Source organism: Apteryx mantelli, chromosome 15, assembly GCF_036417845.1.
Source record: "Apteryx mantelli isolate bAptMan1 chromosome 15, bAptMan1.hap1, whole genome shotgun sequence".
NCBI lineage: Eukaryota > Metazoa > Chordata > Aves > Apterygiformes > Apterygidae > Apteryx > Apteryx mantelli.
Window position 1 is genome coordinate 16,860,585 of NC_089992.1, and position 102,436 is coordinate 16,963,020.

General features: G+C 40.7%; 1 protein-coding gene across 1 annotated transcript; it reads left to right on the forward strand.

Moving 5' to 3' along the window:
- Positions 1-16,772: 16,772 nt before the first annotated feature.
- MYZAP (myocardial zonula adherens protein) lies at positions 16,773-76,826 on the forward strand. The gene is made up of 15 exons (XM_067305304.1): positions 16,773-16,847; positions 22,967-23,056; positions 32,342-32,500; positions 34,750-34,842; positions 36,720-36,833; positions 37,689-37,841; positions 40,710-40,835; positions 41,700-41,828; positions 44,064-44,149; positions 46,983-47,088; positions 59,462-59,545; positions 59,976-60,076; positions 70,880-71,575; positions 72,269-72,491; positions 73,488-76,826. Exons 2-15 carry the CDS (start codon positions 22,967-22,969, stop codon positions 73,623-73,625), a joined length of 2,298 nt encoding a protein of 765 aa, XP_067161405.1. The 5' UTR covers positions 16,773-16,847; the 3' UTR covers positions 73,626-76,826.
- Positions 76,827-102,436: the final 25,610 nt, after the last annotated feature.

The window sequence follows — 102,436 nt, forward strand, 5'->3', positions numbered from 1 at the left end:
TGTACTTTTTTAGAAGGCAGTTCCACTGTGCACATGAGAACTGAGCTGTTGGCCAAAAGTACACCTCTCAGACCGACAAAGTCGGCTATCCTCAGCTCAGCCTGACCTTTGTTTTCCTGGAAGATAACACTTGAGACCTTGAACTTGACTTGCTGGGGCTGCCAGCACTTTTCTGGTGTGTGATTCTGTACTAGAGATGAGATTAAGATTGGTATACTTTTGATGTTGTTCTTCAAGTCTTTTGGTTAAAGTTGAGCAAATATTAAGAAAAAAGAGCTCATTGGGTATCCATCTTCATGACTGGAGCGTGCAAACACAAATATGTGCACACAGGGCACAGACAGCTGGGTGTGCATTTCTGCAAGCGCCATATCAGGGTTTAGTGCCTGCCTGAAAATATAATCCCATCTGTTTAGAACTGATGTACCAAATTCAGCAGCTACTGTCACACTGAGGGCACTTTAAATCCCTCCTGATGAAGAGCACCTTCATCTGAGTTCTGGCATTTTCACAGGTACCTCCTGTGTAAAAGAGCTTTTTGATCCAGAATCCCAACAGTCCTCTCCATTTGTCTTTTAAATGCTAATCAAAAGGAAAACAAAGTAAGCTGAGTCACATAGAAAAGATGGGGTGGTCTAATAGTTGGAAGTAGAGCACTGGGAGTCAGGAGGGTTCTAGTTTCTAATTCATTTGGGCTGCTGGTTCACTCTTTGACCTCCCTGTGCTTTTGTCAACACGGCTGGAATATGGAACACAAAACTAGACCTCCTTGAAAACTTGACACTGTATCTAGGTTGAAGCTTCCTGGGTAAAAATGTTAGGAGGAAATGTCAAGAATGTGATTTTTCAGCAAATCTGCTCTGTCAGTGCTGTGTTCAGCCTTTCACCCTGCAAATGTTTATATGCTGCATTGTTCTCCAAATTGGAAGTTACCTTACCTGCTACGCATCTGAGATAGGTCTTGTGCTGGCTGTACAGTAAGCAAGCTCTGCACAGTCTTTGCTGCAGAGCTGCTGCTTTAAGGCTAGATGCCTTGCTTTAAGGGGAGTTTTGTTTTTTCTCAAGTAAGAAGAAAAATGGTTTATTGTGTTACAGGCAGAATGTCTATGAAAAGAGGAAGGAAAAAATAAAACAAGTCCAATAAAACTATGTAAAAGCTGTAACACCAGCCAAACAAAGCAAGAAAACTTCCTGAATAGGGCCATGGTGTTTACTTTAAACACAGCTCACTGTGCCTTGCTAGTTCAGTACATATTGTGTGTGGTATCCAGCTATTTTAAAAATAAGATTCACAATCCAGATCAAAATATCTCTCCAAACTATGGCTTTCTTCAGCATTACTAAGATTCACAAACTTGGAAGACCACAGTCTGTGGTGGATAGTGTGTGACACTGCACAAGGATAAATATCTGCTGGTGTATCCAAAGGCAGTCTAAGCCTTCTACAGAGCGCAAGAGAATTCATCTCTCTGGTCTGCCTGGCATCCTTTGTCTAGGAAACTTTTTCAGATGGACTGAATTTAATAAGTGTTGTGGGATAAGCAAAGAGAAAGAATGAGTAAGAAACAGAGTTACTACAGCCACAGCACGAATTGGGGGAAAGAGATCTACGTAGGTGTGCACACGATAGATCTCCCGTATATGTGCACCACATTGATACTATTGATATAGAGTGGGGATGGCAGGAGGAAAGCTACAGTCTACTTAAGCAACCTCCTTTCCACTTATTCTGGCTATCACTGGCTTCCCTACTGAGAAAATGGCCTACAGTGGATTTTGGAAACCCCTACTCAGTAAGCTAGAGTCCTTTATAACCTCTCTGCAAATGAAAGGTTGCTGTAAGTTTGTACATACATGACAGACGAACTCAAAGCAGTCAAAAACTCAGCTATATGTTTTCAAAATGAAACAGGTCCCATTTAAAGATGTGTGTGTGTCAGGAGGTGTATGTTTGCAATATATTCCATGAAATTGCTTCAAAGACCAAACTGGCTTTTTGTCAGAACTACAGCCCTGTGCCAACTGCTATGGTGCTATGCGCCAGCACCATCTCTGCTGGGTCAACTATTTACTGTACACTGCTGTCCTGGTATCCTGCAGCTGTTACCAGAGAGCACAGGAGAACAGAAACTCCTGCAGCAACGTGAGATATCTCATCTGGGACCTTTGCAAGATCTGAGCAAAAGGAACATGGTCCAGATGTGTCCTGGACATCACTGCTTGAACTACCTTGATAAGCTGCAGGTACAGAAGGGCTTGAGCAATGTACAAACTCACGAACACAGCATGAAAGTTGCAGAAAACCAAGACCCATGAATGCTGCAGTAGTGTGTAGCTGCATACTGGATGCCATCGATTACCTGAATGACTCCAGTGCAAGTACCTGCACAAGGTGCCCACCTGGTAGATGCTGTGGCAGAAGCAGCACACCTGGAGTAGCCCTGCAGTGGTGCAGGTGAACATCTCATGGCTACTGATTTGCACTGTGTTGTGGTGTGCTTCCTAATGAGGTTCCTGGCTGAGAGAGGTTTCTCACAGTTCCCAGCTGTTGCCCTTCAAAGCTGCAGCAGTGGAGAGAGCAGACACTGCTGGAAGACCCAATGCATGATGTTTGATGCATCAGGGCAGAGAGGAAGTGAGGGGTCCTGACCACAAGGTGTTTGGAAAACATGGAGTTAACATTAGCTCATTCACTGCAAGCTCAGGTTCTCAGGCACTCACAAAAAGGTCCGGCTTTTTGATAGGTGGCTGTGGGGACATTTTACTTTTTATAGTAAGTTTGGAGTGGTTTCTTTTTGTTTGTTTGTTTTTTGTTTGTTTGTTTTTGACAGAAACCTTGAGGCTGGGGAGACTTCTCTCCTGGTTATGTTCTCTAGGTGTCTTTCCATTTTGGGTCTCCTCCCTCTCATGGGTGAAATCTTGACCACATGTGGGATTTTATTTTATTTATTTATTTGTGGTTTTTTTAGCTCACCTTGTGCCAACAAGTCAAGTGAGAGGCAGGAGGTGTCTGAGGCCTGCTGTGGTGATGTTGTCAGGCCGGTAGTTCAGGAAATCTCCTGACACACTGTGGGCATGACATTAAGCACCCATCATTCGGCTTATCTGAGCTCTGGAAACAAAATAATGAGCTTTCTGTACTCAGGCAGTTACTGCTTACCTAACCTCTTTTTGCAATGTGTTTATATTCACCTGGAACGATTTGACTGTAAAGCTTCCCAGGGCTGTTTCCAGGAAAGGTAGGTGCTTACGACTCGAAGTGGGGACAATGACACAAGCCTCAGGAGCCTGTGTATAAACGGCAGTGCCCATAGATGTCAGTGTGCCACCGAATGAATGACATTGCATCTGATGGGCGGTGAAGGCAGCAGGAGGGAGGTGAAGACCTGCAGGCTCAGCGGGGCAGGCAGGCTGCCTGGGTTTGTTGTCGAGCCAAGCCTACCATGGACACACAGGATGAGTAACTCCTGGATAGAGCAGGTCTCTGCATGGGGCAGTTCGCGGGAACTGTACTTCCTATGCCTGCCAGGCCTGGCGTGGTGGCTTGGGCTACCTCAGCTTTAATACCACAGACTCTTATAAGCCCTGTCACCTTAGCTTTTCTCCTTCTCAGGAATATAAAGATACCAACCAGCCACAGGGCAGTGGGTGTCGCTGTAGCAGTGATACCCACTACACAAACTGCAATTGCACTTCCCTGAAGTGTACACATGGCGACAGGCTGCTGACTACAAGCATGAGTGTGCATGGCCGTTTGCTGCCAAAGACCAGCTGAGATGCCCTTTAGTGGGAGACAGTCTGCAACTGAATGCAGAAAATGAGATAAAAGCAGCATATGTTTAATTCTGATTGACACTTTACCTAGACAGTGCAGTTGTTTGCATCACCTTTATAATTTTTACAAATTTAGAAGTACCGAGTGGCAAAGGGAAATAAATACACATTAACTTTGCTGCTCCTCTGAAACTGTTCCTAGGCTTAGCAAAAAAGCTCAACATTTCTGGCTCATGAGAAAAATGAAACAAAACTGCACAGAACACTAGGGAAAGCTTTGATCCAAATTTCCTAGTGACAGAAGGACAATTTTTCCACGAAAAATGTTTGAAAGCCCTAACCATGGGAACTGCAGTCATGATTGTAAAATGCTTCAGATAAGCTGTCCTTATCGCCAAAGGTAAAATGAAAGTGTCATGTATCTCAGAGGAAAGAAAGAAACAGGAAGGCGAGAGCCAGCGGCTGGCTGTCACCTGCCGGCCTGTGGCGCAGAGGGCAGCGCAGCACTCTGCAGCGAGTCGCAGGCCGGGACGAGTCGCAGCACCAGGGGTGGCTGTGGCTGTCCTGATGGCCGCTGAGTCACTCTGGCAGGTCCTTGTGCAAATGTGGGTCTTAATCTGAGCTCATGGGTGTATCTTAATATGTCCTAAATTACATTTCATGATGTGATGCCCTTGGTAAATTGTGGTTATACATTTTGCCAAAATACAGGATTCTGCTGCAAAGAATCTCACACTTGGATCTGTGAAGCAGGTGATTGCTTGCTGTAGGGGGGCAATAAATCACCTAGTGGCACTGCTGTCTTGTGTTGTTCCTGGCATCCTTCAGTGTAGTGAGGACTGTGAAATTTATCCCCTCACACGGCTAAGCAGTCAGAGAGTCCTGCTATGGCTGTCACTACACCCTCCCTGCAGATCTGCTGAGTTGTGTTAACTGTGCCCAAATAATACAGCTTTTGTCTTGTTTTCCCAGGCAGCAACTGGTGTGGAGCCAATCATGATGCTCCCTCTGCAGAGAGGATGCATATAAACCAACCTTGAAGGTGTGCTTGACAAGCTAAAGGGTCTCAAGGCTTGGGAAACTTGAGGTGGAGCTCTCGCCACAACACAGTTTTCTTGCAAGATGGGGGAAATTTTTTAATCCTCCTTGGACTTCAGTTCCCCAGCAATGAACTACAATACAGAACAAAGCCAGGTTGCCATTCACAGAAGTGTGTTCAATACAGAAAGTGATCTGCAGCTCAACAAAAATTTTTTTCAGTATAGAGCCACAGAGTCAAAACAGCACTCAAGATGTTACGGTGCATGAGGTGACTAATGTAAGAAGGTGTATGATGCTTCTGTATGAAAGTGTTACAGCTATAAGAAGTACTCTTCTCAAAGATAGTATTGCATGACTAGAAGAGGTTCACAGAAAGATGAGAGCAGTCCTGGGTCTAGAGAAATTAATCTGAAGAGCAACTGGAAATATTGATCTTGTTTAGGAGTTTATCTAATGCGATGGACAGAAAGACCAACATCTACTTTTTTCTGTTTCATAACACTGACAAGGAAACAATCACCAGAAAGGAGCAAGGAGAATCAAAATTGGTGCTTTTTCATACAACACAAATAGACTGTGGAACTTACTGGTGCTGCTGATGGCAGGAATTTAGTAAGAGAGTAAAGTTTCATGGCTGGTAAGAATACCCATTATTCATGAAAATGTGTTAGCAGGGGTTACTAAATTTAAAGTTCAGGAATTAAGCTAGTTTCTAGACCATATGTGGCTACAGAAACAATAGAATTTAAATTGTATCTACATCATAGGGTAAGTTAGCACATTATAACCTTTGTGCTGGTGCAGCCAAACTACTGCTCCTACCCAAACAAGCTAACTGAAAGTTAGCTGAGGAATCTGACCTCTATACTGCAGCTATTTCTGGTACTGTCAGACAAAGAGCAATCTAACCACAGGCTGAAAACTTTCCAGAGAATTTGATGGGATCTGTGGAAACTACGCCAGTCACCTGTGGTATTAATAGAAAATTATTAAACAACATCAGCCACACAAGGTTAAAAAGTGAAAGCTTTGTATACGTTCTGTAGCTAGGGGGAAACTATGTCAGCAGTGCTATTTTGGCAATACAGAGACAGGTTCTAAATAATCTTAAAGCTACGTGGTCAACAATATGCCCTCAAGAAATTTGTGGAACTGGGCCAGTAGTAGGTATGCAAAAAATAATTTATTTCAGATATCTTTAGTGCTGGTGTGCGTGTATGTGGTTGACCTGCACTGCAGAAATGCAACCTAGAGACGTAGCAGTTAACATCAGGTTCCCATCAGGGTCAAAACCTCAACCAAAGATCCAAATGTGTGTTTCAGTTGGTTATCTTCCTAGACCATTGCCATCAGCAAACCACCATTATACTGAAATTATTCTAAATTTGGAGTGAGATCCAGTTTGTGGAGAAAAGACATAGCATTAGACAGGAAGATTTGGCCCACTGTGTAGGACCCAAGAAAGGGTTCTTGTTACATTCATCTTCTCTTGCAGTTTCTGCCCATGTTGGCCACTGCCACCTTTCATAAGCCAAGGAAAGGAAAACAATCTTCTATTGAGAAAATCTGCTGCAGCATTGTCTCCTTAAGGAGGGAACTTATCCATTCATGCTGTCCTACAGAGCTGCTCGGCAGACATGTAATTCTGGAGGGCGTTTCAACTATTTTGGTCCAATATTTAATTCTCTAGAATCTTTTGCAAAAAGATTTCTCTCTCCCATTAACTCAGCAGAACTGAACACAGAGAACCCCCCAGCTCCTAGAGACTCCACACTGCCAATAATGTGCGGAGAAGTGAGAATTTCACCAAGCCGCCTCCTTAAGAGCTTGCTAGCCAGTCTGCAGTCGGAATATGTTGGGGTGCTTTTCATTCTAATGTTTTAACAAAAGTACATGGTGTGCCACGGGACAGCTGATTGAAGAAGAGTTCTGAAGTGTTTGTTATTCCTCCAAATAGTTTACTGAAATAACATGAAGCTAGAAAATGAAACAAACACCAAGTGTTTTCTACATATTCAGTGCATGCAACTAATGTATTACAGGCTCTATCCAGCTTTTGTAGAAATCACTGGAAATTCTGCTATTGATTTTAGTGGGAGGAGGATTGGTCCTTGTACATTGGTAAATATTTCTCTAAAAGGCAGGAATATAGAAATTTCCAGGTTGGGACAGACTGATGGTCTAACATCCTGTTTTCAACTGTGGCCAACTCCCAGTGCCTCACAGGAAGGCAAATCCCCTCCTCTCCTTCCCCTATAATGTCCCATGTCAAGTGTGTCACAGGAGACTGTTGTCAGTCTCTCTCTGATCATTGCTAGCCATCTGGGTAAACGTGACTGATTCCTCTGGCTGCTTTCACACTAGCTAACTCACCCTTTTGTCTGATCCAAACCTGACCCGTATGTATATGTATCTCTTCCTTGAATGCTAGCAACTTCTTTGTACAATGACCTGCAGCAGCAATGGATCTCTAGGTTAATTATAAAAAGCAATAAGATATTTCCTTCGTACTACTTTAATTCTATTAACCCACATTAATATCCAGAGCACCACGGTTAACTTCTCGGTTATTACCAGGCAGATGCCAGTAAAAATGAGAGCAGAAGTAGGGCAATTGTCTTTTAGTGATATTTTGTGTTTTCCTGTTCTTGTTCTGCAGCGAGGAGAATAGGGGATCCAGCCTGGTCTGTTCTGAGCATTCATTGCTCTGTGTATCCCTCTCACGTCTGCTTTCCCTGCTTACATTATAACATTGCAGTTCTAAAATCAGCAAGACCAAATTGTACTAACTAAAAGACATTGTTAATCTTTCAGTATATTTTTGAGTCTATAAAACTGCTATCAGCATTAACTGCAACTTATACATGTGTTTTTTTTAAAAAAAAGTCTTGTGCTTTACACTAAGTCTTGGACAAAGTTAAAGTCAAAAGAGCGTTACTTGAAGAACCTGCATCTTGGAAAAAATACTATAGCCCTACAAGGCTGGCTTTCTGTGCTGAAATACTTAACACAAAAACAAACCTGCAACAGAGAAGACTTTACAAGACATCTCTTGAGACAGGCCGTTTCTGTTTCCCCTGACAGAAGATGAGATTCTGCCCAAACAAACCACAGAGTCTGTGTCCTACTATGCCAGCTCAAGGAGGCCTGGCAGAATCGCTTACATTACGCAATGCAGCTGCTCCAGTAGCTTGTCAAGCTCCTCGGTAACTCCTCTGGAAGATTTCCAGAAGTGGGGATGGTGCTCTATTAACCTATAATAAACAAACTCCTCAAAGAAGTAATCTGGATAGGCCAGAAGTGCAGCAAAATGCCTGAGCATGGTGAAGTTATGGTAGGAAAGAGAAAGGATAACAGTTAATGATTTGGGGAAATTCAATTTTCTACTTGAAGCTAAAGATGTTCTTTTTTTAATCTATATTTGAAGAATTAAATATATATTACTAAAATTAATTTGGGGAGCTTCATCAGACTTCATCAGCAGACAGAGTTTGAAATGTTTTTACAAAGGCATAGCAGAAGCGCTAAAGACAGGAGCAGCCTGCCCTGGAGCCTGCCGAGTGTGTCATAATATAGAGCCACTGACTTTGCTCTGCTTTCTGCATGTTTATTCTGTATTTCCCTTGGATCTGAGTAGTTACTAGAGGGTAAATTTTACACACATTTTGAAGAACAGAGAAAGCAGAAAAATGTTGTGGACACCTACGCCTTTCAAATCTCCTTGAATGCCTTTAGAAGGGAATAGGTTTAGGGAATAAGTCCAATGTAGTAGTAGTAGTAGTAGTAGTAGTCCAACTGCTACTTTTTGTTGTGGTTTTCTCTGGAGAGAGAAACCTGATTGGAATAGTTCTACTGTGGAAACAATCTAATTTCAGAATAGCAACTTTAATTTCTGAATAATGAGCAATCTTGCAAATCGACTGATTTCCTTTTGTAGACCAGCCTGTGTCACCCAAGAGTTACTCTTATTTACGCGAGCTACAGGTTTATCTGGATTTCGCATTATCATCAGGCACATGGAACATCAGGAAATCCTGCTGTACTGGTCCAAGTCACTGATGTCGGTTTGATCCATTTTGAAGGCTGTAATGTTTCTTGAAAGTGGCTTCCTGGAATCTTTCAGATCTCTTGCTCTGTGATCAGGACCCAGAACGATGCTGCTCTCAGCTGTATTCCTGCTAACTAACTGGATGATGCACCATGCACTCACAAAGGAAAAACAGACTCCTTGTAGTCGAAGAGGACTGAAGGATGACACGCTGGAAACCTCAGGAGTGGCCATTCAGATTCACAGGTATGGTGTGTGACCAAGTATTTAAGTGGCTAGGCGTGTGAATCCATTTCCTTCCTAGGACTGGATCTCTTGTTAGAGGGGCATTTCCCTAAGTAGTATTTAGTCACTCTAATTGAGCTATTACTAAGTGCGCTTAACTATTTAGTCCTCCCTAAATTCAGCCTGAAATCATCTCTAGGTAAACTGCTCTCCTAGTAACTTAACCAACCACCATAAGGCCCAACAATATCTTCTGTATTGATTATAACTTTACCTTTTTCTATTACTGTAATGATTCGTTTACAGAGGAAATTAAATACTTGATATTATGATAAGAAATTTTCCTTATATTACAGATGCAGATAGGTCCACTAGACTGTTTTTTGGAGCTGGGGTCCAAAGTTTTCTTAATGCAAGTCCCCTGATATCATAAGACCGTATGGCCTGGTATTTTACAGTTAGGTTCTCCCCTTCCACATTATTTTCTTTTTGTACAACTTATAATAAACTTCTTTTTAGTATGCAGAAAGAAAATAAGTAAGAGAACCAGATCTTCCACTTATACTTCACAATTTTTATGCACAGCTCCCTGTCCCAGCTACAGGTGGGAATGGGCAATGGGCTGGGAGAGTGGTAAGAGCTGCCAAATTCCAGTGTGTGTGATCCTCGGATGGGGAACACAAGAATGGAGGCCCTAAACCAGGCCTAAAACAAGCGCAGCCAGACAGCCAAGAACTTCTGGAGCATCTGTGCGGATACTTGGGACAAATGCCTGGTTGCTCCGTTGGCGAGAAAAATGTTCCATCATCCTCTGCCCTGGAAGAAGTTGGTTGAAGTCCACCATTGTCATTTTGGTCTTTTACCATAAAATAGAGTTGAAGCAGAATGCATTTTTTCCCCTTTTTCTTCCTTCTATGTTTCCTTTCTTATGGAGAAATAAAAACAAAAGTGTTACTTCCATACCTTTATAAGCTAAAAGTAACATAGGCACTGATTTCCCATCCTTATTTTCTCGCTCCCTCAAATGTGTCCACTCCTCACACCCACAGAATAACTTGCACTCCACAGTGCATTTTTGCCTCTAAAATTTCCTGCCACACTAACAATACTGAAATCGTAGCCTTTTGGAAGAGATCTATCCTTTAATATTATCTCCAGGGAGCGGAATATAACTTTAAATGCAGCTTCCATAACAATATAACTGTGGTGCTAATGGTGGGGTGTGCCTGTTTTCTACTCTCCTATCCGCCTTAACAAGCTCAATTACGTGGCATGGCCAAGTCACACCCCTGGGTGAACAATGCTGCTGTTTCTGCGCTGCATTATTTTTATGTGATATTTATGCTGAACTGTCTTTCTGCTTGCGTAGTGTGGACTGACTAAAACAAATCCTGTTGCTGAAGATTGAAAAACAGGCTTCTATTGTTGCATCTGTATCTTGGGCCACATTGCTATGAGTTCTGACTGGTTACTAACTGAATGGGAGACCTACATGAAAGAGGAAATGAGATCAGTCAATGAGTGGTACTTTTCTGCTGACTCAGAACTGGAGCAAAGCCCCATGTGCTTCAACAAAATCAGAGGGAAGGCAATATAAAGCCCTGAGAATTTGTGGCTGAGAAACAATGGTGCTGTTTTCATTCATATGTGGTCACATATTAATGATAAATGAAACTGTCCTGTATTTGTCTCTATATACTTCATATCTATCTATCTACTTAGGTAACAGTTGATTTTAGTGAAATCCAAACTTTTATTTTAATAAAACAAAAAAGCATGGCTACAGTTGTATAAATAATATGATCTATAGACATGCCCATTCAAAAACCTTCCAAAGTAAAGCTAAAACCATCTTTTTTTTTTCTGAAAAACATATCCTTCTTGGGCTTTGCAACCTTCTTTAAAATCTTAGCTGTAATTTTTCTTGCACTATAAATTGCTTGTTAACAGTCTGATTCTGCAAATCTTAGCTACCAGGTATAATTGTCATTGTTCTGACTAGCAGCTCAGACATGCATACAAATGCATGAAGGTGCATGGTAGAATCCTGTTTCTCTTATTACCTGGTTGGCTTCACCGGACTACTCTGTGTACTCACCCAGATATGGTTTGAGTGACTAACCCACTCTGTTTTGTCCTTTCTGTCTCTTCCACAGGAAATGATAGTGCATATTGCACTGTATTCTTATTTAGTTTTCTAGCATTTTGAGACTTTATTGATTTATATTTATAAAGTACTTTGAGGACCTCAAAAGGAAGATGGACTGTACATATGAAGTAGGACAACTATTACAAGCAGAAAACATTAAAAGAAAAACTGTGCTATTGCAGTGATACAGTCCGTGATACTACTTCACCAGTAGAGGTTGAATTGAGCTGTTATTGCAGACGACTCTGGGAATTTCTTTTTCAGTTAAATTTAACCATAAATGAAATAATCACATATAACGGGTACTGAGGACTTTGAAAACTTAAATGTATATTTTGTGTTTGAAATTCCTGGTGTGGAAATTCCTAACTCTAGATTTGTTATGTGAGATCAACAGGGGAGGCTCTGAGTTTCTGCAGGAGTCCTGTATTGAGCTTTGTGCTGAGAGTGTTAAGTGACAGTAAACAGTTAGTTAATGTCAATAGGTCTGAGAAGAGGTATGATGCTTGTAGCTAAACCAAGCTGGACTTGCAGATAACTGCATGTGTTGTGTTTCTTCAAAAGGCTAACTGTAAACTGGACTAGCTCCAAATGTAGCAAAGATGTGTTTGCCAGTGCAAGATGAAAATATTACCAAAGACAAGAACTGTGCAATATAATAATATATTGGTTGGTATATTTATTGCATATAAGGGGACCTATGGCTAGCTAATTTAGGACTCAGTCTTGGGATGACCATCCCCTAAGCAGTTGTTGTATGACCGTAAACATGCCAACATTTTTGTCCTAGCTGTAATGCCCGAAAAAGAGAACTTGAGAGTTGTCCATGGTGCATAGGTAAGTGCATGTCTGTAAAATACAAGGGTCCAGGATAGCAGGAAAAAAAGAAACAACTCTGTGAGGAAAAATAGGTGATGAAGTCCAAAGGTCTTACAGAGTCTGGATCTGAAATAATTTACATGCATCCGTCCATTTGACAATCTCTGCTATAAATGGGTTTCATGCCTTAGGGATGATGAAGGCAGAATAGCTTCTAATCCCTCTGGAAAGTGAAGGCTATTAGAAGTTAATTATAACTCTTCATTTTTGTAGCAGTACAAATGGGACTTTATAACCTTAATGACCACAGATGTGAGTTCTCACTCAATTTGTAACTCTGCAATTACTCCTAAATCTCACAGGATTAATATTCCAGCTGAGAGGGTGTTACTGGGACTTTTGCTCTTCCTCTAGACTCTGTCAGCAGTTAGCCTGAAGATGGAGGGGAGATCCTGATGAAAAATATTCAGCCTTTTAACATGCCTACATTTTGGCACTTTGTTAAGGTAAAGCCAGGCTGCCTGCTCCTGCGGGACTCCATTTATGATTTGCTGTTCTGGGAGGGGAGACCTACTTTCTATGCCATGTGTTGGATGCATGGTTGCCTATCTTGGGACCAGGGACATTTTATATACAGGCCTGTTAATTCCATGACATCCTGTTTTTTTTTCCCCCACAGCATAATTATCTTTGATCTCTCTGGAAAAAACATTTTGGCTGGGGGACAGGGAAGTCTGCAAAACATGAAGAAGGTGCCTACACTTCAGACTTGCTGCAGGTTCTATGTGATTGCATTAGCTGTTTCACAACTATTGCCCTAGATAGTCACACTGTAGTGTCATCTCATAATTAACCTACTCTGCCTTTGGATCATTGCATCCACAAAGCACTGGCAGGTTTTGAACTAAAAGCTCAGCATCGTGGTCAGATATCCTTCAGTACGCTGAGCTGCCACCTCACTGTATATAATCCGGGAGCAGTCTGAGCAACTGTATGTACCTTCTGTAGAACTGTAGAGATTGTGGAATACTGTGGTTTAATCAAACTAATTCCCAGGCAGTGCTCTGCTTTCCAGTCTCCCAGCTCATCTCTGTAAGCTGGTGCCAAGTTCAAAGTACAGTCAGCATGAAAGAACTGCAGCCGGATGCGACAACCTTTGCAGGGACCGAGAGCTGTGAATTGTGGCAAATCTGTAAAATAGACTGTAAAATAGCATTGGAGCCAGAGAGGTAAGGCCATGGGTCCAGGCTAATGGGAACAATCTGAAACCCAGTAGATGTCTCTCCCCCATCTCTCAGGGAGTGAGAGAGGGAGTGGCTGCGGATTGTCACTTCCTGGCTTAAACCTCAGTTGGGAGTGAAGAACAGCAAAAGCGGAATAATGAGCTGTAGTCAGAAATGCAGAGTTCGCCCTGGGCAGGGACAGACGCTGTGCACCAGAGCTCCTGTCTGCGTGGAGGAGAGCTGTCGCTCACCAGAAGCCTCCTGTCACCATCACCACTACTGGCAGGTAGCCAGTCATGCTGGAGCTAAAAAAATAGTTGTCAGAGGTATTGTCAGAAGAGGGCTATCAAGAAAGCAAACTCATGTTCTGGGACCTCCAGAGTCAGTAGTTGTAGCCACGTCTTTGTGTTTTATAGCCCTCGCTAGCTTTTCTTCCATGAGTTTATGCAGCTGCTTTTTGAGAGCATGTATAAATTTGATACTCAGAGTACTCTGTGCCAATAGGTTCTGTAATTTAATTTCACATTTTATAAAAAACTACTTCCTTCTATTTGATTTTTAATGTGCTGCCCAGGAAGTTCACTTTGAATCCATTGTTCTCAATGGCGGGAAATAACGAATAGCCTTTCCCTGTTCACTTCTGTGTGCCACCCGCTATTTTCTAAACCTCTATTCCCCTCCCCCCGCCATTGTCTCTTGTCTAAGCTGAAGATCCCAAATCTATTTATCCTGTCTTCATCCAAAAATAATCCCATACCTTTGAGCTTCATTGTATACTTCTATTTCTGCTGTATCTTCTCTTCAGCTTTTTTTGCTGTCTGAAGGAACCAGGTGTTTACTTGATATTACAGCTCCATCCACAATCTCTGCAGTGTATTGGGTGCTTTGGGGGAAAAAAAAGTTATTAATCCAAATGTTATCTTTATGCAAAGTGTGATATTTCTTGATTTTCTTGATTTTCTTGGTCTCACTTCTACAGGTTCATCTCAGCCTTGGCAGAGCTTAGAGATAATAAGGTATATTTTCAAACATTTATTATGCACATAGGACCACACAGCCTACAGAAGGCCTGAAGAGACTGCAGGTGAGCACACGGGATACACAGCCAGCTGGCAATGGGGAAAGCAAACTAAGACTCTTCACTACACTTGTGAAATTTGCTAAACCTGGCGGAAGGGACGGAGATGATTTTAATGATTTATCCAAAAATGCAGACCACTAAATGTACATGCAGGTTATTCTGTCCTGGAGATTTTTACTTTGAAGGTATGCCTAAAACCAGAAAATGGTCCTGTTCAAAGAAATATTCATAAATCAGCAAGACGTGGCTATTTTCCAAGAAAGGGGGAAGGCTGCTAGTAAGGCAGACAAAACTAAGAAAACTGCATTGTTTTTGTATTATCTGTGCACCAGCCTTTTCCTTATCCACACCAATAAGATTTGTATAAAAAATATTATCAAAATCCTCAGCTGATGCAGACCTTGCAAATTCTCCCGGAGATCCTATGACGATACCTCACTCTCTGATGCTGTAGCTGGTGATCCCTTCCCTCAGTATGGCACCATAGTCTCTGTGCTTGTTCTTAGGACAGCAGTTCTCCTGTCTGTGCCTTGCAGTGACTAGACAGCTCAGTGTATATGCCTTTTCCAAAAGGGGAATGAAGTCCTGAAGGCACAACTTCTCACTAACCAGGAGAATCTCACAGGTATGTGAACTTCTTCCCAGCCAAAACCACGAAAGCCACCACCTGGCTACCTACTGGCATTTGGATGGAGACATTACAGTTGACCAGAGTGGCTGGGAACAAGTAACCACCAGTGTCATGGGACAGCCCAGGAGGTAAGCAACATACTTAAGAAGGAGCACATCCCTGTTGCTGGAGATAAACCTATTCTTTATCTGCAAACCCACTTGGAAAGCAGAAACACTGCCAGGAGTTAAGACAATGGATGACTCATATGAAAATGTGATTGTGGGCACAAGACACCTTTGCACAAAACAGTACACATAACTTGCAGCCAGTCTTGAGTTCAGAGAAATCCAAATACAGGTGGTAGTTCTACCTTATTTGCCATGGGCTATTACCTTCCTCAAGCGGCGAAGAGAACAGTAGCTGGGAGAAAACAGAAAAGATGGTGAATACTAAATGCAGACCCTTTATTCCCTCCCCTGGGCTTGGGCAATGCTTTCTTCCTCTCTTCCTTGGATCCGTGCCATGCTGATGGCTCTGTATTCTTCCCTAGGGACAGGGGACTGAAAGGCGGAAGAAGATAGACACTTTGTACACAGGGGATGAGGCACTAGTGGTTCAGCGCAGTTTCCATTTTTCCATTGCAAATTACTTCCCTCTCTTCAGCATTCTCCAAATCAGAAAACAGCATATAACCGCAGCACTATGATCGTTAACATCGTAACAGGTAAGGACATTGCATAGCCATAACTGGACTCTCTCACGGTCTTAATTATTTCAAGGTAATTACATTGAGGCACAGGATAATCTGTCTCAAAATGCTGTTCTATGTATTTGTTCTGCAATTTGTTTTACACAAAAGCATCTCCTTGGTCATAACTCCTTTGGTTTCCAAGGAACATATTGCTCATGACAGACAAGAGGGCCACAGACAGACTTGGTGTGTGCGTGCCCAGAGCTGTGTACAATGGTGTAGGGTTATGGTGTCCCTAGGCCAGATCCAGGAGGAGCTGAGCACCTGCACTGCCCAAATCCAGACCTGCCATCTAAGAGCGCTTGCTGAGTGCCAGCTGATGCCAGGGCACCCAGCCCAACTCGTGCTGACACCTGAGCCCCAAGGCTGTCACACATGCACTGAGCTGCACTGCTCCCCCAAGGCTGTCTGGGATCCAAGCGCTTTTGCAGCGTCCGTACCCATTCTCAGAGCACGGCTAGCAAACTGCCAGGCCGGGGGGCCACAAACTGCTGCTGCGGCGAGGAGGGATGACCACCCCCGTTTCACATAGCGCTCTCCACTTAGAGCACCCAGACTGGTACGGAGACGGGGACTGAGCGGCCTCCCCTGTCTCTAATTCCCCTTCCCCCTTCCCAGGAGGTGCCTCAGCGACACGTGGACGCCTTTGGGTGCCCTCTCCAAGCCCCCTCCCGAAGCTGCATCTCGGCGAACTGGAATTCCCGGGCCCGGGGGAAGCGCCCCGAGCCGCCGTGTCCCCGGGACCAGCCCGCCGGGTCCGCGCCCCTGCGGGGCTTTTGCGCGTGTGCCCGCGGGGCCGCCGCACGAGGTGCTGCGCGGCAGCAGCGACCGCGGCCGCCCGGCACGCGTCCCGCCAACAGCGGCGTTTCGTGCGGGGGGGAGGCGGCGCCGGGGCGCGCAGGCAGCGCGGGGCGCGCGCTCCGCGGGGGCGGCCCCGCGCAGCCCGGCCCCTGCGGCCGCCCGCGGCCGCGTGCGCGGGGGCGGAGCGGCGCCGGCGGCCAAAGGGAGCCGCTGCCGGCGCCGGCCGGCGGCCGCCGCGATGCTGCGCTACAGCTCGGGGCTCACGGTCACCGCCACCACCCCGCGGAGGCCGCCCGGCGACGGCGGCCGCCCCCGGCGGAAGGTGCGCGGGGCGCGGGGGGCGCGGGCGCGGGCCGGAGCGCGGTCGGACCCCCCCCCCGTCCCGTCCCGTCCCGTCCCGTCCCGTCCCGTCCCGTCCCGTCCCTTCCCTTCCCTTCCCTTCTCCCGCTTCCCCCGGAGCTCTTTGCCGCGGCCCCCGGCCGAGCCGCCGCGCTCTGGGCTCCGGCGCGTCCCTGCGCCGGCTCCGCTCCGGCTGCCCCGCTGGAAGCCTGCGGCCGAGGCGTAGCTGCTGCTTCTGTTTTCCGTGAAATGCGCCTACGTATTTACAACCGAGAACTTGCCCATCAGGCACTGACAGCAAGGAGGAAGCTCACCGTAATGACTTAGATGCTGTTGGCAAAATAGTCATTTCTTTCCCAAACGAGCTCCTCAAATACAGAAATACTAGTTATGTTTCTTTTTCTGTAGTTTTCATAACTAAGATGAATAACGATGGTAGATTAATCAGCGGGGAATCGTTTCTAAAAAGTTGTTAAAACTCTGGCGGGTATGTCAGGAATGTCTCTGCAGTCACCCTGCTTTGAATAGCCTTTTTTCACTGCTGTGACACCCCTGTTATCGTCGTGGGTGCGCGTTTCATGTGTGAAGAAATAAATCAAGCAAATCAAGTGATAGGCAAAGAAACGCTTTGCAAAGAAACACTGTTGTGTGGCCATGACGTTTGTTGAATTGTTTAGTGATTGTCTGGACCCTCCAAAAATTTGGGTCTATCAGGGAGGATAAAAACAATGAAGAATGTCATGTTGCCACATGTTGTATGCGATAACCTGCAAGTCAGGCTTTTCCACAGAAAAAATCTATGGCCTTTGTATGTTGACTCTTAATTTTTTTATGAGTTTAGGAAATACAGAATTTTAGGTTCACAATAAAAATGAAATTGCTCATGTATGTGGAAAAATTAAGATGACTTGGAAATCATACCTATTATGTTCCCAGTAGTGTCTTCTATCTTCTACATTCCTGTTGAGTTTTCTGCTTTAGTGTTACATAAAGAGGTTAAAACTAAGAGAATTTATGTTTGAGTGTTAATTTTCTTATTTTTTTCCCCATGGTGTACTTTTCAGGGACAATGTAAAATGGAGTTTATTTGACGCATTCTCTTAAAGAAACTGGTAAAACCTAATTTGCAAGTAAAACCCATTGGGAAGCTGCTGTCTTTTTGCAGTGAAATGTGAGTCCCTTACCATGAGTCATCAAAAGAGAGGAGGAAGACAGAATCACTGCTAAATAAATGAAAGCTATGTGTCACATTCCTACCTGCCTGTGGTCACAGGAAAAGTGCCCTTTAATGGAGGTGTTATGGGAAGTCTCATAGTGGAGATCTGGTGGTGGAGCAGACTGGTCAGCAGATAAATGACCAAAGAAAGTACTTTTCCACTTTTTTGGGATTGACTGAAATTAAATACTAGCTCCTTTTCTGCTTTCACCTTTGAAAGTCAAAAGCTAACATCTGGTCTTAGACAAAGGGAGTGATTTTTTGGCCATTGAGCTTGTTTGTCAGCATAGAGTTACTTACAGACATGTGATCCCCAGACCATTTAATTGTCAGAGATAGAAAAGATCAACAGAATTAAATTCTGGCCTTGTTAATTCCAAAGTTGATTTGAAGGTAGTTGGACCTGTGGTATTGGACCTGTGGTATTGGACCACATCCCCCCTGGTGGGGGAACTGTAAAAATCTTAGAATGGGACTGGTGCTAGCAGAACAGCTTATATTTTTCTATTGCTGTGTTAATAACTTTGGTTATTCTAATTCTAACACTGTAATTATTTCAGTCCATAGTCAACAAACAATGCCTTTCTGTTGGGGGGTTTGGGGTTTTTTTTTGAAGGGAGAAGAGTCTAAAGAACATTACTCAAACTGAATCTGTCATCTGTATTTGTCTTTAAGTTGCACCCTAGTGATTTGAGTAGGATGGTAAATGTGAATGCAGACTGTGGATCTGAGCCATGAATTCTTAATATTTTTACCTAACCTAGATGGGCCTTTTCCCTTGCAGTAGTTCTCTCCTATGCTAACCCGCTAACCTCTTAGAAATTTGATAAATGAGCATGTCCTCACCTGTTAATTTCCATTGCACTCAGCAAAGTTTTGCTGTCTGGTGTTACACCGGGGTGGGCCTGTCAGTCTTTGTTTTCCTGTCTGCATATTTGTTTTGCAAATGATGTCAGATTAGCTTTGGAAATATTGCTTGTGGGTTATTGGTGTCAGAAAGCCAGGCGCGAACATAAAATGCTGGCATGATTACAGTTACTTATGTTGCTGGCTTGCCAAAGCTACAGATGCTGCAAATTGAACTAAAATCTGATAATCTAGAATACCTGATACTCACAGACTTTCTTTTAAAAAGTTATGCTCCCAAAGTTACACTGCTGATGACATAAAGGTAGCGTGGAAGACACTTTTGTCCTTGCCTGTTTTTTCTGCCTTGTTCTTACTGTCAGGCAGCAGCTGAAGGAAACTGAATCACAGCTTTTCCCGGTGCGAGGAATTCTTTCATTCTCCTCCCGGGTCCCTTTCTGCATAACCCCATTGTTTATGGGAATTACTCCTTTGTCCTCAGTTGCACGTTATTCTGCCGCTGTTTGGCACTGAGTCGAGGCTCTTCCTGTTGTGATTTCGTTTCCATTTTAAGGCATCACTGGAGCCTGTTTTGCTGTGGGAGGAGGGCTAGCTGTTGTTTCCATGTGAGCCTGCTCATTCATTTGGTCAAGCAGACTTGTGGACAAATGGTATGGTGTGCTGTTTCTGTAGGAAACACAGTGTTGTGAGAACAGCATAGATATGATATCTGTAATTGCTTCTGAAGGTTGGAGGACAAAGTAGGGTCTGTTATTTCTTTCTTCTCATCCCTATAGTGTTCTTGAATTTCGACAGATTGGTCTGCAATTCTGTCCTCAGGGGGAGTGCATCATCTGTGGTCCGGGAGTCCCTGTGAATGATTACTTTATATATTTGCTGCTGTTTCCCTAGGGATGCTGAGGAAGTGCTGTGCTTATAAACAATAGCCTGTGTAAGGTTGCCCTAGAGAGGCATATAAAATTGGGTGGTACTTTACTGCTGCTGTACAAGCCTCCCTGGGCCTGACTTCAAGGCTGGACTGCTCAGGCAGCTGCCGATGCCACCCATGGTCTGGCATTTGCATGGAACAGGCTGCAAAGTGAAGCCTTAAAACTTTTCATTTTGTGGCAGAAATACTGCTGAAAATACGATCCTGATTTGAGGTGTTTTAAAAGCAAGGCGCTAGCACAGAAGTGAAGAAGTAGAAAAGAAGTAAAAGTGTGATTTGGGGGACTAATAGAGAAGGCAAAGTAAAAAGAAAAGGGCAAGAAAAATAGTTTCAAAGGTAACAGCCCTTTAACTGTACAGCGTTCCTAGTCTCCACCAATTACTGCTATTGGTTTGTATTTCCAACATAGCTGTTTCTGTGATTTGCTTCGTAGTAACCCTGTAACACATGAATTGCTGTAATGTGACAGGCAATCATGATTCATTAACTGGTATATAGGTATAGGGATAATTAGTTATTTACAATTACTGCACTGTGAATCTGTAAATATGACAGCTATGATTAGTCCTATACTGACTAACAGCCAAGCCATTTGCCAGCTTCAGAGAATCACAAGCAGCTCTGTTTCTCCTAACTTTGAGTTGCTTGTCACCATCTGTTTCTGTTGATTTGAGGTATTTTCCATGTTTTCTGCTAATAGCTTTTTTTGTTCCTTTTAGCCCAGTTTTTCTTCATTTGAAATCATAGCAAGAAAGGGTTGGCCTCATCTATTACTTCCTGCATGCTACAGCACAAATTCAGTTCTATTTCCTATTTATGGGCTGTTTTTTCTTTGTTTGCTTGCATGGAGGAACGCCAGACTGTCTTTCCCATTTTGTTATAAACATGTCTTTTAGAGGAAAGAGCCTTGCTGACCTAGTGGGAAGAGAGATCAGGGGGAAATGGAAATTTAATAGAAGAGAAAACATGGTATTAATTACCTTGTAAACCAATAAGCTCCAAATTTGAGGAGTTTATTAACATAGCTTGATAACTAAATTGTAAGCAGGAAGCACCTTCAAGTTCTGCAGTACGAGGGAAGAATCTGGTGTTTTCTTCTCATGAAGAGTACAGATAGCACTCAATCAGTGTCAAAAGCCAGTGTGCAAGGACTCAACATTTTTAAATGCTTTCCATTGTTTCATATTTCTTTGGGAAATGTGAAAGCATAACCCATTTCTGTACTAAATTTTCTCTGTGGCTTCCTGTTCCAGATTTGATAGCCTATGGCTGGCTGCTGAATTAATGGTAAGGAGCCCACTGCACGAAAAGTAGCCTCTACAGATGTGACTAAAGATAACGCTATATTTCACCTTGATCTTTTTATAGACATCTCTTTTTTTCGTCTTTATAATACAGATGCAGATCACACATTTTTAGGAACTTCACTTGTAGGTCAAGGCATCGTCCTTTCTTGGTAGGAGGCCTTGCAGACCTAAAAGACCAAACTGAGAGAGGAAGATGGAAGGCAATACAAAGTGGCGTTGTTCGGTATAGCTGACTGTGCTTTTGGCATACCTGCGGTCTAAGTGCTGTTAATTTATTTAGGCATCTCAACAGAACGTTTTTAAAGAAGGGCTTGAAGAAAAATAACAAATTTGCAAGTAGCTGTCCCAATTGTTTTTGCTTGGGAAGAAGAAAAAGCTAAAAGGTGTGTGTTTGAAAATGTTATTGGAGGGAGGCTAGCATAATTGTGTGGCTGGAAAGCGGGCATCCCTGTCAGGAGGCTGAAGAGTGGTGCTATGAACAGGTTGTGTTGTAAAGAGCCTTGAGAGGGAAATAAAATTAGCTTAGTTTATGTGAGGGACAGTCAGAAGAAGCAAATGAGTGAAATTGGTGAAATCTGTGGTCCATGAAAAGGACTTTGCTACTGTACTCTGAACACCCCTGAGCAGGATGCAGTTGCCTGTGTCAAGGCAAAAGGAAGTGTTGCAGTGATCAACGCATGAACTGTGAGCTTGGGCAAGAGCTTGTGTGGATGCAGTGGAAAGACCTGTTCCAACAAGCAGGTACACCTTCTGTGTGGCTGGATGTAGAGTAGTTGGGAGAAACTAGAGAGATTTAGATCAGATGAGATGCTGGGCTATAGAATAACAGTGTTGAGGGCCCACAGTAACCCTGAAAGAAGGTATTTCAGACAAATTGAACAGTTTTAAGAGCCATGTGTGCTGTCAGCTGAGAGCTGGATTTTTACAGGAAGCTGTTGGGAAGCTTTGAATTTTGTCAAAGGAATTTTTCATTTCAGCATTTGGTATCCACTGTTGAGGATTTACGGTTGTCTTCCACTGAAAGGTCTCATGAATATTGCTAAGACTGAAAGTTGTAACAAAGCCTCTCTTGTATGAGATGCATTGTTTTATAAACCTCGTCACACCAAAGATCTCGCAATTTAAGCAAGGCAAACAATGTGGCTGGGTATCCCGGGTATCAACCCTCTTGCCCTTTTTCTCCAGCAAGAGAATGGCTTTTCTGAAATCAGATAGGAAACATAACCTCTTAAATTTTATGTAAAACAGATTGAAGCTTAGTTTTTACAAATGCCTTGGTATGTAACACATTTCAATACCATTTCTGTTTAAATTCAGTGGAATTGCAGTACTGAGGTATCATCGGATTAAGTGCTTGGATATATACTGAACAGAAAAGGGGCACTGACTCCAGAATATGCTTTTTGTTTCTAAATAATCCATTTTGAAGATTAAAAGTATGCCAAAACTGCAAACAAAGCTGAGAAACTGGAAAATGATGTTCATTGTTCTGATATCTCAGCTCTCAATGTCACTTATGAGAATATAAGAACATGTTGTTGACTGAAATGGATTCTTGCTATTTCAGGTATGTAATTATGGGGATGCCCTTGAATTATTTCTTGGCAACTAAAAAACCCTCCAACTTTTAAAAAATATATTTTTTTATAAGGTATGTGGCAGACAGCAGAAAACAGTAAATTAGAACTTGAATGCTAGCACAGGTCATTTTATAAAGCAAGTTACTAAAATAAACTTTTATAACACTCTTAAATCTAAAAGCAAATTTTTTTTTTTCCTTGCAGATGAATGTCTGCAGGTTACGCTTAACAGTACCACCTGATGAAGTCTCACAGTCTGAGCAAGTAACAAAGGAACCTGAGAGAAAGAAAAAAGTAAGTTTTAAGGATCAAAGTTAAATTCTGTATGGACAAGGAGTAAATACTACCATCTGCAGAAGCAGAAATTAGTTGCGATGGGAACCAGATCATCTTGTAAGACTAAAGTACACAGGGAAGCCCAGCAAGTCAGCTGTGAACTTTGAAACTGAGCTCTGGAGCTGGGGACAGCAAAACTGCATGTAGACTAGAAGGACAATAGTAGATTTGTGACGTATGGCTGAGGTACCAGCTGTTTTATTTGATATTAATGCACAGGAAGAGAAGAAAACCCCTATCGAGAGCAGGGTCTTATATTAAGGATTGTACAAGAAGATCCTCACCTGAAGGGGATCTTGTGGTTCATGTAGGCTTAGCACTGTTCAAGATTTATGTCTTAATGTGTATGGCTTGCCTGGGACTTCGGTATTTTGCAAGGTAAGTTAATTTGGGTAACAGGTGATGCACTAATAAGAAATACAAAATGTTGAATTCAAGATTGTTCTGAAGTAGAAATGATTTAAGGGTTCAAAAGGACAGTTTTTCCTAGAAGCAAGTAGCATGCACACACAAAAAATCTTAAAGCTTCTTTGGTGCAGAGCTGCTGAGGGCTGTAAGAGCTGTTTCAGTGCAGTGGATTATTTTTAACTTGTCTTGAGGATGAAAAATAAAAAGGGAAGCTGGATAGGCTCCACAACTTAACCACATTTACACTTTGATAAACCAAAACCAAACAAGAAGTTGGCTGAGTTTACCAGACCTCATGTCTAAATAGCAGTATGAAAATAGGAAGCAATACAACTATAGTATATCTTTGAAATAATTGCTTAGTGGTTCTCATAAATGAAAGTAACTGTAAAATGACATAGAAAGACAAACAATAAAAATAAATGCAAAATTAACTGATCAAAATAAAGATTATTTGTCAGATACTTCTTGTGCTGGAATCTTGTATACATTGAGTTCTTCATACACTGCTCTGGCAGAGTTATAGGTCTTTGAGGATCTATAAATGTTGCTTACAGAATGGAGTAAAGAGGCCTTACTGCAAACTAAATTTGGGCCACCATTAAACTGTAATAATTCGTTCTGTTCAGAGGGGTTTAGTTGCAGCAGTTAGAGTAACTTCCCCCACCACCTTCAGTTCTCTGTTGGTTTGTGCGTGACTGCAGAAACCCTTGGACTGGCCTAAGGTGTATGGGCCCACTGCCCTAAGAATAATACAAGTTTGTTTTTGAGGAGGATAGATATTGACTCTTGGCTTACTCACTTTACTGTGCTGAGTAGTGTAATGATGAGAAAGAAGTGTGAGTGATTATGGCTGGGACAACTCTTAATCACTTTCTTACGTGACCTTTTGTTTTTTGGTTTGTGGAACCTTGTATTTAATGAGAGCTGCATTTCCCCCTTAATATGAGTTAAGGCAAGTGGATTTTCTTTCAGAGAATATTAAGGAGGAGGTATGAAGGCACAGTACATTACTGGACTCATGTTACATTTCAATATACTATACATCTTTTAAGAGATGGGTCCTTTTTAGTTGAGACCAAAAAAAATCATATGTAATTTAATTACTGTTTTCTAAAGCATAGTATTTTTACAAAATTCGAAGTTAAAGACTTTTAGGAAGCATATAGAAAGCCCTCAGAGCTAGATGGCATCTAATTAGGCTAGTAGCAGTTAAAAAATGTGTAGTAATTGTGCCATCAACTTGAGTCTCATAGCCTGTGTGTAATGCAGAAAGTATCCCTGCAGATTGTATAATCATAATGTATAGAAGCAGCTACAAGAAATCACTGATCATGAACTGTTTTTTCCTCATGCCTCTAAAACAAGATAGTCATTTATTGCTGGTAGATTTTTATTGTTTCTGTAGTGTATTGCTTTATATATTTGAATTAGTTACTATGTAACTTGTAGTGCACACAGGACTATTATTTAGTCAGTTGTGATACTTTTATCTTATTGCAAACTTTAAAAAAAAAATGCATCTCCTAAAAGCAGTGATCCAATGTCTCTATTGATCCACCCATGTTCAAAGATCTGATCTTTAGTGTTAATGAAATTCCTTAAAGTACTTTGAGAGCAACAAAATTTTATAAATGTTAGATAATCCCCAAACACCCCTCTGAGAACTATGTCTCCCTTTTGTGAACAGGGATAATAAAGGGAGATTAGGGAACCAGGCACTTCCCTGCCCTGCACTTTACAATTTAAGGCCAAAAAGTACAGCTCTGCCAAGAACCAAACAGCAAGTCTCTGAAGGAAACCACAGTTCTGTGGTACCTTTAAACGCTGGGTGTTAGGAGAATAAACATAATGGAAAAGCACTTGGAAAATGTATTTGACAATTAAAAAGCCCCAGTGTGGTGCACGGCAGTGGCCTGCGTGTGCAGCCTGTGGGATGCGCAGGCTTTGCCTGAGCGCGCAGGGGATGGGGCGCTCAGAGCCGGGCTGCCGGAGCGCTCCCGTCCCCGTCCGCGCGGGACAAGTCCCCAGTCCTGCAGAGTGCCCTGCCTCTGCCCGCTGCCAGGCAGGGGGGAGACCAGGGCCAGCGGGAATGCCAGAACACTATAAATACACCCTGGCCTGACATTTAGTTGTAATCTTCCCTTTCTAATCTTTCATGAGAAGGAGGTGATTTTGAGCTGCCCTAATGTGACATCGTGATGTCGTTCTGACCATTTGTTGGTTTTCTGTATCTTCCATGAATGGCAGCACCTCTGGGGCTGAGCACCCTTAGGAGATGTTTCGTTTGCAAAATTGGCTAGTGAACTGTACAGAAGCACTCAGTAATGCTAGTACTCCCAGTACCTTGTTTTGGTGCTTGATGTCAGATCAGACCTGAGTCTCAATTTTTATTGGTTATATGAGTAGCTGTTAATGTAGCCTTTTTCATTGCAGTCCAAATTTAGCAGAAAATGTATACTATGTTTCATTAAATCTGTATTAAGTATTAGATTTATATGTATATATAACCTTATGTATAAGATTACATTAGTATTAAGTTTCTAACAGATATTTTTTATCACTGTATGCCTATGAAATAACAATAAAATAGCATAAGAGATTAAATAAAGGGATGGAGTTAGGCACTTCTGTTGCAAAAAAATTGCTGCAAGCATTGACGTAGTGGGACTGCCTCTCCCCCCTTTCGTGAAAGATGGGCAGATGGTACAGTTAGAGGGTGATCTCAAAAACTGAAGGGAGAGCTTGTGCTCCTGTGTGCCAGGCTGGGTTTTTATATTTGTATTTAGGCTGCAACACCTTGAAAGAAACATGAGAACTAACATCATGTGTAGAGGTTTGTTTCTTCGTTTCTTATAGGCTAAAAGCCTGCTGCTAAATATCTCTGAATTGCTAGCGCTGTAGCTAGAGGGTATCTGAAACCATTGCAATTTTGTTGCATTACTTCAGTTAAAGATGGACAATGGGCGACAGTACTGTGAGGCTGTTTACTTCACCAGAAAGTACAAAGGAATATTGTCCTGGTCAGATTGTATGTAAAATCAATTGTCTTGAATAACAAAGAACTACCAGACAATTCTGCTGTCTGTGTTTGGGATTATTTTATTTTTATCTGTAAGTACCTTTCTTCATGCAGTTCACTGTCATGGCTAAATCTGGAAGTGCCAGTGCAAGCTGCAGCTAGGTGTTCAAGGGCAGAACATGGAGATATGTATAGACAGATTTTTTTCTTTCTTTCAATTGGGCACATGGCAAGAGAATGAAAGCAAGATAACACTCTAGAAATTTGTCTCACTTTCCTGTATTTGTGGCTTTCAACAGTTTGACTAATGTTAAGGCTTAAACCAGTACAGTTATATGAATACATAACATTGCTTACATTTATTTTGGTTCAAGTGTCCTAGTTTGATATAGCATAAATCCAGTTGGTACTCTGGCTGTGTATATCCTCAAATGCTTCAATTTTAGCACTGACTGCTTGATTTTTTTGATGTGTGCTAATTAAGTGACTCCTTCATTAAATCCAGCACTGCATGAAGACCATAGAAAGAATTCCTCTGACTTCTGTGGCTACTGCTGTATTTGCTGTATCTTATTTTCTTAGTGTATAAACATTGATGTTCTGAGTGCAGATTTCATTGATTAGATGAGCCTTTGTGTGTAATGCCTGTCCTTTCTATTTTGAGATGGGCACCTAACTTCTACAACATTTCAAGGAGCTTAAAAGTTGGAATGTGTTTAAAAGGTACTTCTTATTTAGCATCATGAGTTTGGGAATGCTCATGTCTGTGTCTTGGCACATTTTCCATATTTTAATACTATTTATATATGAAGCATCCCTAAATGTAACATGATTTTCATGAACTGTAGGGGAATATAAAGAAACAACTGCCTTTTCTCACAGCACAGTAACTTTCCTTGGTGAAATCAATATTAGAAACTTGTTATTTTACTGGACAGGAAATATGTAACCTAAGTAACAATGTGAATGTTCTAGTTCTTTGTATAACTAGTTAAAAAGCAAAACATAACTGCATATTTCAGAAACCCCAGGGGTCTAGCATTTGAGCAAAAAATAAAGTGTGGCTTAACTAATTTGGTAGTAGATTAAAAGAAGAGTTTTTAGATGGTTCTGGTAAATGGAAGATCATGATTTAGTAAAATTTTAAGGTGCTTACTAAATTAAATCCATATGTGCACTAACCCGAGAATTGTGCTAATCATGACATTAGATGTGCTTTTCCTCAAAATAGGATACCTCTTCTGTGCTTCTACTTCCAATTTTTGGCAGGGAGAACATATGAAGCATGAGGGTATCTGACTTTCATTTAAAAAGCTTATGGAGATAGATTAGGAGAAAATCTCCCCTCAGTGTTGCTTACATAATGCTAATAAAACCATGTGCAATACAGTTGCACATATGAGACAAAAGAACAGCTTTCAACTCATATTTAGGGTCTGTTTTATAGTATCTCTGCTTTACATTACTTATTTGCTACTCATGCTACTTATTTGGACAGAGACATAAACAGGATGCAAGGCAATCATCAAGACTTTTGCAACCTTGAGGTGTAGGCTACTGTTTTAAATATTTATTAAGTATACACAGTCCACTTTTCTTTAGTACATGCTGTATGATCGCACCAGGTGCAACACGACTGTTGCTACAACTTGGATAAAAGCACATTCCTGGAAGCTGCTATAGTATTCGTGTGCATCAAAATGGTATGTTGTTGCCGTTAACTTTTATTGTCATAGGATTGACTATAGGTACAAAGAAAGATTCATGAGTTGGTTGAACTCAGTCTGCTATTTCAGCTCAGCAGCTGACATCAGAAGGGTTTCTGAGCTGCATTTGGTGCAGCAGACTGTGCTTGGGAAAGGTCTGGCTCCAGTGCAGCCAGCAATGGGCGATGGGCAGCAGGAACTTTCCTGTAGAATTGGCTGATATTTCGACTTTAAGCAGCAATGCTTAACTAATCTGAAGAAACCTTCCAGCTTCAAGCACTTTGCCTGGCTAGCTTTACAGGATTTACTTGTTCCTAAATACTTCTGTGTTTGCTCATTTTGTTATTATCACTAACTGAGATTCCTCACTGCAGATCAGAGTGGAGACAGGCAAAGGACCCTCTCACAGAAATATCGAGTCTGGAGGGGATGTGTATGGGAGATAGAAGAAAGCAAGAAAAAGTATTTGACTTTAAAAAGATTCTGTAATCCTCGAATGTGGGAAATTCAGGATATGTAGAAGAGGAAACATGGGAGAGAGAGGATGTGACAGGAACAGGAAGAGAATGCAAGGAAGAAAAGGAAAAAGTGTTGAAGGGAGAAAAACAGACAAGGGGGGAAGTAGCTAAAGAGAGGAGAAAAACCGACAGAATGTGTAATTGGTGTATACTTGATGCAGTTGTCTGAGCTGGTCAGCAAGGCCTCCTTTAGAGGCAAAAGTGTATTACAAGAAAGTAGTCAATAAGCAAAGCAAAAAACATTGCACCTCTCACCCTTGCATGGAACAAAACTTTCACAGTTATTTTGTGCCCTGATTATAATCCTTCCTTAAGGGGAAGGAACCTGCCCCAGGTTAGCCTGTGCTTGTTGGGGCACGTGCTGCACCCTGGGACAAGTGGTCTTGGGAGTGGAAAAATAAGAGTTACCAAGCATGGAAAAGGGGAGTGAGGAAGATAAGCATAGCTGGAATGGAACAGCAAGGGAAAGGACTGAAGAAATATGAGAGCTGCTATGTGTATAGCTGTTGATTCACACAGCTTTAAATCAAGCAAGAGCTGTACTGAAATTTTAACAGATGCTTGCCTGAGATTTGTGATGCAAAGGGGGGTAAAAACAATATCCTGTATTGTAAGTAGCACATATTAGACCTGGAACACTCAGCAGATGATGGAAATTTATTTAAATCTTCTGAAAAAGAAGTGATAAAAGCATCTTGGGAGGCTTGTGCAAATATAGACAACAGACAAATTTAGCATTGTTGCAAGAGAAGTATAGGCAGTCTGGTTCTGTAGGTACTTAATCCTGCATGTACTGTCCATTAAGTTGTAAATGTAATTCTGTATATCTGTAAAATGTGTAAGAGTCCTGGGTGATTCTCTGGCTGCAAACCTGGTAGTCTGAATCTGTTGGTCTTTCCTTTGAGGGGCGGGGAGAGAAATCCTTCAAAGCATTCCTTAGAAATGTGTTTATAATATTCTAAAAATAAGGAACTTGATCATAATCTTCCTACAGAACTCTGTAAACAGCACTTTAAACAATTCTGCCAATGTTTTGAGGCACAAAGGATCTCAGTAGTTACTGGTATTCAGCTGTTCATTGCCTAAAAATGAATGATGCTGGGTGAGGGGTATGGGTTTGAGTTCAGTGTCTGGGGCCTCAGTAACATCTAGACGATCAAAGTGGTTATTCATTTGGTTATCTGGAAGATAGAAACTTTGTAATCCCTTTATCCAGATGCAGGGGAGGAGCTGAGATGAAACTACTAAAGAAACTGTGCAACCCTGGAAGCAAACAAATAAAAAAAAAATTTTGAGTCATGTCCCCACCTAGTTCCTGTAAAACACGCTCATTTTCTCCACTCTCAAAATACCGGGTGTGGGGTTTTTGTTTGTACACGTCCAAAGAACAAAACAAAAAACCCCGTAATACATAATTATGTAACTTTGGATTATTAGGCTATGAAATTTGCATATAATATCTTCAAAGTGCAAAATGGTATCAGGTAGAGGTAGGGCTGGTTGCTCAATATTTTTTCCATTGAGTGGTTTTATGGCTTTCTTTTTGAATTGTTGCTTATAGCTTTGTCATTCTTTGCCTGAAACTTTCCTTATCAGGTGTTTGCGCTGGGGTTGTTCGCCTCCTAGCCCTAGCAGAATGGTTAAGCCATTAATGGTACAGTAAAGGACAATGTGTAGGCTTTGCAGTGTTGAGAAAATCTGTCAGTGCCATGCTGGAGAAACACAACTTTCCTTGATTCTCTACCATATAAAACAAATGTCCATCACTACCCATTCTTCTTAATCCTAGTGAATTTTCCTATCCGTTTTTTCCCTATCCTAAGAAATATTTATTCTTACATCATCACTGAAGTTATGTTAGTTTGGCTGCTAAAAACCGAAGGAGCTTTAGCCTGCAGGCACCATCCTCACCCTCTGTCGTGGAAAAGATGGGAGATTCTCTAGGATGTTATCCCAGGTGGATACAAGATGCTGAGCTTCGTCTCTTCCTGCATCTGTTTGGTGTCAAAGAGAGTTTTCAGATGCTGCTTAGACTCTTAATTTAGCAAAGAGTCCCAAAGCCTATAAGAGTTCATAGTGTCATTGCTGAACAGCATTTGGGGGAAACCCAAAAACAATCCCCCATACATATTCTAAGGCCAATGTATCTACTTGTGTTTGGTAAATCTCAGGAAAGGAAATTAAATAAAACTATCTATAATCGATTTGTCCCCAGTACTAGCCTTCAAAAGACTGTTCTTACATGCAAGGTTAAACAGTAACAGCTGTGTTCTTAAGATTGTGTCTTTCTAACTTTATATACCAAAATAATCACTAATTTTAGGTTCCCAGTTTGGAAATATTGAAAGTTTGGTGAGATTAATTTTTTGTTATTTTTTTTTAAGAAGCCACAATGTGGATGTCTCCATCTAGTATAGCCAGTTATTTAGACCCTTTGTAACCAGGAGAGATAAATAAGCACTTCCGAGGCTTGATTCATTTGAGATGCCTGCCCTAGACGTGTGCTTCCCTTGGTTGATTATAAGGGAGGCTAGGGGAGTAGTCAGGTCAGGTGGCTACATCCGACCTTGCAGATATTTATTTATATGCAAAGAGAGATGATTCCTACTTTTTGCTTGATTACTTTTCTTACCAAGTGCATTGATGTGCTGACTAAGAGGAGTCTGTTGCAAAGACAGCCTTAAAGGCATACAATTATTACAAGTGTGCTGTACAAATTGCTGCAGATCATTAAAATAAGAAGGATAGGCAGTTTAAAACTGCCTTTCTACTTACCTACCAAGACCTGAGTTCAAAGTTTTGTGTCTCCTACAATAGTTGATAACGCTCAAACACCCACACCAGCTGTGTTTCACAGCTCTGCTTTGTCTCTTGCCATATCAGTTCTGCAACTTCTGTAAGAGAAACGTAGCCCTGAAATGAATGTTTGATTACTTTGGAGGTCCTTAGCTTTAAATGCAACCTGAAATTCTAGCTCAATCAACAAAATAAATATAAAGTAATTAGATATTTTTTGAGCTCTGCATATGAAACCTTGCCTAAACTGTAGGATTTTTTTTAAGAAGATTCAATTTCAGTTTCTTCTGTGAAGTCTCTACAAAGTTTTATCAAATCTGTGAATTTTGATATTTTGCACAGCAGGGACTTTGTGGGGGTGGGAAGTTCCATGGTTGCAAGAGTTAAAGGGAAACTATCAGAGCTGACGGTGCTCCAGAAACATGCAGAAAAGGAGCATATGCTGGTGAACAAAAATAAGCCACGATAACTTTTTCTGTTACGTGCCTTTACCTCTTCTCTTTACACAGATGCAGCCTGTTTCCCCTGGCTGTACATATATCACTTCTATTAAAGCCAGTGAAAATTAGGCATTTGTATCATCAATGATAAACTGATCATGGATCTTGTAAAAAAAAAAAAAAAATAGGAAGATTGACAGTTTGGCCCCCAAGTGTTTAGGAACTAGTGTTCTTAGGTACTGCTATGCTTTGCCTGTAGTTGGCTGTCTCTCCTGGCCTTACATTACTGTGTTTTTGTTATTTTTTATTTTAGTACTGATTTAAAAATAACTTTCTATTTATTTGCTTTTAAGGAACTCTACCATGTACCAAATGGCATGTCTCCAGGGAAGCTCTCTCACGGGATGGTGTATGGAGTTGTGCACCGGACTGACAACAACCATCAGAGAGAAATGGTGGTTTATGGCTGGTCAGCGGATCAGCTGAAAGAAGAGATGAACTACATTAAGGAAGTGAGCTATGCTTTCAGCTTCAAAATCTGTTCAGTATCCTTTCCCTGTATTCATGTAGAGCTGTGAGTGTGCGTGGGATGGCTTCTGTCTAGGCCAACACCTGGATTTGAATTAGGAACCCACTCTGAAGCTAAAGGCTTGCCTTGCTGGGACCCGAGTTAAAAAAATGCATGTTGTATACCTGGGAGCTGTGCGGTCCACGCTCGGCTCCTCCGTGCTGAGTGATGCTCCTTACACTCGCCGGCTGGGCTGCAGTCAGGCAAGGAAACTGCCAAACAGACCTTGGGGTACCCATCCCAAAGCCTTCATGATTTCAAATTTGATACAGAAGAAACTGTAAGCAGACAGACACCTGGAAGGATGAACTCTCTGCCCTCTTCCTCTGCTATCTCCCCTTCCCCCACCCCAGTTTTGAAAAAGCTCCCAAATTAGGTGATACAGTAAAGTCACTTGGATGTGCTTTGGGGCAGCCTTAAAATAGTCAGCCTAATAAGGATGACTTTGTACTAGTTTCTCTGTGCATGCTCATATATCACAATTGACAGGAGCTCTCCTGAAGCGAAAGTGCATTTCTGATGCTGCTGGTCTCTGCTTGAAACTCAGCATCTCTTCACCTGTCAGGCTCTGCCTCTCAGCCTTTGGCAGCAATCCCCTAATTCACCCAGAGCAAACAATTTGACCTTCTTTTTCCATCCACCTTTGCCACCCAGGAAGCTATTGGTCAATGCTTATTGTATTATGGTGATTCAAGCACAGGAGAACGGTGTTGATACAAAAGGGAGGAACGCGGCGTCAGGCCAGCAGTGCAAAGGACTGTAATTATGTAGGCTCCTAGCATCTGCTGGGTCTCGAGCTATCAGCACCTGCTTCTCCCCTGTATTACTCATGGTGTGCTAGCAGCCCGGGTTCACCGCTTTCATTCCTGCTCTCACTGCTGGGAACGTCCCTACCACTGCTTCTTTCAAGAAGCGGGAAAGATGAGGAGGAGGTGTGCTGAGCAGCGGCCCCTGCTCTGCTGCCTGGGGAAAGCTGCGCTCAGCTAAGCCAGCTTGTGAACTTTGGTCTGCCAGAGAAGTCGCATCTTAAGTGAGATCATCAGAGTCTTAAATAAGAGTCCCCTGCTCATGCCACATATGTGCTGACTTCAGTAGACCAAAACCGGTGTCCCATGTCAGAACTGCTCGCAGCTTCTTCTGCAGCCAAGTCATCTCGTGAAAGAGAGCATATGCGTGTGCGCAGGGATGGGGCAAGCAGCACTTTGATGAGGGGCTACAGCAGTTGCGGCCTTCTGCTGTGTTTCACGCCCCCGGGAGCACGTGGCGGGGGAGGCTCGTGCCCACTCCTGGCACAGGTTTGGTGGCTGTCGCCCCTCTTCCCAGGGGCAGCTGCCAGAAACATCCCCGCTGACGCTGGTTTTCCCCTCGTCCCTTCCTGAGCCTCACCTCGGCATTGCAGAGGTGAGGAAAGCTCGCTGCCCCAGATTATCTGCAATCAGGCTGTGTCTGATAGAGGAGAGGAAAAAAGAAAGAATTTCAAGTGCGTAGCTGGAAGGCAGACTGTGGGCAAACACTGAGCTGCAGTGTTTGCAGTGCGTGCTCTTGAGCAGACTGGGCCTGTGCATGTTTACAGTGGCGTGCAGACGCAAGCCGGCTTCCAGCAGGCCTTTGTTTAGAAAGGCGAGTGTGATTTACACCCATGGTTCTTACCTGAAATCAAATTGAGTACTCTGTTCTTCAAATTCTAGAGATGAAATTACACTGATAAATTCAGGTTAATGTGTTGTTTAGCCAGCTATGAGCCTTAAAGTCCAAACGCAGTGAAACTAAAGAATTTATCTTCGAAGGACACTTGGAGAGAACTGAATTAACCACTTTAAAATGAATGAAGCTGTATTAAATTCAAGTGTGGATGCTTTTTTCAGACAGAAAAATGTATATGTTCAAATTACTTTTAATTCATTTCTAATCAAATTAGGTTAGAATGAATAATCAATAATTTAATTGAAATTTGTTGTTTAAATTATTAGTTTACTAGTTTTAATTTAGAATTGCTTGGAGATATTTATTCAGATCATCTCTATATAGACAAGTGCTGGAGTTCTTAGGATAAATTGCTTTTGGCAAAAAGATAGCTTAATAGTGGAAAGTACTAAAAGTAACAATGAAGGATATAGAAACAAAATATTGTGTCCCAATATAAACAATATAATAAATAAGTTTGATCAAGACATTTGATTTGTCTAACACCAGGTGAGAGCAACTCTGGAAAAAGTAAGAAAGAAAATGTATGGGGAATATGATGAAATGAAACGAAAAATACAGCAGCTTACCAATGAACTGAAAGTAAGTATGCATTTATTTATAGCGAAGGCATAAGAGCATAACTGTTCCAGTATTATCTAGAGATTTTTTTTTTCTTCAGCAGGACAGAAATGAATTCTCAGATGATTCTGGTTCATTGTTTTACACGTCATATCTATCTACCTATTTATTTATTTGTTTATTTGTTTATTTATTTTCCTTCTAGAAAGGTAAAAATAGGACATGGATGCTTTTGCATATGGAATTACTAATTGCCTGCTTCTTGGAAATAAAGCAATAATCTTGATGTCATCTTGAATAATCTTACTGTTAAATTGACATTTTTATTCTGTGGCAACTTTAGTCTTCAAAAAATTCATCCTGATTTGAGAGGAGGAGGGAGAGAAAGCCTAATTTCTGTGAACTGAGTTAAATAGTCTTAATGGTGCTAAGAAGTTGCATCTCCCAGCTAGTAAGTGTTGTAGGCAAACACCAACTCAGATGCAGTTTTGTCTACTTTACTGTTGATTGTTACTGAATAGCAGTGGTGAAATTCTGCACTTTCAGATCTCCGGTTCAGTCAGTAGAAATGCTGCCCGCTCTGAAAATCTCTCTTAATAAAGGTTTCTGACCAGCTCTAGCAGAATCTCTAGTCTGGAAGCATATTAACAGTTTAGGATGGATTCCTTCTGACATAAATGGCACCTTGAGGCCCCTCTTTTTTAATGCTTTAGAGTACCTGAAAGAAAGCACAGATGTTCTTCTACCTAACTAAATATTATAATTTTTTTTTTTTTTATATGACCACCATCTCCCATGCTGTTTTGGTATCCTATTTAAAATCCTTTCTATACTCTTCCCTTCAGCTTTGGATCGCTACGCTTTTTTCCCATCTATTTCCAGGACTACTTTTTGTTCATGAAGTTTGTTTGAAGTTTGTACTTCAGATATCCTGCCCTGGGCAGTACGCTTCTTCCTACAAGTTCTTATCTTTTATCTTTCTTAATCCATCCAAAGCATTTTTGCTTTGGTTTTTGGTTTGGTTTGGTTTTTTCTAATATAAGCACCCACTTGTATAGAGTTACCAGTGACTACTTGGCTTCTGCTCCCTGTGCTGGTCTAATCCGTGTGTGGCTTGGTTACTAAACACCGATTGTTCTCAAGATTGGTCCCTAGTGTTTGTGTGTTTTTATCAAGAAACAAATCTGGTCAGTCCAAGAATCTGAGTCAGGCTGGCCTTCTTCATTAGTAACATTTTTCTCTATATATTGTTGAATGGTTCATAATCATTTATACTGTTTGGGTCTCTGTCTCCTTGTAAATTATGTCACTTTGTTGTGCTTTTTTTCCTGTTTTTTAAGTGTGTGTGTATGTGTGTACATAACCAAAGATGACAAATTGTCACACAACAAAGCTCTGGGCTGACTTCTCCTACCTGCTTCATGTTGTTGCATCCCTGAGCCTTCCTGATGTTTGCTTCTTTATGCACCTGATTAGTCACTTCTTTTGTAACTGAGGCCACGCTGCAGTTCACCCAAACCTTTCTAGGTTGCCTCGTTTCTTGCGTTCACCTGGCTTCCACCCTGTGACTTTTTGCAGTCGTCCTGCTCCTTGTGTAGCAGCTTTCTGAACTGGCATCAGTGAAGTGTCCTCTTGCTCCTCCGAAAAGGGCAGCTGTTAGAGGGATTACAGGCTAGCAATAAACACAGATACTGGCGCCGTGTTTCTGTTTGCATATTTGGATTACAAGTTACATTTGTTTGTTTTTTTGAGGTACAGGGATATGGTTTGGGGCCTGTATATTTTAAGCATCCTTGTATTGTGAAAATTAACCATAGGCTGTTTCTCTTTTGTAGCTCCTTTTGAAAGAATAGGTTAACTTGAACATTATTTTACTTTTTTTTTTTTTTTCTGCTCAGGTGACAAATGCTCATCAGGAATCCTTAGAGAATCATGTGCGAGTGCAGGCTGCAGCCTTAGATAGTTTCAGTGAAATGAACAGCTCCTTGACATCAGCATCAATAGACTTGCAGGTGCGTTTTTAATAGCTGTTTCATAGCTGACAGTTGCCTTTTCTGACATAGATTTGAGAGTATGCATGAAACATGGATGACAAATAGAGATTCTAACACTAAACAAGCCTGTGAAACACTGCCTTGGATATTTGAGGCAACTAACTTATGAAAATAAGAAAAAAAAAATCCAACTGTGTCTTTTAAAAGCCTATAAAAATAGGATACAATAAAGAGATACTAAACTGCAGCAGACTAATGCCACTAGCCTTGTCTTTGTGAAATATCTTAGGTGAAAATGCAATTTATCCTATATTGTGGAAAACAGCACATCTCCTGACTTATTCATACCTTTACCTGTTAATAGAAACGGAAGTGGCATGTTTGGATGCTAAACACTAGTGAGGCTTTACATAGCTGTGAAATGTATGGGGGAGGGAGAAGGGGTGAATGTGCTTTCTGTTTGAAAGACTTTCCAATTCTCATGTAGCTGAGGTGAACAACTTAATGCTTCTGTCCTCTTGTATGTCACAGTTTTTCTCAGTCTAGCATGTTTAATATGTATGGCATGGTTCTTGGAGAGAATAAAGGAAGACTGTTGGGAGTAACATTTATACTGAAATTAATCCATATTCCTTTCTTTGTTTATAGTGTTCCAGGGCTCGACTTCAGTGAGCATATTCCTCGTGGAAATATTTTTTAGCAAACCAAATATAACAAAAAACAAAATTTAAAATACTAAAGCTTGCAAAGCTGTTCCACAGCACTGACAAATCAGGAAACTTTTAAATGTTCTGCCTGTGCCATAATCTTTTGACTATGTTAGTTCACCCGGTTACTTGTGGTTTTAATATGTGGTTTATATCTTTCTTCTAGAAAACTCTAGTGGATGTTACTTTGGAAAACACTGATATAAGGGAACAAATAAGGAATTTAAAACACACACATGAGCAATCTATGGAAAAACTGAGAGAGAAACAAAAACAACTGGAAACAGCGCAAATTGAAAATCAGTTACTGAAATTAAAGGTACAGTATTTATACTCCCCTAGTAATATTGCACAATAAGGACATTATGAGTATATTCCTTGGCCTTATTTGTAAAGGATTCTTCATCCATCATGCCTTGGACTTTACCTAGAGCTGACATACTTCTGTGAATAGATACTATGTTTGTAGTAAAGAATTACAGATGGCAGCAATTAATTTTTCCATAGCATGAGATTACTATTCACGGATGCTGGCAGGTGAAAATCTGAACTATTAATTGTTTTTTAAGGTCCATTACTGTAAGTAAAAGAATTTTATAACTCTAAGCAGTGCTTTAAAAATGTCTTGATGTTGAGTTTATTTATTTGGTATTGTCCAATTTTTAATAGGTAATCTGTTCAGTTTTATGAACATACGGTCAGCAGAGATGTACTGTAACAGCAAACTTCTTGGACAGAGTATTAAGCTATTTCTTCCAGAATAATGCAAAACGCAAACTGGAAGGTTTTGCATGCCGGAAAGTTTTAACCATTTTTCTCTCCCTTCCTGACAAATATATTCCTTTAGTTTCATTAAAAAAAAGGGGGGGGGGGAAGGAAAAAAAGGAAAAAACCCTCTTCTGGAAACCCTTGTGTCTCTTGAAATTACTCAAAATAGAATAATTTGCATATAGTAGTTTATGAGAATTTGTCACTGTGACTGCTAGTTTACTCATGTCTAATTTTGTTGGAACAGATGTTTCTTTTTAGCTCTCCAGTGACTTATATTCATGCTTAATGATGAATGGTTAAAAGAGAAAACACTAATAGAAGTGTATTCCAACTTACAGTACGTATTCTAATATCCTTTCATAGCGAAGCCTTAAAGCTTGTAAAAGTAGCTGCATTTTGTACCTGATACTGTCAGCAGGAAACAAAAAGAGGGAAAAGACAATTAAAAGAAGAAAGCTGAGCTGATGCTATTTAGATTTCAATACAGAAATTTGGACTTTACAGTAATCTTAAGGACATGCACCAACAAGTCAGGGAAAGGTATGCATGCTTCTAAGGGCAGACGATAGCAGATAAGTCCCAATTCAACTGAGTGCTTAAGGATGTGCTTATCTTTGAGCGTGCTGAGGTCAGCAGAATGTGGGTATGGGCCCTGCCTTAATGAGGAAGATGTTTAAATTTGTCCCTCAAAGTTGCAGTTTTATTACAAAGTTAGTGGATAAAATACCTTGCTGTTGTCTTTGAAAGTTAAAAGTGACATTTTATGTGCCATCACACCTGGGGTTTAATTCTAGGGGAGAATGTAAGACGATGGTGTGGAGCATAGGGGTTAGTAGTGGAAAAGCAATAACCACCGTATGCCCTGATTATTTCCTGGGTAGGAGAACCACACCCATGGTTCTTATTTACTAGGTTTGGTTTATTCATAGAACCACAGAATAGCTGAGGTTGGGGAGGTTGTTTAAGAATATTATAACAGCTGCCCTGCTGCATCTTCCATTTTATGCTTGTTTTTACTGTTCTCATTGCTCAAACTATAAGTGAAGGAGTGATGGAGACACAATGCCAGGGATCATATTCGAGTTCAGTGTATCTTAAGGGCTCTAGGGCTGATTGTTGGCCTTTTCTGAATGATGTGATTCTTTCAGGCTTCCTGTAACACTGGAGGTCTCATGTTGTACTGAAACTTAATTTAACTCCAGCTCCTCTCACAAAGTGCAAGTTGCTGCCTCTGCACCAGTGTAGCTCTGGGTGAGATGCTGGATGGGATGATTGCTGTACAGGTGGAGTCTCTCAGAGCTCGGTCCCTTTTCCAAGGATAGCATACCCTGTTATCCTATGGGGCAGGAAAATGGCTGGTTCCCACTGGGCAAGATAGATGCAAGGGTTCAGTAAATCTTTCAGTCCTTGAAATGAAAAAAACTTGATCATCAAACTCAGGTATTTCGTGGCTGTGATCAATACAGGTTCCAGCAGGGAACACTGTAATCTTCTCCCAGATAAGTGTGTTCCTCCTCTCCCTGACACTGCTGTAGCATGTCGCTATAGCCTTGTCTGATTTACAGCTTTTCAAGTATAAGAACTATGTTATGGCTAAGGTGCTTTATTTCGTTTTTTATTGCAGTTTACGGTGCAGATGGGCTTAAGTTGTGAATGTCCTATCTAGCGTTTTAATCACTGAGGGTGTGGTTCAAGCGAGCATTTTGAACCAGCGTAAGGGGAAATCCTGTCTCTGAATATCTATTCCTGCCCTCTTCCCTGTGCCAGTAGTAGTGTTTCTGGTCCTGTGGTTAAAAATTAACCCTCCCCCACCTGTGGGTATATTAATTTTCAGCCAGATCTGTTTCCTGATCTAGTTTGCTTCATGGTCACCCTTGTTCTTGTGCCTGCACAAATAGCACTGCAGGAAAAAGCAAGGGAGAGGAGGGAGGGTGCAGCTGTTCCTTACAGTTAGCAACCCATACTTAGGCTCAGGCTAAAGTAAGCAACGCTTTGAGAGTTCACGGTCATTTAGAAACAGGAGTTGAGTCTAGACCATCTCTAACCTACACTTCTGTAATATGAGACTTTATTTTTCAATGGAGAGCAAACTGAGTAACTGGGAAGCTGTTGTGGAAGGGCTGACTGCGGAGGGGTGGCCTGGTCTTGGCTAAGCAATGGCCAGTTAAATTCAGGCACCCTTGAAACTTGATGTAACTGTGCCTTGTATGTATTTGAATAGCTTCTAGACTGGAGGAATTTTCTTAAATGGTCTGGATGCAAATGAAAACGTGCTGCAGCAGCATGAACTTTACAACAAGGTGGGACTGAAGTTCAAGGTGCCATCCTCGCATTATGTGAGCTCTTTTCTCTTGATGGCAGCAGTGCTCTAGTGACTTGTGGATCAACTGTGAATTTCTCTCTGCCCCTCTCATAGGTGGAATCGTCTCAAGAAGCCAACGCTGAAGTCATGAGAGAAATGACAAGAAAACTGTATAGCCAGTATGAGGAAAAAATGCGAGAAGAGGAGCAGAAACATAAAGCTGAGAAAGAAGTCCTCCTAGTATGTACAGCCCATCTGTAAGAGTGGTGCTCAGCTTGGGCATCGTTTCTCAATCATCTGATACTCCAGAGATGACATACATTTCTTCACTGCAGTCTCTGGGACTTGTCATGCCACCCTTATTAAGCTTTGCAAGCTATTGGAGGTCTAGGGCCGACAAAAGAATGTGCTCAAACACAATCATAGTAATGACGATGTAAATTTCAAAATTTGAAATTAAGTTAGTTGTTTTTCACTTCTGATTCTCTGGAAGTGTAAAATATAATGTGTGATTTTAGTGATAGTTTAAGAATGGAAAAAGTCAACTTACCTGGATGCTACTGGGGCAAGAACTCTTCCTGTATCCTGGTCCCCCACTCCCCCCCACCACATGTAAAACCTTTCTATTTGCAGTTTGTGTTTTTCTAACTGATAGATAAAGATAGATAACCACTGAGACTGAAGGTAGATTCTCTTGCCTCTTTTTATTCATATTGTTTTACATGTGAGAAAAGTACGGAGCTGAACTTGGCAAACTTTGGTGTTTAAAATACTGTTTTCTGGAATAGCATATTTTTTCCCACTGTTACTTAACATGTATCCTCAGAAGGGAGAACAAATATCCAAGAAACGTGTAAACACTTTTCTCAAACTTTCATAATTATGTTTTACAAGTACCCATGCACTTCAAAGTGCCCCAAATCTTTTATATTCTATAGTATTCACTTTTAGGGTCACAAATCTTCCAGACTTCTAGGGCAGTTGTAGTGTAAACTTTTATGAGTTCTGCTTCAGAACTATTAGCCTGACTCTGTGGCCTAAAAAATTATTATTCCACAGTTATATGTTGTATGTTAGTATGGTTATAAATGTCCTTCTTTGAAGGAGGAAACAAATCGACTTCTGAAGGCTATTGAAGAGGCAAATAAGAAGATGCAGATTACAGAAACAAGCATACAGGAGAAAGACCGGAGAATTGGTGAGCTGGATCGGCTGATTGAACGCATGGAAGAGGTATGAGAGTTAGTTGTTCGCTTGCTTTAAAGGAAATGCAGAAGTACATGGAAGTTTTTTTTTGTTTTTTTTTTTTTGTTGCCTGCTACTCAGTACCCTGCTCCATGACATACTATTGCTGTTTGCATCTCACTTAGTTACTGTATTCATATAAGTATATGCACCTGGACTACCAAAGAGACACTGTGATTAGGTGGTTCTTCTGTCTGTCTTGTGGTGTTTACAGTCAGGGCTGCTTAAGGTGTCAGGGTTTATTTAGTAAACCATCATTTTAAAGAATGAGTTTTAAAAGGCCATTCTGCCCTCCTTCAGTCTACAAGGTCTCCTGAGCCAAATGAACTAGTGACTATAAATGACCCAAAGTCTCTTAGAAATGCTGTTGGTAGGTCCACTAAAACGTATTTTAATTAGGAATCTACCTTATTATTTAGCTATCTATAGCTAAATAATTGGAATTACACCTCCAGATTTCTCCACATTTGGATGAAATGCTAAACTGAAGGCTTCAAACTGAAAGGTTTTGAAATTTTGACTTCAGATTTTTGCGGCTTGTAGCAGGCTTTTAATCCTTTATGCAGATATCTTACTGGTTTCAATTACAGGTATTTTGGGAAGGGGAGAAAAACAGTCAGTTTTTACTGCCTTTTAATCCAAACTCTAGATTCTTCCTTTCCTGCCAGTATTAAAACACTTTCAATTATTTCTCTCCCTGGCTAAATATTCTCTACCAAACTGTAGTTGAGAGCAGTTTTTTACAATTGACTTTTAAACCTCTGAAAGTAGAAATGCTTTGAGACACTTCTCTTGTGACTTTGGCAGCACTACTGTAAAACTAGTTGTAGCAGTCGCTTCTTTTTATTTCCTGCCCTGCCTTTCTTCTCTTTTATGGACTTTGCTCCAGGGCAAAACTCACACTGGTTTTCAGATGATGATTATTTTAAGGTATTGTTAAGCCACAGAGTATCACAATACCTCTTTCCCCATAGTATACTTTATTATCTGAACCTCATTTGTTGGACATTCTCAGATATCTGAAACGGGTTTATATCCCCTGTATCTAACAGTTACAGTGGAATTTCCTCTTCATTTTCTGGAGTCATTCGTGTAATTGAGAATCAATGTTATTGTTTAGTCCTTAGCCTGAATAGTTTCACTCTAAAAGGGATAAGAATGGTCCTTCTAAAAGACTCTGGTGCTCTTAGATGTACTTTGGTGTCTGTCATTTCATTCAATAGCAGGCATCTCATTATCTTTAAAGATCTGGGCCTTGCTATCTAAAATACAGAAGTAAAGAACATACTGGGAAATTCTAGCAAGCGGAGAGAAGACAGTACTCTGTTCTTCCATGTTAAGTGTTTTTAACCAACTTTAATATAGTAAGTATTTGATATTATTGAGAAATAGATTTTTAAAAGCCAGTCTTGTTGGATTGACTGGTTAGTCCAATGTACATTTATCTGAGCCTCTTTTGTCCAATTCATGCAAGTCTGTTAGTTGAATTAGTGATAACACTGAGGAATCGATTTAGCTTAATGTGCCCCTTTAGTGGCTCCATCAACTTCATCTGGGCTTCAGACCACAGCTTATAAGTATTATGCAGTGAGTAAAGGATTGTCGTATAGTTCTTAAAGTACAGGTGAGTTTCTTCATGTTGGTTGTTTAATTTGCTGTTATCTGACTGATACTTGCAGAGTAAAATTGAATGCCTCCATTAAACTCCAATTAAAGTGAATAGCAGACTCCTGTTAATTTGTGTTGAGTCAGGCCCCAAGTGCTCATAGATCTTCACAAACAAAATGTCAGTGGATACCTAAAAATAAATAGGGACATTTTGGGGAAGAAAATAGAGCAGTACATTTTATCTCTGCCTTGGATTGAGAGATCTTTTTGGAGGAATAAAATGGACAATTTGACACTCGTGTAATTAAGGATGGTGATGACTCAGGTTTTTATTCAAAAATTTCAGTTTCAAGAGCAACTGTATGTCTTCAAATGGGAAAATGAAAACACTGATCTTATTTTCATGCTTAGCTGGGTATTTGATTTTTATTATTTGCATTCTGTTCTCCTGGGCTATAGGAAATGCAGGGATCCTGTTTAACATCTGTAAATTTTGTTTAATTAGTTTCTATTTTAATTTCACAAATGATCTTTTGAATTGCATGAAATGTGCTTAGTTAGGCTTTTACATTTTAACATGTGGAGAACTGAAGGATAACATTTCTTGTTGTTTAGGAGCGTCACCAGCTGCAAAAACAACTGGAACTAAATGAAATACAAATATCTGGAGCAAAATCTGAAACTAACTCGGACAGTGAGAGGTGAGATCTGTCTTATTTCTGGAACTTCTAGTGTTGCTAGGAAACTTTAGGATTTTCTTTGTTTGTTTGTTTTTGAAGATATGTTTTACTAACTTTAAAATTGTAATTTAGTAGGGATTGTCCAGCTGAATATAACCTTCTTTGGTTTTTTTTTTAATTGTTGTTGCAAAATCTAATCCTCTTGATATTTTGTATATAAATAACCTCAATGCATTTTTCTGAAAAGCTGATTGCAAACATGTAGAATACATTCGAGATAGAACTTGTTGTGTTGCTATGAAATAAACTTTTAAAATTATTATAGATCCATGCACATTTGACATATTTGTGAATTGCATTTTTCTTAAATCTGCATTCCCAAATTCGACACAGTACGATCCTGCCTATGAATACTTTGGTTACCTTGTTCTAGACTGTTCAACATATCTTTAAAAGAAAAGAGATTCTGCAGCCTGTATTAAGCTGTAGGACTTCCCCTTCGAAGAGATGAACTCTTGAAGAACACAGGAGTTTTGCGTGAAACTACCACAGGTCTTTTTTGTATAAAAGATGACTAGCAGGGAAATATTTGAGGCTTAGTAGTGCATGCAGAGAGCACTTTAAGGCAGGACTTGGAGAGGCAGGTCCACAAACACAGCGGACGTTAACATACACACATGAATAAAATGAAGGCGTGGAAGCATCTGGCATGTGGCATCACAATGCAGGAATACTGTGAAGTTATTTGGGGCAGGTGAGGGTGACGCTCTTGGCAATTAGACTTCTGTGAATGTTTGTTGTGGAAAGCACGAGGCTTAGGAGGATCTAGTGGTGTGGTGGTGCCCACCGATGACACGTGCATCCGTTGCTACTTCTTTGAGACTGGCGCCTGACCACCATGGCCAGGCAAAGATAAGTTTCAAGCTGAGGCAGAGGCAAAGTTTCAAGAGAAACCTATCCAGCATTGAAGCAGTGTAACTGCAATTGGAATTGCATCCATTGCTCACATCGCTTATTTATATGACACTACTTGTGTGTGTAAAGGTGAATTATAAGCAGAAACTGAATAACCATACTTGATTCCTACTTATATTTCTGTGGCACCCAGAAACTCAGTTTTAAGATTTTGGCATCCCGCTGTTCTGTAGGAAGTATATACATAAAAGGAAGTCCCTGCCCGGAGCATCTCCGGGCCTAATTGTATGGGTCTGTGACCAGCTTAGCTGGTTTCAGGGTAATAACAACTTTTCACATCAGCCAGTTAAAATAACAACCTAAAGTATACAGATGGTGTGTGTAACACAGAACATGGAGATCGAAGATAATTGCCTTCTTCCTTCACCTTTGGGTAACAGGTACTCTTCTCACTTCAGTGAAGCCTGCCCTACCCACTCAGCATGGGAAGTATGCTGCAGTAAAAAAGGTAGATGCAATGCTCAGGCAGGAATCTGTGCAGGGCAAGCAAACAAGCAAGCAGTTGCAATCTGTGCAATGCAAGTAAGCAATCAGGGTTCAGGTGCTGAAGTATGTTCCTTGATTACCTGTCTGCCCCCAGCTCCTGACTGTCCGTCTGATCCCCTGGTAAGGATGAGTCCCTGGTCTGTTGCTCTGTTGCTACCAGAGTTTAAAATTCTGCATGTTTGAATGAGAGACCAATATATGTTACAGTTGTAATCAAAATATAAATTGTGGTTTTGCGAGGCCGTATTATGCAGGATTGAAAAACCTACAGCAATGTCTTGATTTTGAGTTCTTGTCAAAGTGCTGCAGTTACAATTCTGTAGAGTACTTCCCTGTTAATAGGGACTCTTTCTTGGGGGGGAGCGGCATACAATTCAGTCATTCATTAGAATTGTGTCATACAGTTTGCCATCTGCTGCTTTGCCTTAAAATGGTTGTTCTGTTTGCAGCTTCAGCACTTTCATCTGCTGTTCACAGAGCAAGATGAAAAAGCTTTTTTGTTTTTGATTCCCCTCCTCCACTTCTCAAATTCTGTTCAGACTTGAACCTAGGACTACAGGAGTTTATTTGCAGGCAAGAGACTGCTTTCTTTTAATAATTTCAGGAATTGTACATTCAGATAAAAGTGGAGGCTCCCATGGCCAACATGCCAAAAACTTATTAAAAACCTTGCCTTCTGTTCCTTTGCATATGCTAAAACTACTTTTCTGGCAGGCTACCAAATCAGCTTGTGGCAGGAGTCCTGTGGGTGTTCAACTTCTGTGTAAAGTGGATTTGAAGAAATCCAGAATCTGTCTACAGATTCACGCATGCAAACTTAAAACATCCACAGCAATTACTGCTGACTGTTGATGAGTTAATACTATTCCAGTTAGTGTTCTGCTGCTGTTGGCAGCTACACCAAATCCTTGACCCAAGACTGCTCCGTAGTTGGAAAGCACTTAAAAGGGCACCAGCGGACGTGCTTCCTGATTATTTAGTATGTATTTCCCAAAAGTTTGCAGGCAGTAATAGGTCAGGATCAGTGTGCCTTTTTAGTGATAGAGATCTACTTGTCTAAATGCTTTTCACTTCAAGAAAAAACAGACATCTCAAGGAGATGAGCTTTTCAGGTTGTTTAATTGTCAGCACTTTGGGCTGTGAGTAAGCAAGCCAGTATGTAAGACAAAGGTGAGCTAACTTGGGTGGGGACAGCCACTTTGACTGAAAGACTGCCATTAAAATGTACTTTAGACAAATAAAAGTGTCATCTGTTAATGGAATTTGACTTGCGTAGTGAGATACCTCTTGACCTAGTCTTCCTGATTCATGGTGAGGTAGTGGGGTTGTTCTTGTTTTGCTTAGACTGCATAGCTCCCCACTTAACATGCCTAATTTTTCCATCTTCTGCTAGGTCACAGCATCTGGAGGAGGTAGCAGCTAGCCTAAGGGAGCGAATCAAACATCTGGATGATATGGTCCACTGCCAACAGAAGAAAGTCAAGCACATGGTTGAGGAGGTGAGATCTTGTAAAACAATGTATTTTGAGTCTTTGGGGGATGCTAATTCTTTCAGTACATAACCCAAAGAGAGCTGTGTGCTATGTGCGACTTCCCTATGCCACCATAGTTACAAGAGGCAACAGAAGGTGAGTTAAGCATCTAGACCTAGAGAAGCTGAAAGATTAGGTGAAAGCAATTTAATCCAGTTTATATAATCACTATTTTAGGTTATATATTGTGATCTTTAGGCTAACTCTAATTTTGGAGCTCTTTATGGTAGTTCAGGAAATACAACTTAATTTGAAGCATTCAGAGGGTAGCTGAAGAAAAAATGCAGACTAGTCATTAGGGGTGGAAGTAGTAAGTAAAATAGATTCCTTTCCTTCCTGTACTAAAGCACTTCCGTTTCAGGCATTAGCTGCCTTTTTTTTTTTTTTTTTTTTTTTTTTTCCTAATGTGGTTCCTCACAGAAATAGAGGGGCAAAAGCACTTTTTCACCACTCTTGTGCTTTCCTGATCTAATTTTCCATAAAGTTTTAAGCAGTTTTCTCTGGAAAGCCACTTCAACTTGCTGGCCACTTGTATGCCAAGGAACTCTGGCAGTCAGGAGAAGGCTGTGATGGCAAACTTTTCTCTCTTTCCAGAGAAACAGTGTGATATGGGAAATAGGTAGATTAAGTTTAGATTGGAGCTTCACAAAGCAGATGGACATCACTATTATACTGAGACTGCAGAGATGGTAGGCATTAGTGACATACCTTTGGGGGTGGTTGAGTTTCATTTGTGTTTGGATATCAAACATCCACAATACCAAATGTTTGGAACTGATTATAATCTAAGGCATTCTTTCTCAATTCATAATATGTTCGTGCTTAATGATTTGCTATCATAGGGTTTCTGATTAGACATGGAGTTTTTCCATTTTTTGTTGAGGTGGTATAATAATTTTTTACCTATATGTATCCCATTTTATAAGTTGGCTGCAAGATTCTGATGTAGTCCTGCTGTATAATTGGATATGTGATACTGAGGGATCCTATCTTACGTGCAGAGGGATGCAAAACTGAGCAGGAAAAAAAGTGGGATGCAAAAGTAACTTAAAAGCATCTATCATTTTGTGTTAAAGTTCTTCTGTCATATCCTCAGTACAGAAGACTGGTATAAAGAGCCATTTTCACAATTTTCAAGCAACATGGCAGGTAGTCTAAAACTGGGCTGACAATCTTTATACCACAGTATTCTACTAAGGAATCCTTCTTCAATCTAATAATCCAGTCTCTCTACGTAATAGATTACTGGAACAAATATTTTATCCAGAGGCTGTTTCATGTCTGCATAAGTCAACCATCACTTTATGGGCTTCTTTTTTTTCAGACCAGAAGTACTAGAGGACTTGTCACTTTGTGCTATCTGTGGCAAACCAAATGATTCTGATAATACGAGCATGATGGCCTAAGCTTTGTTCTTTATTGCCAAATGCATAGTAAACTGCTCAGTATAACTTGACCTCTAGCGGGCAGAGTTGGTATAACAAATACTTTCAGTTGCATGAAGTGTTTTGGCAAAAGAATGCATAAAGATTGGGCCAATGATTTTTATTTCATAAATATCAGTTATAATGAGTGAGTTTAGCTTGCTGATTCCTTGTACTATAGCTCTATTAGTGCCTTCATCTGCACAGCAAGCCTTTTCCTACCTTTGGTTATCCTATTTTAAAGAGTAGAATGCGAGATGACTAACTCCCTTAACTTTCAAGTATGTTTGCTTTTAGCTGATGTCTGACAACCTGATTTTCGATATCAATTCAATCTCTGTAGAAATCTTTTATTGCCATGTAGCTGTAGGGACTATATTTTTCTCTTTTAGTCTGTGTATATTTTAGTCTTTAATCAGCTTCCATAAGAGCTTACATGTACACCTGTAACAATATCTATGTCTTGGTTAGTGAGCTAACTAATGACTCTTGTAGCAGAGGTTTGATCAGGTTAGACAGTGCCAAACACATTAGGCACTTTGTGGTTTTTATCTTGTGCTATCCGTGGTGTTTGTAGTACTGTTTCACAAAATTTCTACAGTGTTGCTCACATGCTCTATTTTAATTAAAAACCTACAAATAACAGCTCTGTCTGGGTACAAAACGGAGCAGCTGTCCACCATGCAGAAGACAGAGCTCTGCAGATGTTCATCCCCTTAAATACCTGAGCTATCCATGCATGGTATTTGTCATGCTTTTATGCCTCTTCTGCAAGTAAATATTAGAACAGAATTCTTAGGCTGACTTTCAGCATCACTTACTATGCCACAGATGCTGAGAGATCAACACCAAAAATACTTCTTAAAAGCTAGGATGTTGAAAGGGAATGTGCTCTGAAGACACTGTTTTGGAGGAAAATTAAAAACTAGTGAGCAGTAGCACTGAAATATACTTCATGTAGTAAACAGGGAAGATTTTGGAATTGTGCTACTGTTTAAATCCCAGAAAGTGTGTTTGTCAGAGTGTATCTGAACTCACATCTCTCTGCATTAAATTTAACCTAATACAGAGTGTGATGGCTAGGAATATCTAGAAAAGTCACAGAAATGCTGTGTTACTCATTAGTGCAACAATAGATGGTATCTATAAAGTTATGTTTTATCTTACCGTTTCTGAAGGTGCTACAATGATCAATAACTTCTATTTAAATAATGTAATTGAGAAAGAATGACCAAAGCATCTAGGAAGCCTGCTTTTCTTAGCTTCCCTGAGGCATGAGAATAGACTGAGAGCAGGCTAACCTGGAAAATCCACAACAGTAGTGGAAAGAATGTAAATAGTCGAAATTATCAGCAGTGCTTTTGTCAGAAGCTGAACCAAAACATACTATATGAATTGGGTAAGAGCAAAAGGCCAGCATCTGCTTACTTGACTACAGGATGCACTTTATTTAGTGAAAGTATTCATCTTAGTATATTCAGATACAGATTTGAAGTGTAAATGAGAGTTTATTCTTTCAGTGTAAACCTCAACAGGTTCATGCTGTTAGCATCTCCAATTTAAACAAAGCACAGCAGCAGAAATGAAACTCATTTGAAAGGACTGCTGAAAAAACAAGATACGCTGCTTCAAACTCATACGGAGAACTCTCAAAGCTGAAGAATTACAGAGAAGAGTTTTGTGGCTGAAAATTCACAAAATAGATTGCTCTTCAGGCCATTTTTAGGGAAAGATGACAGATCATTTGCAAGTGACAGATGTGAGGCATCCTGAAGGGAACAGCAAGCAGTCAGAAGGAAGTGAAAAAGATGCTTTCTAGTGGAGTCTTGTGGTACACTGGGTAGCTCTAACACTTCCGTTGCTGGTTTTGATGGCATTTAAAAATGAGTTAGAGGACTGTGGTCAGCCCTAATGTAGGTGTGCATGAAAGGGAAAGCTAAGAGAGAGCACCAAATGTAGGAAGCCATGGAGGAAAAGAGTATTAAAGCCTTCCTCTTCAAAGGACCCATCTTGTTGGTGTTGAATGCAATAGATTTGCCACCTGCTTTGAGTGGAATCAAGCCCAAGTGAGGAAGGACATCACAGTTGAGAGTGCTTATGCTCCTTAGCCAAGAAATCATTTGCTTCTAAATTTTTCTCTGAAAATAAATCCTCCCCTCTCAGACTTTGATAGAACCCCTTTCAACTTGGCCTAGGCAGACCAGTCATAAATTGAATAGGCGCATGGAAGATAACTTTCATAAGAAAATAAATGATTAAATAAGAGAGAAATTAGAAGTTTGCCGAAATCTGTGACCTTGGACATCTCTGTGTATTAGATCTCAGGCACAATAATTTTGAGGCCCCATAGGGATTCTCCACTGTGGGAACTGAGATCTCAGCTGGTTAGAAGAGCAGCTGACCAGAAGGTCCTCCTGCATAGTCTTACAGCCTGATGCTCTCATTACAGATGACTTAAGCTGAACAGATTTTTCTCAGTGTTGAACTCGTTTGTTAAACGAACCTGTTTGTTCCCAGCTTAGCGCAGGACATTGCACATGGAGTGCTGATGGTCAGAAGTGAAGAATCTGCATTGGCAGATGTACAGAAACCCAGTCTCTATTCTCATGCTCTTTGTACATAACTGGCTTTCAAAAAGAATGAGAAGAGGCAGAGTGGATCACCCAGAGCTCAGTGATGAAATCTGTGAACATTAATAATGGTAGACTTGGTTAGTTTCTCCCTTTAGTCGTCTTTTTGCTCTCCTTTGTAGACATCTTAAAGTACAGCTGGGCAGCGACAGGCTTTCTGAGGCAGCTCAGGAAAAAGCCTGTTTGGTCAGAGGCAGAGCTCGCAGCGGGACTCCCAGTGTGAAAGGTGGAAGGACCCAAGCTTCAAGCCTTCCACCGAGGAGGCTCAAGAGCAGAGACTCAATTGAGCAGGCAGATGTGAATGTAGAGGCACTATGGGAGGATGTGGGAAGCTACTACCATGTTGTTTCCTTAAGGGCTGAAATTGCTGTTGTTCAGATGGATGAGTGAAAGCTTGCTCTTTTATCTATTCAATTTGGTTAATCTGTTTATCTATTTGTGCCAGTGTAGGAGACGGGAGACAGTTTAGTGTAAGATGAAGCTACAAAACTTCAAAAGAAATACAAAGTTTAAATCAGCAACAACAAAAATATTTCCTGACTTGATCTCCATTCCAAACCTGGAGAGGTTTAAGAGAGCTTTAATTTTGAAGTTTGTGCAATAGGAATGGATCACATTTTCATGGCACAAAAAGCTTATATGTAATAGTGTTTCATTGCTAAGAAGCAGGAGAGGGAAGAAAACACACATTTACACTTGTAAGCAGGGCTAGTGGGTAGATGCAGAAATAAGGAGCTGTTCTGAAAGGGACTGAAAGGAGAAAAGCCTATTTGATTCCATGGCAAGAAATTATTTACAGAACTCAGATTTCACATGAAATTCCCCTAACTACTGAATTGAACTGTCTCTAGGTCATGGCCCATGAGCTGTTCTCCACCTTTAGTCTCAGATTCTTTGGATAATAAATGGTGACCAAACACCAGAGAGAAGCTGTATCCTGTTCTGTTGTGGAAGACACTTGCATGCAAGTTTATATATTGCCTGCTAACAAGCAAATGGTATCCCAAATACAGAAGATCCTTTGTACTGCACAAATGGGGAATAAAGAAGAAATTTTACTACCAAAGACTTGACCAGCTGAAAATTTGTCTGTCAAGATACTCCAACTCCAGATGCATTGCAAAATATCCCAGTCTTAATGTGGAGGTACAGTTTCAATTTTAGTCCAAGTAAAAGAAGCCACACAGAAACAGAGAAAATGGAATTATCGATGACAGAGAGATGCCAAAGATAAACGGCAGCACATAAATACCACCCCCACCCTCCAAAAAATCTGACGTGTTTGGACTGCCTCTGTGGACTTGAGCAATGCAATGCATTGCTTATCTATTGGCAAAAATAGAATCACTGCTGGTGTTTGGGGAGAGTGTTTCTACATGCATAGCATCAGCTTTCTCAGCTGGGGATTTCCTGGCCAAGTCATTAATTAGAAGACTTGCACATTACTAAGGTAGCTCTTAATAAGGTGGGTTGAACAGTTAGCCAATGTGCAGATGTTTATAACCCATTAGAACATCTAGGCCCTATGGGCCTGCTTTAGCAACAGACACGCATCAAAGACTGATTTAATGTATTCATATAGCTCACTAGCTTAGGAAGCTCTCTTAAGTTAGTGCAATAACTTAAATCAGTTACTAAGTCGTCACTTTTTCTTTATATGCAATAGGAGTTTTAAAATGCTAGAACAAAAGTATTGAAGGGTGACTGAAGCAGTTTAATTGGGATTAAAAGGAAAAGAAGCTCATTCCTACCTACTTTGTTATATACTTGAAAAAATTTCAACACTGTTGTCTGGGCTCTGATAAGCACCACTTAAGGTCCAATGCAATAGTGGACTCTGGAGTAAAATCTTGTTTTACCTGTACAGCAGCTGTGTCTGAGAGTTCGGGCTGATGTTGTAACGTCTTGTCTGTCTTGTTTTGTATAACATAATAAGTGTTTGTCCTGTGTTTAGTCATATTTATGACCAGTTTGTTCATGCCTGTTCATCAGTATTACAAATGCCAGATTCATTAATGGTAGATGAATAAGGAAAATACACAATACTTGAATAATATATAATACTTGTGTCATGTTCTGATAAATATTTTAAATTAATGGATGATAATGTCAAAAGGTAAATGTTGACTGAGTTTATGTAACAGCTGGATCCGTTCCAATTCAATGGATCAATGTGTATTTCAAGCCTCCAATACTGTGACTGAGTAGAAAGAATAAAATAAAGCTTTGTTATTTCATTTTCCTTATGAAAGCTCTACAATTGGGCACAACTTTCATTCTCTTTTAAGACTGTATTTCTTTCTGCTGCAATTACTTTGTAATTGTCTTGATTTCCCTTCTAATATCACTACTCACTTCGCCAGCATTTCTTTAGAGAAGGACTCTACATTTCTTTTAGGTCTCACAATTCTCTTCTTGACTGTTCTTCTTAGATGAAGTCAGTTTAATGCTCTTGGCTTGTGCATCCAGCTTTCAATCTTTACTAAAATAAAGTTTGGTTTGTTGGTGGAGCAAGAGGCATTCAGAAGTTCAACTCTTCCTAGAAGTATTTATGCAGTCCATGCGAGTACTGTGGCAATCTTGTCTGGTATTTCAGGACATGTATTGGAGACCAAATAAGGTGCAGCAGTGAGAAAGAAACATATCTTCACTAAGGGGATGGACAAGAGGAACTGAATTATCTGGGAGATGTTACAAGATAAGGTGATAATCTGGAGGTAGAAAGAGTTTGCGAGTGATGATCTTGAACTTTAAAACAGAGGCAAAAGTATAGTGGTGGTCAGCAGTAGGCTGGTGACAAGGAGTGAGCTTGAAAAGAAGTGCTGAGGCCTTATTAAGCCTGAGCCAGTGAGTAAATTCAGGATAATTCCTGCTGCACGTGGGGCATTCATGTCCTGAATTGCATCATTAGACGCTGCAGTAAACGTGTGTGATGGCAGCTGCGCACCCAGCGTGGTCTGCTAGGGATTTCATGGTTCTGCCCGTGGCTGATGACGATCAGGTGCCTTCTCCTGTGCCGGGCAGCCTGGCATCGCGGTGTGAAGCAGGGTGGCCTCAGGGCTCCCAGCCATGCCAGCCCGTTGGCAGGTGCAGAGCTCCTGAGCAGTGGGCGCATGCTGAGCGACCAAGCCAGGGTGGTCATTGCTCCTGACAGCGTAGCACTATTGGGAGTATGCTTTGCTCCTCAGCCCTAGGGTGGCCAAAGAGCATGTGATGCCTTTTGGTCACTGACAGACCAAATGGGTGACAACTGGGCCTTGCTGCTGTTCCCACCCAGTTTCTGGAATAGTCATCTGCCCTCCAACAGAGGGGAGAAATGCAGAAGCAATCAGCACAGGATGGAGAATACGGCAAGGTGGGGAGGCAAGGGAATGCCGTGTCTGGAAACAGGGTGATGATGTGGCCCAAGATTGCTAAATTCAGAGCGCTGTTGTCAGGGGAGCTGTCCTCAAAGGAAGGAGTGGGCCATTAAGTCTATCATATTGCTGAGTAGGTTGCCAGTTTTTGTTTGACTGCCTAACATGCATGTGAAGATTGTAAAAGTGCTGGAGGAAAAGCAGTTGCTCATGATTCCAAAATACAAGGCAGGAGAAGAGACCAGTGCTAGGAAAAGTCTGTCTGGGCCCTTGTAGGGCAGGCTGGCAGAGGAGAATTTGAAGGATATGTGCAAATAGTGCTCAGAGAAAATGACGGAGAAATCTGCGAGGCTAATCACACAAAAGCCAGATTTGGGAGCAGGTTGCTGAGTCAGCAATGAAATGAAGTGCTAAAGTCTGCAGACACAGCAAGACTGAGGTGGATTATAGGCCTTGGGCTTTGCCCAAAGAAAATGTCTGAACATCTTGGTGATGATTTTGCCCTGGAGTCAATCCAGAAGTGGCTCAGATCCAACAGTCAGTCCAAGGAATTTGAGTTTCTCTGGGTCACACTTTTGTGCCTGACACTAGTCTACTCTGGCCACCACTCAGGCCCTTAACTCATTATTCCATTTGCCTTGCCTTGCTTCTCCTCTTTTTCTTTACCTTATGTTCAACTAAAAATCAAAATCTACTGCTCTATCACTGTCTAGTTGTTCTTTCACTTTATGCAACTCCTTGGAACAAAGACCCTCTCCAGAGCTGGATTTGTGCAATAAACATGTGTGTGGTGCTGTAAGCATTATTATTTTAGATTAGTTTGCCATAACTAACATTTTTATGAAAAATTTGAAATAGTGTAAAGTAGGAAGGCATTAATTTTATTTTTGAAATGCTTTACCTGATACCAGCGTTACAAGTCAGTGTCCTTGTTACATTCCTTTCTCAAAGGAAACCATTGCACTTTTACTTTATGCAGCGTAACTTAGACAAATGTACTGAATTAAGGTTTCATTTTATTTAATATAATAAATGATTTATAATTCACCAAAATTATTCCTGTTTTGCCTGCTTTCCTGTAAGTAAGTGGCATGTTCCCTTGAAAGGTAATCAAATCAAGTTTGATCACACCTGGTCTTCCCTAAACTAATGGCATAAGATGATGTATATTCAAATCCTTATCCAGTAAGTAAACTTTTATGTAGTAAATGACTCTGGTGGGATGTGTCATCCACGTCAAGCCTGTGGGTAGGTTTAAAGCTTTCTGCAACTTTGTTGTGCATGTGACAATATAGTACAATGTTTGCCTCTTCTCCATTCTGTAGTAGCGAAGGTTTATTTTAAAATTCTGTCATAATTCTCCAGAGGGACAAAGTAGAATAATTTAATAGATTCTGACTGATGTTATGAAAACATGTTAAAAGGAGTCAGGGAGTATTGTTGTGTATGGTTCAGTCTGTTAGTCCTTAGGTGATTCTCAAAAAAAAATTTAAAAGTAGTAACACTCCTGTCAAATTGCAAAATGTCTTTTTGGAGGAGAGGTTTGTGTTTGGGAAGGGGAGGAAGCTGTTTGTCAAAGTCTTCCCATTTGCCTTCTCCACTGGATTTTGAGGTGTCCACATTCATTTTTGCCATCAGACTATGCTAGTTAAAGTCATTCAGAAACATCCGTACAGTGTTTGCATCTCTGTATCCAATGTGAAGAATAAACAGATATGAGTTTAACTGTAACTTAGACTAAACCTATTTATACATAATAATGGTAAACATAATGGTTCCTTTCACAGTTTAGTTCACTGTTTTCTTAAAGCCTTTGTATCATAGGGTGAATATAACTCATGTTAAATTTTTATGAAATGAAAGAATTTGGCCTTGCATTTAGTGCCTAATTCGATACCTAATTTGAAAACAGAAGTATTTGTGTTTGATGTAAAAAGCAGAACAGGCAGCTGATGAGATATGTTAACTTCAATAACAGGAAAGGATATCGGTAAGGGCAAAACACGCTGATCACATAGCTGTACCTGGCTTCAGTCTTCTGCTCTCTGTGAGCATCCCGAACACTGGTGTTCAAATTGCTTCCTTGCGTGCACAGAAGGAGAACAGAACATTACTGGGGAAGACCCACCTGAAAGCCCTAGAACAACAGCTTATCTTTTCCCAAGTGGAGTTTACTGACAAGATTTAACCTACTCATAATGAAAATGTGGCAGACTTAACCTAGCCATACTATTAAACGTAGTTGTAATTAAACACAGAGATCAAAACGTGTTCCATGGTTCTGCATATGCTACAAGCTTTGTATTTCTATGATACGAAAACTGAAATGGTAACAGCTTTAGATGACATGGCTAGTTTTTGTATGCACTTTTAAGGTGAAAGAGAAAAGAACGTGGATAGAAAGGAAATGCCTGATTTTGAAAAAGACAGATGATGATTGCACTTATCCCTGCTTTATGTATTATGTTACTATTCACCTGCAAACACTTTCTGTATTGAATTTACATTTTATCTTTTCCCAGTAATAACTGATTATAGTGTCAAATGATACATGATAATTGAAATCATGAAGACTGTGAATTAAAGTTGAGTTGGTGGTTTTATAACTTTTCATTCTTTGGTTTAACTTATACATTTGTTTTACTCCGGCTTTTTTAGTACTTCTGTAAGGATTGGTTGCAATCTTCTTAATACCTGGTAATAGATCTGGAGGGGGGAGCAGGGCACAATAGCAATACTGTTGTTTTGATTATTATACTTTTGAGTATCTGTGAATTCTCATTTTATTTTAGCAGGGTGTGAATATTTCTATTGGTCATTGTTTCCAGATACTGTACACTGAAAAGTTTTACATTGGTGGTTTTGAAGGGATTTGTTAATAGGCTTTCACAAGATTGATTAAAAATATTTTTAAAATATAGAATTAAAAAGCAACTGGTGAGAGCAGATGGGAAATTTGACCAAGCATTTGGAAATGGCCTTTCTTGTGCATCAAGGTAATGCAAAGACTGCCAGGAAAAAAGAATGCATTTGGAGCTTTGCTTGATTTCAGTTTGGCTGTTCTATAAAACTAAATCGTTTTAAGTAAAAGTCCACTAAACCACATTTTACTGAATAAATACTTTTACTTTTTCCTTAAAATTGTGTCAATGAAAGCCCACAGCCAATTGATAACCTGACAGAATAAGGCCACCTCATTTATGTGAAGTTTTATAGAAAATACCTATCTTTTATTACCCATGGGTATTTTTATAGTTTTCTTCTGACAAAAAGCTCTAGGCATAGATCTAATGTCATTGTTGGCATACTACCCAAAAATGTGAAGGAATATGTGGGGTACACACTTTTCTAGTGCTCAGTGGCAGTTTGAATATCATTCTTTCCTCATCTAACACAGCTTTAGGGTGTGCGCTCTTTTATTTATATATATAGTAATAAAGGCTTTGTTAAAGGCAGCACATGGCAGACTCTGGCATTCCATTTGTGATGTGGGCCATCCATTCACTGGCTTGGTTTGCTTTTATTTCTGCTTTCAGGCTTAAGACCAGAAGCTTTTTGTATCTTAATTTACTCTAATATACTTTAATGAATTGTAGAGATAACTGCCTTAAACAATGCACTGTTTGGTAAAGCAGAAGTCAGTTGGGCTCTGCCTCGTTTAAGAGCTGGCATGGAGCACTTCCCAGGGAAAGGGGTTTAGCTGGTGATGTTTTAGGACCTCAGTTGAAAGAGGCACATTCCCAGGGACTTCGACAGGGAAGAGAATCCCGTCTTCTGACGTCTTTCAAGTCTTCTGACTTGAAATGGCTTGTTCAAGGAAGGTGGATTGAAATAGAGCTGGAAAAATTACTAACTAGACACCATTTGACACTGAGAGCAAAATGATCATCCACCGTTACCAGCTCTCATTGCTGTTGCTGTAGGACAAACCTTGTACGAGCCCAGGAGGCAGCATCAAATCCATCGTCTCCCCGCTCCTCCCTCCATGCAGACATTGGGCAGGATCCCTCTTCTCCCTCAGGTTGTTCTTTCAGTGCACTTCTGAACATCCTCCGCAGAGATATTTTACCACTGTTTTCTGCATCTGAAGTAGATTGTAACTATGGATTTAGGATGCACCTTGTCTTTTGTGCTTGTAAAGCTGTGCATGCCTACAGCTGTCTATGAATATTAACCTGAATCTCCTCGAGGAGAAGCAGTAACATTTGAATTTTCTGTTTAACTATTATTTTGTTTTGCTGTTTTTATGAGCTGTTGTTTTAGTAGTTGTAGTCAGCAGGGGTTGAGAGAGAATAACAAATGATTTTCTTTGATCTGAGGAGAAATTTCAATCTGTTTGCATGAGATACTCAGTTGCTCTTGTCTTCTAAATGGGGTCACCTGAAAGGAACAGATTTCTGTGCTAGTCAAGAGGTTTCTTAGACAGTGTTAAGCCACAATATTTTTGACACAGCTAATCTTACTTTATTTTTCATGTTCACTGTAAATAGCCTCTTCCCTCTCCCTGAAGTATAAAATGAAAATGTGCTTTTTTTCAATGAGTATCTGGTATACCAGGAAAAAATTAAATAAATAAGACCTTCAGGAAACTAGCAAATGTGCAATGTATTTTTGGGACAAGAGCAAAGGCCTTTGAGTGAGAGGTGGCTTTTTCCTTAGTTCACTTTGTCACATGACAATGTTTGAGTTTCTGTTTCCAAAGAAATATGGATTCTTAAAAGTCATGTTAGTAGGCATGTATGGTCTTTATATATACTATCCTAATCATATGGGATGGTAGAGAATCCATGGATTAAGGCAGTTTGTGAAAGGTATTCAATAGTGGCCAAACAATGAAATTAAGCCTGTTTCTTCCCACAGTATCTACATCTTTTTCCTCCTCTTCCCATCACCATTAGATTAAATGTCTTTGTTTTGTGTTTCTCCACAGATTGAAATGCTAAGGAAGAAAGTAAAAGAAAAGGAATTATTTATAATACAGCTTTTAGAAAAAATCTCTTTCTTAGAATGTGAGGTAAGGCATTACCTTTTAAGTTTATATTATTTTGATTATTTTATTTGAAACCCATTAAAGGTGGATTTGCTGCTGTCTGATGTTATCCAGATGGATATTTAGTACATGTATTTACTGTTCTTCAGTATGGAAATCAAACTTATGACATCAATCACATAAGGAATGTATGTAATACAAAGGCTCAGTACTCATGCTAGTTTTCTTAATGTACAATTTTATAACAGTATTATAAGTACTTAAAACAGAAGCTTCTGAACAAAGACTGTTGGTTTGATTTATATTTTTTCCCAAAAGTAAGGACTCTTATTTTCTTAATAAAAATGTTTACATTATTTCTTACAGAGAAAAGCCAATTTGCTGTTATATTTTCTTATTTTAATTATTATTATTTAAATAAAACAAACCTGTGTTGAAAATTACTGTTTTCCAGAATAAAGAATTACAAGATAAATTGGACTATTTAATGGAAAACCAACCAAAGACCAATACAGAAACCAGAGATACTGGTGTAGGATGTGATCTTCCATTCAGGTATTCAGTTTTTCTGCTTGTTCATAGCAAACTTCTTCACAGTGTCCTTTATTGGTGCTGTCTTAGTAAAACATTATATTAGTAAACTGTTGGAGCGGATTGTGGAGTTTTGCAAAATTTTAGTAATTTTTAAAGATTGTATCTACTAGCTGTAATGTACTTAATGATTTGTGGAGTAGGATATTTAATGAAGCTGACCTACCAATGACTTTAATTTCTGATAGCTACAATAGACAGTTGTGTGGGGTTTTTTAGATGCAAACCCTTGGGTGTACTTGTTGACAGGAACATGATTTAAGCAAGAAATTAAGCTAGGAGTCAAGAGATGTGATTTTGTGAAATGGGGGAAATCTTGGTAAAACATTGCTACAGTGTCCAATGCTGCCCCAAGCCTGGTTAATGCTGGCTTCATGCATGTTTTATCCCTTGTGTTCTGGGAGAAGCTTCCTGGACCGTTTTAAAGGGCAGGTAACTCCAACAGAGCTGTCTGGTGTTCACTACAGTACAGTTCAGGGCTGCAACAATTTTTGGAGATACCCTGTTCCGAAGTGGAAGATTGCCAAGTAAGCAGGGCGGGCACATTAGTGCTCCCTTATCTGGAGGGTTGTCGACGTTCTGTGGTGGCCCTTGGCTCCATAGCCCAGCTTTGTAAAACTTAAGGCATGTATGTGTGCCTTCCCTCCTCGTCCTCGTCCTCGTCCTCCTCCTGGGCACTGCAGCGGGATTGCACTGAGCCCTGGTAGCAAGGCTGTCAACTTGCACCTGACTCTCTTCCTCCAACAAGCCATCACAGGGAAGGGGAAAACAGAAACCAAAATAGTAAGGTAGTGAATGTCCTTGGCCAATTCTTAACGATCATTGTGCATTACTTTTACTACCCATAGGTAAACTAGTTCATCTTAACTGTCCTGCAAATTGAATCATTTAGTTTGAGCAATGTAAATTAGTATTTGAAATCAGCAAACTCCTATACAAACTAAAATTTCTCTTCTCAGTTTAAAAGCAGTCACTTTTGAGTATATTTGCCAGTGTTCAGGCTAGAACATATTTTAATGGCATAAGCTATGAAACCTCAAAAACAGTGTTTTCACTCAGAGTGCCAACAGACAAGTATCTTTGGCGTAAACACAGCCTCTACTTATCTTTTTTTTTTTTCCTGATTTTGAGATTTATCTTTGACATGTATGCAGTTTAGTTTTTATGGAATTACAGTTTACAGTTGTGTTCTTAAATGTAACATTTCTGTCTTTATCGGCACAGGACCCTTAGCTCTAGTTGTCCATTCCAATACGAGCTCCAGCTGATGCGTGCATCTAAACTTATCAGTATCAGCCATAGCTTTTATCAAGTATTCTTTGTGGCATTTAAATAAATATGGAACATAACAAATAGGCTGAAGAGCTTAATTTTAGCCTATCAATAGCAAAAATTTATTGCAGTGGCACATCCAGCCCAGCTGTCTGATCCTCTAACACTAAACTTTGTAAGCTTTTTCTTGTCTCCTTAACAGCACAAGTATTGAGAACAGAAGATCTCCTGAAAGTGCAAGGCCAGTGAGGACGTACACCCCATTCAAGAGAGTGTTGGAGTTTAGCACAAAGAACAGTACATCTTGAGCATTCAAGTCAATGTGCTTTTTAAATATAAGCAAATATCTTGCGCCTTTGCAGCTTGGTTAGATAAATTTTTATCAAGCCATAGAGAAGAACAGCAGCATGGGGTCTTGCTACATTTATCCTGAAAGCAGCTTTTTAGTAACTTCGTATCTGAAGTTGTTACTGACATTGACCGTGAGGGGGACATGGAAGAAACGGGATGAGTGAAACAGCAGTCAATATTGCTTCTTTGAGAGAAGCTGTGTAGTGCAATGTGTCATTTCAAATACTAGTAAGGAAGGAGTTGTACAGTTGTACAGTTTTTTTTTCTTCAATTGTGTTGTAATTCTATTTGTACAATGAAGTTCTAATATATTTTATTTTCAGTACTACTAGAAGCAGAATCTGAAAGTACCCTGGCAAAGGGCATTAATCTGAGAGCTCCCCTCTTGTCCGCACACAAAGCGTGAGGGCTCTTCAGCCCTGTCGCAGAGACCTGCTGTAGCTGGGGCGCTGGTCACCTGCGAGAGGCCAGCTAATAACCAGTGTCCTTTTTCTGGGAGCGAGAGATGCAACTGCTGCTCCTCTCCAAGAATCCCCTCAGCACATGCAGGTGAATATCATGTTTGTTGCTCCAAACAGTAAGCACTAGAGCAGCTTTATAATGAACTTTGCTTTGTTGGATTGAGGCACTGGTTTGTACTTCCCCAGTTATGGGGTAAAGTGAAAGATGCATTCAATAGTAATTGTGTAGGAAAATCCCTGTCACTTAGATTTTAAGTTCCTTTTGCACTGGAGGAAGGAATTCTCACTAAACAGAATTTCACCTACAGCAATTGCTGGTTACTCTCTCATCTGAATAAGAATTTTGATTTTGAGTACTGTTTCTTCCAAAACACTTAATCTTATCTCTGGCTTCTATGTACCAGCAGGAACTACTGCCTCTATTACTGAACATATTTTAATATATAGGGTATTTTTTACATTCTGTTTTAATCTCCCAGTTTTAGTGAACTAAAATGAATTATAAGTATTTTCTTGTAGTTCTGTTAACATGAGTGAAGGGTATTTTTTTTGTTATTAGTTACTGCTGTAGAAAACCAACAATTTATGTTTTGTAACATTAATGTTGTTCTTGCATTGAATGTTAATCCTAGAAGGCACTCACCTTGCCACGGGGTTTCACAAAGTGGTTGCTTTTGTCTCCAGTCTAGCGCAAATTCTTAAATTCACTACTGCCTGTTCAAATTCAAACTCAATAGAGTTGTATTTAAAATAGTGATATTCACCTCATAATCCCAAACTCATTCTTGCAGTATTTCATGTTTTTCTGAATTTGTTAGAGAACTTTGTTTATCCTGTAACTGTGCTATTTTACTATTAAATAAAGAAGCCTGGACTGGAGGATGGACTGGAGGATATTTTGATCTGGTATAAGTACCTTGCAGGAACATGAATTGCTTGATGTAATCAAAATACGAACAGAATAAAATGGGAAGCTCAGACTTCCCTAGCCTTTATGATCAGATCATCATCCATTTACACATAAGCTTTTTTTTTTTTCCTCACATACTGTTCAACTCCTAAAAGCTTAAAATGTTCATTCTTTCTAAAAAGTCATTCATAACATTGTGGATTGTATTATGCACAACATTTGAGAAATACTGCAGTGAAAACCATTAGCAAAAGGGTAAATTAACTACCGTTTGACAGAGGCCTGTAATTTTCACTGGTATAGAAGCTGTAAATACTAACATCTGCTCAATGTTTCTTTTCAGAAGAATAATTCTAAAATACATCATGTCAATATTAATAGTGCTAAAAGGAAAATCTGTTTAATTTGGGTGCAACGAGGGACTGAGAAAGATCTCATAGATATCAAAAGGGCAAGGAAAACCCCTCAGCTGTCATATTAGTGAACAGAAATAATACCACATATATGCTTAAATTGCTTCTCAGAGAGAAGAGGTGCAAAACTTCTGTAGTGGGATAGGGCTTGACGAAGAAGTCCCTGAGAATAAGGAATTCTGCTGCCTATAAAAGCAGTCCTTCAGACAAAGCACCCTGTCATTATGCAAAGCAGAGGAATTGTCTTCTACCTGAATATACCAAAAGCATAGGAATATCTGAGATGTGGAGAAGCTCTAGTCCTAATCTCGCATAGAGTATTTTTCCTTGAATGAAGTTTTGATGCTTGAGTGGATTTAAGAGACTGAGTTTGTTCAACAAGGTTCTGAAATACTGGTTAATTATGAACAATTGAGATCATGAAGTGAAACTAAATGGGAAGAACATTTAAACTGGAAGTGTATATTGATGAGCCCAAAAGATGATGGAATGATGCAACCCAAATTTCAGGCACAAGCCTTGTACATGTGTGATCTTATCTCCCTCTAGTGTTTGCTAACAGCAAATATTAAGACAAATCTGTTTTTGAAGAGAAAGAAACTGAAGACTAATCCCACTGACCATGCTGATGTCCATTAGAGATACAGCCTCAGTTCATACCTAATCCCTTTTACCATCCTATGTGCTAAAATAATCCTGCTGTATTTGGGGGTTTAATTCTTGACTGTAGTTTCTGAAAGTTTCCATCAAACTTAACGTGAATGGATAAAGGCTAAATTTATAGATAAGATGAAATGTGTGTGCTTGTAAAGAATGTTAACTGAAAAGTTTAAATAACTAAAAATACTTTATCCCTCTGTCTGGCTTTGACCAAAATTGAGAAAATGGAACTTGATAGTTGTGAGGTGCTTAGTGAATGGCAGGAGAGAGCAGGATGAAATATCAAAATGCTGTTTTGATACAGACTTCAAAAGGAAGTTCATTCTGCTTTTAATTCCTGAGGATCTCTTCTGAAAATAGTGCAAGATATCCTTACTCTGAGACTTGCAAAATGATCCTCCACTTAAAACTTTACAGAGACTGCAGCAAGGCTTTGAAGCTTTCTTGTAAATTTTCTGTGTAAATCTGTCTTAACTGTTTGATGGAATATGATATTTTTTTCTAAACCAAATAAGGGCTGAAGCCTATGCTATATTTTTAGAGTATTTTGATATGCAATGGGGTTGATGAACATCATTTGATTGGACTATTGGTCTTAATTTGATAACTGTGAAGGAAAGAGGAAGAGTATTTACATAAGTGTGTGTTACATGAGAATATGGAGCTTTCCAGTCAAATCAACAGCAATGAAAATTAGCATAGGTAATGACAAATCTGACTGAAAAGACTGTAATACATCAGTATAAATTTTGTCAATTTGGGATTGAGTTAATAAGTACTATAACATTAGAAATTAGTAAAATTTCTGTAGCCATCAATAAATACCATACAGGTAGGCCCCAGGAAGTGCATTAAATATTTAAGTCGATTGTATGACTTCATTTGTACCATGATGAGTGTTCTTCTGTGATTTATTCCAGATTTTCTGGAAAGTATTTTGGGATACAGTTTTCATATATGCTGTATAAATAATGCAGTTATATTATATGCTTTTAATACATCTTGAATGTAGGATTTGAAAAGGATAAATTGCAATAAATATTGTATTTAAACTTTCTATTCTATTGTGTCAACACTCATTTAGAAATAAACTTACCTTAAAAACTTGTAAACTCTAACTCTACATAATCTTGTTCGTTCAAAACATGTTATGAACACAAAAGTGGTTACTCTGGAGCCTTGATGTTCTTGTCAGTGTTTCCTTTGGCAGACAGGCTCTTGAGAACAGGAAGACACTCCCTCCTTAAAGACCAAAGACTCTTCCAAAGCCAAATAACAGAAGTAGATGAACTCTTTTTTCAAATAAAGAACTATTGAATTGCATTGGATAAACAAGAATGGGGCAATGTAGCTCTCACAAAACAAAACAAAACAACCCACCCTCCCAATCCCACAGGTAACAACTAAATACATCTGGGATGTTCTTCCATTTTCAGCAGAACAGAATGGGAGTGAGATGAATGTGGCCCATCTTTTTTTTTTTTTTACAATTCTTAACCATTCTGGGAGTGAGATGAATGTGGCCCATCTTTTTTTTTTTTTTTTTTTTTTTTTTTTTTACAATTCTTAACCATTCTCTGATAATACAGACTTATCTTTAAGACAGTCACAATGAAACAAGCTATGTGTCAACTAAATAAAAAGAGGACTTTGAAATATGATAATCACAATGTTACTGGTTTGCAATGCTTAGCTAAAGAATGTGAAGTTTTTACTTACTTAACTAATGCTTCCCTGTGTATGTGTATTCAATAGAGATCGCCAAAAGGCCCTCCTAACATCTTGCTGAGATCAGCAGCGTTTAATGCTGAAACTCTACGACGTAAGATTCTGTGAGTTACATATTAAAGTTTTGGGGAGATACTTTAAATCCTTGTTTTCAGACATTTGAAATTTTTTATACATAGATAGATAAACTGAATAGGTAAGCAGTTCTTCTCTCCGTATTGTTAAGCCCATAACTCAGCACAGGAGATACCTGCTCCACAGAATGGAGACATACATGCTGAGACTTTGGTTCCACTTAACACACTTTCTTTCATTCCTGTTTAGCAAGCTATTTAAACACTTGGGGCTATTTGCATGTATAGAAATGTGCTTAAGAACCCTGTTGAATTCTGGCCTCACCACCCCAGCTCAAGCACTAGAACTCGGAAGAAACAAAGGAAAACAAGATGAAGTGGTAGCAATCATCTACAATTTGAGATATGTGAAAATTTTCAAAATAAAAAGGGACTGGTGGATTAAAAATAAAATATGTAAAAGTGACCATCAGCAAAGGTTACAATATGCTGTAAAGGTGTGTGATGTGTAGACATGCTACAATAGTCTGATAGTTGCTTCCCAAATTTAAAACAGTACTTTGATGGATATAAGGATACGTAGGATTGCCTTTAAAGTGTGAGGTTTTTTTTTTTAAAGAGAGAAATGAGGTTAATGGAGGAGTTCTTTAAATTAAGAGAAATAGAACAATTCTATTACAAAGATGCATTCTTTTGATGAAAAAAAGTTTTCCTTTTGATTCATTTTCATTCAAAATATCACGCCCTTTTTGCTATTATTTTGGTGATAGTTTATTTTGTATGTGTGGCTTGATTTTTTTTTTTCCCCTCCCCTAAAAATTTCCACCTAGGAACAAGGAACCTGTAAAAATACATTTTTTCCCCTCACAGTCATACTTTCTGAAGTCTCCTTTCCCCTGTTTCCCACTGAAAGGAAGGAAGAGTGATATGTATTAACTGAAATGGAAGAAATGAGAAAAGGACAATGGAAAACGATTTATGTAACAAAGTATTTTCTCAGTTTTCAAAAGCTGTAATTAATTTTGGTTAAACTTAAATATTTTTGACAGGAAGTTTTTCCACCTGAAAAAATTCAGCCAGCTGTACTTCATGGCCACCTCTCCCAAAATGTTATGTGACTAGAATACATCAGCTTAGTAGTAATTGGCATCAGCAAAACAGAGATACTAGAAATTCGGACATAGATGTCCATTGCAGTGTTCCCTGTAACCAGTGTAAGCTATTAAAAAAATCTATGCTAGAATATGTTACTTATTTATCTGAATGCCTGTCTTTCCTTTTAGCTATGCTATATGAAGATGAATACTTCTGTGTCATGCCTTGGATTGCGTTGTCTCTTCTTCATGTAGTTTACTGTTGGTGTACCCAATCTTCTCCTCCATTGCTGTTCTAATAATTTACTTTTCTTACGGTCTCTTAAGACATTTGCTGCAGAAATAACACTAAATTGCATGGCAATTCCAGACATGCTATTTTAGAATAAATTATAATTAACTTTAGATATGTGACAGAAAACAGACTGTATTAAAGTAGTATCTAATAATAGCTCTTGAGATAATGTCCTAAGGGAGGAACATGGGAAAGTCCATTATGTAAGAAATAAAAAGATAATTTTGTTTTATATTTGGCTCACGTGAATGCTGATCAAAATATTCAAGAAAGTGATACAAAATAAACTCTAATCAAGAGGCAAAGCATGCTCTACTGTCTAAGAGCATTCTTAGAGAAAAGCAGTATTACTGTGCACTGCAAATATGATGTTGTATCAGTTTCCCAAGAGAAACAGCGAAGTCCTAAGATGAAACTTGCAGAAGGCATTGTTGGGTAGTGATTACTCATGCTCAAAATGTGGCTATTAAGGATTTTCCCACACAGCTGTATTTGGACCCAGGGCTAGCAAAGCCTAAAATTATGTAACTTTGCTCAGTCCCACAACTGCTCCTTACTTCTGCTCCTTGACTGAGAAAGGTGAAATCAATTTTTGCTCCTGAGCATTTGTATCTAAATTATCTGCTGCCCATCTTTCCATAAAGAAGAGCATGTTTGTTCCAGCACTTGCTGCATTTCAGCTATTTGTTCATCATTCTTGAACTGTGTGTTATCCATAAATGGATTACGGTATTCCAAAACTTAGCACTCCCAAACTGTAAATAAAGATGAACACTATTTCTTCAAAAAAAGACTTGGTGAAAGGTGTTCCAAGTAAGGCTACAGAGCAACCAATCAATCATGATGCCCAGCAGTCATGTTATTAGGACACTTTATTCTCTTCATCTTTTGTTCTATTTTGCTGTGTTTATGCAGTTCAGCACATAAGCTGAAACTCACTGTAAATACAGGTGTTACTTCTCTGCACATGTAGTAACAGCAGTTGAACTGAGATGAACCTTCATCACACAACTGCAGAACAGCAGTCTAACGAGGATCATTTCTTCTAGACTTCTCACTTCCACACAGGCAGAAGCAGTGCTTTGTTTCCATTTTTCTTTCCATTTTCTCCGATCTGCACAGGAGAAAGGCTAAAAAGCAAGGTAAAGAGTTCCTTCTTGCAAGTCGCAGAAATGTTAACATAGGTAACATAACTTAGGACTGCATTACAGAGGCTGCAATTCAGATGACTAGAACCGGTGTCCTACAACAGTGAGTTTTTCTCCTGGGAAAATCTCACAGTGATTTCCTCTTCCCTGAACTCTTAGGAAAATCCCCTGAGGGATTTTCCATGGGAGATGATCGAGGCTGTGTGCAACAGACAGTGAAATGGTCTCTTGAACCAGTCACTTAGCTTGGCTTTTCTCACCCTGGCCATGGTATTTTTTTCCATGGGTAGCTGCCTACTTGATTAATCTCATTTCCCCTGGCCCTAAGCCTCTCCATTCACCTTCCAGCTGAGCAAACAAAGGGGCGGGTAGCCGTTTTAAAACGCTTCCTCCTCTAATCCCTCCGGGATAGACCCTCAGTTCATCCTGTTCATAAAACAACTGTTTTAACAATCTCTGAGAAATGTGTCTCTTTACTATTACTTGGACCAATAATCCTCTACTGAGATCAACTTAAAAAGTCTGAGATCTACCACCTGGGAACCACCATTCAGCTAATGACCTTATTATTATTCCTACTAGATGGAATAGACTTACTAAAGGTCTTGGCACTTGTATCAGCTAGGAAAGTTTGGAGTAAACAAACCAATATTACAGTCTGAACTTCCACATTCAGTCTCTGTATTATACACAGATATGTTTATAAATAAATATAATATAAAGAAAACTTTACTCTGTGAAAATTAAACCTTGAATCCTAAACAGGAATCTATACTCAGCTGAAAGCTACTCAAACACTTGGAAATGACAAAGCTTTCATCAACGAAAATCCAAAATAATTAAGGTAAGAAAAATGTACGCTTTTGCAGCTTTCAGAGTATACTAAGGCTGCTGAGTTCAAGGAAGAGCAATCTGCCTCTGTTCTACACTATTTCTCACACCCAGGCTAACGTGAAGTATGTTTCTTGAATACAGAGTCAACCTTCTAGAATAGGGATTTTGCGACATGGGGATCCAACTTCTATTTAATTCAGGTGTCTCCAGAACCCTGCGGCTAAAAAACGACGCCGCCCGATGGGCGCAGCGCGGAAGCCGGCGGCTCCCAGGCCGCAGATCTCCCCCAGCATCCGCGAGGCCCAGCCCGAAACGGGAAGCGGCGTCCCCGTCCCGTGCCGTCCCCCCTCTCCCGCGTCACTCAGCCCAGGGCCTGCTGCTCGGCTCCCCCCTTGAGCTGAGTTTCCTTCGCCAGGCGGCTACGTGCAGCTGAACGCCCGCGACCCGTTTGCGACACCAGGCCGCCCTTCCCCAGCCCGCTGAGCCGGGCTGAGCCGCGGCTTATTCTGGGGCCGCGTACACCCAGCAGGGCGACTTTCCCCAGGATTTGGGGTGGAATCTACCTATAGGCCCCCGAACTGTGAGAATCTCCATTTTGTGCTTCCAATGCTTTTTTTTCCCTTCTCCGCTTTGCGGCGGGGTTCGCGCGCGCTGCCGGCACCGCCAGCGCCGGGCTGAAGCGGCCCCGCAGCGGCTCCCGCCGAGCCCGCGCCAACGGCCGCAGCCCTCGCTCCCGCCCCTTTCGCTTTCCAACCAAGTGCGGCCCTGCCGCCCCGCCGTCCCTTCCGGTAAGATGGCGGCGCCCAGTGCGCTGCGGAAGCGGCGGGCGGCGGCGGCGGGCCCGGGCGGCTCCGGCAGGGACATGTGGCCGGGCCCGCGGCGGCAGCATGGCAGCGGCGGGCGGCCGCGCCGCGGAGCTGCGGGGCCGCAGCCTCCTCGAGCTGCGCGACATGCTGAGGCGGCAGCAGCGGCTGCTGGCGGACCGGTGAGCGCGGCGGCGGGGGCAGGGCCGGGCCGGGCCGGGCCGCCTGCGTGTGCCCGCAGGAGGCTCTGGCAGCGCCGCGCTGCTCGGGACCGGTGTGTGACTCGCACGGGGGGCGCGAGGCCGCTCGGAAGCGGGGGCCGCGGGGCGCCCTGGCGGCGGCGGCGGCTCCGCGGGGTGGGTGTGCGCAGAAAAACCGAGCAGTTATGACCGGGCGAGCAGCAGTTCCTGCGCGCGGGGGATCGGTGCTGCCCGCCGCGCTGCAAGCGCTGGAGAAAAACGTTTGCACGCCGCACCGCTCGGAGCAGCAGTTCCCTATCTGAGCAGGAAAAGGCAATGCTGCCTTTATCAAAGCACGTATCTGAGATTGGAAGCGCTTTGCGCCTCTTCAGCCTTCAGAAGCCTAATAGGTAACGATGAAGCTTACGGTTACAGTGAGGAACCTGCAGCATTCACTGCTTTAATGAAACAGTTGCGTATGTCTGTCTGTCCGATTGAAAAGGATTGTTTATACCTTTTTATGTAACTTATTTATTTTCTTTTAGGAAATTTATTGGTAGGCTTCCAGATAAGGGTAAGAAGATCTCCGATTTTGTTGAAAAGCTGACACTTGCCATTTCACAAGAGGAAGAATTAGCGAAGACAGCTGAGCTGTTGTCCGCTGTCAGGCTGGAGTTCCAGGCGAAGCAGGAGGAGGTTCATAAGAGCAAGCAGCAAGTTGCCCTAAACGAGCATATACCCAGCCAGGAAGATTCCTCCGACTTTAATGAAAATTCTAATATTAAAGAAGTCTCTAAGATTGCTTCCCAAAGACAGAAGGCAGAATGTACTCAGCAAGCTGCCACAAATACGGCTTTTGAAAATCAGAGGACTCAGAGAAAAAATGATGAAGTAAAGACTGCTATAAAAGATCAGAATCATTTTTGCGAAATTAGCTCCAAGTCCGCCACAAGCAGTCATCTGAAAAATGATCAGCAGATATCTCAGATTAGTTCTCAGGATGGTACAGAAAGTGCAGGTGCTTTGGACAGTAACAAAGACATGCTGGTTGATGCCTTTCAAAAAGTTACAATTGTAGATGGGGAAAATAATGAAAAAGTATTGGAGAAAGAGCAGAATGTCGCTAAATATAAGGGCAGTATCTTTGGCAGCCTGCATACCAAGACACCGCATTATATTGAAGTTCTAGAGTCTAGAGCCAAGAACCCAATCATTAAGAAAAACAAATTTAAAACAAATATGTAAGTATTACAGAATAGATTTTCTTTTTTGTGAAATAATTGATTTGTATAAAATTGGAAATTATACAGAAGAAGCATGGTGGGTTTATTTTCTTGTGGTGATTACAGAGATTTAAAGTCATATGACACACTATGTTAATGTATTCGCTTTTCAGCATTAAGTACAGAATCTAAATATTGAGCAGTGGTCTAATTCTACCCATTTTAAAAAAAAGTGCAAGTCTTCACAGAATTTCTTAGCCTGAGCTACAAAACTACTAAACAATTGGCAGAACTTTCATGTGGATTACATACAACCTTGATAGTAGCTGGCTTTTGCTTTTCTTCCACCACTACGGAAGTTACAATTCACCCTGTATGGATAGCAGCAAGTTTATACTTTCCTTGATTCTCAAGATATTGCTCTTTCATGTATGCTACTTAATTGACGTGCTTTTCTGCTCACTATCAGCAGTAACTTGTGGCATTGTCTCTCTGCAGAGAAACTATGTCTGACTGAATGATGAGAAGATTCATCTTTTTAGCTTTTCAAAGTACTGCTTGTTCTTAGTTTGTACATGGTGTCATAACGCTTGACATGCTCTTTAAACTTTTCAACTCTTACATGTTGAGAGGAACATGGTTTCAGGACTGAAGTTATTCAACCTCGTGTTGCAAATTTGGTTCACAACTTGTATATTTTATCACTTATAGATTATCAGGAGAGCTAAGCGGATCATCGCATGGTTCCTCATCCAGTCAGTCACCTGGGGGATTTGGCTCTCCCATTACCACTGAAGAAAGACGACTTAGAGATAAGAAACATTTGAATGACATTACAGCAGCTCGGCTACCACCACTTCATCATGCTCCTGCTAAGTTGTTATCTATAGAGGAGTCCATAGCAATTCAGATACAGCAAAAAGAAGCTTATGAGGTATGTATTTAACACTTGGTCTGAAAAGTAATTATATAATTGGGACCGCTTCTAAAAAAGAAAGCATAAAGGTGTCTTTTGATACTGATGAGTTTAATGATGAAACTGAGATTTCCAGGCCTTGCGAGGAAAGGTGTTTTTTCTTGTATTTGATTCTTTTAATGATATATTTAAATGATGAATTAATCCCTTCTGAAACTGCTATTCATACATTAAACAAAATCTGGCGTTATTCTTTGTGTGCAGTTATGCTAACTCCATTGCAGTCGCTTCACCTCTGACTAAGAATTCAAATGTGTGCCTTGCCTATTATCTTTTGAAGAGTTTACAGCCCTTGCATAAATGAAGGCATAAAATGAAGGCATATTAGTGTTTGGTATTGCTAAAACATGCAGGTAGGTGCACTTGACTTAGTTTATTCTGTGCATAAAATATCTTGAGTTCTGAAGTTCTTTAAAGTTAAGGAAATTTCATGCTGAATTCCACTATAATGCATTTTAATATGGACTTGCCATGGTGCTGAGCTAATGTTTAAACTAGACACTTCTGTAAGTGTGTTTGTTGCCGCTTATCATTTTTCAAGCACCTGCTAATTTAGTCGTCTTGGCGCTTGAAGGGAGGTAATTCATTTGGAAAATGGAAACAGACTGCTTGCTGAGTGACAGGCATCGCTCTTGGCTACACAGTTACTGTGCACGGCTGCTCTCCTCTGTGGACTGATTTTGTTCTGTTAGGGCTGACATTCATGTATCACAGATGAGGCCTGCTGCACAGGGAATTTCAACTCACGTAAAAAGGTCTTCAAAAATTAATAGCACAGTTATGTATTAAATTTAAAGAAATTTAGTTTTTTTCAATAATTATTAGAAATTTAACTTAAGACCACTCTAGAGTTACTAATATTATTATTATGACAAGTTTTTCCTTTAGAAAATTTTTGTGATGATAAGGGTAAAAATGACAAATGAATGCTTTTTTTTTTTTTTTTTTAAATAGGAAATGCAAGCCAAACTTGCAGCACAGAAGCTTGCGGAAAGATTGAATATAAAAATGATCAGGTTTGAACCAGAGGGGGAGGCCTCAATGCAATACAGAGAAGTGAGAGATGAAGATTATGTTTCAGGAGAGGACTGAATTCAAGAAGGGATGCCTGAAGATAAGCCACGTAACTGATCTTTTATGCAGCACTTCTTAAAACCCCAAACCTGGATAATGAAAATTCTTGACCTAGTCGTTTTTTTCTTAAAACTATAACATTACAGCTATGGGAAGGGTTCAGCATAAACCTTATAAGAATATAAACTTTAGTGTTATTTGGAGTCTCTTTTCAGAGCACTTGGGGCAGTTAAACCCTGTGAAAAGCCCAATAGGTAGTTTTCAGCTTTGGCAAAGGGAGCTCCTTAATACACTTTTGCAGCCTATGATGCATCATCTACAAGAGAAGGCTTCATTTGGGAAAAATACACTTACAAAGGGCATCGACACGCATGTCCATAAAGTAAGCTAAGGTGCCCCATGGAAACTTTACTTATGAACGCTTGTCTTGTATAAATGTGAGGCACCTCTTTTATTGAGGCATCATCTATTTAAGATTATCTTGCTTTTACCATGTGGGGAAAATGTATGCATGAACAGCTATGATAAATACATGATAAGTTAGGCTGTTAAGTTACCTTCTTACCACGTGAGAGGTTGTTTCTGTGCCCATACCCTAAAATAACACTTTCTGCCCTTGTGCTGTAAATAGGTAAGAATTTCAAGTTATTTTGTAACTCAAATTCTATTTGGACTTTAAGGGACTCTGCTGTTTCATTCTTGGTGATTATTGCAAAGCACATCAAGAGGTCAGATGAATCTGAAGACTTTAATATTTTTATTAAAGGCCTTGGTGTTTTTCCTTATTTTTGTACACTGGTTTCAAACTTTGGAATACTATTTTTTCATAGTCTGATGATGTAAATTAACAGAGATCCATCCTGTGGTTTTCTTGGAGAAAATAAGTCCTGTGAATTTTGCAGGTTTTGCTGTTCTTTGAGGATAAAATTCTTCTTAACAAAAACATTTTCTGCCTTTTATTACAAAGTTTGAAAGATGAGGAACACAACTGAAAAGTATTTCACAATGATATTCCGCTGTTGACTAGGATTTGAATCATGATGATATATTCCAACCCTATTATGAGTTTGTTTCAGTTTTAAAAAACAAACCCCAGAGATTCCTTATACAGCCTGATTTTTGAGAAGCTGCAGCAGCAGCGTGGGCAAGGCCCTCGGATGAGTACGTCTTCCTGCAGGAAGGGTGTCTCTGGAAACCAAGGGTGTTCCAGATGCAAGTCATTCAAAAAGCTGCACAGTGTCATTTGGAAATGTGGAATGAGAGTCTTTCTGCCATTTCTCGAGGGTATAAAGCAGCTAACACCATCACCAGCACTTTGCTAACAGACAGTTACTCTTTCCCAAATGCTCCATAAACTCTCCCAGACAGTCCCTGTGGTACAGTCCCTGTCCTGGCAATGCAGTTTGGCAGGCAGAGCTGCTGCTAAGATAATCTGTGGCATTTTTAGACTAGGCCGTCTGTTGCTTGTGTGTGATGCCTGTCTCCTGTACCCTTTGCTCTCACTGGTTCCTCCTTCTCATTAACCACTGGCTTTTCATGAGCTGTCTGCTTTTCCTCTCTCCTCATAGGTCTCTTCTCCCCTCTTGCAAGAGCAAATTCATATTCTTCATCCATACACCACCTATCCCTTATCATCTCGCATATTGTTCCCTGTGTCTGCATTTAACTTCTGCCACCTCTCACGCATCCTCCTTCCATTGCTGCCTCCTCTTGCTTTCTGCAACTCCATCTAAATACCAGCTGTGCACCTGGACACCTATATATCTTGGTCATTTGGATATCTTGCAGAGACATGAGTGCGTTTGTGGTTTTTCCTGCAGCTGCCCTCCTCCTGAGGCTTCCTTTTCTCATTTCCTATCTTGGTTTGAGACGTGCTGGTGTTTACTGCTTCCAGGCCTTATATCCTCCTCTTTCCCACTTTCTCCTGTTTTTTTTTTTTTTGTTGTTGCTTTTGTGTTCCTGCTTCATCCTCTCAACTTCTCACTGTCAACTGTCTTTGCAAGTATTGATATTTTCCAAATTTTCAGTCATTCACATTCATGCGTCGGAGTCCATGTTGGTGGCCTGTCTGATCCCTCAATTGCATGCATTTCTCTCCTCAGTCTCTTCCTTGCGCGTGGCTCTGGTTCCACAGGCTGGTGGAGCACTCTTCTCTCCTGTGGGTACAGTTCACCTCTCAGATTGCCGTTGTTCATGCTACCACCCATTAGTCCAGCTGTGCCTTGTCATCAGCCTTCCCGTTCTTTCAGCCTGTTGTACTGCTTAAGGACAGCAGGCCTGAGAAGTCTGTTGGCTTTCCCTTCGCTGATGCATGAAGCACAAGTTGTTACCACTTCTAGGCCTACTTGCTTCTCTCCACCTTGTTAAGGTGGTCACCCTTGTCCCTGTACTGACTGTGCTGCCAGACCTTTTTTAAGTTAGTACGTGTGGTTTTTCCATGTTGGCTCTTTTGTGCTTAAGGAATTTACGCAAAGGTATAAAGTTAAGAATTTTCCAGATTGCTGAAGGCTAGCTTGATTTAGGCTGCTGCTGACCACTGCCTTCTCATGCTAACTAAAATATGTTCTTTTCCATGTGCTTTCCAGGCTTATTTTTGCTTTCTAAACTTCTTGAAGCAGAGGCAGTTTTCTTGATCCATGTTTCGACAGCATTTGGCATGTTGGGACTTTGCCAAAGTGGATATCCTGAAAGGGCAAACTTCCCCCTAAGAAATAACTTCACTGTAGTAACAGGTGAAGTGTATTAATACTTGTTATGCCGTTAGCAGCTGTTCAGCAAAGTGCTGCGGGAGGCCCCATGGATAGGAGTGCTGTGTGAATGCCAAACCAAGCTTAAGGTGTAAATTTTAAGTTATTATTTGAAGGAGGCTTTCTTGGGAGTTCCTTGGTCCCAGCTTTTGAGCACAGGTATGTACATGTCCCTTTGAGTTAAGATCTTGGCAGTGATAAGAAGGCAAAGAAACAGGTCCCATGATGAGGAGGATGTGCAATTCAAAGGTTTGAAATAGGTTAGAGAGAAAGAGGGTGAATCCTGGAATGGTTTAGTCATATTGAATTAAGTTTCTGATCAAGTATGGTATTGCTGTTGTGTATTTCACAGTTCTCCAGTTCGAGAACATTTCAAAATATACCTTGAGAATTGAGGAGCTTGCTCTGTTTTATTGGAGTGGACTATTAACCTAATAGAAAATAAAGAATTTAAAATGTGTTTCTGAAGTAATTCCTTGTGTGAATATATTTTGCTTTAATAGTGTTTGAAGTCAAATTTTGGGGAAAATCAGAACCTTTTGTTTCAGTGCTCAGCAAGGATAACACTGGAATCGGAGTTAGGAAACAATTGCTGTATAGGAAAGGAAAACTTGTGGGAAGGTAAATAAATGAGAAGATCTCTAAGATCCAAAGCTGGGCAATCACACAGGTGTGAAAGATCGCACAGAGACAGATCTTAAATGGCATGCCACAAGTCTGAGAGCTATAGTATGTGAGGCAGGTATCTAGGAGAGGCAGCAGCTGTAGTCTCTTGATTTTTGCCTAGTGTAAAACATGGTAGGAGTGCCTGATCCACAAATTGCACAGAGGCAAAATACCTTTTGGCTCTTGCTGAGTTTCTGTCTGCAACAGTAACCTTTAACTAGTGAAAAAACATGCAGTCTGGTTTGCCAGCTTTGCTACATGATCTGAAGGAATCAGCAACCTGAAAGTTATGTTAAATTTCTGGGAAATAACATTTGAAAGAAGGAAAACCTAAATGCTGCTGTACTTTATTATTTTCTCAGAATATGAGTGACTGAAGGACAGAAAAGATGTAGAAGTGTCCCCTGTTTTTCTGGAGTTAGATCTAACTGATAGATCAGTAGTTCTGTGTTAGTAGTTTTAAGTCTGATGGTTTGTGAACTGCCTCTGAGGGTCATGCAATCAAAACTGGCAGTGTCAGTAAGCTGCAGATTCCTATGTGGAGGATATGGGGCCTGTAAATTAAGAGAATTTAAGCATCACATCTCTGTGCTGTGCAATTTCTGAACCTGCCACAGGGATGCTCTCTCAGGGGTCAGTTAAAGGCTCTGCAGATTAGAGACACTAAACTTGTGTGGAAAGCCATGACAAAAGCTGGTTTTACTCAGTGGACGGGGTTCCTGTGTGGAACTCGCAGATGGTTTCCATGTCACAGAAGCACCACAAGCTGGCAGCCTTTCGCAGGCTTGGGGGGGAGCTAAGACCTGACTAGGCTGAATTGTAGGAAGAGATATGGATGCTCAATTTCTGCACCTCCACTGCAGTGACAGTTCCCTGGATCCAGGAGGCTGGTTGTCATCGCAGTTGTGTTGCTGTGCTGGTTTTTGCCAGTGGAAGTGATCTTAGTGTAATCCTGTTCAGAATGTTTTTGGGCTAATGTGAGTTGCACCTAGCTCATGATCTGCCTCGAACAAGCTAGTGCCAGTAAGGAGAGCCCTTGCCCAGGGGAATTGCAGTGAATTCTTGGCCTTTTGTGCCAAATAAATGGCATAAAAGGGACTGGGAATGAGAGTCCTGCATTGGAAGATGCCATGCCCTACCCTAGGACTCTGCTGTCATCAAAGGTGGCATTTCCCAACTTTTCCAGCCTTGCTTCTTTTTCTGAGCAGTATAGGAAGGAACTATAATTTCTCCAGAGAGTCTTGTAAGGACAAAGGTTTGGGGAAGTGGGACTTGCACGGTGTGGTCTTTTTCCAGGGAGGTGGGAACTGAACTGTGCTTTTTCGGAGTTTGTGGTTCACATTTTCTTGCAAGGCCACTGCTGTTAGGATAGTATGTGTGGGGATTACCACTGAGATTTTCCTAAGGTTTGGGTTTGGGTTGTGAACTCCCACGATCTGGGAGGGAAAGGGAAGTAGAAAAGCTAGCTTGTTTGAAATCAACATTTATTTTGCTGTGGTAATTATTTTTCAGTAGGCTAGTGGTTGTGTTTTCTTCTCACACTCGTGCCGTGCTGTGTCACTGCTGACACCGTGGCAGGCAAATGTTAGCTGACTGCAGTCCAAACGCTTTATACTCCTGTTGACTTTCCATGGGATACGAGTGCCTAACGCCCTTTGACTCCCTTGTAAATACTGTAATTGTTATTCCGTGTGCATGCAAAGCTTTACAGACATTGAGTGATCTCTTGTTTCAAGCAACTGTTTTGATTGTTTGGTTATCAAGATCTTACTAAATTGGCCCTTGATTTGGTGAAGCATGAAGGCATGTACTGAAGTTGGAGCTTGATTCCTCTAGGAATATTTGTGTGCATGTAAGTGCTCTGGTGAACTGGAATACTGGTTCTGTGTTTTGTTTAATCTCCATGTGCAAGAGAATATGTGAATAAGAGTTGTGACCCAATTACTGAATGAGGAAATGACACAAACGAGCACAGTGAAATGTGTATGGGAGGCAAATTTATTTTTAACTTGCCAGAATCATTGAACTAAGTATTTCATTTTTTGGTCATTTGAATATGAGCAAGTATGTCCTCTGGCATTAAGTATAAGAGATATTTCTTACAGGGAAATTCATACGAATTTGTACCACATGACACCCTTGCTGCTTTCCTTTCAGATTTAATATTGGGGGCCATAATTGCATCATGTGCAAATTGGCAAATCTCCACTGATCTCATGAAGGAGATCAGTGGGGCTGTGATGCTTAATGAACATGTTCATATTTCATCCTTCTGTCCACACAGCTGGTATTAATGTAGTTGCTTATTAGATCAAGGCAATGGTGTAGTGTGGCAAGTAGCTGCAGCCCAAGGTCTGGCTGAATCTCTAAAGTTGAGCACGTGGTAGGAGATATTCTTTGGTAACTTCTGCTGAATAGAAATTTCAGTTGCAAAATTTCTGTCCGTACTTTTCTTCTGTTCTTGCTTTTGAAAAATGCATTCTCAATTGTTACTTGATGCTAGTAACATATATGTTTAATTTACTCAAAGACCAGTCAGACAGTGGTGGGAGTACACCAGCTCTGGTTATCATAGCATGTGATCTCCTACACTCATCTCTGAATTGAAGCTATCATCTACATCGCCACCCTTGCTGTCACTGGCAATGCAAGTTTTGAATGCAGCCTGTACTGCAGTGAAGACAAATTCTGTGACAAAATTTGCCATTCTGCAAGAAGCTATGGGATTTTTCATTGGGCACACAGAGTCGCAACTGAATCTGGAGGTGCGATGACACCATTTGTAGAAGACCTCGGTAAGGGAGAACGACTCCCAGGCAGGCTGAATGCTTCGCTGTCAGGGCATTATCTGGTAGCTGGATACATCCTTCCCAAACTGGCAGTGAAAGGTGAGAAGTAAATTACATAATAGATGAGATTTAGATTTCCAAGTCATTTAGAGCATTAGCCATTCAAATCCTCAGGTGTCTTAACTCTTAATGATTGATTGGAACTAAAATGAGTAACATTGCTCATCAAGAGAGGAATCTGGTATATTTAGGTACTAATATGAAAACATGAAGTGGTATCAGGGCTATTTTCCTCAACCATCTTATATCCCTACTTCCATTTGCATTGAATTGGCATTGATTTTCTACTGTTGTCTTGCAAATCTTTAAAAATGCATCTTCCGGAATTTGCCTATAAACCAAATGAACCAGCTAATTTTGGGGGTATATATAAATGAGGCATATATAAATGAGCTGTGTTAGCCAACTATTTGCATTTGGACATAGTAAAGTTTTTGCAGACTGTGTGAGAAGCTCGTTATGTTTAAGTCACTGTTATGAGTGTCCTGTGTTGTCTCCTGGTTTCTATAAAAGTCTCAGTGTATTTGTGGTTTCCAGAGTTGCAGATCCATCAATTCCATTTTGTAATTACGTGTGAAATTACTTTGTCATTGGCTTTCCCTCTGCATTCTCTTGGGGAAAAAAAAAAATACAGATTCACGAAATCTTCACTAAATGTAATAATATTTTCTTCACTGACCCAAGTTATTTCATATTGGTTAGAAGTTCTCATTCCTTGGTTTCACATGTATTTCTCTGAGCTGCTTTAAATTGGCATTGTACTGATTATAGTACTGCTTAAATGATAGCTGATGATAAATATTATCCTTGCACAGACATAGGGCGTCATCATATGTCATGTCTGCAGACCAGTTTTTTGCCTGCACAGCAGATTTTTGTGGCTGTGAGCCAGGAATTTTAGTGAAAGAAAACATCAAAGATGCAGAAGAAATGAGAATATTAGTCAAGGAAGATACACAGTGATGCTCTCTGATAACCTCTGGTAATTGACATTAGAACTATGTGGGAGCAACTTAAATAAACATCTGGACACTGAGTTTAGACATTTCCAGTGACAAAATCCAGACAGATCTTCTGGACTTGCAATAATAAATATTTCAGCGCAGTCTACATGAATCAGCTTAGAATCCTGTTTTCAATTATTCTAGTTTTATAAATATATCATAGTTAATTATTCAGGGATAGAACTTCTTTTGAAGATTAAGGAATTTGATGTTTGCTTCATTCACATAAAGTTCAAATTTTTATTTATATCAAATTTACTTCTGTTTGTACAAAAACAATAGTGCAAGCTTGCCAAGAGCCATTAAAGCAGAATGCAACTGAACTTCTCCTGGGGTGGAAGGGCCTTTGCTGGAAATCCTGGCAGTGCGCTGTAATTCATTCCAGCTATGGAAACCACTTAAACTGTGCTGAAAAGAAGATTACAAATAATAGCTTTTAAAAGTTATTCTCAATAGTTTTAAAGATTTTTTCCTTATCTTTTTTTAATGTTGGAGCATGTGATACTGCTAAGAACATGGTATCCCTTTACAGACAGTTAAGAGATGTTTAGAGGTACTGAAGTATTTAAGAGAGATAACAATAAAGCTAAAAGACTGAAACACTAGTTGCAATCCAGATGTGGTCCTGATAATACAACTGTGACAAGGGAATGGCTAGTAAATGCACTCTCTGTTTCTGTGCAACTTTATATGCCTTAGCAAAGCCTCTAGTGTGGAATATAACTGCAGCATGACTTATTTCAGGAGTAATGAATCTGAGGTTGCAGAGTTATTACACATTAGGATGACTGTTTTCATGCATGTTCTTTTGTTTTCTTATTTTGATACAATCTGTATCTTTGTTGCCAGGGAACCTGGACAAGCTGAGGGATTCTGGTGAGGAGAATTTAGGAGTAATCTTCAGTGCCACTTTCAGCTTAATTTATGCTTCCCCACAGCCCAGGCTGCCAGCATCAGCACAAGTCCCTACAGCTTCCTGCCTGGGCTGCCACTAGTAGAAGCACTTGTGTAGACTCGCTGCCAGTGTTGTTAAACCGCTGGTTGAGTTACGCTATACCAACAGGTTAAAAAAGTTTTAGGGAACAACTGGTTTAGCCTGACCTCTGCATCATCATCCCTTTCCGAGCTAGAAGAGGCAGAATGGTGTTTGCATACAATTCAGAAAGTCCCTCCTGTACTAACTGTTAAGGTTAGTAAGTCCGAGTCTGGCTTAGGCTCATAGGTGAATTTGGGGTGGAAGGGAGCTCAGGAGGGCCCTAGTCCAATCCCTGCTCAAAGCAGGGTCAGCTGTGAGGCCAGAGGAGGTTGCTCAGGGTTTTTTCCAGCCCAGTCTTGAAAACCTCTAAGGACAGAGACAGCACAACCTCTCTGGGTGTCAGTTCCCATGCTTGACTGGCCTCCAGGGGAAGAAGTTTTTTATTATACCCAGTCTGAACCTCTCTTGTTTCAAGTTATGCCTGGCTCAGTCTTCCTGATGAGGTCCTCATAGGCATTGGGGGGCTGCTGTTGGGTCCCCTTCTCCTGGCTGAGCAAGCAGTGTGCCCTCAGCCTCACCTCACTGGGCCTGTGCTGCAGCCCCAGCAGCTTGGTGGCCCTGTGCTGAACTCGGTACAGTTTAGCAAATTCGCTCTTGCTTTGGGGGCCCAAAGCCAGATGCAGTATTCTAGATGCAGTCAAAGAAGTGCTGAGCAGAGAGGAGTAATGGCTCCCCTTGATGGACTGGCCGTGCCCCTGCATGCACAGCACCAATGCTGTTGGCCCCATTGCTGCTGGGGCACATGGCTGGCTCACGGCAGAGCTACTCCCCAGCATGTTGTTGTTTCTGGGCAAATCCTAGGCATGCAGATTAGGCAGCTGCAGGTAGACAACAGTATTGTATAGACTCTGATGGGAATTTGTTCAGTACTATTACAGTTCTCCCAGATTGATTAAAATGTTTTCTGTTTTCTTGTTTGGAAAAAATTACTACCTATCCTGGTTATCCTGATCTAAGCCTGTCTAAAACTTCCATGTTAATTAAAAAAAAAGGCAATCTGTGCCTTGTAACCTTTTCTTCATACTATAAAAATGATGGATAAGGAAGCACAATGAAAGCTATATATCAGCCTTGAGTCTGATAATCTAATAAGAGCATCTCTTTGGCAGTTTCACCTTTTGCTCATTGATCTATAGCTTGGTAATTCATTTCTCCTACTTATAACCTTGTATTTATTAGAATACCTAATTCCTTATTGCTAGAACTATGCACTGGAAATTTGTAGTGTTACAGTTCAGACAATTTAATCTATTCGTTGTTGTAGGAGCGCAGAGGAGGAAGACAAATTATTTAGAGGATTATTACTCAGAGAGATACGTTTGAGGAAAGACAAGGAATAAAGTTGAACGGATGAAACTAAGAGGAAAATGTAGATTGTGACTATTAAGCAAAAATTCTTGTAACAGAGGAGTTACCTGTTGACTGATCTCCTATGGGAAGGTGATGAGATATCATGTGGGGGTGCTTAAAACTTCATTGGACAAAATACTGATTGCAGAGAACAGCTCTGTACTGGCCAAGCAAATGAATTATTGTGTCTGTGCTATTGCTGTTTTCTGTGCTGCCCCATGCCATAATTGCAGCATGCTCCTATCTTTCAAGGCAGCCACTGTGTTCAGTTCTATCTGTGATTAAAACCTGAGGGTCTGGTTTGGCTGCCTTAATTCCCATGGAATTTAATGGAAATTGCTCATCAGATCTTGAATCTGAAACACATTGGCAGTTCAGGTTACCTCCTCCAGTTCTGCTTTTTGATCTTGCTGAAAGGATGGGGCAATCTGGGTAATTTCCTCACCTATCAGCTGTGCCCTGTTCCAGCATTAATTACTTCTTCCCAAGAAAAATGAAAATTGCTGATAGAAGACAGTAATAAAATTCACTTCAAATTATTTTTAGTCAGATATAAATTCTACTTAGGCATTCTTTTTGTAGTTTATTTGTGTATAGGCAAAAACACTCAAACAGTATGCCTTGACCCCTCTTTTGACTCAAACCGTCATGGGATAGAGAGGAAGTGAGCAGTTCATGGGTTTGTACTTAGTGACTATTGAGACGCTTGACATGCACACATTTTAAATGTTATGTCTTTTCTCTGTTTGAGTATTTTTATTTCCTAAGTGATATATAAAGTTTTGTAAAGATCCAAAGATAACAAACACTTAAATACATACATTACAGGCTGACTTTTGTACTGTTGTACTTTATATGCAGAGAAAGTTTTAAAAAAGCAAGATGAAGAAAAGATATTTAAATAGTAAATATTTAAGTTTTAATATTTAAAAAGTAAATATTTTATTACAAGGTAAAACTACAATTTGCCACTCTGTAAATACCACTTTGTAAAAAGAAAAAAAAAAATCAACCACAGCAAGCAGCATATATTATTATTAGGATATCACAATCCTTCTGCAAAACAGAGAAAACAGATGAGTTATATTAGCCATATGTTCAGAGGAGCTCTCTTCTCTGTCTCACTAGTAGCTGCTCAGAGTTATGAACTGTGTTTGGCTTTTAGCATAACGGGAACCTACAAAGCAGCATTTCAGATTTCACCTGTTAGGATTGTCTGATGAGGCATCATACTCTTCTTCCACAGAAAAGGAGCTCTGCCTCTTGGTTTGTGCTGGAGAGAGATCAGACTCTGCTTCGGCCAGTGGATTTAGCATCAGCAAAGGACCGTGAGAGGCTGTCACCTGAAGTGCATGTTTCCTACCCTTTAAAAGAGGGAGATGGGATACAGTTTCATAGGTCTGGAGGGAGCAGCAGTTTGCGTTTTGGCCTGCGTCACGTCTGTCAGATCTGTGCGTGTGATCTATAGGTCTCTGTCACAGTTTAGGAGGCAGGAGCTCCAGGGAACGTACGCTGCTCGCCCTCCTGGATGAGGGTGCGTAGGAAGGGGTTGCTCCAGCCCATGGGAGGAGGCTCCATGCTTCAGGTGTGCAGAGGTTGGGCCCATAGCTTAGACACCTTTTCCAGCCACGTATCGGAGAGGGGAGCGTGACACTCATCCTTAAAACTAGGTTACGCTTCAACTTATGTTCCCTGCTAAACTGATGTTCAACTAAATAGCTTCACCACTGGGACTGCAGGAGACGTGAGAGTCGGATTACACTTTATCATGCAACTTGATACGAAATCCGTATTGTGCTGCCCGGCCACTGCAGCAAGATGGATGTTTGCGGTAGTAATATAAGATGATGTTTGTAGGAGTGGTGTATGTCACGGAGCTGCCCTGGATCAGATGGCATTTAAATACATTGCACATGGGCTTTGATCAAGGACCACGTGGCCCTGTCTAGCGGTGGAGAACCAGGCCACCGCTGAGGGGTGAACTCCCCACTTCGCAGCCCGCCACCTCGCCGGGGTGTTTTTGCCCGGGTTATGGCTCCGCCGTTTGTTGCACTGGTTCTGTGCTAACAGCACTAATTCAATCAGGATATTATGCTTTTGTGCCAGGTGCGGAAGGACAGGCGACACCCGAGCTGGCATGGAGAGAGTTGTCTTTCACAGCAGCTGGAGCGAACACGACCGGTTGGGGTCAGTTTGTGCCAGTGTAGCCGTTGGTTTCACGTGCCCGGTGGGGTTTGGTTTGTGGTCAGGGCTGAGCGCCGAGCAGCACCCTGGAAAGCTGGCTGGAGGCAATGTGACCTCGTTAGCGCCATGCACCACCTGAGTTAACGATACCCTGCTAATGAACTACTGTGTGCTATGGAGCCGTACCTTCGCGTCACTAAACAACAGATACATTTCAAATATTGCTTCAAAGGACTTTTTAATGTCTTTTGATATTTCTACTGGAAAAATATAGGTGTACGTGACCCTGCCTGACACTACTTCTGTTCCCTGGGTAGAAGACCATGACAAGGTCGTCTGCAATTTCTGGGTAACAGCTTAAAACCAATGTGAAAACCTTTTCTGTGAAATTACAATGCTCTGCTAAGCTAGAATATCAAACATTATCATATAGTTAAATATCTAGTTCTTTCATGATTCTTTAATTAAATATCAGACCTCCTCCGATAGCTTAAAAAGAAGGGAAAGGGAGAAAGGGGAGGTCGCCCCCCATCGTGTCCCAGAGGCCAGGGCGCCAGTGGCCAGCCGGTGCCCCGAATCCCAGCCCAGGGCTTTCTCCCGGGGTGTGAGGGCCCCAAAGGCCTGGCGTGACGGAGGTCATGCCCGGGGGGCCCGTCCCCGCGAGGGGGCTGCGGCCGTGGCCCGGCAGGACTGGGGCGGCCTGGCCTCCCCTGCGCCGAGGGAGCAGCTCAGCGAGAGCCGAGGAAAAATTTTAACTGGGCCATGGCCTGCGGGCGTTATCCCCTGCCCCGCCAACAGCGCTGGCCCGGGGCGCAGGAAGGGGCCCGGGGGGTCCGAAGATTGTCACAGCGCAGGTAATGGAGGCCGCAGCGCCCCGGCCCGCCTGGCCGCACCTGAGGGGACTCCGCAGCCCGGGAAGCGAAGCGCGCCTCCCGGCGGGGCGGCCGCGGGGCCACCACGGGCCACGGTGCTCGGCGCGGAGGCTGCTGCGGCTGTAGGCGTCGGCGCTGCGCCACTGTCACCCTAGCGGCCTTGCGCGGTGAGGAGAAATAGGTAGTGTTTTTAAAACTTCCGAGAACAGAAAATACTACTGTTGTTGCTACTATTATTACTACGTTGTCATGTCTTAGTATTACCTTATTACGTTGCTTTTTTTTATTATCATCCCCCATATCAGATATCTGAGCTCGGCCCAGCCGTTTTAACGTCAGATAGCTGGACTTCTGCCCCTGGAAATCTGTGTTTTAGTTTCATATGCACCCATGTTTAAGCTTGAAATAAGGACGAGTCTTGTTTGGCTCCCCTTTCTCCAGCGAACGTGAGTGGGTGGCAAGCTTTAGCTCTGGTCCGCTTCCTCCTGAGATTTACTGCCACCCGGATTTCAGTCAGAAAAACGAAAAATCGTATTCAGTAGCTCAAACCGCTGTGCTCAAGTTTGCCTTGGCTGTTGACTCCAAAATATTGGGCTTAAGGACCTTTGAATATCCCCTAAGAGATACAGTGTCATCCTTGTCTGTTGGTTTATTGTGAGCTTTACAATATTCAGTAGTTTCTTTTTTAACACTCTGTCCCCTGTTATATGTGAAAATTTTTGCTTTGTTTTTGTAAGGTGATTTTCCATACCTGAATTCTGGAAATGTCAGCTCTAGAGGTGGAAAAAAAACTTTTAGCAATTAAAAAGAATCCAGTGCTTGCTACTTTAAAAAAAAAAAAAAAAAAAAAAGCTAATCCTCATGATTCTCGGTTTGGAAGCTGTTTTAATTTTTACTGTTTAGAACTGTCAGTATTGAAAATAACGAGAGCAGAGGATGAACGCACCTTCTGTGCCTGCTCAAGTGAGCTCTCAAGATCTTTAGATCTGCTAAGTGGTCTTTTAGTTTTTGATAACAAAACCTTTTAGTTTTAGATAATAAGCTGTTTTTACTTGGTGATTACTCTCAGTAGATTGTGTAGACATTGTTTCAATAGGAAGTTTTTTATCAAATTCCTTTGTCAGTAGAATAATAATTAAAATGTAAATAAATGAGTACTCAATAACTGGAAAATCTTGCACACTTTCCCTGAAACAGGGCACAGTGGTTTAAATAAGAGACTATAAAAAGTAATTTTTAATATATTATTGAATTATTAGAGCTCTGAATTTTAATATATAAGGCCATTGTCAACTTATGACACCATCCTCTTTTTAAAAAATCTTTAAACATACATATTTTGTAAGTAAGCTTACATGCATATAAAGCATTTGGAAGTATTTGGACTAAATACATTAAGTTGATCTTTCATGAGCTTTTGTACATGTTGCCTTGCAGAGTACTTAGGGAGCATGAGTTTTTTTTGAAGCTGTGACATCTGTTCTTAATATTCTAACATCTTTCTTCCATGTACGTTTGATAGACAACATACTTTTGGCAGTCTTTGTTATTAGAATTGCCAAAATGTTGATATTAATCTCAGTGCCTTGGTTTTCAATGAGTCAAGCCAGAAGGAGCCTTTTCAGAGACTCATCTCTGGAACCAAGTTATTTCTAGAAAGCCAAATGTTTCAACATTCTTTTTAGGTAATCAGAAATAGGTTTATAATAGAATAAGGAAATGGTTTCTGTTTGGGAACAGTTGTTCAGATTTATCTGCTCCTTCCCCTTTATTTCTGATCTGTGTATTTTTAAATACAACTCGCTGCTGGAACTCTGTCCAAGTGCCAGGCTGTGGGGTTTTGCTTCCCTAGGTACTTAAGCCCTCCTAAATGCCCTTTTAAAGTGGATTGATGTGACCACATAAATGGCATTTCATTAAGCGATTTTTCAGAATCTTAGATGTCGCAGCGCTGAGCGCTGTGCTTTACGGTTTGCGGTGGTCTGCCCGCAGAGCGGAAGGCACGCTTCATATGGTATGTGGAAGAGCCGTGCGAAGTCCAGATCACACGAGGCGGGAAGCAGGAAAGGGAGCCCGTCGGGAAGCAGCTCCATGCGCGCTGGCTGTGTGGCCTGGTTCCTGCCAGGGGACAAGTTTCCTAGGTTACCTTTTCAGAAGTTAGGAAATGGTCATTTCTCTGAAATCACCTTGGGCCAATGGATAGCTGATGGCAGAATTCAGCTGGAGTTAAATCCCTTAATTGCAGAGAGTCAGGCCGGTTTCTTGTACGTCCCTGAAGAGTTCATCAGCCCCAGGGCTACCTGCTCGCCCTCTCCTGGAGAAGCTCTTCTCAAGAGACACAAGCCTGAGAGAGGGTGAACGTGGGCCTGGGTGTCTGGCCTAGCGACACATGGATGGGAAAGGCGAGGTGCCAGTCCCTGTTTGAAGGGTTATTGTGGTGGACAAGCTGTGTAACCCACCTTTTCCTCATCCGGAAAGAAAGACATGGCTCCCACTGCTTCTGGGCTCTGCCGTGTGGAGCCTCGTGTGGGCAAGGGGAGCGTGTGCTGGAGCAGGCACAAGCAATGACTGCACACATCCTGGTGGGCCCCGGTGTGAGGAGTAAATGCTGAACTGCAGAGCCCTCGCAAAACTGTGGCATGTCAGGGTGTGCGGAGAAGCCAAGGTTTAGGTACCAAAGAAACTTCAAGGTAATAACTGGAACGTAGGCTGAAATGAGGCACCTTCAATTAGAGAGCAACGGGGAGATGGTTTTCAACACTGCACCGCAGTGTTCGAAGTACGTATGATACACGCTCAGCTCCCACTAAACTCTTGTGTTTGGTTATCAGCTTTATCCACTAGACCTACGCACGTAAAAAGGCTGGAGTTTAGCCCTATGTGACCAAGAATGACTACTGGGGATATTTTATTCATCAGATACATGAGCCAAAGATCTTATTTTATGTTTATATCCATTTCAGAATCTGAAGGAACAACTGTGAAAAGCCTGTGCAGACACCGTCTGAAATCCTGTCCCTGTCAAGGTAAAAGGGGCATTTCATACTAACTTCAGCACAGACCAAATCTTATAATATAATAATATAATTTTGACTGTGGATATTTATATATTACAAAAAGCAAATTAATTAAGTTGCTTTATTGATAATGTTGCTCTATTCTATAAATATTTATTGGTCAAATTCATTTTTATTTATAATCCTGTAAATTCAGGCAAGTTAGGTGGTGAGAAATTTGCCCAGAAGTGGAGAAACATAAATCCACTCACAATTATTATCACTCCTGATTCATTCCAACTCTATTAGAATTTTATATGATGTTCCTTTTGTTTTACATAATTCAGTTTTGCTGTTACTCAAATTGAGATACACAGATTTTCGCTGTTATCTTTGCAGAATGAAATCCCTAGACATGAGCTCTGTAGTAATGATTATTGTTCTCTAGCTATAAGGATGGCTATGGATTCTTCTTTGTTCAGCACAGATAAAGAATATGCTATGCAATACAGAAGATCCCAGCAAATTTTCTTCTTGAACAGCCTGAAGGGTATGACTGCCATATGACATCATGAGAACAAACAGATACAGATCAGAATATGTCTTTCTGAATTGCTGTTTTGATTACCATTCTCTGAATGGTGATATTTTTATTCCTTCCATATCTTGGCCAAATTACCCATTTCCTTAAGAAACAAATGATATCTAAATTTCATTATCAGTCATGCAGCACAGTTTCCTAAATTCAGTATTTTGCACTATATGGGCTCTTGTCTTCAGCTGCCACAGTTTGAGGGCTTTATGTGCAGTGAGTACAAACTAGATGTGTGTCCTGATATTCCTGATGCTGCATGTCAATCCTGGCATTCAGAATCCTGGAAGTATAGGGAACGATCTCCAGGATTTATAGAAGGAATACATCTGTTTCTTGTCTCTCCTGTATATACCCTGTTAAGTCTTCCCAATAACATCTATCTTGACCCAATGACCTTAGATGAGTCAACTGAGTATTGATTCAGGATAAGTAATAAATGGATATATATGCAAATGTGAATATTGTGAATATAAACCAAGAAGAGAAAACAACAAATAAGGGCCAACTCTCCCCTCTTTGCTAAAATCTTCCTTTGCTAAGACATGCAATTTTGCTTTCCCTCAGTAGATGTCAGCAATGCTACAAACATGCCCAGGTTATGGCTTTGAAAGAGTCCTTCTGTTTATGATTTTAATTAATTTTCTTATTTCAGTTTTGTAAAGGAATAGCAGATCTAAACCAATGGAATCTATTGGCCTCTGAGACAGGATTAGAGACTGCTACTCAGCATTTTAGAAAAATATTATATTCTCAGTAATGCAGAAATCGTACAGAACTTGGTGGAAAGGGCTTATTGCTACATTTTTAGAATATTCTGAACATTTACCTCACATTTGCCTGGAGGGCAAATGTGAAGTAATATAAGATGTCTAATATTTTGCTTCTTTCTGTGAAGTAAATCAAAACCGTGGGAATGTTTTCATATAATTTGATTTACTCCTGTCTCCTACAATACATCTTCAGCTCTGTTCGATTAACTCTCTGCCTACTATAAGAAAGGGGCACAGTCATATTCTCACCGAAGGCAATGGCAAGTGTTCTGTTGACTCTCCTGGGAGTTGTGTTTGCCCCAGAGGAGTTCACAACCACAAAGGAAGGATGTGGAAGGAAGTTTTTTAATAGAATTGTGTGTGTGCGTATGTATGGCAGGGAAAAAAGGGGGGTGCTTATTTCTGGGTGTATAAGTAGCATTTCATTCTGCTTCACATTTATAAGCAGAAATATTTCAGAATCATCCTGTATATGAAATGGGGACCAGAGAATAAATATTCCAGTGTGTATTTCATTAGAGAAGGAGAAATTTCATTTTCTTCTGATTCTCATATGAAGGTCTTCTCCTTCATCTGATCCTCCAGCAGGAATCTTTAACCTCTTGTGATATATTGGGTACTCATGAAGTACACATATATCATGACAGATTTGCACTTTTGGAAGTTAAGACTGTGCCCTCAGAAACAGGATCAGCCCAAGAAGCAGCAGTGAACATCTCTCCACAAGCCTGCCACCCTCTCATTGGCGAGAGTACCAGAATGAGCAGCACTAAGAACTGGAAGCCTGTTCAGGTGCGGGCTGTGCTGGGGACGTTTTGTGGGGTGTTCCCTTGTCTGTAGGGAAATGGGCTGTGTCCGTTTCGCCTTTACTGGCCACACAGCGTGCCCACGTGCTCTAGCTAGCTAGACTTGGCCAGCTTCAACGCCAGATTCCACTAACCAGAGATGCAGCCTCAGACGATTTTTTGGGGTGGAATCGGATGGAGTAATTTTAACCTCTAGCTGAGGGAGACAAAGAGCTGCCCTATGCTGAGCTCGGTTCTTTTCAGCTGCCAAGGCTACCATATACTCCATCTATGCAAGTGCCTGTGGCTAGCTGTCCGTGTCCACTTAGAACACTTTCATTTCCTGTGTCACAAGCGACATTCCAATGCTTTGCTTCAAGTCACAGGTTGGGAACCACCATGCCATAGTGTTCTCTTTACCTTCTTGTCCCCCAAATTCTCTGTCTTTTCTCATGTTCTGTCCCTTCTGGTGTCCTCTCCTTAACAGTGCCCTCTCCTGCCCTATCCTCTGTTCCTGTGCTTCTCAAACGGTCTTTGATCCTTTGCTGTGTATTGACTGACACATTCAATATCAAGCCTTTTCTCAGCTGCACTTTTCTCATACCCCCCCAGACGTGGGCTGGGAGATGCTCTCTGGCAAGCATGCACTGCCAAAGGCATAATTATCTGTTCTAGGCATGAGCCCAAAAATGGGGGGGAGTCAATGGGGTTTGGGTCCCCCACATGGGCCCATCAATGGCTCTATCTTAGCCTGGGTAGATGAGGCAGACAAGGAGAAGCAGTCTGCCAAGCTGAGCACTGGAGATGTGGCTCCATGATGATGAGGCAGCAGTAATGAGGAGCAAAGTTTGCTAGAGGCAACTTTTAACAGCCGTTTGGGAATGAAACCAAATGACAGGAGTGTAATCCTCTTCCTCTGCCCCCATTGTTACGAGCTCCTTTCTTCCTTGCACAGCCAGCAGGAGGAAGCTGGTGGATTTGGCTATCTCTCTGACTCCCTCTTTGGCTCTCCTAGCTGAATGAGTCTGTTTATGCCTCTGTCATTCAGCTGTTGAGCAAGTTTCTGTTTATTAGTTGTTGGCTGGTTCTGCAGGGTATGAATATGCTGCTGCTTTTGCTTAGATTGGAGGGGCAGCCTTTGCTGCTTCACCTCAGACTGAAACTGAAAAGAAATGGAAAAATCATGTCTACTGTTTGCCTGAAAGTGTTGGGAAAAATGTCTGCCTAGGCCTTTCTGGGGTTATGTCCATTGCTAATAATGTTCTGAATTTACATCTGAGAGTATGAGAGCGCCATGAGCTAAACACACATCTGTGCGAAGTTAGATGATAATCACCTCTATGTTATAGGGGTTGAAATCAAGGTGCAAATCAGCTATATGAGTTAGCCCAGAGTTTACAAGAAAACTCAAGCAATTCAGCAACAGAGTGCCAGCAAATCTCTCCATCTTCAGAGCTGCGAATCATGACAGAGCCAGGAGTACTGAAAAAGAGTGGCACTGAACATAGTTCAGTTAGGGTTTGTTGTTGTCATGTTGTTCTCCAAGAAAGCTTCTGGAAGATGGATGTTTGCTATGGGGTTGGGCATACAGGCATTCTGGTGGGTGGTTTAGCATGGTAAGTGGTTGGTGCTTGAAGCACAGTGAGAGTAAAATCTGAATTTTTCAAATTTCATACATAATACAGCATGAAAGAAGAGATGTTTAACTTAGTTTAACTTTGTGCTTGTGACAACATTTTCAAGACATGCTTACTGTGCTAGTGGGTTGGTTTAGCTGAACAGGGAGGTGGCAGGCCTGAGTTTCCCTTTAAATATGATTTCACTGCAAAGATTGGTGTAAGTTTTTTATTAACACCAACAATATTGAATATAACATCAAAGCAAGGTCTAGCTATTATACAGTTGCATAACTAAATATGAAAATTAAGGCTGTGAGTCTTTTTGCATGTGTACTGTTTCCTGAATCTGATTTTCATGCCTTATGTGCATCAACAATAATGGACCAATGCAGCCAAAATTTGCTTCCACAGCTGCTGGCCTTAGGACGTTCCCTGGGCCTCCTGCGTTCTGCAGCTGTGGAGGCTATTCCCTGCTCTGAACGAAAGAATCTCCCCTCTCCTGTGACTGCAAACGCTGAATGAGACATCCTGTAACACCCTGTTCAGAGGGGCAGAGCTGACAGCTGAAGGCCACCCTTGGCATTTTCCTCTTTGGAGATAATGACAGATGGTGTATAACCATGAGCAAGGAACCCCTTAAGTCCTAAACTAGGAGGGGGGCTTTCTGGGGAATTAGTTATAAAAGTTTATTGCCCAAAGGTCTTGGTGCTGTTTCTGCTCCAGGGAGAATAAGGAGGAGAGATATTAAACAGAGGTTTTAAAGAAAAAATAATCTGGCGTATTAGAGGATTGCAACATTTTAGATGTGTGCAGAGAGCACATTTCTCCACATACACCAGGAGTAAGCCAGAGAACTGCTGCATGTAATGTTTCTTACAGAACCGCACAAAACTTGCCTACTTGCCTACTTTCCAGTTTTGCTCTAAACTAAGATATAAACCTGTCTGTTGTAAGTTTCACTTAAATTCCTTAATCCGCACCTTTCAAGTGACTTGGAGCCCACTTACAGTTTTGCAAATGAAACTTGATGGTTTCAAGTGAGTTTCAGTTTGAGCTTTTAACATTCTTGTTCAACCTGAAACTCAAAGTGAAATTCAGGGGGTGCAAAAAGACGTATATGGAAAAATTGAAGGAAAAGTTCACAAGAACCTGTGCAAACCAGACCTGCTAAACTTCCCACTTGGGCACTGTCCACTCATGCAGATCATCTTAGCTTCTGTCTCTTTGCTGTGTGGCTGTGCAGGCGAAGGGGTCTGATGGTGGCATCTGTCAGAAGCACTCCTGCAAAGGAACTGTGATGCCTTTCCATAGTCAACTACTGTCCTTATGGGGACAGCAATTCATGCAAATATAAGTTTGTCTTCAGATTCCTTACATGCGTCTGTAAGGCAAGAACAGTTTAAGCTCTTTTGATAATGTGTAACTAAGCTGAAGGAAGCAAGGTTGCAAGCTCTTTTGGAGAAGGGAACAGTTGTAGTAACTGAGCTGCAACAAATGGGTAATTACAAATAGAGCTAGGTGGTGGGGGTGGGAAACCAGATGAATTATGAGGTTTTTATCTAATTTCCACCCCTGCAGCACTTTTGGTTTGAAAACAGTATGCCTCATTATTGAGTGAAATAAATAAAACATAACCAGAATGCTGTGGTGGCTTCTTGATCTGTAAAGCATGCAAAGCTAAAACCACCACATGCAAAAACGAGCACAAGAAGAGTGAGTGCAAGCTGAAGAATTGGTGATACTCTCTCTTTGCAATGCACACAGCTCACAATTCTCAGCACAGCTGATCTCTTGGGAACTGATAGGAAGTCCTGGCTCTGCTTGAGTCAATGGGAATTTTGCTGTGGACTTCAGGGAAGCTGGAACTTCACAGCATAACCCATTTTGGGCAGTATATTGTTCCTGGCTCTTAAAACCTTGCAAAATCTCATGTGGGCAAATACGCACTTATAGTCCTCCTGGCAAGGATTTATACTCCTCCTAGCAAGGACAGGAAATTCAAGGCAACCCCTTTTCACTCTGGCTAGCTGGTCTTCTGGTAATAACATCCTACCTTACCCATGAAAATTAAATACATAAATGTAGAACTAACATGATTGTAAGTGGTCTCATGCTGCTCATTCTGTTAGTCTGTATACACTTCTCTTCCCCTTTGCTATGCTGGCATCTTAACCTGGTTCAGTGCACCCAAGCTTGGGCAATATTTAAAGCCAGGACTCCTGGTCCTGTTCCCTCTCCAGGCACTAAGGCTCAGATCCGCACTTCCATTCAAGCTGTGGGCCTAAAGTAGTAGCTGTGATAGTTAATATTCAGTAATGTTACTAAGGTAATTTAAAGTACTTTCTATTAATTAAACTGGCGCTTCTGATTGTAACACTAGCCAAGAGAGAAATGCCATATTCAACAAGAAAACAGAGATTAATTTTCAGGCCTTGTTCATGCAGCTCCTTAGAGAAGTGTCGCTCTCCTTATGGAAGGCAAAAGGATGATATTTTCTTAAGAGTATCTTTTTCTCAGCTTTGAATGTGGAGTCCTGAGAGGCTGCCAATATTGTTACAAAAGGTTTTATCCTGTTTGTTCTATTTGTTGAGTTTTCCTACTGAGCCAGCCAAAGCTTTATTTTCACTGTATGTGAAAGATCTGGCTGTTTTCAGTAATGCACGCTTTAGGGCAGGGCAAGTTCAGTTCTTTGGCCACTTAAAAGCTATGTATTGACAGCTGAAATGGCTGGGTTTCCTTGTGTCTCATTCCTTGTCTCTTACCTCTTCAAGGTTTAGATACCGGGAAGAGATCTATAGTCCTTTGGAGAACTCAAAAATGTCAAAGTAACCTACTATACCTTTTTCATGTAAGTCTAATGAAATAAATCTACAGTCAAAATGGCAAAAAGCTGCCAATAAAATGCTGTGAGAAAGTCTGAGCTATGTGTTTCTTGTGTTGGTAGGGGTCCCAATACAGTTCCCTGTGTCCTTCTGTATGCCAAAGCTACCGGTGAGTGGGAGTTCAGTGCTGAAGTGCACAGAGTCACCCAGAGCAGCTGAGGTTGGAAGGCACCTTTGGAGATCATCTGGTCCAACCCCCCTGCTCAAGCAGGGTCAGCTAGAACAGGTTGCCCAGGACCATCAGTAGCTTGCAGCAGTCCACTCTTGTGTTGGGAAGAGCAGTGCTAGGGGTAATATAACACTTACTTAAATCAGAGTTTGAAAATAATTTCAGCAGATCATAGGCTTCATACAGATGACATACCTGGATGAATTGATCTGTATGGTCCAGTTCTGGAAATGTCACGTTATTATTTCCTAATATTTTGAAACTTGCCTTTTCCTATGGAAGCTCTTCAAAGCTCAAAAGAAGTTTAACACCTGTAGAGGAAGCAGCTGGCATCTTAGAGGTAGAGACAGCTTGCCACAGCAGTCAGTAGATCTCGGAATTAAGATGCCACACCGAGAACTTTTCCTTTCAGGAAAAACAAAACAAAATGTGAGGTTTTTTTCTGTGGAGGCTCATCTGGAGAAACCCTCTAATGATTCTATTGTGTTCATAAGCATGATACAAAATCAGCAGGGTGTAGCTGGTGGTGTAGGATCTGGAACATTAATTTATGACAGAAAAATAAGCAGGAAGAGAGCTCGTTGCCAAGGGTGTGTATGAGTCAGCTGGGGTAAGATTTGCTTTGTCAATGTTGTAATGAGTGCTCCTTCGGAAGTCTGCAAAGTGGGCACATTATAGCTGCCCACACAGTATGGGTTTAATACCAGCTGTGGTTGATTCTTTTTGTTCTTTTTTACTTTAAAGTATAGATGAATAAGGAAAACTTATATTTAAACTTGTTTTAGTTGGGCATGTGACACATCAAAATAATTGCCAGCTTATTTTCCCAGCCTTACTTCTACAAGAGCCCAAATAGCTTCAGTTGCCTCATAAATCCACAGTGATTACAATGTATTTATTTATTATTATCTACACAGACACAAAATGACCTCAGCAAAGAAGAAGCCAAAACAATTCCTTGATTTTGGGAGAAAAATGATTCAGCCCCCATCTCTTTTCCACCCACAACCTCCTTCTGGGGACCATGACTTTGTCTTATGCTTCAGCAGGAAACGTATTTTTGGCTGAGCTGAAACTCTCTAGAGTGTGTTGGATCTTACAGGTATACTATCAAAAAGAGTTTGTATTGGACATGAGATGCTTCATTAGAGTAAGGCTACGTGCTAAGGTTTCCTGTAAAAATGATCTCCATCTTTTTCAATACATGACTAGTTATTTATGTTTTGTTATCACACAATTTCGAGTAATGCAAAAGTTAAAAGGAAGAAATACTTTCTGTGCTGTGTAAGGGGGATGTGGGACCAAGTTCAGTTCAGCAGAGAGCTGAGTAAATTGTTGAGAAGCATGATAAAATAGGATTGTACAGTCTTGTGGAATTTTGTGTGGGTGGATGAACAGGGTAAGGAAATATGTTCCATTAATTTCTAAGGGATATTTCCTATGTATTGATGAAGAGGCCTGAGTTGCATTTAGTGACATGAATAATATAATTGGAGATCATGAAATGAATTAGCTGTATTTGGTGTCCCAGTCAATCATGTTTTACAGAAAGCAGTACTTTGTCAGACCAAATATCCATTTAATGAAGTGCCAACAGTTAGGACAGATAAAGACCCTCTCCATTTTGGAAACTGGCAACTTAAGAGTATCTTGAGCTGGGTTATTGTTTTTAATAGACACGGACATGCCTGTCTTTCATGAACTGATCAAATCTCTTTCATAAGCCATTTTTACTTCTGACTTCCACATATCAACAAATACTTCCTTTTTGTTAGTTTTACATCATTTTATGTGGAATCCCTACTTTATTCTTTTACTGTGAGAAATAATGACTAGTCATTCCCTGTTCAACTTTTTCATAGCATTTCTGATTTTATTGAATTCTACTGTATTTCCTCCATGTTATCCTTTTTCCAAACTGAAAAGGCTATTTTATTTAGTTTCCCCTTGTGCAGAAGCTTTTTCATGTGTTGCCTTTTTCTTCTGAAGATAAAGATCTCCCTCAAACAAATGCTCTAGATTGAAAAAATACTGAGCAATCTCTGTGTAATACACTTTGTCTTCCAATCTATTGGCAGAAAAGCAAACAGGAAGAAACGTTATTTAAAATTATTCTTCAAGAATGGTTACAATTCTGGGCTTTCCTAGTACTTACTGAGCCACTGGAGGAAACAAACCAAACCAGGCTCACACCAAGGATGGGAACCAGCATGCCAGTCCATGCACCCTCCTGCATTGGATCGACTGTGCTCGCAAGGCTTGAGAACAGGTGTTAAAGGGAAAATATAATTAAAGTGCAGATGAAAGAAAAATGAGATAACATGTGAGATGGACTTGGCGACGTTAGATCATAACCTATTAAATGGGTACTTCTGTTAAAATAGCAGCTTGTGTAGAGAAAGTGAATCCATTCTAGGTGTTTTGCAGCAGAGCATTTGGTAGGGAGCAACAGGGAATTCCTTGCTAAACTGTAAGAGGTGGGGATCTGTACAGGAGCGGTGGGGAAGGCACTGGCTAAAGCAGGGACAAGAGTGGGGTCTGTTGAAAGGGGAAGTACTGGGCAGGAAGGAAGGTTACTAATGAAGTTCCTTGACGATCAATCTGGGGACTGGATATGTTTTATATTTTTATTAATGACCTTGGCATAAAAAGCAGAAGAATGTTGATGAAATTTGATGATGATATACAGTTGGGAGCCATTGCTAATGCAGAAAGGGCAGGAATATCTTACAGGAAGAAATGGATGACTTTTAGGTTGGAGTAATAGAAACAGGCTGAAAGTTAATGGAACAAAGTGCAAGGTCAGGCACTTTGGGATTACTTACAATTTCTGATATAAACTGGGAACTCATTGTTTGGAAACAACAGAGGAAGGGACAGACCTGAGTACATTAGGTGATCACAGGATAACTAGTAACCAGCTATATGATCCAGGCACAAAAGGGCAAATGGGCTTCAAGACTGACCAAATATTCCCGGTTGAAATAGGAAAGTATTCGTGCCAGACAAGGCACGATAAAACTTTTTCTGAATACCATGTACAGCTCTGGTTCTCCATGTTGGCAACAAGTCCAAAGAATACTTACCAGGATCATGGGAATGATAAGCATATCTGCAAGAAGAAACTAAAGCAGCATGGTTTATTTAGCCTAGCAAAATGAAATGAAATCTGAGATGTGACTTATAAATGCATCCATGGGAGAAAATACCCGAAAAGTAGTGCTAGTTAAAAGACAACCCTGCAACATAAACAAATCAATATAAACCGGCCTTGAGGAAATCTGAGCTGGAATTTAGATTTCTAGCTAACAGAAGAGCCAGATTCTGGAATAAGCATAATGGGACTAAGAAGAAACAACTGGTTTTATTGCAGAGCTGAATCAGTTTGTTAAAGGAATTATACAGTATGCTTTCTTGTGGAAGAAGCTGATGCTATGACTCCAAAGATTTTTTCTAGTCCTGTAGAGGAGCTTCATTCATTCTTGTTTGATCCTAAGACACTCTGCTTTCATTAACACTTGGATGGCAGTGTTTTAAGGAGTGTGTAGAAACTACATGATGTTTTGGTTTTGATTCAGTGGTTAAACATGAGAATCTGTAATGCCTTCAGATATTTTCATTGCAATAGATCAAACCTTGTTGCTGTAGGGAAAACTGCATTTCCTAGAAGGCCATAAAGTTTTACAAATCCTTATGGTTTTGAAAGTGAAGGCACTGAAGCTGCTTTTAAGGGCCTCTATGATTACCCCTCTGAAAGACTAGCAAATCAGTGTACAGAACTAGAACTGCTTCACAGTGCCAACTTTTATTCCAGATTTCATGGGCTGGGATTTCATGCCAACTTTTATTCCAGATTTTCACATACTCTTTTACCATTTATTTTTATAACACTCCTTTTGCACCAAATAACAGCACAAATGACATAATTATTCCACATAATGCATTTAGATGCATCATGCATTTTTACCTGTTAATAAAGAAAACATTTCACATTCACAGTTTAATTTGTATCTATAATTTTCTCAAAAACACCTTTGCTAAAGTCCTTCCTCATGTACCTCCCGCTCTGAGCATCCCAAGAAGGAAGGTATCTTGAAACCAGAATGACTTTGTTCTCGTTAAAAGGACTGTCTTAACAGTTTAACAGTTTAACAGTCTTAACAGCTAAAATCTTGTTGATAAAATTTTCATCATATTCCTGGTCTAATCAGAATGATGTAGTATTCAGAGAGGGATCTTTCATAAATATTGCCCATTCATAACAATACAATGCAGCAGTATGTGAAAATAAATATGCTGCGTGGAAATTTATATAGATGTCAATCAGTGTTTTATGTTCTCTGGTCAAGATAAGTTGTACCTTTGAAATCCTTTGAAAGCTGCTGTAATACTCCTATTTCAGAAGAAAAACAATTGTCTTGCTGGCATTGGATTAAGCCTATGACAGCTTTTCTCCTTAATTTTTCTCCTTTTGATGTGCATGTCACCATAGGTTCATATATGTAAGATATTTAAAGCCCAACAATGCCAAAACTCTTATTCTTTTAGCCAGATGTTTCATTTTAGAAACATCTATTTCAATGAAAGTAAAGTAGATTCAAACTTTTGAAAAATGGATTACCATAAAATAAATATCCTGGAATAGTTACAATTGAAACTTAAGTTCTTCTGACTGAAACAAAAAATGACAGCAAAGGGGTTTTTAAATGGTGATGCGCGTGCTAATTGGCTAAAATTCTTTTTTTTGTATGCTAACGTTTGTGCAGCTGTGTTTGTAATATAACCTGAAAATTTTAAGATGCATTACTTAAGATATATTTCCATGCTCCTTGTGGTTTTGGGAGGACTTCTCTTGAAAGAAGGGCTTTTGTTCAGGGAACTTGCTATGCTAATTACTCGCAGGAAGGATAGAGATGTTTTTCTCAATGTTATGTCTTCCTAAAGACTTGTCGAACCCCCAGTCTCAAAGTTTGCATACTGGCTTGACACAGAAATAGTTTTAAATGTGAAGCTTCTCTGTTGTATGATGTCTGCAGCTGGAAATTAGTGAATTGTGAAAAACTTTTTGTATATACACCAGTGCACTGTACCTGCAGATAAATATGAGTAGCACTGTTGGTCAGATCTTCAAAATTATATACAGCGATGCCACTCTTTGCCTAATCTATATACAATACAGGTTAATGCATTCTGACATTTCCACACACCTCTCTCCTCCAGCATCCTGCTTTGGCTGCATGCTTTCACAAATAATTTGACTTGCGTGTCACTATCTTGATCTTTTTGGTATACACGTCAGCTAACATTTCTGTAATAAATAGTTAAAGAAAGTGACTGTTTGCATAAGTTCATCTAAACAAAAAGATAAGAAATGCCTTACTGGGTCAGTGCAGCTTAGTACTCTGGCTCCAGCAGTTGCAATAGGAGACACTGCGCAGGGAGTGCATGTGAGCCTAGCTGCTTTCTCCTCATGCTCCCCAGCATCTGCAGTTGTTGTATTAGAGATATCAGTGTGTACAGCCTACCTCTTCCATCCTGTATTCACTTATGGACCTGTTGCCCGTGAATTTGTCTAATCCCTTTCTGAACCTGCTGATATAGCCTGTCCTTGCCAGCTCCTGTGGCAGCACATTCCAGAAGTTTACTGCCCCCTGTGTAAAGGGGCAGTCTTTATCTGTTTTGTCTTACTTGCTCATTGAGTGCCTCTTAATAGCCCTAAAATTGCAGGATTTTTGTGAATAAAAGGTCTGCATTCATTTTTCACACCTCCTTCCTCATTTGGGGATTCCTGATTGTATTCTCCCTTGATCCCTCCAGATTGATAAATCGTAGTCTTTTGGGTCTCTCCTTATGAGTCGGCTGCTGCATACCACTGACCGCTTTAGCTGCTCTCTCCATACATTCATTAATTCTGCTATTTCTTTTTAGAGGTGCAAAGACCAGAATCCATGTCATTTCTCATGCTGAGTTAACACATGACATTGCTGACTTCTCTAAGGCAATATTTCATCCTCTGTCGTCCTGAATAGTATCTGTTACTTGTGGTGCTTAAAGGTAATGGTAAATTCACTGAACGGCAATTCTCTGGAAAATGGACATTACAATAGAAGAATTAAAATTAAACAGCAAAATTGTTGACAGAATAAACTGAGAGAGCTGGATATACAGCTGTTTAGGTTTCCCAGAAGGAATCAAGATTGACCGAATATGAAACTAAACTATGCAAATCTGGCAAAATAGGTGAGTGAAATCTATATGTATGGAAACAGAATGAGAGTTTGATAAAGCTGGCTCTAGCTTTAAAA

Bases quoted from the DNA above. Each gene is read 5' to 3' on its own strand.
- MYZAP (XM_067305304.1), top strand. From the start codon at position 22,967: ATGAATGTCTGCAGGTTACGCTTAACAGTACCACCTGATGAAGTCTCA. The intron at 36,834-37,688 runs GTGCGTTTTTAA...TCTTTCTTCTAG, and splicing joins CAGCATCAATAGACTTGCAG to AAAACTCTAGTGGATGTTAC. The intron at 72,492-73,487 runs GTATGTATTTAA...TTTTTTAAATAG, and splicing joins AGCAAAAAGAAGCTTATGAG to GAAATGCAAGCCAAACTTGC.